Source organism: Labrus bergylta, chromosome 1, assembly GCF_963930695.1.
Source record: "Labrus bergylta chromosome 1, fLabBer1.1, whole genome shotgun sequence".
Classification (NCBI taxonomy): Eukaryota; Metazoa; Chordata; class Actinopteri; order Labriformes; family Labridae; genus Labrus; species Labrus bergylta.
Window position 1 is genome coordinate 29096961 of NC_089195.1, and position 141312 is coordinate 29238272.

At 40.5% G+C, this 141312-nt stretch overlaps 10 protein-coding genes and 1 long non-coding RNA gene across 22 annotated transcripts in view; 8 read left to right on the forward strand and 3 right to left on the reverse strand.

Annotated features, from left to right (window-relative positions):
* Positions 1–2074: 2074 nt before the first annotated feature.
* On the reverse strand, positions 2075–12125 carry LOC109994390 (ATP-sensitive inward rectifier potassium channel 12-like). Its single transcript, XM_020647698.3, has 3 exons — positions 11857–12125; positions 5592–5770; positions 2075–4677 (listed from the first exon to the last, which is right to left on the reverse strand). Exons 2-3 carry the CDS (start codon positions 5681–5683, stop codon positions 3036–3038), a joined length of 1734 nt encoding a protein of 577 aa, XP_020503354.2. The 5' UTR covers positions 5684–5770; positions 11857–12125; the 3' UTR covers positions 2075–3035.
* An 11613-nt stretch (positions 12126–23738) lies between these two features.
* LOC109994346 (myosin phosphatase Rho-interacting protein) lies at positions 23739–32601 on the forward strand. Its single transcript, XM_020647644.3, has 15 exons — positions 23739–24806; positions 25237–25376; positions 25740–25893; positions 25985–26062; positions 26910–26942; positions 27160–27228; positions 27430–27519; positions 27743–27837; positions 29081–29714; positions 29850–30084; positions 30183–30294; positions 30450–30609; positions 30782–30895; positions 32052–32138; positions 32247–32601. Exons 1-15 carry the CDS (start codon positions 23754–23756, stop codon positions 32391–32393), a joined length of 3201 nt encoding a protein of 1066 aa, XP_020503300.2. The 5' UTR covers positions 23739–23753; the 3' UTR covers positions 32394–32601.
* Positions 32602–32610: 9 nt separating this feature from the next.
* On the reverse strand, positions 32611–35085 carry smdt1b (single-pass membrane protein with aspartate-rich tail 1b). Of its 2 annotated transcripts, none has more exons than XM_065958503.1 (3): positions 34892–35085; positions 33052–33205; positions 32611–32853 (listed from the first exon to the last, which is right to left on the reverse strand). In XM_065958503.1, exons 1-2 carry the CDS (start codon positions 35051–35053, stop codon positions 33068–33070), a joined length of 300 nt encoding a protein of 99 aa, XP_065814575.1. In that variant the 5' UTR covers positions 35054–35085; the 3' UTR covers positions 32611–32853; positions 33052–33067. The 2 variants fall into 2 exon arrangements, with proteins under 2 accessions (XP_065814575.1, XP_020503302.1); XM_020647646.3 differs by having other exon boundaries at positions 33039–33205; positions 34892–35083.
* A 1085-nt stretch (positions 35086–36170) lies between these two features.
* On the forward strand, positions 36171–44960 carry zgc:158803 (LUC7 domain-containing protein). Its single transcript, XM_020647694.3, has 10 exons — positions 36171–36835; positions 38340–38434; positions 38937–39035; positions 40468–40578; positions 40770–40913; positions 41177–41353; positions 41493–41656; positions 41742–41771; positions 41950–42114; positions 43700–44960. The coding sequence occupies exons 1-10, from the start codon at positions 36775–36777 to the stop codon at positions 43947–43949; spliced, it is 1296 nt and encodes a 431-aa protein (XP_020503350.1). The 5' UTR covers positions 36171–36774; the 3' UTR covers positions 43950–44960.
* Positions 44961–46141: 1181 nt separating this feature from the next.
* Positions 46142–50304, forward strand: pane1 (proliferation associated nuclear element). The gene is made up of 6 exons (XM_020647675.3): positions 46142–46314; positions 47545–47621; positions 48017–48115; positions 48727–48806; positions 49013–49104; positions 49272–50304. Exons 1-6 carry the CDS (start codon positions 46258–46260, stop codon positions 49419–49421), a joined length of 555 nt encoding a protein of 184 aa, XP_020503331.1. The 5' UTR covers positions 46142–46257; the 3' UTR covers positions 49422–50304.
* Positions 50305–51500: 1196 nt separating this feature from the next.
* Positions 51501–53931, reverse strand: mb (myoglobin). Its single transcript, XM_020647691.3, has 4 exons — positions 53828–53931; positions 53256–53341; positions 52413–52632; positions 51501–51850 (listed from the first exon to the last, which is right to left on the reverse strand). Exons 2-4 carry the CDS (start codon positions 53336–53338, stop codon positions 51710–51712), a joined length of 444 nt encoding a protein of 147 aa, XP_020503347.3. The 5' UTR covers positions 53339–53341; positions 53828–53931; the 3' UTR covers positions 51501–51709.
* A 1395-nt stretch (positions 53932–55326) lies between these two features.
* serhl (serine hydrolase like) lies at positions 55327–64020 on the forward strand. 2 transcript variants are annotated; one of them, XM_020647665.3, is made up of 12 exons: positions 55328–55523; positions 56855–56998; positions 57805–57918; positions 58071–58112; positions 58228–58247; positions 58368–58442; positions 61329–61438; positions 61560–61639; positions 61726–61760; positions 61865–61941; positions 62056–62146; positions 62770–64020. In XM_020647665.3, exons 1-12 carry the CDS (start codon positions 55466–55468, stop codon positions 62911–62913), a joined length of 990 nt encoding a protein of 329 aa, XP_020503321.1. In that variant the 5' UTR covers positions 55328–55465; the 3' UTR covers positions 62914–64020. The 2 variants fall into 2 exon arrangements, with proteins under 2 accessions (XP_065814618.1, XP_020503321.1); XM_065958546.1 differs by lacking the exons at positions 61560–61639; positions 61726–61760; positions 61865–61941 and having other exon boundaries at positions 55327–55523.
* A 142-nt stretch (positions 64021–64162) lies between these two features.
* LOC109978360 (serine hydrolase-like protein) lies at positions 64163–80516 on the forward strand. The gene is made up of 19 exons (XM_065953896.1): positions 64163–67434; positions 67641–67784; positions 69029–69142; positions 69353–69394; positions 69486–69505; positions 69604–69678; positions 70178–70284; positions 70390–70469; positions 70558–70592; positions 70697–70773; positions 71015–71102; positions 71208–71336; positions 77169–77254; positions 77353–77517; positions 78326–78405; positions 78500–78534; positions 78639–78715; positions 78815–78899; positions 79340–80516. The coding sequence occupies exons 1-19, from the start codon at positions 67422–67424 to the stop codon at positions 79460–79462; spliced, it is 1575 nt and encodes a 524-aa protein (XP_065809968.1). The 5' UTR covers positions 64163–67421; the 3' UTR covers positions 79463–80516.
* Positions 80517–86425: 5909 nt separating this feature from the next.
* septin3 (septin 3) lies at positions 86426–98676 on the forward strand. 3 transcript variants are annotated; one of them, XM_065958531.1, is made up of 10 exons: positions 86426–86572; positions 89843–90289; positions 90556–90684; positions 93010–93091; positions 94092–94229; positions 94849–94966; positions 95118–95213; positions 95439–95556; positions 95651–95702; positions 96297–98676. In XM_065958531.1, the coding sequence occupies exons 2-10, from the start codon at positions 89845–89847 to the stop codon at positions 96424–96426; spliced, it is 1308 nt and encodes a 435-aa protein (XP_065814603.1). In that variant the 5' UTR covers positions 86426–86572; positions 89843–89844; the 3' UTR covers positions 96427–98676. The 3 variants fall into 3 exon arrangements, with proteins under 3 accessions (XP_065814603.1, XP_065814600.1, XP_020503304.2); XM_065958528.1 differs by lacking the exon at positions 86426–86572 and adding an exon at positions 88264–88461; XM_020647648.2 differs by lacking the exon at positions 86426–86572 and adding an exon at positions 88264–88461 and having other exon boundaries at positions 95460–95556.
* An 11051-nt stretch (positions 98677–109727) lies between these two features.
* atf7ip (activating transcription factor 7 interacting protein) overlaps positions 109728–141312 on the forward strand; it is a 33158-nt gene continuing 1573 nt past the window's right edge. The window contains exons 1-13 of one of the 8 annotated variants that reach the window (XM_065958560.1): positions 109728–110364; positions 127741–127793; positions 128703–129224; positions 129391–129847; positions 130030–130211; positions 130347–130484; positions 130611–130682; positions 130772–130851; positions 132428–132489; positions 133146–133796; positions 136859–137032; positions 137637–138700; positions 138802–139473. In XM_065958560.1, coding sequence (XP_065814632.1) covers positions 128709–129224; positions 129391–129847; positions 130030–130211; positions 130347–130484; positions 130611–130682; positions 130772–130851; positions 132428–132489; positions 133146–133796; positions 136859–137032; positions 137637–138700; positions 138802–139197 — 3792 coding nt within the window. In that variant the 5' untranslated portion in view covers positions 109728–110364; positions 127741–127793; positions 128703–128708 and the 3' untranslated portion in view covers positions 139198–139473. Of the gene's footprint in view, positions 110365–123431; positions 123513–127740; positions 127794–128702; positions 129225–129390; positions 129848–130029; positions 130212–130346; positions 130485–130610; positions 130683–130771; positions 130852–132427; positions 132490–133145; positions 133797–136858; positions 137033–137636; positions 138701–138801; positions 139474–141221 lie in introns of those variants that run through there. The other 7 variants (XM_065958550.1, XM_065958580.1, XM_065958576.1 and 4 more) reach the window with 7 other exon arrangements.
* Positions 133803–136104, forward strand: LOC136179928 (uncharacterized). Its single transcript, XR_010666851.1, has 2 exons — positions 133803–134157; positions 134230–136104. It is a non-coding gene; the product is annotated as an uncharacterized lncRNA (long non-coding RNA).

The window sequence follows — 141312 nt, forward strand, 5'->3', positions numbered from 1 at the left end:
TATAGTAATAAAGATCAGAGAAAGTTATATATAAAGTTAGATTTCTTGTTCAGCCCTGTCTGTTTTTCTTCGTATTAAGATAAACAACTTTCAAGAATTGACTGCCTGACAAATAGCTTGTAGGTTATTCGTAAAATAGAAAACAGTTTGTACTGTTTGCTTGACTCAGAGTTTAATAAAGTGAAGTCCCATAAGGGTGGGGCTAACACTAAGATAACTTTAAATTGAATGGTTCACTATGTCATGTTAAATTTGACATGATTTGTGACAGAAAAGAGTAATCATGAACAGGTTAGTCATCTGATTCTGTGGTAACTTATGTTATTATTGAGAAAGGAGCAGGTTTTATACGTTTTATTCTTCCTGCTCCTGTTTGTTTGTTCATGGAGAGTGTATATATATTTAGACAAATATCAAATAATTTGGCTATGGTGTTATTGTGTTGGAAAACATTCACTGAAATACTGTGCAAATAAATAAAGTATGAAACCTATGGGGGAGTGCAAGCATGCAAGCGTTAGCTCTCACCACTGTTGGCTCAATAACATAAGTATGTCAGCTTTAGTATCAGCTAAATGACGTCACGGAGCAGCTGGGTAAGAAAATTTAAGACGTTTAGTTGTTTTCTCTCCAACAGCTGATTAACTATTAAATATCCGCTGTGTGATTAGATATTACACATGACTACACAGCTGCTGCTTATAAATATTACACATGACACACATTGCTAAAAAAAAAACATGATTCCGACCATGGAAATCATTTCGGAATACAATCCCTACAGCAGCCACAATCTAAGCATCTGTTAATCCTACTGGAAAAAAAACACAGGTATCTACTGTCTTTTGACTTACCATTTGAAGATTCACCAAACTGGTCATCATAGTATTCCAACAAAAACGGTCCTGCTGAATCAGCATGGGTCCCCATGATCCAAATCCAGGAAAAGATTTAATCCAAACATATAACATCCATACAGAACCAAGGATTGATTCAAATTTGCCACCCTGTTTCCCATTGTAAGTTTTCTTCTTCCTTGTTATTGTGTAGGCTATTGGTGGTTACAGTTTAGAGGTGCATTACTGCCACCAACTGGACTGGATTGCGGCCCAGGAGATTAGAAAGTAAAACAAAAAAAAAGTCAGAAAGGCCTTCTAAATTCTTATTAGTAAATCAGTATCTCACATGTAATAATAATAATAATTCCAGACCAAGATGTCAGTGTGCACAGATGCTGCGGCTCAGAGCTCTCTATGTTAGGCATCTAAAGGCTCGCTCCAACAGTATTTTGTTGTACTTGTACAGTCACAATAAAGATATCTTATCTGATCTTAATCTTGACAATTAAATGTTGTGAGATTTCCCAAGAAGGATTCAAGCCCCTAGTGGCAGGTAGTTTCTTGTATTTCAATGTTACATATTTTATTTTATTAAAGCTTTATATTTTGACTTTCAACATCAATTTTACCTTTAAGTCCTCAAAAAAATACGCTTAAAGGATTTCAACGTTGCCTCTCTGTTCTGTTACTTTTTAAAGTAAAAAAATGTACCCATGAATCAAATAATTATTTCAGATCCTTTTTATGTTAGTTATTGAAGTAGATGTGATTAGTGGATAAGGAAAGGATCAATACTTGTTATTGATTCCTGTGTTTGAATATGAATTTTCACAATCTCTGTGTTATTTAAAAGCTTCAACTTCGCCCTTACCAAGGGTAGTTACCATTTTACTCAGGTCACTGGTGCAAAACATCCTTCCCCCTCCAAGGCAGGGCCACTGGTGTAGCATGTTCGGATACTACTACAAAGTACGGCAGACGCTAAAGGCTTATGTCAGTACTGTAGTTCTACAAACATATATATGGTTAACAGTGCTGCATGAAATAGAACGATGATGTTATATCTACGGACTTGCTTTGTAATCCAGACGTGCTTCTTATGGAGAAAATAAAAGCATACATGCTTTGTCAAATGTCAAGGCACTTTAGATTGTTGTGATCTTGTCTAATAAGAAACAGATGGTAGTTAGACCATTGAGAAAATATGCAATCAAGACTCAAATAAGACCATGACAGCGTTGACATGTTATTTATTGAGTTCTTTATTCATACAAAACAACAAACTGTTCCAAAGTGTTCGTATTCACTGATAAAAGAAGAATAAAGTGCTTGTTCATAATCCGTACACATATGTCAAACTGTTTTCATTCTGTTTTATATTTAATTTATGGGGCGCCAGTAGCCGAGTGGTCAGTGCGTGCACTCCATGTATGGAGGCTTTAGTCCACCAAGCGGGCGGCCCCGCCAAAATCCAACTTTTGGCTCCTTTCCCGCAAGTCATTCCCCACACTCTCTCTCTCTCTCCCTGAATTCTGTTTCTATCCACTATCCTATCTAAAATAAAGGCATAAAAAGCCCGAAAATAAACCTTTAAAAAGATGTTTTTAGTTTATTATTTAATATGAAAAGTAACACAAATCAGGCAAGGAAGACAGATGATTAAAATACAGAAATAATTTATTTTTTACACAGAGAGAATGAGTGTGTTTAAGTTGAGCATTTGGTCATGTTTCCTTTATAATAAATAGATGTATTTCCTTTTAACAGTTACCTGTGTATGACGCATAATCATTTTAAAATCAAAACAAAGCATATTTACAAAAACTGAATGAAACCCAAGAACAAAAAGCTTGAATTAACATAGGATCACACTGTCATATTAAATAACACAATCAAACAAGATACCTCTTTGCAAGATACCTTGTGATTTGCGAGAAAAAAAATGGTCGCCGTTTAGAAGATGATGAGCTGTGCGTTGTCTGGATGCTGATGATGCAACTGAAAGTGCACCATATTTGAAATCTGTGCAAGTCGTGGATATACGAGCAGTAGTCCTGCAGACACATCCTTCTTTCCCACAAGATTTACAGTTTGAATTGTGTCCTCCATTTTTGTGTTTTACATTAGCTCAATACTTTGGTTGGATGCACACTGACAAAGAGAGGAAACAAATGGAAGGGCAACCATTACCATTGATTAAACTCCTGACTCTCTGCTGATGTATAAAGGGAGGGTAGGCTGTAGTCTGTCAAGGCTGATCTGATTCTCTGAGTCCAGAACACAAAGCATCTCCACCGTCTGTTCCTTTACAAACGTCTCTTTGAAACCCAAGTGAATGTCCTCTCTCATCTTTACCTCTCTGTCACTTCTTACAATCATACTGGTCGCCTCCTCTTTTATGTCCCCCTCGTCCTCGTCATCCCCACAGCACAGCGCTACCTCGTTCTCGTAGCAGAAAGCGCTGGGGGAGTGAGGGCCCAGTAGGTGGCGGGCTGCCCTTGGGGCGAATGGTGACGGAGACTGGGAATAACTTGAACTTGAGGATGATGACTCCCCCCCTCCTCGACCTTTCATCTGGCTCAGTTCCCTGGCACTGCAGTGAGGTGTAGATGGCACTTCGTAGGTCTTATGAAAGCGTGAATAGTCCACATGGTAGCGATCACCCTTCTCAAAGACCACAGGCTCAAAGCGGTGACCCCACAGGATTTCCTTGGCCAAGTATGAGCTGCGGGCCTGAGTGGTCATAGCCGTGGCCTCCACCATCCCCTCCAGAATGACCACAATCTCAAATTCCTCTTTCTGCAGGTCTTTGCGACTCAAGTTATACAGAGGACTGTTCTTGTTGATCTCGTGAACCACCACCAGCGGTGACACCAGAAACAGTCGATCCAGCCCGTCGTCATAGCCTACATCAATGTCTGTTTGCTCCATAGGGAGGTACTCGCCCTCTGCTGTCACATGTGGCTTAATGAGCTGAGCACGAACATGAGCTTCAACGATGTGGCTCTTGCGCATGTTCCCCAGGCGCCACATCAGGCAGAGCTTACCGTCCCGAAGGGCGATGACAGCGTGATGCGAGAACAGCAAGGTCTGTGCCCGTTTCTTTGGTCGCACCATCTTTGCCATGATGGTGCCGATCATAAATGAGTCGATAATGCAGCCCACAATGGACTGGACGACCACGGTCGCCACAGCAATGGGGCACTCTTCTGTGACACACCTGAAACCATATCCAATGGTAGTCTGGGTCTCTATGGAAAAGAGGAACGCCCCAATGAAACCCTGGATGTGGAGAATACACGGCCGCCATTCGTCTTTTTCTTCATCCGCGTTGCTTCGGGGAACCCCTTCCTTCACGGGAATACGAATGTTAAAGTCACCATGAGCGAGCGCCACTCCCCAGAAGATGATCCCGAACAACAGCCAAGAGAGGAGGAAGGTAGTGGTGAAAATGAGCAGCAGGTAGCGCCAGCGAATGTCCACACAGGTGGTGAAAATGTCAGCCAGGTATCGTCGTTGCTTATCCTCCATGTTGTTGAATACCACATTGCACTGACCGTTCTTTTTCACAAAGCGGCTGCGCAGGCGGCCGACGCTTAGATCCAGGCCCAGACGATACGATGGAGAATTACGGCAACTTTTGTGCATGATGGGCTCATTGGTCACCCTCAGAGACAAAGCCCCTCTTGTCTCGTCACTTCCTGGACACTCTTCACCATCTTCTTCATCCCGCATGCAGGTCCCCGACAGTGTCTGCTGAGCCAGAGGACTGTGGCCATTGTGGAGGCCCAGGCTGGAGATCTTAAGGGCATCTTCATCTGTGGAAACGATGCTGTATCTGGAAGAACAGATGGAGGAGATAATTAGTCCAGCAGAATCAACGTTTATTAAAAGGCTGCTTAATGAACCCCGTCAAACCCTGTGTCATTGGCAAAATAAACAACATCTTCTCCATGGCATCCAAAGACCACAAGGATTTTGTTTTCATATAGTTGTGTAATATTGAGAGACAAAATACACAGCATTTTTAAAGAGATGTAACATGACAACCCATGAGCAACCTATGTTGTTAGTGAATGATGACAAAAGGATGCTGTGAGCTTGTTAGTTGAACGTCATAGTGATTATTTTAATGTTGGTACTTGGATTGTTAAAATGAGATTGGATACTTGATGTGTGGGGGAGGGGTTGAGGGGTTATTTAATTGGATGTGATTCAAGACTTGAAAAGAGTTAACAGTTGGAAAATGATGTGTTTATTTTGTGTTTTTAAATAATTTAACTTTTTAATGGCACTTAAAGTCAAGGGAGTCACACAAAAGTCTTTAGGTCTTGTAAATAAAATGTCAATGGCAATATATCATTCACAAAGTTTTTTTTTTTTTTTTTTAGATATTTTATTAAGTCTGCAAATGAAAATGTAAATAATAGATGAGTTGTCATCCAGATGCCCTGCAGCCATTTTCCAGACGTAAAATGTTAAATGATCTATTTGACAGCTCTCATGGACAGTGTTCATTTTTCACATGCTGGCAACCCAAATTATTTTTAAAAAAGGGCTAACAACTGTTCTATTAAGGAATAGAGGATGATTAAAGACTTTAGATATATTTTCATGTAATGGAGATTCAGCTGCTACTCATGGGTAGTCAGAAGTTCAAAGTATCCTAAAAAACCCAAGTGTCCCTTTTTCTTTCCTCCAATAACGCCGTTGTAACCATTGGCATAGTTATTATTATTCACCCTCTCTTACCTGTTGACTCGCACCGCTCCCATGGCACCGGTGATCATCAGGCTGTGTCTGCGAGGGCAGTAATGTAGGTTGGGGCGGGCAGTTCCAACCATTAAAGTACTGTAGCTGGACAGGGAGGCAGTAGGAGCTCAGGTCTGTCTTGTGTTTGTTAGCAGCGCTGCCTCCGTATGATACATTTTCTGCAAACAAGGAGAGCAAAGGGGATATTTCTTCACTTATCACGAATGATGGTATACCATATTTGAAACAAAACAAAAAACAAAAACAAAAAAAAAGTGTAAGAACATCTGGTTCATTCTTAGACCCACTAAATAATCTACAAGCTGATAAACCTCTGATGCTTTGAGTTCCTATTTTTGGGAGTCAAAAGCAATTTAAAGGGTATCCATTAGCCTTTCTGTCACTTTTGTGGAAGAATAAAAACCTTCTACCTTTAAAAAATTAAAATATGCCAAAAATTGTTCTGCAATATGCAAATTAAAGTTTTGACCAACAAGCTAAACTCTACGTTTGCTGCCATGTTTCTGCACAAGATATCATCAAGTCTGTCAACATGTCATGTTGTATCCTAATTTCCCACTGACTTGAGTGAGCTTTCAAAGGGATTTTCTCAGTTGCTAAATATCTCTTGTCATGATTATATTGAAAACACATTAATAGCCATGCTAGCAGAGTACGTGAGCTGTACTCACATGGTAGTCAACTTTAAGATAGTTGCCAATGTCAGCCGTTAACATGTTCACATTGACGATGTCAGCATGCTAACGTGTTCACATTGACGATGTCAGCATGCTAACGTGTTCACATTGACGATGTCAGCATGCTAACGTGTTCACACTGACGATGTCAGCCGTTAACGTGTTCACATTGACGATGTCAGCATGCTAACTTGTTCACATTGACGATGTCAGCATGCTAATGTGTTCACATTGACGATGTCAGCATGCTAACGTGTTCAAATTGACGATGTCAGCATGCTAACGTGTTCACATTGACGATGTCAGCATGTTAACGTGTTCACATTGACGATGTCAGCATGCTAACAATAAAGTGGCAGGCAGTGTTTATTATGGTTAGCTTTGTTTAAAAAGCCCAAAAATAAATCTTTTGAAAAACAACTTTGTTGAATGTGTGCATGCTAACATTTGTCAATAAATGTAAACCAAGCACAGCTGAGGTTGATGGGAATGTCATTGCTTTTATAGGTGTTTGTTCATTAATCAAAATTAAAACTTTTTCTGGCATCAGATAGGCTGTTGAAGAATCATCACAGTTATTATTATATATGTATTTGTGGGTTTTTTTGTTAGTGACAGATATAGTATACATAGAAGAAACAGCCATCCAATGCAAGCGTCATAGTGTTCATAGTGAACCCATCCCTAGGAGGGTTTCTGTGTATTGGAATTGTTGGGAAATCTCCCTAAAAACTAAAAGAATAGAGGAAAAGCCTGGGATAAAAACCGATATGTCCTTTGTAGACCATGAGTATCTATGAAAAAATCAATAGCCATTATCAGAAAGTTGTAGATATATTAGTGTGGATAATAGTTGTTAACTGACTGACAGGATAATGCGATCCATAGAGCTATGCCGCCTGCCTGGTGAAAAGTCAGAATAATCAAAAATCTCTGTGCAAATTTTAGCCCTGCTCTAATGCACGGGGCAGACCAGACAGTTTTGTGTAACGCAAGCTCATTGATCGGGGCCTTGCTAGTGGTTAGCCTTAGGGACCTTCAGGCCAACCAGGGGTGGAAAACCAGACAGGCAGTGGAAGGGACACAGGTCTAAAAAAGAGATGAATCAGTGGTAATCTACTGTTAGAGGAACAATTGATCTGCTGTTTGGCCTGATGACAAGGTTGGAGGGTGCGTGGCTTATTATGTCAGCACGCTGGGGAACAGGAGAACCAAAAAGCACCGGGTTGCATAACCGATAGAAGACAACCACACGCAAGGCAAAATGGCACCAGCGCTCTGTGTGTTATTCTGTGTGAATCACTTTGACGGTCAAATTAGTTTAAAGGGCTGTGTCAGACAATTTCAGACAACTGCTTTTTAAAAGTCTTTGTTCAATATCGCTGTCACAACGATAACAAACACAAGCACATAGAAACACAGCTGCACACAAACACACACGTACAGATTTGATGAGATTTGATGTCATGTAATGTGTGTTGTGTGCTACCCTCGTGTGTGTGTGTGTGTGTGTGTGTGTGTGTGTGTGTGTGTGTGTGAGATCCTTCCAGACTCTTTTTTCCTGTTACACCAAGGACAGATGTTACGAACTGGCTGCTGATTGGCTGGATGAGGAGCGATTTGGATGGGATAATCCCAAAAGGGCAGATGATTACGTCAGCTGAATGACTTCCACAGCTGGAGGAAAGAGTCCTCTACGTGGAACACAACATTTTTCTCACAGAGTCTTTAAAGACGGCAGCCAATATGCCGGGCCACTCAGGTCAGCACGACGTCAGTGCCAGCAGCACCATGTGTGTGTGTGTGTGTGTGTGTGTGTGTGTGTGTGTGTGTGTTTGTGCGAGCAGAACCACACAACACACAGTTCACATGTTTGTCTGTATCAACTGAAACTGTTGTTTAAGAGCACTGCATGCTTTCATAAGAACGCTTGTTTGTTGTTTGACATGTTGGTATTGTATTTTTTTCCAAACCTTAATGTTAGTATTGATTTCAAGCCAATCATTTGATACACTAAAAAAGCCTCCTGTCCTTTTGCAGAGACCAGAAATAAATAAATCTGTTGAATCAATAAATATACACAATATATTCTTATGTATGTTTAAAATAAGTTGTGCTGGGACAAGGAAAGGAGGGTTAATAAAATTGACTTGCTCAAATGTATTCTGGTTGAAGCTTATTTTACCTGCTACTCTAACTCAGCCTGTTCCATCTGCCATATTCACAAAATTAGTTTGATTTTTATCTTTTTATTGTTACCAGTAAAGAGGACAATCGGAAACAGAATGAAAGTCTGATTAAAATGGCAAACTAAAAATACATTGGCAATTTCTTAAGGCTGCAATCAAAGGAATATTTTGTCTGTGTTGTTCCACAACGTTGTAAATTATTGTATAATTAATTCCATTGTATAAGGGGATAAAAGAAAGCGCGTCGTGTTACTACTCAAAAAAAATTCAAATTGTCTTAGTTATCATGATTTTCACACAAACAAAACTTCAAAATCTCTTCATAGCAGCCCCCTGCGTACAGCTGGTGAGGACATTACACAAAGCTGTGCTCAGCTGAATAGGTTCAGTTTCTGTGGCACTGTTTGGGAGGTGTTGAATGAACTCTCTTTTTGTCTACCAGCCTGGTGAAAATAGGGAAAATATCTGATAACACTGTATAATAGTAATGTGCTGTACAGTTACATAATTTTATACAAAAAAACTAAATATATCAGGCCACATAGTTCCTTCCTGCACGTATAGCTACACTCAATGTCCACTTATTATAGTTTGGCTTTCAGACCCACATTGACCAGAATGTGTTGAAGAGTGTCAGGTAGAAGTCAAACCATGCAAACTCTCTTTTATAGCTTCATAAACGTCTGTCACATGCAGGATTTTTGAGATGGTTTAGCAAAAACATCAACTTTAAATCTATCATGTGTTGCACTCAGACGCTAAACAGCATCCACGTTAGTGCTTTGATGTTGTTTGTTTTCTTATCTATGACCCATCAAGGACTCATTAACCACACTTGATTCATGCTATGTTTACATCTATGTAGCCTGGAGCTAAAGTTAGATTGTTTTGTTTTACAAATGCTCGTGAATGTAAATCTGTTTGCCTCCATCTGTAATCAGTTTATGCCTTGCTGAAACATTTTTCTTTCTCAGATAACAAAAATCCCCATGGGCGAGAGTGGCAGTAATTAATGGTTGATCGTAGATACAGTTTTAGCCGTCTCCATAGGAACCTCTCAGCACTTTCTTTGGGGATGATTTGCAGTGATGTGTATGTGGTGATGGTTTAAGCATGAGAGGCAACTTGTGGAGGAGAGCAGTATAAAGGAGATGAAAAACTCTTCCATGAGTGAACCATGCATCCTTTAAAAATATTTAAAAAAAACATCTGCAACTCAGCCACAAATAAAGATTCCTGTGGTGACACAGTTTGAGACCCTAAGACGAGTACTCATGCTCTTCTTTGAATATGTCAGAGGAAATATACTGACGTATGGTATAATCCAATACAAAGGAGAGGATGGAGGAAGCCCTTATCAAATAGCAGATTACTTCATCCCTTAATCTCCAAATCCAAACAATACAAAAGGTGGATGGTATTTGCTGTGTGACCTGGCTTAAATCCTTATGTGTAATCTGAGATCGGGGAAGGGGGGGGGGGGAGGAGGGAGGATAAGACAGAAATAAAGAAAATAAAACAATCCACAAAAGAAAAAGAAAGATACTAAGACAATTCAAAGAAATAAAAAAAAATATAGCTCAATAATTTGTAAAGTATGGGATTTGGAGGTATTGGGTCATCACGTTTGAAAGGGTGTCAGAATGGATACAGATTAGGATGACGAGATTATTACGTCAGAGAATGTTACTACAACGTTTAATGCTATTTACAGAACGGGGAGAACATGCCATAGGCGTGACCAAGAACAATCTATAATCTCCAAAAAAAAAAAAAAATTACATTTTACAAAGGCGAATGTGCAAATTTGTGAGAGAGTTGCAATTGGTCATGCTCTGCTGTTTGGAGGTGTTTGTTTTATGTCTTCATCTCTCATTTCTTTGTTTCTTTGTACAACACATTGAAGGAGACATTTAAAAAAGGGCCTTAATGTTTCTCAGGGCAGCTGCTGGTCCTACAAATGAGCAAAAAAAGGGATTTTTGTGCATTGTCAGCTAGTGTGAATTTATTTTGAGAAGACCTTATTTCCCCCTACACACACGCACGCACACGCACGCACACACACACACACACACACACACACGCACGCACGCACGCACACACACACACACTCTCAACCACACACACAGACGAATCATCAAAACGACACTGACATAACCGTCTGCCAAAAAAGGTGAAATGAAGGTTTTGAATTTCATAAAAGTCTGAAGCTCTGTGCTTCAACTTTACTTCTACTACAGCCACATTTCAGGGAAAAATATTTTAGTTTTAATTCAATTAACTTTTTATTTTTAAGGCAACTTCCTTTCATAAAAAACAAACTTTAGATTATTATATGATATAATATTTTTTAACTTAATAGTGATTTACATTTTTCTCCAAAAATGTTAAAATAAACAGATTACATACATATATATATTTATATTTATATTTTTATATATATAAAAATATTTTGCATGATGATTGACTTTAATATTCCAATTTTGAAGATATTGAACAAAAACAATGCACATGTAATAACTCATTAAAAACCCCAAGAAATAAATGTAAAAAATTAACAACTAAGCAAATAAACACTTTTTTCTTCGAGATGTCATCTTCAATAATCTGATGTTAGTGATTTTATGGAAGTTATATTTAATATGAACGTCACAAAAATAAAAAAAAACCTGCGTTTGTCTCCTTTGAAATGGCCGACAGAGCAGCGCCTCCACCCTGTGTGATTGTTAGGCCAGGAATGTGTCTCACATGTATGTTGAAAACCACGCAGCTCAAAGTGGAGTTTCCATCTTTGCACATGCATCACTGCAGTAGGAAGTTTTAAATGCCAATCAATGGTTCACGCAGTGCGAGCAGAAGTTATGACGGGGCAGTTTGCAAACTAAGCACCAGCTGTGACGTGTGTTGGTTTCATTGAGGCCACAGGAGCTGTCCAGTGCTGAAAATCAATCTGAAGCCTGCAGGAATAATCGACAGCTGGGAGTGGAGAGGGGTGGGGGGTGGGGTGGGGCATGGTAGGGGGGGGGGGGGAGCTGAAAACTACCCTAACCTTGAAAATGATTTTGGCCTTTAAAATCTTTTCCCCTATCTGTTTACACTCTGCACATTTTTTTTTTACAATCGACTTACTCAGCCACATGAACGTTTCAAGGATTGATTTTGTTTGTTTCTGAGTATTTAGTGAAGTAGGCAGAACATGGGTAGAAAACCTCTGCAAAACTTTTTGGGCTTTTTCAGATTTAAAGTTCAAAGTAACTTAAATTTAATAAATACAAAATTCAACAAATCCTGTTATGGATTATTAGTTGGGTTTTTAAATATCCTATGTGAAGAAAACAGACAAACATAAAAAGAGAATATGAAGATATAATTACTCACCCAGGTGTTACCGCAGACTGAATCACTTGAACACTACCATTGGTTTCATCCTCATAGGAAGCTGTTCTCAGTTGGCACCGTCCTCTCTTCTTTTCTTCCTCCTTTTCCATTAATAGAAAAATGCTTTCTCAAGAAATCTGCTCCCAGTTTTCTCTTTCACAAACTTGTACGTGTCTCCAGTCTGAGCTCTGTCTTGCTGCTCCATGGTCCCTGTACGGATCGCTGCTGCCTGGTGGTTGCTGCCCGATCCTTGTGTGTGTATGAGAGAGTGAATGTGTGTGTGGGAGGGAGGGAGGGAGGGAGGGAGAGAAAGCGAGAGTGAGAGAGAGAGATCTGATTATGTTCCTATTTATATATGCTTTTGTTTTCCCTGGAGTGTTAGGATGTGGATTGTATAATTTAGACTTTAGCCCACTCAGACTGATACTTGCACTGACATCCAAAAAACACAACACAAGAGGAGACAACTGTAATCCTAATTTAAATCCAGTGGAGACTTGAAATTGTGTCTGAGGCATTATACAGGGATTGTATGTTTCTTGTTTCTTCAACTTTTTCTGATTTAACACCACTTTCCAATGACAAATTTAACGTTTTAACATTTGTAAATAGAAACCGATTTATAAAATAAAAAATAAAAGAATATATAACCTCCATTTGTTTCTGACTTTTCATTAAAGACAGTGATGCACGTATTGTTTATTTTACTTTTTAATGTCTGTAGATGGAGCAGCACACATCAGCTTTTCAATGGCCAGTAAACTTGGGCACCAAAGTCACATATATCGATCAAACAATTAATAATAGAATATTGCAATAAAAAGCAAAATCAACTTTAGAATTAAATTTCAGATTTGATTTTATCTGAGAAGAAACTCCTGGAGAGGGGCAGGAGTGCTTGCAGAATCAAAAACCTGGGCAAGGGAAGAGTTGAGGAACATTATGGAGAAGGACTTTTGTTCAGCCTTAAGGAAGTTCTGGTGACCTATCTGAGAAGGAGAAAGAAGGGTGATGTATCGTAGAGTGGTACAAACAAGGAACACTTTAAGTCCCTTGAACCCAACCAACACAGATCCAGTCTTAAACTTACTTTGACCCTTTGCACGGGTTGCTCAGACAGACAAGAAGCTCCTCAGTGGCAAGGAGCCAGTTGACATTAGCTCTGAGATGCTGAAGACACTGGTGGTCTGTCTTTGCTGACTTGCCTCTTAAACGTCATGTGGAGGTCTGGGACAGTGGCTGGAGCAAGTTTGTGGTTCTAACATCTCTTCAGGATGTCTCTTGGGAGCCTCTCTTTGGAAGATTTCAGGAGACATCAAACTGGAAGGAGACAGACCAAGCATGCAAAGGAAGGATAATCTACCCCCCATTGTTGTTGTTTTAATTAGACTAAGGAAGCTAAGCGACTGTGTGAAAGTAGGGTACTCACCCCTCCCTTATCATCATCTGGGAGAGCCAGCATCGGTTTAAAGACACAGACCAGGTGACTTAAAATAAGCAGTTTTGTTATCTCCATGGCCCAACATAAGAAGTTAAAAAGCCTACTACATCACATTTTTTTTAAGGGCACCATTCATCTTGTGCTCTGACTTGTCAATACATGAATAGTTCAATAAAAGTGTCCAAAAACAGCGATGATGCTGAGACGTCCCTCAGCTCATTGTCATCCTTTCATAGGCCTCAGTTCGTGCAATCCCATGCCAGGGAAGGTGATTACGTCTGAGTTGTTTGAGTGACCTCACATGAGTTTGGTATGTCTGGTTAAACTCAGGTTACATAACTGTGATTTGTGTTTACTTTCTTTTGCAATTACTGCAACCTTCATTCGCCAAGAAACTCAAAGGGAGGAATTAACAAAATACGGGTTGACTGAAAGACACAGTAAATTTAGAGACGCAATCATCTAGTCTATCCAAACGAAATTAATCAGGGACTATTTGTAGTGGCATCTTTTGTTTTTTTTAAGTGAACTGCAAATTTCTTGCTGGTTGTAATCTCCAAAATGTGAAAGTTTTGCTTTGGTTTGCAACTTGCTGTCAAATAAAAAAGGCTATTTTAAGAATTTCCTTTGGGTTGTGTGACGCAGTTGTTAAAAATGTTTACATTTTTTTGCGAAATGAAAATTTGAGAACGTCTTCTTATCAGTCTTAACAAAATAAAAAAACAGCTGTAGCTCTTTAGAAGAATCAGAGTTAGGATGTATTCTGGTACTTCTGAGATGACACGTGTATATCTACTGGTTTAAATGTCCAGTGGGTCTAAATGCTCTCATGGACTGAGGGATTTTCTTTTGGCAGCTATGGTTTTGTTTCGTGTGCCTGTTTCGTGTGCCTGTTTGTGTGCGTGTATGCATTCGTGCATCTATGTGTGTGTGTGGGGGTTTGTGTGTGTGTGTGTGTGTGTGTGTACGTGTGGGATGCTGAATAAATCTGGTGTGCTACCTTTGTGCCAAAATAATCTCTCCTGTTTTTGTTTCGGGTAACCATTCATCCCAGAAATAGACCAAAGAGAGAAATGGCATCCAGAGAATTGCAGCCAGAAAGATTGAACACGATCATTGTTTTGATGAGATAAATCATTAATAGATGAAAAACAGTAATGTTGTTTGAACGCTATTGCCTCTAAATTGATCGAATGTCTGCAGACAAGATATTTGATAAATAAAATAACAAGTTCAAGACAAATTTTCCCAAGGGGACAATAAAGTATCGTATCATATTGTAATATATTTTTGGGTTTAGGCCTATATGGATGGTACTGAAACAGCTTTTGTTAAAGTTACAAATTATCCATTCCTTGAAGCCGAAAAAATATATATATATATTTAAATCCTTCTAGATTTGCGGCCAGCATTTGACACTGTGGATCACACCATCCTGCCTCAGCGTCTTGAGCCTTGGGTTGGTCTCGACGGGGCTGCTCTAAACTTACTATGCTCCTTGGAAACTGCACATTATCTGTCCAAGGTGTTCCTCAGGGATCAATTTTAGGTCCCTTACTGTTTTCCATTTAAATGCTTCCTCTGAGACATATCATCAGTAAGTATAATGTATGTCACAATACGATAGTGCTTGGAACTTTTGTGTTACTTTTGATTCTGAACTCTTCATTAATGATATAAAAAAAAGGTTGCTCAGACAAAGTTGTCCGTGCTTGTATTTTGTCCCGGCTGGACTTCTGTAATGTCACAGGCTTCCCTACACCGACTTCAATTAGTTAAAAAATGCTGCAGCTAGATAATCACATAAGTAAACATGATCACATAAACCCAATCATGGCCTTGGTGTGTTGGCTTTAAGGGGGACCACCGTATTGACTTTAAAATGTTTTAACAAACTTTTAAAGGTCTACATGACCAGGCCCCTTAATATAAAATGTACTTATTAACTCCTTATGAGCCTGGGCACCCCCTCATATCAGCTGATCAAGGTTTACTAGTTTTACCCAGAGCCCGACTGAGGACAAAGGGCTTTCAGGCTTTTGCAGTCTGAGCTCCGAAACTCTGGAACCTACCGAAACCTACCTGCTGAAATCCATTTCGCTAACTCTGTGTCGCCCTTTAAATCTTCTTGTTCTTCCTTTTTTTAACATGTTTTTAAAAAAAGGCTTGTTTCTCTATGTAAATTATTATGGTTTTCCATTCTTAAATGTATTGTTTGTTTTCATTTTAGTAATTGAGTTTTCCTTTTAATGTGTACAATATATATATTCAAACTGTAAATCACATACAGTTCTAATTATAACTCTTATTGATCCTGGCCACACGGTGTTCGCCATACACAGTATGGCTTCATGGTTTCGTTTTTCAGACCTCTTTGAGAAGTTATTGCAAATCAGACACAACTCTTTAGTTTCCATGGAAACCTTATTCTTTCCTTCCATCTGTACTTTTCCCAGCACATAAATACACATGCACGCTCTCTATCTCCGCATGGTTTATTTTTACAAGTCCTTTCTTTGTAGTTTCATGAGACAACAGGTGGGTGTTGTTTGGCGTAGGTGGGGACGTTGGGGCACAGTCATATAGGACTGAGTTTTAAGTGTGGGCACAGGTTAGAGGTGAGGGGATTAAATAAGTGGGCACACAAAGGGAGTGGGTGGGCTGAGAATAACTCCCAGTTGGAGGAACATAATGTCCTCCATGTAACGGGTGTGAAGGAAGTTATTATTGTTGTGCTAAAAAGTAAAAGGCAGCAGTTTGACCATTTATGTACACAAAGTTTTAAAGTCAAAGTTGGGAAGAACTTGAACTAAAGAGCAGTATCGTAAAATTAATGAATTTATATTTTAAAACATAAATTCTATAAATAAAATGTTGCTGAGGGTGTTAAATGATTCAGTGAGATGTGAAGCTAAGAAGGTGAAGGAAATATCGCCCTCACTGCCTAGCTGTGTGTAAAAATATCAGTTATCTAGGGGGCAGATATTTATGTATTTCAGCGGCATGTTTAGCTAAAGGCGCCTCTGTATTTATTTCTCCGCAAGGACAGTCCCTCCCTCCATCCATCCAGCACACTCACACTGACATGTTGTCCCAGAGCATTCCTTCTGTAGGTGATCAATGACACAAATCACCTTCGTTATGAGAACTTCACTGTTAGTCATTTGTTTGATATGATAAGCAGACGATGGGAGCTATTTTCTGTAGTGTTGGTCGTCTCTGTGGCCCTGCTTGATGACTCCCCCTCGAACGCTACGAGAGCCAGTTTACTCAGGAGCAGGCGGACACCTCATTACTCACTTTGAGAGCTGATCCAGGTCAACTTGTTTTAAGTAAACTAGGCCGGCAGAGGCAATAGGACAAAATGAGATTTGTAATGATTCCCATATACATGCATACTTAAAATAAAAATGTGCCGTAATTCTGTACCATTTTATAGTGACACTCCTGCATGAAAATAAAACACACACAATTGACTCAAAGAACACACAGCACTTATTGGGGTAACTTTGTGTCAAAGTCAGTGCAGTCTATATCTCTTTAAAGGTAGGGTTAAAAACACAATGCTGGCTAAATGTAACAGAAGTTTTAACTAAGTAGGTAATTTACAGGCGTCACAAGTTCAGTTTGCAGGATGCTCTAAAGTCTAAATGCTCAATTTCAGACGGTTTATTTCCAAGACTAAATTTTGCGATGTTATAAAGTCACAGATTTATCCCACGAGAACTAGCAGGCACTAGCCGAGTTAAAAATCCAACATGGCTGCTACATGCTTGCACAGTGATGTTTGAACTGTAACTTTTGTGTTTATTAGCAGCGTATTCCTCTTTTTGTGTAATTAAATCAATCACGGTATTAGCATCATGCAAGTTCTATCTGCAGACATGGCATCTTATTATTGCGCACAAACTGTCACGTAGTGCGATGCTAGCGTCAGGTATTCGCAAACTAAACAAAGGCACTCCTGGTGGCTTCCATCTTGCAGGTCCAACTTGCAACTGGAACGTGGTTTAACTCAGGGGTAACGTTATTCCGAACTCCGAGGTCCGAGTTCCAAGGTAAATGGAATGCACCTTAAAAAACACATGAAATATAGATTCATAAAATGTGTCGATTTGACACTTAAAAAGATGTTTAAACTGGTTGAGTTCAGAAGGATGCTCTGAGCAGACTAACTGGTCACAATCGATACTTGCCTTGGGTGAGGGGTAGGATCAAGTTTAGGAGTGCTGGATCAATGTTTGCCCTCAGTGCTGAGGTGATCATTGTGGTGATCGAATTAATTCTCTGTGATTGCTCTTTAATGAGAGACTCGGTTACGTAGCAACTTGTTGTTTTGTTCAAATAAATGTTTTCATGCTTTGTTTTTAATCTCACAGTGATGCAGATAGAAATGATTTACTACACGGGACGATGTTTGTAACTCTGATGAAAAACTCACAATGTTAAAAGCCCGCAAATCTCTGCAGGGTGGACCACATACTGTGACAGGAGTTTAAAACTGAGATAAATGATTGCTTTTATAAATGTAGACTAGAACTTATAAAAACATCTGCACAAGTTACAGCGAGGGAAATATTAAAGGTCACATATTATTGCATAATACACACAACCATGTTTGTCAAACATTAGTATGTGTCCTTTGTCCGTCTACAAATCCCCCAATCATGAGAAAAGTCCATCCTCTTCGTCTTTGCCTGCTCCACTTTTCAGAAAATGTGTGCTCAAACAGGCCGTTTGGAGATTTTCCCTTCATGACATCACAAAGGGCAGTAACCCCTCCCCCAGGTGGGTGACACTCCCACAGCTAGGTGTTTGTTCTGACATCTGAGTTTGCCTTTCCACTAAACAATAGGGCATGGACAGAGGCACTGCTCGTCAACAGGCAAGGCAGGCAACTGCTCTGGGGCCCCAGACCAGCAGGGGGCCCCTGAGGGTTCACAAACTTAAACCAAGGCAGTGGGCAACATTTCAGTATAGGAAACCTCCCTAAGGAGGCCCCATCTGACAGCACTCACTCTCGTGAGTTGCATGCATTATTGCAGTGAAAGCCAAAGTTTGTCAATAAAATAAAGAAAGAAAATTGAAGAGGAATTATAGGATTATTAGGAGAGAAAAAAGAAGCTGGAAAAAAGAGGAAGAGGAGTAAGCGTTGTCTGGCAGACATAATAGTGATGAATGCTGGATGGCCCCTTGATTTTTGACTAGGGCCCCAACAGACTCTAGCATCACCACTGGGTATGGAGCGAGAAAGCCCAAGCTAACCAAGCCTTTTCAGAGGGGCGTGGTCAAACAAAGCTCATTTACATTTAAAGCTACAGACACAGAAACAGCCTGTTCTGAACAGGGCTGAAATTGAGGGATTTATAGTTATGATCAAATACAGGATCAGAGTGGAATTAGAACAAGAAACTTCACACACATGTTTTTGTGGGAGCTCTAAGACTTATTTAAAACTTGTTGAAAATGAGGACAATATGTTACCTTTAAATACTATCATCAATAATATTGCAAAATAATTGAATACTGCAGTTTCAGAATTATATTGTTGTCATTTTGTGTGACCGTTCCTCTCCTTTATTGAGTAGTTATCTTTGGTTATATTATGTCCCGATTTACAGTTCATAGCATCTTCACAGTTAAACGGAAGAGGACAGTAACGGATGAAAAGAAGAGAAAACGAGAGAGTGGTAGAGCAAAAGAGTAGACGAGAGATGATATTGGTTTGGCTTTGCCTTGTCCATGTTGGCCAGAGCTTCATGAAACAGTAGCATGATGCCAAGCTGGCTGTTTTGCTGTTGGATGGTTGCAAAATGGTTACACTATTACCCAGCAAGTAGGTGTTACAAGCTGTCTCGCAGCTAATGGAAGAGTAACAATACAACAGCAGTGTATATCTGTGCAGGTATTATTCACAACAGATTGCGACGTAACATTAGGCTGTAATGTAAGCGGTGGCATCATTATCTCAGCTCCTTATCTTAGGAGCTTTACTGGGTGCAGAAAGTCATCTAACCCAAGTCATGTCTCAGGTTTGGAACAAATCAATAAAGAAATCAATGTTACACCCCAAAAAAGTTGTCTCAGTCCTTGTGGATCGTCAAGTTAGCTTTATACATTTTCTAACTTTACAAACCAGATCCCATGCAGTGATGTCCATGATGATACTTGTCTGTTTTAATGCACGGCTGTCTGAGGGCCTGAAAATCAAGGCCACCCAATATTGTTTTTTGTCCTTGTCTCTTGTGTCTTCAGATTCTCTGCATCATTTAATGATATTATGTATTATATGCAATGAAATCCCCAGATCCATTATTAACTTATTTTTTTCGGGGGGGGGACTTTATTGGAAAGATAAAGACTTTAGTGGATCAAGTAGGACACCAGGGAGAGAGAGTGAGGAATAACATGTGGGAAAGGAGTCACAGGTCAGACTTGAACCTGTGACAGCGGGACATACCGCTAGGCACCAGAAATTTTGTAAATATATGTCAATAAAATATTTAATCTGTATAAAGTGTTTACTTTTAACATAACAATCCAATTTTTGCGGAAGCGGGGTTGTATTCAAGGTAATCTGCTGTTGCTTTTTTTCCTCAATTCTGTATTGTATCAAAACTCAAATTTATTCTTTAATTTCACCTTTTCCTCTAATTTCCGGGAAAGTTAACTCTCGTCAATAATTGTTCTACGTGACATCACTCTCAGAGCAGCCATCTGTGCAGCAAGCTCACCACTGTCCATAAGACATCTGCCAGGAGGAGTCAGCGCTTTGTTCCACTTTGTAAAGATGTTGATATGTGATAGGACACAGTCACCATATGTGTCAATGGGAGAACCAATGGATTTTTGTTTTCTGGATGAGGGTCCACGGCCCTCTGTCGCCTGCAGTGTCAGACCAAACCATTTTCACCTTGGTGTGAAGAAACCTAGCTTTCAATGGAGGATCTAATCTTGGGCATTTAAACATAAAACACTGTCTCTACTTTTTTTCTGAAGACTTCCTAAGGTAAAGTGTCTTGTTGTCATTAAGTGCTTTTCTTATATGTGTAACTTGCCATTGATACCTTATACTGAAGGATTCTCCTATGTAATGGTTACATTATACACTGTCACAGTTTCTGCTCAGAGGTGTAAAACTACCGCATCAGTAGTGGTGTATGTTTCAGCCAACAGGATATTTGAGTAACAGTTCTCACAACTCTCTTTTAGAAATATTACACTGTTGATGATATGGATGTGTGAGTCATTAAGTTCTATTTATAGTTTTAAAAAAATCCCAAATATACTTTAGAAATGTAAATCAGTTGTATTCAAATTAATTAGCTAATATGCAATTAAATAGAAATCAAAAATGATAAATGATAATCTTCTAGAGCCTGCCCACTCATAGCAAATAAGAATTAAATTGTTTAAATAATACTTGTTATTCATATTATGCTAATGAACGTTATATCCACCCAGGGTCCCGTGGGAAATAAAGCCACTCAAGTGTTGATAAAAACAAGTTAATCAGTCTGGTTGTGTGCATAGATACCTGAGAATATCTGGTCAAATACCACAGATGACGACGTACATTCAGCAGGATCGTCATGGTGCCACCTGCTGATTACTACTGCCGTCAGTTCCAGCCCAACACCTTTGACCCCTCCCGCTGCAGCTCTTGTCTGAGGCCGGATCATATGCACCTCAGCACAGACACCGCTGCTGCTGCTGCTGCTGCTGCTGCACAGGACGACATAGAAGAGTGGGTATGTTCATGGATGAATCATACAGCATTCTTTAAGAATTTAAAAAACAGGCCTGTATTGGTCTAGGATGTGTCACAGTTATCAAGAAATCAAAACGGATGAGATATAAAAGGTCACCCCTGTACAGCGTGTGCCGATAAGACGTTAACTATTTAGACCAAAATCATTATTATGAATAAAAAATTCTGCTGTCAAAATGGGCAATTTAACACGGGCTTGTGGAGCTCACGGCGAGTGGACCCTCGAGGAACTGCACTGCACTTATTTACACTTCTGCATTGGCTTCATTTTTTGTTGCCACTGGGGGATGGCAATTTGTCCAGAGGGGGCGCCAAAATCATTTTGCGCCAATTGAAACGTCCTCAGAGGAGCTTTAATTTTTTAAATAGGAATAAAAGTGACAGATTTTTCTGTGAAGTGATCTTCTAAATTTCCCTTTCAAATCATTCACCAATGCAGACGTTAATGCTCAGTGAAACCAGTGAAACCAGTGTGGCTCTGGGAGAAGGATAACACAACAAGTTGGCATTTGATTCTGTATCATTAATTAATAAAAGCTCATTACAAAGGAATGGGTGGTTATCTGATATGCTCGTTGAACATATGCAAGCGTATCCCTTCAAACAACACTGGACCACCTAATGTAAATTATACACTGGAATAAAGTCCCAGAAGCTCTTTATTTCATTTAATGATATTCTCTTTTTCACTGTTATTACTGAAATGTTGATTTCAAATGAAAACCCACTCCATGCAGTCACAGGTCAAGGCGCTTCAACACATTTCTTTAATCAGTCTGTCTGTTAATGAAATAACAACTAAGGGAAGCGTCGAGATAAAGATGAGAAAGAAGCTGAATGGGCGGTCTTGGTAATGCAAAAGCACCAGAGCAATGAAATAATGATGAGCGTGAGCAGAGACTAGCTTAAGTTACGTCCTGTGCAGGCTAAAAGTGTTGGCTTAGCTAGAAAGAATGGTGAGAAGGAAGGAGAGCCGCTGAAGACAAGGAGCAGTTACAGTAAGTTGAATATGTGCCTTCATGTTTGGACCTGGGGTAGTAGTTAGATATATATTATTGTTTAAAGGTTCATGTGTTTATTGCTCTGTGTTGTTGATTGTTCTGCTAAACCTGTAAAAGACATTCATCATGTAACTGTGTTCACTTTTTGTCTGGGTCATTAGGAGGTCTACATTAGTCTCTTTTATACACTGAAATCAAGTCAAACAACTGTGACCTTTTAAATGAATATTACATTTTCCAAAAAAAATCTAAGAAACTGTTCAATTATATTATTCAAATCACCATTTTTATGACAACTTGTCATTCCGGTCTGTTAAAGTCTGATGTAATTTGAATCTTTCTTTGTTTTAAAGAAACAAAACATTAGTTTGACTCTCACAGGTTCATCACATAGCTGCGTTTCTGTGCTCCACATACTAGGATGCAGAGGATGATAATCGCTCTCAGTCTGAGGTGACCTCAAATGCCAGCAGCGATGACGTCAGCGGTGGTTGGAACTACGAGTGGAGTTTGGTCCACAGCCTGAGTCCTGAGTGGGAACTTAATATCTGTGACCCTGACATTCAATCCAGGTGACTGTATCCTGTATCCTGATTTTAGAAACCCTTTTTTTTTTTAGCAAGAACAGTCTGTCTTTATAGTGAGCGCATACATACCATGAATAAACAAAGTCTCACACAGAGATACTCTTGAACCAGTGAGGTTTTCCCTTCACAACATGCAAATATACATGTAAATATAGCCGAAAGCTGTATGAGTCCGTCTTTTTAAAAGGTAAATGGACTTGAGCTTGTATAGCACTTTTCTACTCTTCTAACTACTCAAAGGGCTTTTACACCGCAGGTCACACCTACACATTCACACACTGATGGTGAAGGCTGCTATACAGAGTAACCATCAGAAGTAACTAATCCCATTCATTCCCATACACATTCCTACACCGCCAATGAAGTAAGGGGAGGGTCTTGCCCAAGGACAAGCCGAGGATCGGACACCTGACCTTCCGGTTAAGATACAATGGGCTCTACCATCCCCCCAAAAAAACAAAAAGAAGGTTTATTTTTTTTAAATGGCTGGGTTGGCAGGGTTAAATTCTCTCTCTTTGTGCGTGCATTTCTGTGTGTGTATGTAAAGACCCCGCAGTTTGTTCACATGTTGTCCCTCTTGTGGTTAGGCAATGCCATAATGCATTTTAAAAATCACACGCTGGAACACCATGATTACATCGTGGGGATTTAAGTCAAAGTACAAAGGCATAGACATGGTGGAGCTTTGTTTTTCTTCTTGCAAAAAGAAGCTGTTGTTTGCAAAGGAGTCATTGGCTTTATATCTATGATGACCTTGAACGACATTCCTGCAGCCCTCCAAATCACTGCAACGGTCCAGAAAGGAGCGGATCCCTCAGCGCAGGGAGCTACGGTGTGGCCCAAAGAGATATGACCCGGTTGGACCCTTCACCTCATCGTGTAAGTGGTAGCTCCTGGATGGATGAGAGGAGGAGCAGAGACAGGTCCCGTCGGCCATCAGGTATATTGAAATGCAGATTTTTTTTAAAAAGTAGTTGCTTTGTGAAACATATAGATGATAATCTTGATCTTGAGTTTTGATTTCAGAGTCCAGAGGAGACAGGGAGCAAGAGAGTGGCTACTTCTCCCCAGACCGGAGAGGTGACGGTGAGCGGCAGATGGAGGAAGTCAACAAACGGCAGTATCGTTACTACGAGAGGGGGCATCCTCTTCCTAGCAACTATATTCCAGAGCCCAAAGCCTGCGTCCCCTACCGGAACATCAACCTGGGTGTGCCATCCCAGAGGAGGAATCCAGAGACTTTCATGCTAGAATCTTGGAGAAGTGAATCCCCCGAGAGATACACCTACCACTCCAACTTTAGACGGGGAACTGACTCGGAGAGGAATTCGCCGACACGTCACAGCTCTGTGAGTCCGGATCGCTACAAGTTAATTGAATCTCCTATGATGACCCGTCGAAGGAGCTCCCTCTCCAGGAGTCAAGCCCGGTCCCACTCCTCGTCTCACATCTCTTCTAAGCTTCCATCGCATGTTCCCTCTCGGCATACATCAGGCAGGTCAAGTCCATCCCGCAGGAGGGAGTCCCTGTCCTCTCCCTCTAGAGCCACACCTTCTCACAGGCGCACAGACTCTTTCCATTTGCAGGACGGTGAATATGAAGCACACAGGGGATCCAGCCGAGACTTAAGGAGTCCATCACAAGCGTCGAACAAACACAGCTTGGACTCTGAAAGACTCTACAGGAACCTTGAGTCTATCTCCCGCCGCGGGTCGTCCGCCATCCAGAAAAGCTCGTATGAGGGATCTCAAGCATCTCCTCGAACAAGTACGGCTGTTGACAGAGCAGCAAGCGCTCTGTCTCAAAACAGCCGGGAAGTATCGCCACCCAGGAACGGCTACAGCACGCACAGTCCCACCCCCCAAAGAGGGAGCAAACTGAGCCCCTCTCAAGGCTCCTGGCAGGGGTCCTCACACTCCTTACTCAGCCACCCTCCCTCTCGAGGTTCTTCAACGTCAAGACATCAACCAAGAGGTGTCGACTCACAGGTGCTCGGTGGTTTCCTGTCACCAGTTTCACCTACAGAAACCGATAAAGGCAATAAGGGAAATAATTATGTCAGCGGTGACAGAAGCAGGAGCAGCATTAGGAGAGGGATGGATGCCTTACTGATCTCTGAACCCAAGAAGGCGGAAGTGGAAGTGGAGGAGGTAAGTGTGTAAGGTGTTTCCAAAGCTAGCGAAATGGCTCAATTGATTTGTGTTTTTGATTCGACTGAAATATCTTAAAATCATTCATGAGCAACAAGTAGATGGATTGCCATGAAATGTTGTAAATTCATGGTCCCTACAGGATGAGCTACCGACTCTCAATACGTTTGTGTATTACTAAATAGCTGCATTCAGTAAATCAGCCTCAGTTACACTTTGTGTTTGGTTCAAATGAGGAAACGCTAGCATGCTAACTCACTGAAATAATGTGCTTCACTTAGTAAATGTTATTGCTGGTGAACATTCCCAAGTCAGTGGGAACTTTACAATCTTGTGTCATCAACATGCCAGCGCTAGCATTTAGCCTTACAGAGCGTTAGTGTTTTCTGTCTGAGATGACTCGTCGTACATGAAATCTTTTTAATCTAAGGTGGGGATGACCATGGACGACTACGTTGTCCTGGCCAATATTCCAAAAATCCATCTGGAGTCAGAGGAAGAGCAACCAGGTCTGAGGAAGAGGAACCAGAGTCCCAGCCCGTGCAGGGATCAGAAGCTAAGGACGTACAGGTTGGTTTGACCATCAATGGTACCTCATGCTATCATGCTGTAGCCTTAACACATGTCCTACGGCCTTGTATCTATTATGCATTCCTCGTATGTGTGATCTTTAAACTGGTCCTTTGGTGGCTGAGAGATTAGGAAAAATGTGGTGTAGCAAGTAGATACACTTTGAAGATTTCATTTGATCTGACCATAAGTAACCACCTTAGTCATGGTCAAAGAAACGTGGAGTTCTTGTGATGCCTTTGCAGAGTGAGAGTTCAGTTAGGATTTTATTACGTCGTAACTTGAGCCTAGAGTGCCAATGTGTTTGTTAGAGATTTACATACATGTTTAATTTATTAGTAACTATTTGATTTGGGTCTTAAGGTATCAAGATGAAACAGACTTCTTCAATCCAAGGTTTGAGTCAGACGAGAGGGGGAGGGGCCGAGAGAGAGGCCGGGACAGACGAGAGAAATGTCGGGACTCTGAAAATGGACGTTCCTCGAGGAGACAGTCAGCAGCATCACTTCATGCACAGGTACGACGCAATCACTGCAGACACTTTCACAATATTAAAAAAAACCCCTCTTTTATCAATAGTTTGTAATACTGTCAGTTCATTTTTAAAGAGCCCAGATTGTCAGAGTGGAAAACACAGATCTTTGAAGACAAAGGAGCGAGCTCCTCTTGAACAAGCGCAGACACAGGTGAGCATGGTCCCATGACTTTCTGCATCTTTATAACTCACATGCCTGAGAAGAAACAGGTCATTCTAAAGAAGCCCTCTATATTAATCATGACACTTTTATCTAAGGTGTGCATCTACAGCAGCACCTTGCAGGAAAAAGAAGCCAGCAGTTAGCACCCCATGTTTTTGGGGCAGTGTGTTCAAATGATTCATCACCTTTATATTTAGATTCTGGGTTGGTTCAAACAAATGTCTTCTGCAGATTTCGCACCAAAAAACTTTTTATTTCCCACCACAAAGAAATGGTTGACCACAAAAATGAAACAATCAGAATCGTATTATTGGAATACTTTTCAATCACGTGCAACAATTGAATCACTTTCCTTGATTTTTTTAGTTGACGTGTGCTCTCAAATTGTTGTAGAGTTTTTTTCAATTTCACTTAATTTTTCTCAATGTGAATGTCTCTCTCTCTCCTCTTAACATTATGCACTGGACATTATGCTGCATGCATGGTAAGTCTTTTTCCGCTGATAAGCCCTTAATAGTACATGCTTGCTGTCTTCACCACTTCCCCTTTCACTTCCTATTTCACACTGTTTAACAATGGGGATTAAACTCTGCAAAAGAATACCCGTCATCTTCGATTTATGTTCCCATTTGGCGGTGTAATTCCCATTTTTATGCTTTCATGTTCCGCATTTCTATCTGCTTTAGAATGATATAGTTATCTGACAGACGCATCGTCTGCTTCTCACAGTTTCTGTTTCCTCTATTTGACCATGATGTGTGAGAAAGAAAACACTACATAATGCTTTTCAAACTGCTTCATGTTGATACTCTAACTGCAGGTGTTGCTTCTGAAGGGCTGGATGTCAAGACTGGACGAGCATGGCAAGGTAAAAAGACGTTTTTGAAGTTGTTCTTCTAGTCTATTCCATTTCCTGCTGTAACCACAGTCTGACACCCTGACAGACAGTACAATACAGCAGCAACAATGCTTGGCTCTTACACTATCTAGACTGAAGTCCACATACCATAGTAATCAAATATTAGTCGACTGTTTCAACACAAAGACAAATGTAATGTTGTCTATTAAATCTGTGTTTTTCTAAGTGGAGGAAGCACTGGTTTGTTCTGGGTGACACTTCGCTGAGATACTACAGAGACTCGGAGGCTGAGGAGGTAGGACCTGATATGTGATCAGCAAGAGCATTGCTTTTCTAAGCAGTTTCACATTCTCTCCATACAGTCATTTTCATACAGGTTTAGTCACCATGATTTGATCAATTGTTCAGTGTGATTCAGTTCATTCAGTTCTTCTTCTGTGTTTGAGAAAAAAAAACACATTATGACTCATCTAAATTTAAGCTCTGTCTATTGCAGTCGGATGATCTGGACGGAGAGATCGACCTGACATCATACGTGAATGTGTCAGACTGTGATGTAGAGAAGAACTATGGACTACAAATACAAGTATGTATTTATTATACTTGTATTAATCGCATTGTGTTGTACAGTTAGACCAGCAGACAGATGGATGGACACACACAGATACCCGCACACACACTTCCCCTGTTTCCACAGTAATGACACGTTTGGCTGCTTCCTGTTTGACACTCTGTGTGCGTGCGTGTGCGTGTGTGTGTGTGTGTGCGCGTGTGTGTGTGACTTTGCTCTGTCTTTTGATCTCCTCCAGACAAAGAGAGCAGTGTTCACTCTCTCTGCGATAACGTCCAGAATACGGAGAAACTGGGTGAAGTTACTAAAGCAGGCCATCCAGAACAACACACAGTGAGTCTGAGCTCTTTATACTGGGAGACAGTGGTGTGAAGTATTCAAATAGTATAGTTTAGTAAAAAAAAATGTGTTGCAATATTACTATGAAGAAATTCCATGTTACGTGTAAAAGGCCTACATTTAAAATATTGCACACATCAGAATCAAAATGTACCAAAGACATACAAATTAAGAGTAGCCTTCTTCATGCAGACAAGCCAGTGTGAATCATGATAGTATTATTATTACTGATTTCTTAACAAAAGAAAATGTAAATATTAATTTGTGAACCATATTTTATAAACTCATCATCAGGCATGGCTGGTATAAATGGGCGTCCAGGTTAAAGTCCTAATAAGTTACAACAGATTGTTTTAATTTCGGTGGGAGCTAAAGCAGCAACCAAAGAATTGAGAATTAAGATTTTTTTTTTTTTTTTTTTTTTTTTTTTTTAAACAGCCCAAGCATTGTGGCCTCCTCTTCCATTCACTTTCATTATGAACAGCCCCTCTTATTTTTTTCTTATCATTTCTGCTAAATCAAATGACGGCATGACTCTGATGAAGGCCACAAGCCGAAACGCATCGCTCTAATTTGGTAATGAAGTTGATCGTCATACTACAAAGTGTTGCTGACCTCTTCAAGCCTTTCACTCTTTGTGCACCTTGTCAGTTGGTGAAGTTGTGCCAGAAAAATCCCACTCTGCCAAATGGCAATGTGGCAATATGTTGAATTTATTATTTATTTTGGCTTAAAAAAAACAAATGTGAAACGCGATGACAAAATACTCAAATACCATCCAGGGAAAACGTTATTGTAGTGAAGCTATAGCATGATTGAATGTGCTTTGACACAGCCTTCATCTCAAAATTATAATTAATTCAATCTAACGTCTCAAATTAAGTAAAGAATATTCGTCCCTTAAGTTACTTTTTCTCACTTAACAAACTAGTAAACTTTATTCTTTAAGCAGCACTGTGTTGTGTTTTCAGAAACTCACTTATTAAAACATTAATCCATGTTATTTATGTAAAAAGAATACAGAAACAGGGCATCCTTTATGATGATACTTCATGTTTATCGTGTTATTCTAGCTAATTAAGTTCAAAAACAAGCTCCCCATTGACCCAAAATTCCTGAACACCTCAAAGAAATGCAGACAATGTGATTGGGTGGTCTGTCTGTAACAAACCACCTCTATCATCTTTCTTCTGATGTGTAACCCTATCCTCCTGTCTCTCCCTTATTCTGACCTCAGCCAATCAGAAACCTGCAGCGAGAAAGAGAACCCCCTCTCCTGGACACGGTCGCCATGCCAACCCCCTGCTCGGTTCACCTGCGAGGACTCCAGCAATGAGCCTACCGGCGCCGCCTACACCACAAAAACTGCAAACCCACATCAGGCCGACCAACACCACAACAACCACCTCGACAGCCGCCGGACAGCCGCCGGAGACACGGACGCAGATTTATCTCCAACCAGTCAGAGAGAGGAGGGGGAGGGCTGGGACCGCGAACAAGCGAAGCGATTGGAAGAGAGGAACAAGTGGTTTGAGGAGGGGGTCCCCTTCAGCGAGATGGGCAGCAGGTGGGACTCCATGGAGCTGAAAAGGGGGAGTGTACCTGTGCCTGTTATTGAGACCATGGACTCAGAGGTCAGCAGGAAATGGGCGGAATTTGAGACATTTGGGGATATGAGCGCACAGTCTCTCATTGGAGCTCAGGACTATCAGTCAAGCTCCCTGCAGAATCTCAATCACTCCCAGACCAATCAATCGAGCTCAGAGGAGGCCAAACAGCCCGTCACTGTCTCAGAAAATGATTTATTAAGCTCATCCGTAAATGGCGCCCAAAACACTCAAACAAATGCAGCTGAAGTCCTTCAAAAGGAGGTAAGACAGAACATCAAGTCACTCCGCACATACGTTGAAAGTGATAAATAGAAAGTATTGAAAGACAAAAAAATGTATGTATGGCACATCTAAATCTTTTCCCTCTTATCTCACACTCTGCAAATCTAACCCCAGGCCCTCTCTCTTCGAAAGCAAGTGGAGAGCATAAAGAAGGAGCGTGCAGCCATGGGGATAGAGGTAGAAAGGCAGTGTGGCCCTGGGGCCCCCTGTTGGGCCAGAATTGAAGCTATGGAAATAGCCCATCGGAAAGCACTGCAGGAGTTACATGAGAAACATGCAAAGGAGATCCGGCAGCTGGAGGATCAGAGAGACCGGATGTTGCAGGTTGAGAGACTGGCTGCTTCTAAAGGTTTGCAGCTAGTACAGCTCAGTTTGACTGTTTGAAACTCCTTTCTGCAAGTTGTTTGTTCATGCTACAGTCTTGATGAATTGTGTTGTTTTTTTAAGGAATGGAGGAATTGAGAGCGTCTCACAGAGCAGAGGTGGAGAGAGAGATGAAGAAGGCAAGCCGGCTGGCTGAAGGATCTGCACATGTGGAAACTTCATCCAAAGGCCAAATGTAAGATTATTAACTCCTCTCTACCATCATACTGAGAAACCGAGTCTCTGACAAGCTGCACGCTGCAGGCTCGAGATGTTCTGCACTTCACTATGACCCCTACCATAATGCTGCATTATAATTCAGTTTATAACTCGTGTCTGTGTGTGTGTCAGGCCCCAGGCGGACCACTTGTACAGTGAGTTAGATGTGCTGTCAGAGAAATACTCTCAGAAGTGCCTGGAGCTGAGCCGCACGGAGCAGAGCAGCAAGGGTCGAGAGACTGAGCTGTGTCTCAAGGAGAGAGAGCTGGAGCAGCTCAGACGAGAAAACAAGGTTAATACACAGGACTCATTTCTGTTAATAAATGGTTTGGGTCACCAGATTCTGTTTTTGTTTTTTTTGTTATCAAATTGAGGACACATAATAAGCAGCATTATAAATGAGCATTCTAGTTAAAGCACTGTATTTCTCCGTACCTTTAATACGCTATATTTATCTTTTGCAGGAACTGAAGGCCAAGCTGGCAGAAGAGATCAGCCGCATGCGTTATTTCATCACAGGCCAGAGGTCGGACACTTTATCTCTTGGCAACAGTGAGCGCCCTGCATCAGAAGTGGAGGTATTCATAGCAATTAGTCAATCTGTTACCACTAAATAGATCCTTGATCACCACTCATGGGAAGATAATTCATACTAAGCTATCTGACCTCCCACTGATCCCAACCCAGTCTTGAGATTTGCAACTGAATCATTAAGTTCAACTGGAAGGACGAATGTTGACATTGCTGTCTTCATGGGCGGCAGTAGCCCATGAAGTTGGTCTGGTAGCTGGAGAGGTGCCAGATCACCTCCTGAGCACTGCTGAGGTGCCCTTGATTAAAGCACCAAACCCCCTCCCCACCACCAACTCATGAGCACCCGCTGTGGGCGGCTCTGTCACTCTGATATCTCTCTATTAATGCAAGTCTATGGGATCCTGTTTGTGTATGTGTGTGTGTCGCATCATAAACAGACTGTAAAAACAGAATTTCACCCTGCGAGGATCAATAAAAGTTCATCTCAATCATGGGGAATAACAAAAGTACCGTTTGCTGTGGGAGTGTGAGACCACTTTAGTAAAACTAATTGATGAAGAGCATTTTATCATTTTGTCTTGTCCCCCCTGTTGTAAACGTATTTCTATATTTTCCTGTGGCCTCATTTGTGTCAAGCTTCAGTGGTCACACGTCCTAGTACAGAACACACTGCTGCCACCTAGTGCCTGAATCATGGTAAATGTTTCATTACACAAATGTAGCAACCATAACTTCTTCTGCAGTGACAGGATTTATGGGAAGAGTGCCTGAAAGACACAGTAAAAGTAGCGAGAGTACACTAAAAATTCTCCTTTATAAGTGAAAATCTTAAAAAGAAACAAGAGAAAATGTACTGGGAGTTTTATTTACTTTTTCCTTGTACAAAGGTTTTTCTTCCTCCTACATGGTACGGCTTAAAAGGTATTAAATAAAACAAATTAAATGCTGAAATAATGTTATGCAGGAATTAATTACTTTTATTAAGACAGTTTGTTGCGGATGGTTCAATAAATCTTAAAATCTTTGCAGTATGAAGCTCAGATGTGGTTGAAAAGAATTAAAGTAAAGTGTAAAGTACGAGGCTCTCAAGGAGAGTACAAATACAAAGACCTCTCCTCTCCTGCGATGACACACACGGTGACTTTACATTGATATGTGAAGATGTATTTTAAGTGAAAAGTTTTGCATTTTGTCTTTCAGTTGTTACTAAGAGCAAAAGATAATGAGGTGCAATATCTAAAAAAAGAAATCAGCTGTCTACAGAATGAAGTTCAGTCTCTTACCAAGGTATGTTTTATGATCCACCCATCATAAAGACAACTTTTCTATATAGTTTGTACATTTACATTTATTTGAATGCTTCCTCTCTGCTTTGTCTTCAACCCTTTTTTCTAGGAGAAAGACGCAGCTTTCGATCGGTATCAGGAGGCCTATGTAGAGCTGAGTGAGTTGAAGGGTTGGAGTCGGTTAGAAACGGGATCGCTCAATGAACACTTGAGACTGGCAAACGCCGCACTTCAGGAGGGAACGAGAAACACCTGACAAACAAGGACCACTGTCAATGAACTTACCTCAAAGACAGCAAGCGCGCAGAAATAACAAAGTATGTCCAAAGCATCATTACAGTGAGATAAGAAGATATGAACTGCTGTTTTCATTGAAAAGATTAAAAATGTCCCGTGTAAGATTTATGGAGACGACTGTGTTCTTTGAGATGCAAAGACTGTTGTGATTAAATAACAACACATGATTCTCTGTGTGTGTTATCGACTCTGTTTATTAAGTTGATAGACACAAACATGCAAACAAGAGTGAAGGCATAACAAGTGGTTTTGACAGCCTCACATGATATGATATTTGAAAAATAATTTTAGTGTAAACATAAACAGCAAAGGACAGACGAAGAAGCTCAGTTTGGATATTTTAGGAAGTCAAAGCGCCCCATCTTTTCCTCTCTTCCTGTTGCTTGCTGGTATGCTTTCAGTCCATATTGCAAAGCACCCTGTGGATAGAAACAAAACGAAAAACAGCTTTTTACTGTTACCTGTTGCCATCGTATCAGAAATGCCACAAACTACACCCTTTCACATGTACCCATTAATCATTGATGAGATATGAACCTAAAAAGGTCCAATCAGAAGTGTTTACAGGGTAAATAAGTGTGGGGGGGGCTAATGGCCATTTTACCTTAAGCATTTACTTTTTCTGTAGTTAGCTCAGTCATCATCGTCGTCGTCCTCAGGGACAAAGATGTCATGCTCCTCCAGGAGAGCTGCAAAGTTCTTGCTTATCAGAGTTCCCACATACAGGAAAGGCACCACCACCACTGTCAAGCGGATCAGACCAAAGGATGTCTGTGGAAAATAAAGAGGGATAGTTAAAACATAATTATTCAGATGAAAGGTGCCGACTAAAACACACATTTAATCCCCACCTCAGTTTGCCCCGTGGATATTTTGGTCCACGTTTGTGATTATGGGCAGCTGTTTCACCAGAAATCTAATCTCCTCAAGTTAATATAGCAGAGCAAAAGAAAAGAAGCTTTGCTCACAGGGGTTCGTGCATTTTTGCCTAAAATGGCAGGGGATCATCTCAGGCAGCCACAGCTGGATCGAGAGGGCACTGAGACCAAATATGTCTGCAGGAGGCGTGACGAATAACATGTCCCACAGGTTGTGTGCTCTGTTTCCACACACTGGAGCTTTAATCTTTATATCATGAGTCTTCTTATTAAAACGTCTTTGAATAAAAGGTTCACATAATCTGAATAAATTGGGGCTGTCTGGAAATGAAATGAAACATGCATCCTGTTTGCCTGTGTTTTAAAATAAATGCAAAAGGCATTTATAATGTAATATATTATAATATGTTAAATTGCACCTCATTAAATCATGTTTCAAATAGAATTATAAAAAGACAAAAAAAACAGTGAGATGCAATAAAGGCTCATGTTTGCACTAGTTTTCTATCCAGCTATGAGCTTTAATTTGTCTCCTGGCTACGACCTTGTTGTTTCTGTTTAGTTCAGTTGCGAATATTAAATAACGAGAAGTAAAGTTGAATTAAAGAATAAAAAGGATTACCTTTTAAGTCCCACCCATTAAATATCTGCCAGGGCCTAAACGTTTCAGATGTTAGAGCTATCTGTGAGTGTGCCGGGGGAAAAAAACGAGATGTACAACACTGGGTGTGATTACAGTCTCATCAGAGAGACGGGTGTTACAGTGCTAAACGGAAACATCATCCTTGACCTTTCTCGTCTTGCCAAGACGCACACCTGGTGCTTAAAGTGCTGCACACATCTACATCTACACTATTATCATTAAATAAACAATGAACTAAACAATAATACACATGTAGACAAGGAACCACATAGCCTACCAATAATAACAAACAACAACATATGGCATATTGCAAAAACATCAGTATAAAACACATTATCAGTGAAAACATAAGAACAGCATGATGCTTTTGCATAACCTCTACAGCCTCAATAAACAGGACTAAATTGAGGGGGGCACAAATGAGTTTTTAAATTGGTTCAGTTTTGTTTTCTGCATTTGGGGGGCGCTGTATGGTCTGTCATTCTCAGAATGGAGGAGGTGAGATGGGTCAATACTCTCTGTGCTTGCCTCAGAACAGACTGCACCTATATTGACTAAAGGGAGAGGTTTTCCTCCTCTAACCTTCAAGGCAGTCTGCACCAGACGGGCAACCTTATATTTCTTAGGTCGATTTATTATGCGCCAACTAAAACCATTAATCATAAGAAAGTAATGTTACTTAACATAATTTCTATTGCTTTATCAAAATGCCGGTTTTAAATCAATAATTTTGTTGAAGGTAGGATTGAGGCACTTCCTGAAAGTAGCAGAAGGCTACTTTCTGTAAACACGCCTTCATTGGCTGATTTAAGGAACGCCTGCGCCTGTTCTGTCGTCACACTGGCAGCTTGAAGTGTCAATCACGGTCAACCATCATGTCCCGCCCACGCTGTCAGTCATATTTCCCTATCGGTAACGAGGATAGAACAAACTCACTTTATTCGGTTTCGGTAAGATTGCCCCCGATGGCGTTGATACTGCGCTCCGGCTCTGCGTCGTCTTCGATATGTTTGATGTTTTGAGGCCGGTGTTACGACTCACTAGCCCCATATTTTTGGTGGAAAGTCGCAGTGGGAGCCGCAGTAAACTGGTCGCCATTTTTCCAGTTTGTCTGGTTGCAGGTTGTGACGTTTCTATGGGAGGAAACGGCACGCAATGGGCGCGTCTTCTTCACCCCTATGGTCTTTACGTTTGAAAGGAAACACAACTCTAATTTTAACCACATAATAATTCCATGTATTCGTTATAATTACCTACACATAAATCTCAGTCCAGTTCATTTCTTCATTTCTGCAGCTCTGACTTCTTAAACACAAATTCACCAACCAGTGAATTAAATTGTGTAATATGGATATCTACAAAAGGTGAAGCTAAATTTAAAATCCAAATGTAATTCAATAAGGGCTTTATTGGCATGGGAAACATACGTTTACATTGCAAAAAAAAAAATCTGAAATGAAAATAAAACACAAATAGTGCAATAAAAGAATAAAAAAAAAAACATTAAAGTAACAGAGCTGTGCAGGATTGTAGTATAACAAAGTGTACAAAATATATAAACAGTTTGTGATTCAATTAAAAATACAAGTTGAAAATGTAACTTTGTTCTTAAAACATTTCATTTCTTTATTGTATGCTGTTTTTTATCGATCGCTGTTTTTAAAATGGTGATTGTTGTACAGTGTCCTTGTGTGTCTTGAAAGGCGCTTATAAATAAATTTATTATTATTAAAATATTATATTAAAATTATCAAGATACAGAAAATGAATTAACATTTTAAATAATTATGTAAATATTTAATTAATTAACGATGTGTTTCATAAATTATTTATTTATATATTACCAATTTTAAATAATGAATGACACATTTAAATAATTATTTAATTATGTAATAACACATGCATTTAATTAATTCAATAATTATATATTTATTTATATATTTGTTGATTTATTTCCAATATTAAATAACTGATGACACATTTAAATAATTATTTAATTATTTAATAACACATGCATTTAATTAATAAAATAATTATATATTTATTTATATATTTGTTGATTTATTTCCAATATTAAACAATTGACGACACATTTAATGATTTAATCAATTATATATTTACATATTTCATTTTGGCACTTTTAGTCCTCCATACCCAGGAGCGTAGAGCTCGCGTCAGCAGCGCGCTAACTGCAGAGTCGGATTCACGGGAGCGCGCACTCTGCGGTCATGCGCACGGCACGGAGGGGAAGCGGAAAGACGGAAGAAAGGACGTCCAACACACTCGCGAACTTCTAGCTGACTTGCTAGAAAATACAGTTAAACGCGACGCTAACAGGAGAAGTGGTTACTTATTTCGGCACAGGTTTAAAAATAGGTTAAACGCCCCGTCTGTCTGCAGTCAGTCACCGCCCTCTCAACTCGACCAGGAGGGGAGGCGGTGGTGGTGAAAGGGAAGGGGGGGGGACTGGACTCCGGCAGTTTTCAAACAGACACCGCTCACTACCTCGAAGTCCTCCACCGTCATACATTCACATTTCAACCAACCCGTGTAAAGTGTCGTGAAAGACAGTGACTTGAATTAACCTTACACCTCAACCCCGCTCGGTGCCTCCTCGGCGGGACCGGAGCGCCCCCCCCTCTCTCTTTTTTTCCGCCTTGTGGGGAAAAGTTATCGGCGGTGGAGGAGGAGGTGGAGGACGAGGAGCCAGGCGGGCCTTGCTGTCGAGGAGGCTGCATGTGTGAGGAGGACTGTGTCCGGCCGAGGAGCGACTCACACACACACACACAGCGGATAAGAGAGCCTAAACACCCAGGAACATGTCGGCCCAGGCGCAGATGAGAGCCATGCTGGACCAGCTCATGGGGACGGGGAGAGACGGTGAGATGTGATCGCAGCCTGGGACACGAGTTTGTGTTGTTGCTAAGCATTAGCCTCCTAGCTCACCAATCCGTGAGGCATGGCTCTTAGCTTCCCTGACTTTGTAGCCAGCCCGGTTAGCATGAAGCTACCTGTTGTGTGTGTGTGTTTGAGTTTACATGCACAAGTTTTTAAGTTGCTGTGCTTAACATCTTTAGAAACCTCCAGGTGGATTTTAAAAGTCAGTGTAATCCTGTCGCAGTTTGTGTTGTTGTCTCTTTTGTAATCAAAACTTTAATGCGAGCATGGACCGCTGAGGTGTTACCAGATGTGTGACTCATTCATCGCGAGGTTAGCAAGTTTAAAAAAACCACCCAAGAAGAAGTGCGAGGCAATTAATCGAGTTTAAATTTTCCAATTACGGATTTGTTCCCCCCAAGATAATGGAAAACAAGATAATGGAGATTAAGTGATTACTGTGCCGCATGTTGTGTTAAGCACGTTTTGTCATGTGTGGTAAAAGTGCAACAGTACAACAATACTGCTGTCTCCAAAACGTAGTTCATTTATTTTTATTGAGTCATAATTATTATTATTATTATTATTTTTTACATGTGCTGTATATATTTTTTCCACTTATTGCTTGTTTTTCAAGGTGTTAAAATTCACAACAGGCTCCTAAGTCTCTCGACTAGACCAGGGGTGGGCAACTGGCCCACTAAATGCGGCCCTCGTCAACCCCTCAATGTGGCCCTCAGGTCAATTTTTACATATCAAAACATGACAAAATCTGCCTTGAAATCATGAAAACCAGAAATATTTCCATAATAATATTTGATCACTGGTATATGGTGAGTTAAATTTGAGACATAATTGACTGTAAGCGTTTTTGTAATCTACAATTTGGCCCCCCTGGCAGTCAGAATTAAATGAATGTGGCCCTTGCTGTGACCAAAGTTGTCCATCCCTGGACTAGACTCTTCTCGTCTGTCGCCCCCCCGGTGGTGGAACGAACTCCCAAACTCCATATCGATCTGCAGAGTCCCTCTGCACCTTTAAGAAAAAGCTAAAGACCCAGCTCTTTCATGAATACCTACTAACTTAATGATGATGGTCTCCATATTATTGATGATGACGATGGTTTTTGTTTGATAACGATGACTTACAAGATGGTTTCTATACTGAGCTTAGATTAGAGCTCTCAAGAACTGCCGTCAATGTTGTGCTTTGCCTCTGGTCACTTCCTGTCAGTGCCTGTGTGTCCAATCAGACTCAAAGCTGATTGTTTGCTCTTACTGACATTGTTCCCTTTTTATCTAGATCCTTGCTTGTGTTGTACTTACTCTCTGATGTACGTCACTTTAGTTAAAAGCGTCTGCTAAGTGAATTGTAGAATTGAAATGTTTGATGATCCTGATCTCAATCAATAAAAAGATTAAAATAATCATTATGATTCATGCCATAATCGAACAGCCCTAACCTCGAGGTGAAACATCCGTCTGATTTTCTCTTTCTCTTTCTTCAGGAGACATCATGAGGCAGAGAATCAAGTTTACAGATGAGCGAGTCTGCAAAAGTCATCTTTTGGACTCCTGCCCACATGACATTCTGTCTGGCACTGTGAGTACCATGTTTGTAAGCACCTACAGAGAGCATTATTATGTATCACACAAATTGCTTCCAGAAAATATGTAAGGAAAGCTACACGTGAAGGTAGCTGCAATATGCTACAAATAGTACAATTTGTCAGCTGGTGTTTATGTAAAGAACTCCTGCATGGTGTTGCCTGTAAACAATTGAATGTTTCTGTCCGATTAAACAATTGGACTGAAATGTAAATAAGAGTGGAGTTCAAAAATGATGAATTTGATGTGAACACACCAAATACACAGTCAGAACTTCATGCTCAGTATGTCTCCTTTCTTTCAAATTCAGTAAATCAATAAAGTCAGTGTTAAGGACAAGGCCCTGCAGCACTGTGATTCCCATCCACAGTCCCGATTAGGACATTCATAGTGGTCTACAACATTTAACACTAGGATTTGTGGGTTTGACTAGTCTCAGGATAGGTTGAAGAGTTGAACATACCTTCACAGTGTTGATGTTTTTCTGATTCCTGCAGAGAATGGACCTTGGAGAGTGCATGAAAGTTCATGATTTGGCCCTCAGAGCTGACTATGAGATTGCCTCTAAGGAGCAGGAGTTCTTCTTCGAGCTTGACGTGAGTCACACACACACTCATGCCTGTTTTACTCAGCTTATTCAAGGTAATACAGTTTTGCTTCTGTTCCATCTCGACATCTGTGTGAAAAGTATTGTTCAGCCATATGACAGCAGTATGACTTCAATGTTTAATTCCGTATAAAGGCAGCATAGCGGCACAGTTTGTTGTAACTAAGAATTTATGATTTGATATAGATCGATAAATTATGGATTTAGTTTTTCATATTCCTTCCTTTCTTTTTTTTAGTTTTACCTGGAAGAAACATAGTTCACAGCACTTTAAACTTGTACCAGTTGGCTACTTTCTTAGCAATTCAAGATGCTGTCTTTTCTTATGATTTTTGACATAATGCTTTAGTGTTTTAAGTAGTGTGCTCGTTTCTCTTGGAGTCAAGAGGACTTCCGCAGAAAACTCTGCTCCTGGCAACAACAACAAAAATGTTGGCAATGGACACTGAAGTGTCTTTTAGCGATTAGTTCAGTTAAATTTACGGTTCATCATGCTGCCTCTGCATCTGTGTTTTAATGATGCAGCTAAAAACTCACAGCCCCACGTCTTCAGGACTCATGAGTCAAATTGAGCCCTTGTCTTTCGGGTTCTGTTCAACGAGATCATACTTTACATTTACATTGCTAGGAGGGTACGCGTTAGGCAGGCATAAGTGCAGATTTCTATAAAATGTCCTTTTACCCGTTTAATCTCCTGTTTACCCTAGAGCGATAATAATGCAGGAAAAAGTCACCATCACATAAATGTTTCACTCAAGCTGAACTTTAAGAATCCTATGTTGTCCTCTCACCCACAACAGCAGTTCAGCTAATTCTCCACCCTCACAGTCCTGTTTTAGGTGTCATAACCTGATCATTGTAATAGTTAATATCCCTACTTTAACTGCATGTCCTCATGTAGGCCATTGTCAGTTAATGCCAGTAAATTATTTAGACTGTATCAAGAGTTGACAATTGAAACTTAAAGGTCAACTCCAGCACACTGCCTCACTTTCAAACAAACATTTATTGGCAATGTTTCGGTACTAGACCTTCATCAGGCATTAGGTGAGATGACAACCGTTAAGAGAGCATGATGGTTGTCATCTCCTCCACTCTTCACCTGATCATCTAAATGTTGCAAAAGCCAAAGAGTGTTAAACTGGAGGATTTGTTTTCAATCATTTCAGAACATTCATCCCCTAAACAGTTACTAGAACAGCACAACATGCTGACAACAAAGTTTTCTCTTCCCTCCTTCATGGACATCCTTCACATCATCATAATCTCTCCTCTGATGTCCTGATGGTTTCTGCGTCCACAGCTATCCGTGTCTGCCCACATCCAGAGTCAGAGATCTTGCACTGCCTTTTATTTTCACAGTTAATTCGTAGTGTGTATCTGGAAACAGAAAACCCCTCATGGATTTGTGTTTCTCACAGGCTGCTGAACACCTTCAGTCCTTCATCGCCGACTGCGACCGCAGGACCGAGCTAGCCAAGAAGAGACTCGCCGAGACGCAGGACGAGATTAGCGCTGAGGTGGCTGCAAAGGTGACAAACTTTCTTTTTTGACATTTCTTGTGAGTTTTCCCATCAGGTTGTTATGGATGCTGTGCTGTTTTCTTTTACAGGGAATGATTAATGTCCTGAGAGTCTATTCTGAATTTCAAATCTGTGAAAACTGTTGGTGTTTACAACTAAGAGCTTTTTTTTTGGGTCTCCTTTTCTCTTGCTATGAAAAGGCTGAACGTGTACACGAGCTCAACGAGGAGATCGGGAAGCTTCTTGCCCGGGCGGAGCAGCTCGGGGGGGAGGGGAATGTAGACGAATCCCAGCAAGTGCTGGAAATGGTGGAGAAGACCCGGGCCTTAAAGAAGGAAGCAGAGGTCAGTCATTGAATGCTTTTTTTGCGCCAAGTTTGTAACATTAGAATAAATAAATGATTTTACTCCCATCACCAAAATAGACTAGAATTAAGAGTTAATCTTTGTTAACATTTATGGTTTATTAATGACATCGCCAGTGGACTTCCTCAGTTACTTAGCGTAATGTAACTGTAACTAAAATCAGATGAAACATCTCTCACTGCACTGTTAAATATTTGTTTTAGTGGTTTGTCTGGACTGAATTTGCTTTTCTTGTCTCTCAGGATGTGTACAGAAACTCAATGCCGGCCTCCAGTTTTCAACAACAAAAATTACGGGTATGTGAGGTGTGCTCCGCCTACTTGGGTCTCCACGACAACGATAGGCGTCTAGCTGACCACTTTGGGGGCAAACTGCATCTCGGCTTCATTGAAATCCGAGAGAAGCTCGATAAGCTAAGAGTAAGTGGTGCTCTGGAACTAGTGTGATTATTAATCAATAAGATACATTTAGTAATAATCGTGTTTCTTTCATTGATACTGTTTGAACATAAACAGCTTGTTTTTCATCAACGTTAAATTCTTATTTGTTTGAATCTAGAAAGCAGTGGTAGAAAAACAAGAGCGAATGCGAACCAGAAGACGAGAGGAACGGGAAAAGGACGATGAAAGAGAGCAACAGTGGGAGTTGGAGCGGGAACGAGAGAGGGAGCGGGAAAGAGAGCAATGGGAGCGAGACCGAGAAAGGGAGAGGGAGCGAAGGAGGTAAGAAACAGTTTGATTTTCACTGTTCTAAAAGGCTTGGTGTTGTATAAAAACTTTAAAAAATTGTTTTTTGTTTCTCTCTTAGATCAAGATCTAGAAGTGGAGAGCGATACAGGTATGTCTGCGAGTGGTCAGAGAAGCTTCAGAGACTTTGAATTTCTCACAATGTGTAAAGACTCATGGTGCTCAATGCCTGCAAACTCCAGCTGTGTGTCCAGTTTACAAAGATCTCTAGATGGAAATAATACACATTGTGTTGAAAAAAATTAATTCTCTATGAATGTATTTTACAGGGAGGGAGGCAGTTCGTCCTCCCATCATTCTTCAAGGCGGCACCGCTCCTCTCGCTCCAGAGAAGAAGGTGGAGAGCGTGATCGTGAGAGAGAGAGGGACAGGAAACATCGACACAAGGACAGGCATCGCTCGCGCTCCCACTCTCACAGACAAAAAAGGAAGAGGTGTGGCTTTTCTCAGTCACCAGAACTTGCATGTTTTGAAACTACATTTGAGATGTCCTCCTTAACTAACTAAACTCAAGTCATTCAACTTTTAACCAGTGAACCAATTCTTAGCGTACATTCAGGACTCAGGAATACACACCAATAAGCCATAACTATATGACCATATATGCAGTTTTAAATCTTTGAAATACAACAGCTCTGCCATAAATTCTGAATCCATTAGGATCTCTTGTGAAATCCAACACAACAGCTCTGCCATAAATTCTTCAGCCTGAACACTTCATTTTATGAAGCTTCTAAATTTCCAGTTTTTGTTGACATGGTCAGAAAGTGAATAACTCTACTCTAAAAATGTTTTTTATTGAAGTCATAGTAGTTTGTGGTTGTGAACTAGAGTGCATAAAATTTTAAATGTGCTCCCCTCTTGTATTTTATTGGATTGGGCAAGGTAGTAGATACACACTTCTATATAATATATTCCAGTCCAGCACCACCAACACCCACAATGAAATCATTAAAGCATATAACATATGGGCCCCCTTGCAATCTTTTTAGCCACCCCAAAATCCTTAACTATTATTGGCTGTTGCCTTATCAGAGGTGGGACTTATGTTGAAATCCACTATTCAGGCTGTGTTGCAACAGCCAGCTCATGGTTTTCAGTGTTTGTATGCAGTGCAGAGGTTTGTTTGCAATTATTCAGTCATTTTAGAAATACTTAAAATTGTGACTTTAGACTTAAAAAAAAATTTCATCTAAGAAGATCTACGTGTAAAAGTCTATTTGATTAATGCAGACTGGACTGAAGATGTAAATAAATGCTCTTCATTCATGTGTGTGCACACAAACTTTAGACCACCCCTGCACATGTCAGCGCCCCAGTCGGGCCACCCCAGTATAATTCTGAACACGGCCCTGATGCCAAACAAAATGTGACCTGTTTTAAGCCAGACTCTATTCAGATTTAACCAATCGGTTTGTCGTTCTACAAAATAGGCAAAAACAGATGTGAAGATAATCAGTGACTTCAGTTAGCCATTTCTCCACTCAGGATCGACAGCGTCTTTCTGAGTCTAACATTTATCACAGGTCTTTGTAAATTATTTTTCTGTAGATTCTTAGAATGTTTTTTGACAAAAAGCTGTCTGAATACTTTACCTTCTTTGTTGTTTTGTTTGGGATTGCGTATTATGCCGTTTATGAATGTAAAAAATGACTAATTTATCTTTAACACAACAGACAAATGAATCTACAATGAAAATAAGTTCAACTTACTTTTAAGTTTCCATCCACATCACCACTCAAGCTTTGCAACATTAAACACTGAAAACCAGCAGTAAAATAAAAACAATATTTGAGTTTCAAAAGTTGATGGCAGACACTAGCTTGGACTCTTTCCTCTTCTTGTACTTATAAAGAATTGTTTGGCCTCTCTAAAACTGGTCAAACTGGTTCTAGGTTAACCTGTTTCAAAAGATAAAGAACCATCCAGACAGTGTTTTAAACCTGTCCTTCAAGTGATCTGCCAAGGATTTTTATGTAATCTGTTGTGTATTTTTTTTTCTTTCTTTTTTTTCTTCAGGTCCTCAAGGGAAAGAACTTCTCACACCCGAGAGAGAGAGCGCTCGCAATCCCAGGAGAGAGGTGCAGAGGGCGCAGCAGAGGGCGCAGTAGAGGGCGTGCGTAACGACAGGCCAGAGTGTGGAGACTGGCAGGACAGGGAGCAATCCCCTTCTGTGGACACAGCCAGGGGGAGAGAACGAGAGAGATCCCTTTCTTATGAGCGGGACCGTCGCTCCAGCTCAGAGGAGCGAGAGTCCGGAGAGATATGAACTGGACAACCTCCAAAGTCCTTTAATTTGGATTTTTGAGTGAAGAGGAGCATGGAGAGACGAGTGTGTGGCGGTGCGTGCGAGTGTGTTTCGGCTTTGTATGCGTGTTCATGTTAAAAGCAGGACATGTACATTAGCAGGGATGAAATTCTGAAAATAAACTTGGGAATGAGGGAACAACTTCAGCGGTGGTGGTCAAAGAAACATGCATACAAACTTTTATAAGACTGCATTGTTGTCCTAGTGAGACCTGGAAGCATGATAGTCATTTTTTATGTCATTTTGTCAATCTTGTGTACATTTTCTTTGACAGCGATGAGGGATGAGTGAGAGCAGTCCTACTTAAAAACCTTCTTTATTTTTCTCACATGAAGTGCTTTTATTTTATTTTTTACCAGTAGTCGGTTCTTTGATTTTATAACTGTTTGTTATGTTCCTTTAGGAATCTTACCAGTTTCTGCATCTCTGGATCCCTTTTCTCGGGTTGGGTTCATTAATAAGTGGCATAACCCTCGCAGTCCTGTTTGAAATGAGCTGTTTATGACTGAAGGCACTTATAATGTTTGTGTTTTATCGGCTGCCTTTAAGCCATACCAATCTCATTTGAAAAACTAGATAAACATCCCTGAGCTTGTCCATCATTTCAGATGCAGTGACATGCTGGTACTTTGAAAATAAACTCACTTTCCCCCCCTTGAAGAAGTCATCCAAATGTTTCAGAGATGTGTATGCATAAAGGGGAAGCGGATCGTTATATCCTCACTCTTAACGGTCTGGGAGTCTGTGTCCCGTTTGCTGTGATCCAACCTGGTAGCACTGGGGGAATCTTTTTTTTTTTTTTTTTTTTTTTGTTGCTGTGCCATCATTAAGTGAATAAAAATGTCTGCCTTCTTACAAATGCAATGTGTTTATACAGATTTCTCTTTAAATCTCCGTTTGTAAAAGTTCAGGGTTCAGATACTGACTTGCCCATTAAAGGTCGTCCACATAACTGGAAGATTAGCAGTTTGATCCCATGCTTCTACAGTCCTGTGTTACAGTGCACTTAACATACTGACCCTTTTATTGCTCTATCATTTATGTGTGAGTGTTGATGACTATAAGAATGGATCCTAGTGAGCATCTTGGCAGCTGCCTTTGTCATCGGTGAGTGAATTTTGACATACGGTACAGTGTAAAGGGCCAAGTCTATTTTCTAGTTTTTGTAATAACTGTTGCGGTAAGAGCTTGTTTATTAGGTAGAGGACCTCTTTGACTTCCAAAATGACTGGATAGATATCCATAAATGTAAGAATGACAGTTTTAATATAACACAAGGTGCACCAAAAATATGCAGATGTGTCAAACCTTTAAAAATATGTGTTATTTTATTTCATTACAATTGCAGTTTTTTTTAAGTGTTGTGAAAACTGGTGTTTTACTTGCAGGTTATTCTTGCTGAAATTCATTCGGGTACATTTCCATCTGATGTTGAATCATTGCACAGTGCACACAATACTGCAGAGACACTGAATCCTCTCCTGCTTCTGCAGCTGTGACTTATTTTTTGCTGATTGTTGTCCCTCTAAAGAGGAAAAACAGGTGCAAAACAAGACGTAGTGAATTACAAATACTGCATTTTTCTTCAAACACATATGGAAGCCCATTTCTGCCAGTTAAAAAAAATAAATATGAAAATAATAAAGTCATAATGATGAGATCAGTCAAAATTATGAGATAAAAAGTTGAAATTATGAGATATAAAGTCATAATGAGATAAAAAGTTGAAATTATGAGATAAAAGGTTGAAATTATGAGATAAAAGGTTGAAATTATGAGATAAAAAGTTGAAATTATGAGATAAAAAGTTGAAATTATGAGATATAAAGTCAAAAATATGAGATAAAAAGTCAAAATTATGAGATAAAAAGTCAAAATTATGAGATATAAAGTCATAATAATGAGATATAAAGTTGAATTTATGAGACTTTATTATTTTCATTTATTTATTTATTTTTTACTGGCGGAAATGGGCTTCCATAAACACAATATGTACCTTAAATAAATATCTAAATCGTAAGTTGTAAATTGTAAAAACTCCTGGCACCCGGTAGGTGGCGAAAAACAACTGATAAACGAATAGAAGGTGAAACGTCACAGCGGAAGAGTCGAAAGCGGCCTCCTCCTTACGTGAAAACGTGATGACGTCGAACGCACGTTTCGAAAAGAAGCGCGAGTTGAAATGTAGAAAATAACAAGCGGCTCCTCTCTCCGGGTTTTCTCTCTGCTCACTGACGAAGCCGAGGCTGTTTAAAGTGTTTTCATCAGGATGTCATCGCTGAAGCCGTTCAGTAAACTGCCCGCGTTGAACTCAGCGAACATCTTGGTGAGTTGTTTGTGTTTTATTGAATTATTTGCAGCGACGTGGACACACACATGACAGCTGACTGAAGACGTCACAGTGTAGTCTGCAGCTGCTCTCACCGTAAACTTACAACACATTAAAGTGTTTTAAAGCAGGAGAGCTTTGTCATAATCTATAATAGTGTTGGTGCATTCTTATTTTACATGTAATCTAAACATATTAAAACGTGTTTACCCCCTTTGTTAAAGCAGGTCCACATTTAAAAACAAAAACATAATGTGCATAGTGCCTGAAATGGTGTTCAGATGTCAGAATACATATTTTTATTATTTATTGAAATGTATTATACTAGGATAAGCCCCTTGAGGTGTATCATTTACAAAGACAAAACATAACACTACAGACAAAACAAGCAAAAAATAATACATAAGCCTACAACAACAAAAAACATAAAAACAGGGGACAACACAAAAATCAAATACAACAATTACAACTACAGGTTTCGAGTAGACGCCTTAGAGGAGAGAGGCTCAGTCTGCACACAGAGAAATAATAAACATAAACAGTGTTACTGAAACAGACGCAATCAGTTTGAAGATGAGAAAACAAAACATTTTTAAATAAGTAGAATGATGACAAAGAACGGAGACGTGTAGGTAACTTATAAATAATTACATTATCATCTGCAAAGAAAAGAAGGAAACAACATTTCAGCTGAATGTGATTATCTTTTTGTTATGTGTGAGTAATACGAATGTTAAGCTCGGTAAAACGCCCCTCCTCTAAAAAAGTAATCAAGCTGAATTAAAAATTAACTCTTGACACATTTATTGAAAATGCACCCGAAGGTGTTGTGTTTGGTATTTGTACGTATGTCTATAAATCATCAGTAGGTATTAAAGGTGTGTGAAACAGATGAATGACAGGGGTTGTAAATCACCTTTAGAAAAAAAACAAAAAAAAAACAGTGCAAACAATTTACGATTCTGCTTAACATTTTTTAATTTATTTAAAGTTGAGCAGAAGTAGATTGAACACATTATAACCACTTCAGTGAAGCACAAACATAAACACAGTATTTGAGTAGGGCTACTCACGTCCCCTCATAAAGTCAAGTACATAACGTAAAAATCAAACTTTATTTGGAGGTAAGAGTCGTGTTTTTAAATTCTTTTGATTGTCACGCTGGTGTGTTGTTTTGCAAAGGGATATCTGGTTTTGTGCTGACATGGAGTGCTTTCTTTTCTCCAGCTGGTGGAGTTTGAGGAGCAGTTTCAGCTGAGTTTAGCGGACGCTCTGGTGGAGGAGACTGCTGTCACTGTGAATGTGTGAGTACTGCTCCTTCCTGTTCAAGCGCTGGAAAACTCTGTCTGTTGTCAGATACAGCAGGAAACACCTCCTATTGTTCTGGTGATAAATGTGTTTTGTATAGCTCTTCACTAATGCAGCTTCTCTTGGTTTGTAAAAGTGTCTATATCTGACCTGGCTCTCAATAATAAGGCTGCAAAATAAATGTATTGGCTCATCATGTTTGCCTCAAACAACCCTTCTGAGTTGTCTGATGCCCTGGACACATTGGAGTGGTAAACAATGGGCATTTTGTCCATCTGTCCCATCCATTCAATTAAACAAAACTAAAACATGACCGTCACAGTTTGTCACATATCAGTCACCATAAAACGCCTGAAAACAAGTTTTGTTTTTTGTTTAATGCACCAACCAGGAGACTAGCTAAGAGTCTGCCCCTGCCCAAGGAGAATGAGGAGAGCCGTCCGAGGATAGACCTGGTGGTGTTTATCATCAACATGACATCAGAGCTCAGGTAAATCTTAACATGTTTTGTCTTCTCATCTGGTTTCATTTCCTTACATTCAGACACACTAAACAAATTACATAATTGTATTTGTAGTTTTAGTTGACTTGAATGAAAGTGGATTCATTCTAGCTGGTTGTTGTCCTTTAAAAAGTCCTTACTGCCACACATGTACGGTAATTGTTAAACCCAGTGTAGCTTTATTTATTTATTTTTTTAATTTCAAAGTCAAAGTCAACTTTATTGTCAATTTCAAAATATGCCAGACTTTATTTAGTAACAGGAGTAGTAGTAGGACTAGTGCTCCTTAATAACTCAGACGAGAAATTGAAACAAAACCATTTTTTTTCTGTCTTTATTTTGCTAGAAAAACGTTTCAAATCCACTCAGAGCATTTAACATTAGTGTGATAACAGGAAGGCCTGATTTCATCAGTGTCTCTTATGTGGTTTGGTCTTTATTTTGTATAATTCATCAAGATTTGTATTTGTCACACGCTCATACAGATGTGCAGTAAAATCAGTAATGATGACTGCAAGAAGAAATGAATATATTCAGACATGTTAGGATATCATAGTTCTTTCTGTGACATGTATTTATTCTCTTTTCTGGGGTCATAGTTTCCAGTCAGCAGAAGCTTCTCTGAAACATTTGGACCCTGGCTTTTTCCTCGGAAAAGTCTGCTTCATGGTCACTAACGGTATGACACTGACTGTTCCTTCTTCTTTTAGATTTGCTTTCTCTCTTCAGCTGCTGTTTAAGTTACATGCAGGATACGATAAAGCAGACCTGACTGTTCTGAGACTGTCCTCGCTCTATTGTTGTAATATATGACCGACATTTATCTCAGTGTTTCTGGGCGTCTCCGTCTGACCGGCTGCCCTCTTCTCTATTTGTCTCCTGCAGCTCGTAATGCTTCAGTCCCCACAGAGCGTCTAGACTCTGTCAGAAAACTGGCAGCGTCGCTCCACTGCCCCGTGCTGTTTGCAGAGGATCAGGTCTGTGTCGACTTTTTTTCCAAGACTTGTTTATGATGTTTCAAACCAAAGACGTGATTTCAGAGTGCATATTAGGTTTTTGTGTTTTTCTAGATACCACTGTTGTCAATAAAACTCTTGAGTCCGTCTTTAAGGACGTGTCTTGTGTCACCTTCTTTCTCTTCTAGACACCTGCAGGTGTGACCAATGCTGCAGAGAGGCTGCTAACCATACTGAAGGTGACGGCGGGTCACGTTCCCATGGCGACCGCTCTCTATCTGTCCAACCTGACTCGCTGCACTGTGCCTCCAGACATCGACCAGCCATCCTTCGATTAATTCAGACTTTTTCATGTATATATTTATTATTAGTAACCTGGCTCTCCAGCCTGATAACACATCAGGTATTCTCTCTGTTTCTTGTGTTTTGTGTTTAGGCTTTTGGCTGTTTCTGTTTTCTCCCTGCAATGATGTTGTGTTTTCATTAAGAGCAGAACCGGTAACCTAAAGTGTGTTAGGGGAAATAATATCTCTTGTTGCAGATTGTAAGACTGAACAAAGGGTCATGACGAGCAGGTTAAAGGACAACTTTATGTCCGAATAGTTAAAAGGCAAAAGCTATCTTTTCAACTATCAAATTTCCTGACATGTGACAGCAGAAAAAACGATGCAAGTACGACAAATACATCAGCTGATATAGTTTCAGAGTGCTGTCAGCATACATGCTATTTCACTGTCATCGCTTTCTGGTAAAAACTGAATAGAATAGTGCCATCGGATCGTCTTTCCTTCTCTACTAGAAAGCTCTGTATTGAATTACCACCAGATTTATTTTTTGACACTTCAACCCGCAGCAGAGAAATCTAACCAGTGCAGTGACCTTTGAGAGTCAGGCTCAGAGCTAAATGACCTTTTTTGTGTGTGGAATACAACAATGAAAAACTAACAATCATAAAGGGGATTTTTGATGGCTCGTTTAACAGATTAAACTTTCCTCTGGACGCTGCGGATGTCACACCAACGCCTCCCCCTGTGTGAGTCTGACAACTGTTGAGTGTGACTGGAGAAATCCTGCTCGGTGTCACGTCTGTAAGCATGCAAATACCCACGCACGCTCAAACACTATTATTAGTTCATAATGGCAAATATTCAGCTTACTAGTTAACCAGGCGCTTCCATGACATCATGTCACAAAAACAGCAATAAACATCAGTGTATTGACTCTCTTGGCTCTATTATAAATGTATATCAAAATAAAAAATAAGCTATTGGTCAGTCAACAAATATAAATATGTCTTTGCATTTATGGAAACATATGCTTTGGTTAAATGCTGCAGAAGGTCATAGGTAAGTTGGCCAGTGTTTCAAAAGCCTGGCCTCGTGTGCTTTTACACATTTTTGTGTTGTGACTTCTGCATTTGCACTACATTTATACCACGTCAGGCCACAGTGAGTCAGAGAGTAGACCAGAGCACAGAGATATCTGCATTGCAGCTCCTTTAGTCAATGACAACTCCAGTTCCTGGTCTCCTGCTTCATACTGACAGTTACATCATCACCACCACTCTGTTCAAGTAAAAGATGAGAAATCAACTTTTCAGGTTGTGCTCACCGGCGAGTTTAAGCGTGCTGTGTGACAACAGGATGTGGGATTCAACTAATGACATTTAAACAATGTAGCAAGTCAAGAAAGGAGGATGACTGGTAATGGAGAAATAAAAGGAGGGGAGGAAATTTACAGAAGGTTGAATGAGTGATAAGCTCCCCAATATGGCTGGTGTGACTCTGCCAAAAGGCTCTGCTCCATCACATTCACATTACACCAGGTGTTAACACTTTAAAGATAACCCTGCACATGAGGACATTGCTGAGGGTGATGAGATCAAACGGGATGTTGGTGTTCATGAAAAGAGTATTTACCTCAACATGTGTTTTTCACATGTTTTGTGATGAGTTACCAGTCTTACAAAAAAAAACATGTACAACTCTTATTTCCCTCAGCATAGGGTTCACATTAGTTTGCGTAAGTAATAGACCCTTCAAGTGTTTGTCTACCAGTCTAGTGTTATTTTTATCCACTTTTTACTGAAGGATGTGTAAGCACAAGAAAAATTCAGTGGATGTGATGGAGCATGTCCTGGCTCTTGCTGCCCATTGCTCTACATATTTGGGTTGTGGGGGCCTATAGGGTCCATGTGGCAGTGAATGTAGTTTATGTACTAGTAGCGAGGCTGGCTAGCTCGTATAAACAAAGTGGTAGGTCATTTAAATGATCGGTAGAATAATTGTGACGAAGGGTTTCCTCACTGAGCACTTGTTCTTCTCATTATAGGGACCAAGTATGTTGAATTTATGTCACATTCTACATTCACAAAATGAACAAAACTTAGAGACCTGAAAATAAAACAATGAGCTGAGTGCAGTTACTTGTGATTTATTGGTAATATATGATAAGTGTTTACAGTATGTGGTCATGAAACATTAAATAATCCTTAACAGGGTCAATCTCCCTTTTCTAAACTTTATTATGTTTTTAGTCTTAAGTGATTTCTTATTTCAATCAAACCATTTGATTTTGAACACAGCTTTTGCAGATGGAAAAAAAAAAAAGCTTTGCGCTAGAATGTCTAGCCGGTGAAGCCAAGTTCTTTGTAATTGGCCTCCATGTCAGCTATGACGACAGCCATCACGTTCCTCAGGGCCTCCTGCCCGCCAGCGTCGAGTCCAGCCTTCTCCCCCATGACTTTACCAATGACCTCTGCAATCAGCTGGTGAGAAAACAAAGGCCAAGGTGATTAAACTTATTAAAAAGCAGTCAGGAGGACGCAGGAAATGTGATGCAACAGAAGCAACTCTTTAACATAAAGATCAAGCAGCACCTTTCAGGGTTTATAACTTGAGCCTGTGACAAGTAATAAAGACTGCAGTTCATCTAATAGCCACTAGGGTTGGCTTCAAAAGTGAGTCGATCCCCAAAGAAGACCATATTAAAATGCCAAAAGCAAAACATGTTTACAGCCAGGTACAAGATACTTTGTCATGTTTACTCATTCATGTCAACTGAACGGGAGTTTATCTTAAAATCTCACACATTTTATTTACTTTCAGGCTGAATTTTAAACATAATCAAGACTACGGCAGCTTTGACTGACCGGCTCGCTGCTAGTTGCAAGCTCAGTTTATATTGTCACAAAACCTCCAAAAAATCCAAATTTGGTCACATTTGGCTCCAAAGAACGGGTGATCGCAAAACTCTTTTAAACAGTATTTCCCAAACCAATTGGTGACATCACAGATGCATTATAATATTTTTGTGGTCATCTCCCTCACCTTGAAGTTATTAATGGGGATCTTGTGCTTGTTGGCGTGGCTGTTGGCCATGGGCTTGAGGATTGCAGCATGGTCGCCTTTGGCCCTCAGCAGCTCCCCGAGTTTTTTCAGTACAGTAGCACCATGGGCAGAAACGGCCGTGTTACCGGCCAGGTCACTCCTGGCGATGCCAGCAAACTTGGGGAACAGCTTCAGGGTGTCTGGGTGCTCTGTGAATAAACTGTGTTAAAAAAAAAAAGGACAATAAACTGGAGAAAACAACACCAGGGCACCAGGGAACAGTTGGTGAAAAGAAATCCAACATAATTAAAACAGCACATAGAATTAAATCCTAAAATTTGGTGTTCAAAAGCACCCAAAAAAGGGCTTTTTGATCAGATAAAACCAGGTAAACCCGATACTGTTTTTTTTTTAATCAAGATACGATCTGTAGTTTGTTGTGTTTGAAACTTTTGAGTAGGATTGGGATAACTTCAATGCAAAAATTCAGGATCATCTTGCAGAAAGCAGAAGGGTGATTTCAGATTGTATTACAGGGAAAAGTGTATTAAATTACCAAATGTGGATCATTTTTTTTCGAGATAAAATATTTTAAACAGCCGGGCCCCGGACTTTAGCTACCACTGATTACACAGAGGTCATGTCCTACATGATGTTTTAAACTTAGGCAACACAAAATATTTGAAAAATAAACCAACGGAGGCCACAAAGAGAGACATCATTTAACATTTGAGTTAAAATTAAAGATCAGTCATCAGTCTGTAACTTCAGGAATCATGGCCCCAGCCCAGTTGATGACCTGACTAACAGAGAACGTAATCTTATCTTTCCTGAGTGACTGACCGGCTCAGAACCAGGCCGCCGTAGGCATCATAGTCAGCCTCCACTGGACCCCAGAACTTCAGAACCGTGTCAAAGTCAGCCATGATCTGAGGAGGGGAAGGAATAGATCATCAAAAAAATAACACCAAAAAAATGATTTGAGGAATAAAAACAGATTTTGTTACAGGCTGTGAATCAGATCTATGACCTCAGCTGCCCTCTGTAACATGACCTCAGTGAAATGCAGCTGAATTCATGTAAAGGAATATCAGCTGGATTCGATGCTTTAAAGGCTGCCCATTGGTAATAAATATCAATATTTTTTTCTCTTGAACAAACTTATAACTTGACACTAACAACTGTAGTAAAAAAGTAAACATTTAACCTTGACTTTTCTGTGCATCCTGAATTCATGCCGAAGGAACAAAGCAGAGTGATATATGTGTTATTATAATTTTTCATTCTGTCTGCTCTAATGAGTCCTGAAGTGCCTTTTCTGTCTCTTGTATTCTCTTTAAGAGACTTTACCCTAATTGAACACATTAAATCAGTTATTGGTTATAAAACCTTTATAAAAAAGACTTAGCACCTACCTGCAAAGTAGTGAAATGTCCTGCGTATAAACACCAAGTTCTTCTCACCTCCCAAAGTTGATCTTTTATACTCCTCTGTCCTGTGATTAAAATAATGCCAGCCCTCCCATCCATCTCGCCACAGGTCTCTTCAAATGTCAACAACACCTCTCGTTGTAATCTGGAAAAATGTGTTTGATGTGGTTACGTGACACCAGTGTGTTTGATTTCCTGTTTCATCTCGCTGCACCTTTTATATGCCCTGATATAATTGTCTGAATAACAAATATTACATTTCAAACATTTGTTGGAAAAACTGCAGATTAGTTTCATTTATTTTTTTTAATTACTGATCATCAGTTTGTCTGACGGAAACTTTATTCTGTGATGGGTTACACTACTCTTATAGCTGCATTCTTCTGATTATTTGTAAAAATAAATAAATAAATCATCCCAGGATTTCATTTTGGGGCGACCGCAGCTCAGCCTGTAGCAAATTGGGTTGGGAACAGGTGTGTTCCAGCTGTGCGGACCAAAATATGGAAGTTGTTCTGGCTCCTAGAGAGATGCCAGGTCACTTCCTGAGTACTGCCGAGGTGCCTTTGAGCAGCTCTGGAGCACTCCCTGTTTAGCAGCCCCACTCTGACATCTCTCCACTAATGCATGTCCACAGGTCCTGTTGGTGTGCATTTCAGGTTTAAGTGTGTGAGAGGCGTGTCTCTCAATAACGGTGTAAACCAGGATTAATAAAGTATGTAAAATTAAAAAGAATTAAAACCCACTGTGGACTCAAAGATTTACAGTGATATGACAGCAGCCTAAAGACAATGGTGCAAACTTTACTTCTCTACTACTTTTGTTAAACTTGAACTTTTGTTCATCCGTAGGCTATTTTACTACGGAGGATTAGGACCATGTTAAAAAATTATAATAATTTAAATTTCGAGATTAAAGTCCTAAATTTACGACTTTGATCTTGTAAATGTGACTTTATTCTCGTAAATTTATGACTTTATTCTCGTAAATTTACGACTTTGATCTTGTAAATGTACGACTTTATTCTCGTAAATTTATGACTTTATTCTCGTAAATTTACGACTTTATTCTCGTAAATTTATGACTTTATTCTCGTAAATTTATGACTTTATTCTCGTAAATTTACGACTTTGATCTCGTAAATTTAATTTTTTTTTTTTTTTTTTTTATGTGGCCCTAATCCTCCGTCGTACTATCTTAAGCACTGAGAATATTTTTAAAGTTCTGTGTTATTCTAAATTGGGTTTATTTTTCAAATCCTGACTCTTTAACACTCTTTTATTATTTAATTCAACCTCACGTTTCAGCTTCAGGTGTCTTCTGCCTAACCTGAGGACTTTGCATACCTTAGGTCGAGTTTTAGGTCCCATTCTGTTGGCTAATAGTAATCGTGTAAAAGGTAAGCCCCGCCTCCTCTTCACGCTTAGAGGTTAAAACTGTGTTCTCTTATCCAATAACAGTCTGAGACCGTGTCACGTGATTATTCGACACCCGGAAGTTTGCAGTTTATGTTAGAAGGACTGGAAGAAGATTCATGCTCAAAGACATTACGAGATTCTTTTCTCTTACCTAAATATTTTGTAACCTTTTAATATTTTTATAACGTCACAGGTGTTCTTCAAGATGATGCAAGCTATGAAAGGCGTGAGATATCTGCAAACCCGGACTGTCACTCAGGCAGGTTAGTAAACTTTTATATCTCTCCATTTGTCTGAAACTTTTGTGCTCCTGTTTGTGTTTAACTTATAGATTATAGATAATTAATTATTTTAAAAACATTTAGTGATTTATTGATTTATTTTTATTGAGCCCTAACCCTATTATTATTATTATTATTATTATTATTATTATTATTATTATTATCAAAGCATCGTGCTTTTAAATATTAATTAAGCAGGTATACTGAATTTAATGTTGATGTAGGTGTCTTCACTAAATATTTTTCATACATGTTTTATTTTATTTTTATTCCTGACAGATTTTGTGGCCTGTTTTATTTTTATTTTTTATTATTTTTATTTATTTTTTTAATCTCATATTAATGTAAAACACATTTCTATGAAAGATAGATTTTTTTTTCAGTATTTTTTAAATGTAGGGACAAAAACCTGAGCTGGAGAAGAACTGATATCAAACTGTGCTCGTAGTGATTAAGCTGTTTTTTTTAAAATTAATTTTAGACTTGAAAACGATCCAGTCCTTTTCTTAATCGATATCGAACACAAATACAGCCCACACACACACACACACACACACACACACACACACACACACACACACACACACACACACACACACACAAAGTGAAGACAAAGATATTTCCATTTTGTAGGAAATATTTTCAAAACATTTTTATTGATCCCTTATTGTGAGCATTTTCTATTAATCTTAAAAAGCAAGTATACTAAATTTATTGAATTCTATTTTATTTTTTTTGTTTGTCTTGTATTAATGTAAAACACGTTTCTATGAAAGATAGGACATTTTCATTATTTTATAAATTTATAGATGCAAAAACTGAGCTGGAAAATGGATATTAGGAGCAAAAATGACATAGTTAAATCTTAATGGATTTACAGCGAGTCACTTTTTACATCACAATTTCCCCCAATGTCATGGTGAAGTAGCTTTTTGTTTTTAAAGATTAATAAAAATCTGTCCATCTGTTGTCAAACAATGTTAGGAAGATTTCTACTTTAAGAATTGAGTTACTTTTCAAAACATTAGCTCAGTTTTGGGATTGTTAAATATGAACGTGTGTAAGATGACTGTTTCAGCAGAGAGAGAAAAAAAATTCCAAAGAAGTAAAGAACTTTTTTTCCCAGCAAATATTTTTCACAACATTAGAAATCTTCTAGTGTGGAAACATTAGGGTACAATCTTCTGTTAAAACTATAAAACAAGAGCCCGGCTCGTCTTAAAGAAACAAGGATCTTCCTCAGACTCAAAGAGGGTAGATGACAAAAGAGTGTTTCTTAAATGTTCATAACCCAGCGTGTGTTACATGTTCAGTTTCAGAGCTCTCTGTGCCGGTCCCATGGGGAGAGATCAGAGGTCGAGTCTGGGGTCCTGATCATGGTCGTCCTGTGCTGTGCCTGCACGGCTGGGCTGATAACTGTGGTACATTCAACACCCTCATTCCCTTCCTACCTAAAGGTATTTATTTTTGGTTGAATGGATGAACTTATTAAAAGCTTTTCACTGCTCTCGGCACCCTCAGTTAGATTGTTTTTCAGGCTTATAACAAGGTCCTAAAGTTTTCCCTCGAGGCTCATTACTCCCCAAACAAAACACCTTTAGAGAAATAGTTTATTTCAATGTGGTCAGCTACTCCTGCTGCCTGTCAAAATGTAAAGAACGCGGGTAAAATTTCACACTTTTTGAAAATTACTTTCTGACAATGGGCGGTCGTTTATGTCTCTCGCTTTATTTTAAAAGCCAGTGAACACAGGTGTCCTGGCTTTACGTTTTGCAGATCAGTTGTCCCAGTAGTTCTTTAAGAAGTGTTAAACATTGATGTCTCACCATGAGAAACTCTCTGGTAGGTAAGGTACATGACGGCTTCAGGGTTTAGACTCTCCCTGCTGCCGGTCAGACATTCACTCAAGCCATTTATTGAATATATTCCACAAAAGTTATCACAAAATGAAGAAAAACAGGCCCTCTGGTTTGACCCTTCATGCCGGTTATCAAGGCCGTCCACGAAGGGGGGCACAAGGGAAAACTTTCTGGTGTCCAGTCACGTGAAGAGGTCCCATGGAGGTTAGCAAAAACATGGTCCATCCTCATTTTTTTAATTACAATTTTAATTTCATTCAAAATTTAACGTTTCCTCTTATGGCAATGAAAACCACTTTTAATGTAGTGTTGCTTCAGTAGCCTACATTTGTAGCGCTAACACAACTGATGGATAATAAGGTAACCTGGTAAAACTCCATCCCTCTCCGTTTCCCTCCTCTCAGAGTACAGATATGTGGCCGTGGACCTGGCAGGCCACGGTCAGTCGTCACATCGTCCTCCTGGAGTTTTCTACGCCTTTCCCTCCTATGTGATGGACGTACGCAGAGTCGTCGACGGTGCGTTCACGCTCATGGAAGTTTTTTTTCAGCCTCAGCTCTGGTGCATCTGTACTGCAGTTAAAACCACAGCAGTGAGGTTATCTTTGTCGTTTTTATTCCTTGATGTGATACTGTCGCTGGTTAATGATCTGTGAAATGAACTCCCACAGCTCTGCAGTGGAGCAAGTTCTCCATCATCGGTCACAGCATGGGTGAGTGCAGCTTCACAGCACACCGACAGCAATTCAAATGTTGTTTCTTTTAATGAGTTTGCTTTTTTATTAAGAGATATTTAGACGGACATTTCATTTCTTTCTTTAATTTCAGGCGGTAATATTGCTGGAATGGTAAGTGATTTGAGTCATGACAGGCTGTTTCACCTTGTTACTCTTTCTTCACACAGTGAACCGACTCTGTGGAGACTATTTAATTCTACTGTGTTATTTACTTCACATTGTTCTCCACAGTTCAGTGCGCTGTATCCTGAGATGGTGGATTCTATCGTGCTGCTGGACTCCTATGGATTCCTCCCGTCAGATCAGGTAATTAAACGGTTTTCAGACCCCAGACAACAGTCACATCGGGGCTGTTCATTAGGCTGCGTGGTAACTGTAGCAGTTCTCTCACAGGATAAGAACTCAGTCTTACTGTTGTTTTAATTTAGAGGTTATTGTTTACTTCTTTAGCTTTGCTTCAAAACCGTCACAAGAAAGGGTTTGTTTTTATTTCACATCGTATTGAACTGTCTGCATACGACAAAACATCCCGTAAAGTTTGCCTGAGAAGAATGGAGTAATTGAATTTACAAAACTGTGTTGCTTTAAATCCCCGTCAAGAGACCTTTGCATCTACAGGCTAAAAGTGACGATCGTCTTTGCAGTGGTTTGTACATTGAGATATGCATAAAGTCAGAAAGCTCATCTTCTTATGATGAGCAACAGTCAAGTTTAGCATCCTTAACCAAAACTTACCAAACTAAAAAACATGGAGACCAAAAACATATCAAAAGAGGGACGCCACACAGGATGTTAAGATTTTAACCTAAGGGCTTTATTAAGGATTTTTCCCCCAAATACTCAAAATGTAAAGAATAAACCAAAGACGCCTAAAGGGACTGGAGACCCGGACCCAAAAAAGAACAAAAGATGGAAAGGTGCTGAGCTATCTACCCAATGGGCCGTCACTCTCAACACCTTCCCCTAAAACTACCTAAGACAGTGGTTCTCAAACTATGGTAGTTATGGTATGTTTTCCCCTCTAAATTAATCTAGTTTTTGCAACAAACAACTTTAATCTTCTCAATTTCTGCTCGCGCGCACAGACATAAACAACAACAGGAGTACGCCTCGCGTTTTTAAAAAGTTCCACTCGATTTTCCGTTATTTATAGGAGTTTAGTACTGAATCAACAGCAAACAACTGTAGGCCTACTTTAACAGATATTCTGTTATTTATTGGAGTTCAGAACAGAATCGGCTGCAAGCAACTGTACATTTAAATTTTTAAAACTGAGCCAGGAGGAGCTTCAGTTTTGATACATTTAGACTGTACGGACAGTCACTCACCCTCTATCTGTCTCTCTCTCTCTTGCTCTTAAGCTGATGTGATTCTGCTCTCTTTTGCTGTCTTAACTCTCTTCAGGAGTCGAGAGGGATTTTTTTTTTTAAAGGGAGTTTTACTATGTTGAACGCAGAGACTTATAATACAGAGGCTCTGGTTGCACGGAGCCTGCACTCTCTCGTACGCTCTCTCTCCCGCCTGCTCTCGCTCTCTCTCACACGCAGAAATTTTATGAATAAATTAGAAATTAAATAAGAACAGGTCGGAAATAAACTTGAGCCCAGTTATCGTCTTTGTGTGGGAAACACTGGAGACTAAATTTTCTAAAACAGGTTGTTGGTATAAAGTTCTAATTTTTATTGTTCTGCACTTCTTTTGATTTGGGCAAATATCAGAGTTGTGTGGAGTTCAAGTGCCAGTTCTAGCGCTAGCCCTTAGTAGGCCTACAGCGTGGCTGCCAGCAGTCAATAATAAATAATATTCTTTTTATAAATACATTTGCCTCCTGCATGAAAAGTGTGTTGAAATAGGCCTACAGTGTGTTTTAACGTCTGCCATAACGGTGGTACTTGGAGAGCCAGATATTTTCGGAGGTGGTACGCAGTCTAAAAGTTTGAGAACCACAGACCTAAGAAATAAAACTAACCATAGGAAAACAAAAGATCAAAAACAGGCACACCTGGTGATCTTCAGCCCAAACTCAAAGAAACAAAACCCAGCCATCTAAACATGCGTGGAAAAAGGGAAATAACTACTTTGGGCTAAAGAAGAAAAAGTGAGAAGGAGAAACAAACACTCTTCACCACATGCTGCACAGAGAGTGTGTGTGCCCCTCTCTCTCCTCTTCCTGCTCCTCTTAACCTCCTCCTCCTCCCTGAGTATAAAATTCACTCTTTTGTGCAGCAGGTAGAGGGAGGAGGGAGACAACAGGGCTGCATGTTACATTGAGCAGCGAAACATCGAAACATTTTTGATGATTTCTTTTTCATGCATTTATTCCGCATGTTCAGGTCACATTAAATTAAAGGCTTTTCATTTGGAATTATCTTTATAAACCCCATAAAGGTAGAAGTAAAATGATGATAAATGGTTTCAGTTCACTCATACCTCGACAGTATGACAGTAAACATACACTGTTGGTTTGCTCTGACGTCGTTTCCTCCTCTCTAGATCTCAGCTTGTGTTGTGCTTCGGCTCTGATGTTCTTCGGCTCTGGATAAAAGCATCGGCTACATGAATTGTAGAACTGTAAACATTAATCTAACTGCGCTCGGTGGAGTAATCAAGGCTTTCAAAAGTCTTTGATTGAATGTAGCGTATCCTGCAGAAACCCTGGTTCTACTAATGAACATGCAGAGCAGTAGAAGGAAAAGGGAAAGCTTTGATGGTTGTAGCAGCTCTCTTTGTAGAGAACAGCTGCTTTAGTGGCCTCCAGTTTAGTTTGAGTTCACAGTCCCTGATTTTTACTTTAGAGCTGTTCAACTCCTTCACCATTTTTTTTTTTGGTATTTTATCCAACTTTCATTTTAACAGATATAGTGACTCCCTCTTAAGATAACCTGGGTAAGAAATACTCTACAAGTACACAGACAGGCCATCACACGGTGACAATACACTGACAAAGTAGAACATAACAAGAGTCGAAAAGTGGTCGTCAGATTTTAAATGACTGCATAGAGTCTCTCTTCTTCTTGTGTCAAACTTTGATGCATCATGATGAATAAAATTCTTAAAGTCTGACACAGTTTTTATCTTTTTGAGTTCATGTTCAACAACATCTCACATCGAGATGCGCTGTGCATAAATCTCTTGTGTCAGTTGCTTTGAAATCCTTTCCCTCATCATTTATTTATGTCTTTTTCTTTGCAGAAAGAAATTCCTGAAGTGATGAGGAAGGGGATGGACGAGATGCTTCAGTATGAGAAAAAGACAGAGGAGGACAAGAGAAGGGTTTACACTTATGAGAAGGCAGCAGAGAGGTGTTACACCTTTCTATTTAGGGTTTTTTTTTTGTTTTTTTTTAAAGATGTCTAAATATCAAATCCAACACATGTGTCATACTGCTGTAAAATATAAGCCTTTTTGTGTTGTTGCTTTCAGGCTGTTGGCTGCAAACCCGAATCTGTCTGAACAGTCTTTGCACGTCCTCTTAGAGCGAGGTCTAGTTCAAGTGGAAGGAGGTACATGTTTGTTATGAGCCCTCCTCACAGCAAAAACAAAAAGAACAACGTTTCTCCTATAACAAAACTATACTTCTCTCTTATAGGGGTGATGTTCTCTCGTGACTTTCGTATTAATCTGGTAGGCTTCTGCTCAGCAGCACCCTTTACCTTTCCATATTTTAAAATAATTTATGTACGTATGAAGCCCATAATGTTTCTGTATCATATATCTTTTGTTGTCAGAAAAACATAGCACGCATCAGTCTGGAGCAGAGTGTGGAGTTGCACTCAAAGATACAAGCCTCTGTTCTTGTTATTCTGTAAGACGTTCTCATATCTCATATCTTCCTCCTTGCATGTGCTGAACTCGATGCTGCTGCAGTGAACTGTACGTTTTTGTAACTGACCACGTCGTCTTTTTCTTGTCTTTTCAGAGCAGAGGCGGGCTTTGACAAATTATACCTTAAAGCAACAAATCAGAAGACAGCCATATCAGCACTTCTACAGGCCTATAGGGACAGAAATGTAAGTGTACTTTTACAGTCTGCATCTCCGTGCTTATTTTTAGCTGTTAAGCCTCTGTGTGTAATCGTGCCTAGTGGAAAGACAGAAAGCTGCATATATGTAAAGTAGCAGCGTAGTATGAGCTCAGTGTCTCAGAGGCAGCAGAAATTTGTAAAGCGGAGAACTTCAGCGCTGACCTACATACTGGATCGTGGTCAAATGCGGCTGATGAGGAATAGAAAACAGAATGTTGTCAAACTGTAAGACGCCAATTATGGCTTCTTTCCAAGTCAGAGGGTGAGAGAAAATCAATTGGATGTCTGACTTTTCTTTTGTGGTCTTTTGCCTTTATTAGATAGGACAGCTGATGAGAGACAGGAAATGTTAGGAGGAGAGAGTGGGGGGGATGACATGCAGCAAAGGGCCGAGGTCGGATTCACTTAATTCACTTAGCGTTCCTCTGGTTATAGTTCTCAGATCTCCCCTGTGGGTATTTCCTCTCCTGGAGTCCACGTAAGGGTTAGATCCCAAACTCTTCTCTCCTTGTGCTGTTCCCAAGTGGCGCTGAATGTTTTTGAAGGGTTTTAAAAGCCTCTTATAATCTTTCACACTTGCCTAATGATCTGTCTGTTTCTGTCTTTCAGCACACCGTGGTGAAGATACCAGGCGATCATCACGTCCATCTGAATAATCCTGAAGCTGTAGCTCCACTTGTTTCTGACTTCCTGCAGACTAAAGTGTTGTCACAGTCAGACGCTGAACCAGATGAACAATCCTCTAAGCTATAAAAAAACAACACACACAAACACACACACCCACAAAAAGCCTTAAGGCAGTACAGTCATGATTTTGATAACTTTTTAGAGGTGTGTTATTTATACTGTACTGTTTACACTCACCCTGGTGCCTAATACTCAACCAGCCTGCACACAGTATAGGCATCAGCTCATGTTAAGATTTGTTGACTCCTGATTTATTATTTATAGTCATTTAAAAGACGTTATGTTCATTGTATCTTCTATTCATAGTGACAATTTACAGATAGTCTGTAGTGGAGGGATGTTATGAGACGTGCAAAAACGGGCATATTGTGGTTTTAGTTCAGTTTGTATCTTTTTGTTTATTGATCAAGTGAATAAGTGGAAATATCAACCAGATATTATTAATTATGAGTTCAGAACAAGTCTGTTGACAGAGGTTAGCCTTTCATCCAGTATTGTAAGTTTTTAATTAGGGCTGCAAAATTGCGATATGAGATTTTATCGCAACAAATGAGGTAGTAGAGTTTAGTTTCATTTACGCGAGCAAAGCTTTCTCTCTCGGCATGTGTACATGTTACCTGTTTGATGGAGGGGTGAGTATAATGAACATACTTTAGCACTATTTTGATGCAGTCAGCTACAGCTAAAGCTAGCAACCAGCTTTATATCCTCTGATTAATGGCGACAATTTTGTGGTGAAAAAAAGTCAAGTGTATTTATTTTTTGTTTCGGGAGTAACATGTTCAAACACAGGTATTGTGTAAAAAAATTAAGAGCAGCAGATGAACAGAATGTGAGTGGTAGCTTATATGCACTCTTTAATATTGGTTTATTGATCACAGTTTATATCATTGCAATGTTTAACACTGTTAGTCCACATGACATGTTTTTCTCATATCTTGCAGCCCTCATTTTTATTAGAAAATACTTTTCTCTCGTGTTTAAATTCATTAATCAATGAAAACAGTGTGAAAAGTAACACTTGAAAACTCAGGCTGGTGTTGACGTGAAACATTTCAGAGCATTCTTTGTCGAAACTGGGCTCCTAGTCAAGCTAGCAGCAACTAATGTACTTTCAAGCTGCTCGCCGCAACCAGCGGTTATGTAGGCTCTTATAAAACTCACTTTTCTCGACCTCACAGCGTACAGTTTTGTCTTTGTTGAACTTAAAGTCTTCATATCCCACAGCTGTCTCGTTACTCACCACAAAACAAAAACAGTTCAGCCAAAAGGTAAGCTTTCAATTTCTGAGTGAGCGGGAAAGAAAAGCCAGATGAGATGTGATTTTTTTTTAAATCCACATTACATGGTGGATCATCTTGAAGGACTCAGCTCACTTTTCATTAGAGAGAGAAGAGCTTTGATGGCGAGGAGCTGGTGGACTCAGGGGGGGGCCTTTGGGGAAAACTGCAGCGAAAGTGCCCTCATGATGTGTCCAGGCTCCCCATGATGGATGCCCTTGTGGTCGATGAAACATGAAGTGTCCTCCGGGGAGCCCTCTTAGTGGGCAAAACATGATGAAGTGTCCTATAGCGTGCCCTTTTACATTCTCGCCCCGGCCCCCAAACATCCTGAGTCCGCCTGTGGCAGGCTGTTTTGTCTTGAAGGTGTTTTTAGTTGGATTCAAACATTGGCATACTGACTTAATATTGAATAGTGACGTCATGGTCAGAGTGATAAAGGTGGAAAGGTAAAATCAGTTTATGATATTGTACTAGTGTGTTAAAATGTAAAAGGTACCTAACAAATGGACTGACCATCATTTTACTGCTTTCATAAGATCAGCAACTGGAGGGACTGCCTTCAAGATTTAAACTATAAAACAAATATTTGATTAGTCATTAAAGGCTTCATATGTGATTTTTTTTTGATCCAGTAGATGTCGCCCTTGAGCACCATCATGAAACCAAAACAACTCGCGGTGCATTGTTGTGTTAGCATGCTAATGCTAGCGATCTTAATTATGCTGGTATCTTCACACTGCATGTAAATTTACCTGAAATGAGCGTGATCTAGAAACACAGTTAAGCAGTGAGTACAGTATGTTATTCTTCTTTTCTCTAGTCCCTCAATTAAACAACTTTTATACACGAGGGGAGGAGTCAGCCGGCCGTCCAGGCGATGTAAACAAACTGAAGATAGGACTCTGAAAACATCACAGACAGTGGGACTCGGGTGTTACACCCATTGTAGACAGTCATGACTCACAGAGTTATTTTCAGAGGATATACTTGATTTCTATTACATTTAAGTGTGAAAAATCACATATAAAGCCTTTAACTAGCTACAACAACTAATGTTAGCGTCAACAACTTTCTAGCTGAAGTTAGCGTCAACAACTTTCTAGCTAACGTTCATTAAAGCACATATTAAAACAACATTTGTAAATGTACACATTTCTGAAACCTTCAACATAAACTGATTATTATGTAAAGATTCAATGACTGTACTTTGTGTAGGCCTACTATTTTATACACTCACAAAGCGGCCGCTGGGTGTAAATGTTTTATATGCATTTAGTGTGATATAAAAGTGCCACATTTGATAGTTATAGAGGAGATAAACAGCTTAGGCCTACATGCTTAAAAAGAATCTCAGAGTTTCTTAAGAATGGTCGGTTTAAGATCTTCATCATCTTTTAGACTTTGTTGTCTGACACTAGTTCAGGCTGCTGAACTCTGCTCTTGGCTTGATACCTTCCTGCTGCCCCTCAGGTATTTGCAGGCATGGATCTGTACTATCACCTGGTACCTGTTGTCTTTGAAGAGTGTTTGTGATGCACTGCATGCCTGAGATGTCTGCTGCCTCTTGTTAATATTTTATTAGTTGCACACTGACTCTTAAGTCCATGTTTCATCTCAAAAGTTTGTGAGAAGTAAAGGAGCGTTCTTGAGTGAAAGATGAACTTACTGTATCTTTGAAGTAGTTGTGAAGAAGAACGAGTCCTTCTCCACCTGAGCTGACTGTGTCTCTCATCCTCTTCTCCACTGAGAGTTTATTCTATTCGACTTTACAAGAAGATGAGATGCTAAATATGTCTGACCTTGTTCTAATATACTATTATACTTCTGTCGACACTATTCATAACTTAGAGGTACATTTTGATTACATGATCCTCTTCTAGAGATAAATCAACAATTACAGCTTCCTTGAGTCCCTTTGTATACTGTTAAAACTCTAATGTACCTTGTAGTTATAAATCAATATTTGTTGATAAATTAGACTGGAACTACAATGATTTTTTTATTTATTGAAAGCAGTCATATATTTATTTGCAGGGCAAACATAGCATATAGTGTTGGATATCTCAACAGTTTGCTTTCCTCCAGTTTGATGATCTAACAAATCAATCTGTTCTCATTATACACTGTAAAAAAAACAAAAAAAAAATAGTTGCTATAACTTTAAAAAGTTAGTGTCCGGTCTGCCTTAAAATTAACTGAACTTACAATGAACGATAAATTGGGATAAATTTGTTATTCACTCACCATGAAAACCGGGAAATCCAGCCACTCTCCAGATTACAAAAGAGCACATTCAGACTCACTGCCCAGCACAGGTACGTCTCCTTCTCCATCCACATCCCTGAAAGAATAATACTCCTCTCAACTGAAAATAGTGCTCGCCATTTTTAATTTAATATGAATCACTTTTCAAAGTTGGAAAACTTTCAATTAGTTGAGGTGACATAAACGTATAATATTGAGTTAACACAACATTTTCATAGACTTGAAGTAAAATTTAGAATTTTATGTTATCATGACTTTTTGTTTTTACAGTGTACAGTAATTTTGGATATATGTACACTATACAGTATGTATGTAGCCTATGTTTCACGTACAGTTTTTAGTTTCATCTACAGCCACATCCTGGATTATCGCAGCAGAGAAATGACATGAACTCAAAAGGTTTATAACAACATTTTAGACAAATCATTTTTCTTGTTAAATCTGAGGATTAGAAGAAATGTGGTAAAAGAGGTGACTGATATTAAAGCAATAGGTTTTTACAAAAGAACATATTCTGATAAAGGCAATCATATCTTACATCTTGCTACAGTAATTTCATAGAGTAAAGTGTACAAATAATATTTTGACACCCCATTAAAAAAGTCTGGATCCGCCCCTGAAAGTTTGACTTTTTACTGAGGGCCTAATAAGAATTTACTTGTTTTGTAGAGACCGACCCCAGTAGGACACTCCGGGGAAATTACATGTATTTATTTTGTAGGACTAATCCATTTTGCCTCTTTCTCACCCTCGGATGTTTCCGCATTGGATAGTTTAAGATGCGTCCATGGATGCGTCTCGTATTTGTGTCGGAGGCGCTGCCTGGAAGTCCGTACTGAGGGAGAAATGACTGCCGGAGCTCAGAGTCCAAGCTGCTTTCACCAACAACGAACTCTTCCGGCAGCAGCGACCGGAGACCACCACGGGAGTTTCACGGACTGGGGACGTGTTCTGGTTTTTGGTTTAAAGTTTATAAAGTTTGCGAGCTCCTCTGCATGAGTTGTTCGCTTTGCAACATCAACAACTATGGCCAAAGAAGGTAAAAAATATATGCAGAGCTGCAACATAGTCTGCACAAGTTTAATCACTGTCAGGAGTCATGAATGTAGTTTAATTCTCATCAGTTCAATAAATTACATTTTCTCATGTCTTTAGTCATTTCTCTTGGCTGCAACGACAATAGTTGTCAAGTGAATTCAGCCTTTGTTTGAGTTTAAGAAGAATAAAAGCTGTGCTGTGTTGTAGTTTCAGAGCTCCGTGTCCCGGTCCCGTGGGGGGAGATCAGAGGTCGAGTGTGGGGTCCTGATGATGGTTATCCTGTGCTGTGCCTGCACGGCTGGGCTGACAACTGTGGTTCATTCAACACCCTCATTCCCCTTCTGCCTAAAGGTGAACTACCACTGGTTCATACGTGTGAAGACAGTCTGTTAAATAACTGGGTAACACTGCTTGTTTATTTGTCAGGGGCAAAACACGTGCGCATTGTTACATCTATTCAAAGGAAGCTCTGTGGAGATTTGGAAGTGAAATTTGAAAGTTGGAGAAGTGAAACAGTTCTGTTATATTTTATGAACTAAAATTCTACTAAAACTCTTACAAAATCATACTTCCATGTAATGCTCTGGAATTTGAGGAGTTGCCACAAGTATTGTGTCAATAATTTACTCTGCATGGATCAGTCAAAACGGTAAACGTGTCAATGTCTGTTAAACTGTAACTGCTTTATACCATCACCAGTTTCTGTTGCTGTAGCAACAGTGTGCTTACCTGAAACCTGTTGCTTGTGGCAGAACACCTTTTAGACCGTGCAAATTTAAAATTATATAATTCTACAATTCACTCACAAGACGCTTTTTTTCCAAAGCGACGTACATCTGAGAGTAAGAACAACACGAGCAACGATCCAGAGAAGAGGAAACAGCGTCACTAAGTGCAGTGGTGATTCTAGGCAAAAACGATTAGGGGGCCCTCCAACCAGCGTTCATCACCGTTATGTCTGCCAGACGACGCTTACTCCTCTTGTTTCCAGCATCTTTTTTCTCTCCTATAGACGGATAATTCCTCTTCAATTTTCCTTCTTTATTTTATTGACAAACTTTGGTTCTCACTGCGATAATGCATGCAACTCCTGAGAGTGAGTGCTGTCAGATGGGGCCCCCTTAGGGAGGTTTCCTATACTGAAATTTTGGCCACTGCCTTTGTTTAAGTTTGTGAACCCTCAGGGGCCCCCTACTGGTCTGGGGCCCCAGAGCAGTTGCCTGCCTTGCCTGTTGACGTGCAGCGCCTCTGACTAAGTGCAAACAAACACACAGGTGCTGACAGGCTGTGCACAAAGGCAGAGCACAACATGGACAAAGCCATCCTAAATATCATCATCGTCATTATCAAACCAAACCATCATCATCGTCATCAATATCATTAAGTGTGTAGGTGTTCATGAAGGAGCTGGGTCTTAAAATAAGGATTATTTAAAATAAACTTGGTCTCCACTGAAGCTCAAACGCGATGGACTCAAAAATTCATTTGTTTCTTTCCAGAAAACTCCCTTTAAACTTATATGGAAATATGTATTTTTAGGAGATATTTGAAAAGATATGAACCTGCCTTGAGTACTGAGTTGATCTTCCTTTCAGAGTGCAGATATGTGGCGCTGGATCTCGTGGGTCACGGCCTGTCATCTCACCTTCCTCCTGGAGTTTTCTACTCTCATGCTGCATATGCGTTGGACCTAAGAAGAGTTGTTGTCGGTGTGTGAGTTTGTGAAGTTGTTGAATAATTTTTTTTCTAATGGTTTGGTTTTACATGATGTTGTACTCCTCCAGGACGGCCTAAGTCTAGTTACTGTAACTAACACACAGCAGGACTTTCGATTATCTAAAAACTTCCTCAGTTTTTTTGTTTCTGTGAAGAAATCGTGAACCTGCCTGTTTGATGATCTGTGAAATGAACTCCCACAGCTCTGCAGCTGAAGAAATTCTCCATCATCGCTCACAGTATGGGTGAGTGCAGCTTTATGGCTGAATTTAATCTTTTGTATATGTGGCTGATTTAAAAATGATTTTAAAGTGTGATTCCTCTTTTTATTTACAGGTGGTCACATTGCAGGAATGGTAAGTCTAAGTGTCTCATCAGGTTTTTATTTGTTCTAATATAACAGAAGTTTATTTCTATCATGGTTCATCATATTGTCCAAATGTGTTTCCCACAGTTCACTGCTTTGTATCCTGAGATGGTAGATGCTCTTGTTCTGCTTGACACTTACGGATTTCTACCTAAAGATTCAGTAAGAAACCATTTTTCAGAGCTGCGGAGCATTCATATTTCTTTGTGGATTAATCAGACTGTATAAAATATGGACGCAGTCTAACTGCCATCACTCGTTGGTTTCAGGGGAAGCATTATAAAGCGGAATGATCGAGGTCGCCGTATTGGAATCGCTAAATCTCAACTTCACTTTGAATCATCTTAGAAACAAGCAAAGGGGTGGAGCTAAGGTGAACCTTAAAGGTCACATATTCTCAACCAGTTTAAATAAGTCTCAGAGGTTCCCAAAACATGTGTGTGAAGTTTCTTGATCTAAATCCACTCTGATCCTGTATTTGATCATGCCTATAAACCCCTCTATTTCAGCCCTGCTCAGAACAGGCTGTTTCTGTGTCTGTAGCTTTAAATGTAAATGAGCTGTGTTTTTCTTCTGAATTTGTATTCCTCCTCATACCACATCTTTTTCCCTTAGAGATATGTCAGCTGCGTTAATACTCTCTCTCTGTCTCTCCCTGCAGGCACAGCTACCAGAAGTGATGAGGCATGTCATGGATGCAATGATTCAGTTTGAGAGTAAAAACAAAGAGAAGACAAGAATTTACACTCATGAAAAGGCAGCTGAAAGGTAAGCCACTCCAGTTGTTAGAGATGTGTAATAGACTCTCAGATTTCTATGAACTTTGCGTCCTAAATCAGCTGCTCAAGTGTTTTATTTATGTTCTCTTTTCAGGCTAATGGCTGCAAACCAAAGTCTGTCTGAACAGTCTGTCCACATCCTTTTAGAGCGAGGTCTGACTGCAGTCCAAGGAGGTTTGTCTTTATCTCCTCTGCTCCTCTCTGAGGGGGAAAATCTCACTTTGCTTTCTGCCATCTGCTGACATGTGTTTCTCTTCATCAGGGTTCATATTCTCCAGAGACCTGAGAGTTAATTTTGTAAGTCACTATTATCGCCCAACCTTTTTTTTTTTTTCCCCCTCTAGGGGCAAAACCATTCAGCTTTTATTTTTGTAACACATGTTTTTATTTCCTGTTTTCAGAAAAACATGATGGCCGTGAGTTTGGAGCAGAGTCTGGTGATGCTGTCGAAGATCCGAGGCTCTGTTTTGCTCATTTTGTAAGTCGTCCAGCACTACACTGAAATATATGTTTGCAATAGATAACAAAGTGTAAGCACTTCTCGTACATCTGTACCGACAGAAACACAGCGAGCCCCACTCTGACATCATTCTTTTTTTAAATCTTTCAATATTTTGCATTCAGTTTGATGTTTGAATGGAAACACAAATAACATATACAACATTTCATCACCTTTCCTTACATTCATTTGAATATATAATAAATGTATTTTTTTCCAGGGCGGGAGGTGGTTCTGACAGAATGCTTGCTGAACCGGCTAAGGCTACATTCACTTCCAAACTTCTCCAAAGTTTTCGGGATGGAAACGTGAGTCATGAAAATATGTTTGTTCTGATCATGTAACCACTCAGAAGTTCATGATTCTCTATCTAACTCTATATTCACACCTCTCTCTGTACCTGTTTGTTTCAGCACTCGGTGGTGACGGTGCCGGGCCATCACCACCTTCATCTGGATAAACCTGAAGTCGTTGCTCCCTTTGTGTCTGACTTCTTACAAACTAAAGTGCTGTCACAGTCCAACTTCCTCGTGCACAAGTTATGAGAGAATGAATCCCTCACAGTCACAGTCAAGTCTGATACCTCTCATGCTGCACGGTACAGATCGACATCACCTGTTTATTGAGTTCAGTAAAGTTTTTGTCTGTGTAAATTAAAGATGAAACATTATCTTCACACAGGACAGCTCGCCCCGGAAATCTACCCGAGTTGCTTATTCACACATGTCTCCAACACTGTGAAGTTTCCCCTGCCTGATTCAGGGGGGATGGTGGTTCAGAAATAATCTGAAGCATCTTCATTACCAGAGCGAGCTCATCGCACGATCTGAATGTCATCACTCCTGCCCACTCGTGGTGAATGTTAGAGACTTTGACCTGAGTCTTTGGCACTTTTTCTCGCCCCTACTTCAGAGTTAAATTTACTTTGAGGGCTGGAATGAAAAAGTCTGAGTGAAGTCTGGAAGAACATTTCTTCTGATTACGTTCACACCAAGGGGCAACCTCCGGTCTCGAAAAATGAAGCCTATGCGGAAGTACAAAAAACTGCAGTTCCTCGAGGTTCCACTTGAGGCTGGCTGCAGAAGCGCCGGAAGTGTCATAAGCCCACAGCCAAAAAAGCCCGTTTTTACCACAGGAATCAACATGTTTACAGCCTGGTTCAAAAAACTAGATATATCTGATAAGTTGACGGCCCCTTCTCCTCACACTGTGGGGGGGGTGAATTTTTTTATAACTCATCGGATTTTATTCTATTAAGGAAAACGACTATGCCCATATTTGGTTGTGTCAGATTTGATTGACAGCTGTGCACGGCTTGCTGTGCGGTTAACAGGCCATCCAACAAGTTGATGCTTCAGTTTTCTTCGGTAAGTGATATAGTAGTGTTATATTTACTGCTTACTCATGTGTTTATATTTACGGACCTAGCTTGTTTAGCGTTAGCTTGTAAACCAGTCGGCTAACTGTGTAGCTCATTATTTACATTATTTACAATGGTTTAGAAATGTTTGTTGTTAAGATGTTGTTGTTGAAAATAGTGAGTTTGTGTGATGTTAGAAGCTAAAGGTTCACCTCGGTGGTTATCTGACGTTATGATGAATGTTATACTCCACCTAAATGTGGACATTAAAAAACAAACTTTGTGTAGTAATTATCCGTCAGTAACATAAACTGAACTGAACCTAATGTGCTGTCTTAAGATTTGAGCAAACTGTTAACAACTTTAAAAAACTTCACTTTGTAAGAGCATCTGTAACCATTAAGAACTATATTAATAACCAGATTAATTTTCACTGAACTCATACACAGAATATAGCTGTAGAAATATAAAATATAAATAACATGGAATGAAAATAAGATTTAAAGCACATAGATATAAAGTATAAGAAATAGTTTGAAGAGTACAGCCATGTACTGAGCTCATGTTAATAATAAATGAGTTACTGTATGTTCTGTACTAAAGCACAGAGAGTTGGGACCTGTTAATGATTTAAATAATTCAGGTTATATTTGTTTCATGTTAAGATGAAGTACTATCCACAATAAATTGCTTAATTTTTCCTCACAAAATCTGAGACAATTTAATGTGGAATATCATTGTGTGAGTGAGAGATGATGATTACAATAATGTTTATCTTCTTAACTTTGAATAGATGTTGATTATCTGAATACTGTACCTTTGTTGTCTGGGTAGTACACTGTTGAATTTATAAATGTGTTCTTACACACAGATGAATACAGAAAAATAGATGAGAACAAACAAAATGATTTAATGAATAACTGATATTTTCTCTCTTTCTTTGTCATCCTGAAGACCTCGCACTAAAAGTCCATGTTCTCCTGGATCCATGTCACATGCTCGAGCTTCTTCTGAATGACTTTTCAACAGTCGAAGTTCTGCTGAGAGAAGATGGCCAGCAGATAAGACAGCAGTACATCAACGAGCTCCACAAGCTTCAGGAGGAAGAGGAGGGTTTGCACCTTGGAAGACTGTATTCATGCTGTTCAAATAAAACTAGATCTCCTCCAAACAACTTGCAATCAAACTATTTTCTTCCTATTTTAAAACCCTTTGTCCAGTTTAGATGGGAGAAGTTGATATTATGTGATATTGATCTGGGAAGACTACATTTCTAAATCATTTTTAACTGTGTTTTTATTCACCAGTTATTGATCTTATTTACTCTCCACGTATCTTGATTTAAGAATGGGGCTGTGTTTAAGGGCAAATTTTTGCAATGACTCTGTTCCATCCCACTTTCAGAAATGAACTACATTAGTATTTATCAAAAGAGTAAGAAGTTGTGTAAAAGTAGACTTCCTTCCCTAAGCTATTGAGTTGAGCATTAATCTGAAATGTATACTCATAAGTAGACATAAAAGAGTGCATTTATATAGAAATATTTATTTAATCTGATAAACAACATTAAAAAAAGTCTGTTTTTACAGCAGAGATGAACATGTTTACAGCTTGGTACAAAACAAACAAATAGGTGTGATTAGCTCATGTCTCGATGGACACACACTGTACAGGGGGGGAATGTTTTGATGAAGGATAAGAGTTATTCACAATAAGGCGTGTAGCTGACCAGCTTGACAGGTGGGCGCGGTGTAATGGTTTGTCAAGAGGCTTAAAACCCGTCTCAGCTCCAGCTCTCAGCCTGTGGGTGACATCACTCAGGCCATCCGGGGGAGACCTCCCTCACAGCGAGCTGTTGAAGAGAAGCAACTGAAGTCCACCCCAGAAGAACCAACAAATGCAGATGTTGTTGAGGCTCAGGCTTCTTCCTCTGTCTCTGCAGCTCTCTGGGCACCTCGATGGACCAGTCACCAATAATCCACACTGTGTCTATAGGAGAAATACAAAGATGTTCAATTAATGCCTCAGACAACACAAAATGTACAGTTAACTACATGTGACAGCTCAGGCTGTTTTTTTGTTATGAGCCACATCTGCAGGAATAATATTGAACAAGGTAGCTGCAACTCATAATAATAGATGCCAGTCTTAAATACTATTTTTTCTAATACTTAAAGTTTTTGGTGTGAAGCTGACACTGTCCACAGACTCCATGACTTCACGGGGTTCAATAGAAAACAAATGTCTTATAATAAATACTAAATCATTATTTTTCAATTGTCATGTTCACCTCATCGCTGTTGACATCAGTAAATATAAAACACAGACATTCCTCTTTTTGTCACAACAGTAACATGAACTGTATGCTTTGTAATATTGATTTCTTCTGGATGTCTCATATTTATTTACAGTTTATGGATAAAACTTTGTTAATGTATTTCTCTGCTAACACTGACAAAGTCTAACTTCTCTAACAAATAACTCATAAACATAATTGTATATTTAAAAAAGTGTAGTTTTAAGACTTTAATTAAATATTTGTGTTGAATATAATTCGTTTTAACTGTGTTGTAGAAAAGTTAAATGTTAACTTACTGTTTGTAGAGTTTTCTCAGCCTAGCTGTTAGCTATGCTGTCAAGTGGACTGCTAACGTCGAGCTGAATGGGCGGAGCTAAGTCCCGCCGGTCCCGCCTTACTGCTGTTGCTAGGTTGATCTGAAGATAGGTTGAGACTGCAAATCCAATATGGATGCGGCCGTCGATTGGACTCATTTTCTGCCTATGTCACAGACGGGTCAGGGTTCGTCCAGTAATATTTACAGTCTATGGTTCACACTTGCATTTGCCGTAAGGATTTTTCAGGACTTTTGTGCAAAACACCACATGAAACTGCACGAAGAGGGGCATCAGTAAATAATTGTGCTATGGAGAAAAGATGTTTTTTAAATGAAAAATAAACTGTGTTTACATTAACAATAATATAAAATACCACACGTCTGCTTCCTTCTTATGACATCCTTTATTCTTAAGCAAGTTGGCAGAAAGAGCATTTCTGGACCGACCAGATTTGTTCCTAAAACAGCTCCTAAATGACGCCTCGTGTTTGTGGGTAACTTGCTGTTGTCTGCAGTTTCAAGTTAACCTAAGGTAGTCTAAAAAAGTGTGGTTAATTAAAATGTTCCCCTTGAACAGTGAGCAACAAAGAGCCCTGCCCTGAGCATTCATCCTTAAGTTAACTTAAGGACACACTTGTCTGTTAAACCCTTAAGTGCTGTAAAATCCTTCAAGGCAGCAGTTAATGTCCTACATATTCTATTATCAGATTGTGTGCTGATCTTTCAAAGGCAGTGTACTAATGCTTCCTTTTACACCGTTTTATATTCTCAGCAGTGTTTTCAGAAGGTAAAATATTCAGTTTATCTGGGTCAACGTGTTGAAATCAGCCACCTATAGCGTGTTAAAGAGCCCATATTCTGCCCTTTTTGGAGTTCGTATATTTAATCTATGTTCCTACTTTTGTACGTTCACAATAACTAAAGTCAGAAAAAAGTGTCTGTTTTCATGTACTGCTCCTCCTTGCTCCCTCTACGCTCTGAGTCCGTCAGCTACACTCTGTTGAGCCCACACTGTTAGACCCCACGTGGACCAAGTCTGCTCTGATTGGTCTGCCGATCCGCTCTGTCGTTATTGGTCAGTTGCTCAGCATGTGTCTCGGAACATTTCAACATGAGCTGCAGGGCTTGCCACAACGAGCCAATGGGCTTAGATCAGTGATCTCACACCGACAATGACGCCGCACTGACACATTTTTATCGAGGGGGCTAGAACCGAGCGTTACATGCAGCTAATGTTACAGCTAACAGGAGGACGTAGGAGAAGCCGCGTTTCGGCAGACTTTGAATTTTTGTGCATAGATGTGACTAAACATGCACAGGACACTTGGAAAACACACTAAAGAGAATATAAAATCAGAAAAAAGCATAATATGGGACCTTTAATGTTATACTCACTCAATCCAAAGCCTTAAGAAAAGTCAGGCAACAAGATAGGCGTGATTTTGAGGGTGATTTTAGTCAATGGTTCAACCCTGTTAAAACAGATGACTTTCACCCCCTCTCACAGTGTGTGCCAAAAAAGATATTAACTACAGTAACCGGACTAAAATCGTTTTTTTGTACCAGGCTCTAAGGATGTTTTTTTTTCTTCCATTTACTTCGCTGTTGTGAATGAGGGATCAGTGTTGTGGCACGTCCTCTTGATTTGCTGATCTTTTGTTCTAGATCTTCTGCTCATACATACATATAATTTTAATATGTTGGATGTCCATACTAAACCTCTGCAAAGTTTTTTTTAAACACAAGAGACACAGTTGTTGCTGTAATCCGTGGACGTGGTTTCCTGTTGCTCCGAACGAGATGTTACGAGAACTTTGCAAGACTTGGCCAGAACCTGACATCAGGTTCTGGCGACGTCTAAGAGAAATCATGCAGCAAAGTAGAATATACTTGCCCTACCTGGCAGCTCTTTTAAGGACACGCCCACCAATTTTACTGCGACTGCAAACAAAACTGTCAATTGGAGGAAAGCGGGCATGTCTGAGGCACGTGCGGGCATGTGAATACCTCTGAATCTAGCCTTCGGGGAGCCTTAAAGAAACAGCCGCTGATATGAACCGTTTAAGGCAGAGGCTGAAATTATTTTTACTAACATCAGTATTTGAGAAATAAGGAGGTTTTTCAAGCTACACATCTCGCATCACTACTCAATAAGTGTCCCAGTCTGACATAATTCATGGTAAGACTGAGCATAATAGATCTCCTTTAATGGCAATTTCATTTCTGTGTTGGCATCAAGCAGCTGAAACCGCTGATCGATTTTTTTTAGCCCCCTACAGGTGGAAACATTGCAGCTATGGTAACTAACACTCATTGCTACAACATTACAAGTAAACATGGACTATTTTACTTACTTGCTTGTAAAATTTCAGATGTGGTTCATTTCGTGTTTCCCACAGTTCAGTGCAAAGTATCCTGACATGGTGGATGCTATTGTACTGCTGGATGCTTCTGGATTTCTACCAAAAGATGCCGAACTTCCACAGTTTTTATTTTCACTATACTTTACAAGGAAATTAAAACAAAAGGCCATGAAATGAAACAAAACAATCAGTGCAATTAATCATCAACTTTCATTTCAAGTTTCATCCCTGTCAGCAGTGTTGGAATCTCACACCTCTGTGTTTCTCTTTTCATGCAGGAAGAAATCTCCAAGGTGACGAGGGAAGGAGTATACAAGATGCTTGAGTATGACAGAATGACAGAACAGGAAATAAAAGTTTACACTTACGAAGAGGCAATGGAGAGGTAAAAGTTCAATTAAATCATCTTGAGTGTGTGAGGGAGGTTTTTGCTGAAGTGTATCATAACGGCAACTTCACCAATGTTACTGTCGTGCGTCTTGGCGTGCACTACTGCTTATGTAGAAATAAAAAGTAAGATGAATACTTTTCTTTGCATCTGATATTCCTTCATGTCCATATGAGCTGGAAACTAAATATGAAAATTACAAAGTGTGAAGAGTGAATAAAGTCGTCTTATCCGACCTCTTCATTGAGCTCCTTATCTCAGCTGTTAAAAAACACTCAACTCTTAGGACTATCGGCAGTCTAGTTGCACTGTGGGTAATGTAGGCACATTTGTCCTTGTTCTTTTGCATTGTTGTTTTAACTGTCTTACGTGTGTTGAAATAATAAAAATATAAATGTGAGAAATATTGAACATAATACAATTAATCACACACACAAAAACAGAGTTTGGGGCTGCAGTAGTTCAGTCTGCAGGGACTTTGGATTGGAACTGGAGGGTCGCCTGACGTTGGTCTGGTAGCTGGAGAGGTGCCAGGTCACTTCCTGAGCACTGCCAAGGTACCCTTGAGCAAGGCGCCGAACCGCCAACTGCTTGGGCGCTCTTTCATATGCAGCACCTCACTCTGACATCTCTCCATTAGTGCCTGTCCACAGGATGTTTGTGCATGTGTGTATTTTTCAGCCTATGCATGTTTCAATAAGAGTAATCTCCCCTCATGGGATTAATAAAGTTTGTCAAATTTAAAAGAAGAAGTTTCTAGTAGTTGTCTTTTGTCAGCTTAAGTGTTTTTTCTTTTCTCTTACAGACTGTTTGCCTCAAACCAAACTCTGTCTGAACAGTCTGTCCACATCCTTTTAGAGAGAGGTCTGACTGCAGTCCAAGGAGGTTTGTCTTTATCTCCTCTTCTCCTCTCTGAGGGGGAAAATCTCACTTTGCTTTCTCTCATCTGCTGCAAGCTGAATGTGTTTTTCTTCTGCAGGGTTCCTGTTCTCCAGAGACGTGCGGCACGGCTATGTAAGTCCCCTTTGACATCCTAAATCTTCAAATTTCCCTCCACATTCATCCAACCCTCTCTATAAGTTCTGTACTGTACATACGTGTTTTATTTTATGTTTAAGACAAACGTAGTGCGTCCCACTTTGGAGCAGAGTTTGCAGATGCAGTCGCGGATAAAGGCCTCAGTTCTCGTAGTTTTGTAAGTTATTAATCACTGCTTTGAGATGGTTGTATTGCAATGTTTTAACGTATCAAAACATTTGATACTGAACCCTGTCAAAATCTCTATTTTTTCTAGAGCAGATAAAGGTTTGCCCACTTTTCATGATTCAAAGCAGCAGGAAAAAATCTCCATCCTTCTCCAGAGATATCGTGACAGAAATGTGAGTTTGAAACTTTTGTGTGATTGGAAAAAGTTTAATTTGATCGTCAATCTTTTTATGGGGTAATTACAAATCATACAGTAAAATAAGTTGATGAGCTGAATTTAAGTTCAAAACAAATTACCCTGAGTGGATTGTATGTTACTGTTTTGCACTGTGTATGGTGTCGTATTGTTTCTTATTCTGTTTTACTTAACCGTCAAATACATTCTCATATAATACTGTATTGAATCATATCGTACTCGATGGAATGAAATTGTGACGAATTGTCATTGTAAGCAACAATGTAAAGAAGGCAAAACATGAGAGAAAAGAAGTTCTAAATCAGCTCCTGCCATTTGTTTTGAATTAATAAATAATGCATGGAAACTAAAAAGTTTCCATGCAAAACTTCTGCAAGCTTTTACTGAAAATCTTTTTTTTTTTAATCTCTGTCTCAGCACTCAGTGGTAACAGTTCCAGGAGATCATCACGTCCATCTGAATAATCCTGAAGTTGTCGCACCGCTTATTTCCGACTTTCTGCAGACTGAAGTGATCCCTCAGCATCTGTCAGAAGTGTGAAACACACACACACACACACACACACACACACACACACACACACACACTAACACACACATACACACACAGGCACACACACTAACTCACACACACACTGAATAACACTCTTTAAGTCTTGTCAAATTGTCCTCCTCCCTCTCAGTGCATTTATGCAAACTGATGAATTACTTTTTGAAGAAATCTGAGAATTCTCTTCAGTGCCTTTGAGTAGTCACACCTTAATGTTCAAACAGCAACACTATTCATTTTATGTGTGTGTTTTCTTCATTCAGCCATGGTTTCAGAAGTCCTCATTGCTACTATCAGAGTGTTTTTGTATTCGAGGCTGATCTGTTTGACTCGGCTGCTTTTTATGAATCTGATTCTAAAATTGTCAATCGTTAAAAAAAGATCACCCTCTGACAACTTCTCAGTATGTTGGACCGTCCTCTTTGTGTTCACCCTGTTTTCTTACTCTAAGAACCAGGACGATTAAAAGTATTCTTTTTTTTACCACCCTTTAACTGATGGGACTGACTCCATAAAGACTGAAGCCGCCACAACTCACAGCAGATATGAGAGGTGCCACTCACACAAAAATACCCTCTCGTTCTCTCCCATTCTCTCTCTCAATGTCACATAAACGGTGTGACGGCCTCGGTGTTAAATGGAGTGGAATTGATTTTACGCAGCGAGCAGAAAGGCGGCAAGCATCCAGAGACATCTGAAGGGCTTGCCCCCCCTCCTACTCCTCCAAAAAAGAAAAAAGATTATAGTTATATAAGTTTCCCTCCCTCCCACTCCCTCCATCCTCTCAGCCAGCAGCAGGGATGTTGCCATAGTAACCCCCCACCCCTCGGTTTTTTAAACGTCAGAGCGAGGAGCTGGAGGATGAAGCCGCATGCAGCTTCTGTCTCTCGTGCCTCTCAGAGAGCACCTGTGATTTTGGACGTCTCGCGTTCAACAGTCGGAGGCACGGCGCTGTGGGAAATCTGATGATTGATTCGAGTCTCGGGCTGCTGCACATCACGTACCATCAAACACAGAAAGACTTACTGATTCTGCAGCACTGAAAGGTAAGCATGACACATTTGTTTTCTGCTTGGGTCCAATTTTAGGGTGCAACACCTGTAAGGGTTTGCAGATTTCTGATGATGTATGTGAAAGAAGCAGCCGCTGAAAACATGCCTGCTGCATGTGTAATGTGTAATGTCAGGATTTTCTGAGCCTCGTTTGTGTATTTGTGCGAGCAGAAAGAATCAGCAGAAATATTGGAACATCGTGGTGCTGCAGTTTGTCATTGCATGATATTTTTTACGCTGATGGGAGGGAGTTTTTGCAAGGGTTTAAATGACAGAGTATCTCTGCTCATCCACCTTTTCTAAAAAAATCTCTCCTCTCTCATCCATTTTGTCCTTCCCTCTCTTCTGCCCTTCCACATCCCTTCCCCTCTGACAGCAGCGATGTCGTGGCTGTTCCTGGACTGGTTCGTCCCCCTCTACCTGCTGGTGTCGGTGTTGGTTCTGGCTGGATTCGGAGCGTGTCTGTACTTCTTGGAGCCTGGGCTGCAGGAAGCCCACAAGTGGAGCAACAAAACAGTCCGGCATCACCCGCTGGTGGCCAGCGTGAACTGCAGAGATGACGATAGCAACGCTCTGATATGATCAAGAAGGGCGAGGTGGAGCGGGGCGCGCCATCTGGGCAGGGGTGCTGCCAGGACACCAGAGGGGAGAGGACGGGAGCCAACACCTTCAAGATGGAGACAGGAAATGGCAGAGGAAGATGGAGGGGAGAGAAATCTGATAAATGGAGCCCATCAGTCTCATCATAACTTTTCTCTGATCTCTATCACACTTTCCGCTGTAGGGATCAGGGGAAAGTGGTGTAGAAGAATGTCTACAAAGAAGCCAAACGCACAGGGAGGAGAAGAGTACTCACACAGATGATGGAGGACATGTTGCCCTTTAGAAAGCGTCTAAAACATGATGTAAATTTCACCACCATCTTATACTCGTGCCAACTTTTACATACGTTTTTGTAAATCGACAATCACTTTCCATGTATCATGCAGTTTACTCATAGTGTGCGTTTCTTTAGTGCAGTGGGTGACATCAGTGCAATGTGTTTGTTGTCATCAGGAAGTGTTTTTTTAATCCTCCTTCTGTCGGCTCGGCAGCTGCAGAGAAGCATGTGGACTGTTTGTGCCAATGTGCCAAAAAAAAAGGGTTTAGTAATGACTTTATAAAAAAAAAACATGTACTGAATAAATTCAAGTGATTCATTCAAGGTGCCAAGGTTAAACTAGATGGACCTAGAAAACAGAAAAGTATTTGGAAAACGCTTACAGTGTATATATTTTGAGTTTTCATCGTTTTTACTTGACAGCATGGGGAAGAAACTGGGTGCGTGACGACCCTCTTTTGATGATCATATGCTTCCTTAGTTCATACAAATAAAAATGTTTACCCGTCAAGTCTTTGGATTTTCTCTCTCTGCTATAGGACTTCATTAGTATCTAATTCAAATAATGTGTAGTTTATCAAATGTAACAAAGCACATAACTCGTTTGCTCTGCACAAGTAGGCCTGCAACGTTAAGGGACTTGGACTTTACAAGTGGATTTCTATTATTATCTTCTCTATTTTCAGAGATCAGTGTACTAATTTCTGCAGCTCAGTCTTCTGCAAGCAGAAACCCTTAAAATGTGCTTCATATTTGAGAGATTTTATTTTTGCTCTTGTGACCCCTTTTGAGGTGACCTGACCCACAGGTTAGCAAACACCAGACTAAAATACACCTGCATAGACAATAGTTTAAAGTAGCTCCACCTACATCAATACAGTAAAATACTGCTTACAAAATGTATTAATCATTGAATCATATGTAAACAATAAAACAACACACACACACACACACTGATAACACACCTGTTGTTAACTTTTGCTTTAAGTTCATATATATACGACTTCTTCTTCTGCTGTTATCAGAGGGTCTAATAAGAGCACATTGAGACATTTCAGACAGAGTCCCCGTGAGTCAAACAACATGAGAGAGCAGAGTGGGAGTGAAACAGAGCAGCCTCAGTGTGGAGGAATGGAGAGAATGACTTCTTTTCCCACCACTTCCTACTGCTGTGCTCCCCCCGTCTGCACTCTCTGTCTTATTTACTCTCTCACTGTGTGAACAACAGAGACAGGGCTCCAAACAGCAGGTCAGTGTCTGATTGAATCCTCTCTACAACGTGTGACATGTGTTTTAATTGTTGGTGTTAAATTATGGAATGATGCTCATACACATTTACAAACCTGTAATTCACTTCTGGTTTAAAAGAAAGTGTCATGCAGCTGTTTTTGAGGCTTACGATTGTGAGTGATTGATCTGTTGTTGTTTTTCTTTATTCTTCTGGAAGCTTAATTTGATAAGAACGTAGGAGAGACTTTTATAAGCAGTTTGTTTCAGTCTGTTCAGTCACTACTTAGTACTGTATTTTTTTTACTTTGTTTTAACCGTCTATATTGTTTAAAATAATTGCATTGTGTATGTTGGCTGAATGAAAAAAATACTAATACTCATACTTTAACTCCAAATCATCTTTCATTGTAAGGATTTGTCTTGATGTGTAATTTGAAGTTTGAAAACAGAGCAGTCATATTTAAGAACAATTTATCTTGAATATTCTCTTTTTATGCTTCTTGTCTTTTTTTTATATTCAACACTTTTTTCGTGGTTTTCAAACGGGGATTAGAAAAACCTAAGAGTATTATCATGCACAGATCTGATACAAGGTAAGAAAAACAGGAATAAACAATCAAAGCAACAAAGACAAATTAAATTAAAATAAAATAAAATAATAAGAACAATGCACACACTGTTTCCCCCAGGTTGAATACATCTGTCCAATATTCAAATGACTAAACTGACCTCTTAAGTTATTGACATTGACAGCCAAGCAGGCCCCTCGTTAGCATATATTGATCTAGTTTGTCCAACAGAGAATATGCTACTCTCTCATATGCAGCTATTTGAGTCATAGTTGTAGCCTTCATAAGGAGGTGGGTGTTTCCTCCTCAGGTGTCTCAGGAGTATCTGTATAGCTGTTGTAAAAGCCAAAATAATCCAGTGTTATTCAAAAGGGGACACGTCACAGTCTTTAAACTCTGTGGTCGAGTCCAGATTAGCCAGCAGAGACCTTCTTCTCTTTTTTGAACAGTCCACCCTATTTCAGAGGAACATATTGTGCTTTTACTGCTGGAGGTTTGGTTACTTGTTACCCTGCAGATTAAAAATAAAGACATACTGTATTGAATGTATATAAAATGTTATCAAACCTGACCTCACCTTAACCCAGTTAAACGTTAATCATGAATGCGTATGAATAATGTAGTGATATTAAATAAGATCATTAATCATTCATTATTCTGTTTAAAGAGTCTGTGCATTATTTAATGTTGCAGGAGTATAAGAGTTATAGTTTTTGTATCTAAAGTAATGTTTCAGATGCAGTCCTTACTTTAAACTGAGTGATTTTACATTGCGGTGTTGTCAGTTTTCTATAAATAAAAGGATGTGAATACTTCTTCCTCCACTGTCCATCAGACTGAGCCAAGTTTCTGAGATTACTGTGATTTTCCACATGTATCTTAATACCTGTTTTTAGTTCCCAAACTCTGATCCTTCTTCTTGTTTTTCTCCTCCGTCCTCACCTTTTTTACGTGAATCAGAATGAGTGTTTTCAACCATCTGGCACCTTTGACCACTAAAGTATCTGCACCCTCAGAACAAGCGAAGGAGCACCCGTCGTTGTGTTTGTCCCCTCCTCTCTCCCTCTCGTCACCGGTCATCAGAAAGAAACCCATTCAGATCCCATCATTTGACGGAAAGGGAGTTGTCTTTGAAAGGCACATCGCCAAACCGATACAATCAGAAAGGTAAATTAAGTGTTAGCTTCTGCTCTAGTTCATTTTTAAGTAATAACGTAAATATATTGCTGAATTTGTTTTTTTTCTTCCAGGTCCTTTCTCCCAATTTCTAAGACATCCAGTCCACCCTCCTGGAGTAAATCATGTCATTATTCGCAGAGAAACCACACAGAAAGAGCTTCAACTCTCCCAAGAGCCAAACCTAAAATTGTTCACCCTCCAACTCTCTCTGCAAAGCCCTGCATCCCCGTTTCTCATGCTTCAAAGCCAAATTCCTCTCCCACTCTGAAGCCAAAGCCAAGAGATTCTCTTCATCCCCACGACTCACAGCTGTGCGATCCTTCTCCATTTCTGCACCAGCCTCCGCCTAAGCCAAGTGTATCTCCGACTCTGACTGTCCCGACACCCAGACTGAGTCCATCTCCAACATCCCTGTGCGCAGGGGGGAGTTCAGACAGCCGAGGAGGCAAACAACCTTCTCCCGTTGCCCAAGAAAGACGAGCAAGATCAATCCCAATATCTAATCCTAAAGTCGAGCTGGAGTCCAGCAGACAGAGGTCTTTAAAAGAGGCGAAACATGATGTTCTTGACCAAGCAGCTTTACTGGAATTTACTCATCCGGTATTGAGAAGAGATTCTTTCATGACGGGCAGGGACTCACTAAGGCAGACAGGCACGTTTCAGAATTCCTGCTTCCTGCAAGGAAGCGTTTGTTTGAATAAAAAAGAACAAAATGCAAAAGATAAATTAAAGCTTTCATACAGGACTACAGACCTCACACCGAAATCAGACATCAAGCAGCAGGAGCTTCTGCAAACTGGAGCGACAGGTCCACAAACATCTCTTTCAGAATATAAGGTTGCTAATGTTGTTCAGAGGGAATCACAGTCAGTGTTTGAAGGACTGGATTCTCCGACAGGCCTCAACACTCACAGGAAACATACAGACTCTCCTCTCATTCACACCGCAGGATTCACCTCCACTGAGCAATCAAGATTTTCAGGAAGACAAGTGACTCCCCAAAGGTCATTCTCCACAGAGCCTCTCTTAAATCAGACAGCTGTCTCACCCAATATTGAGATCCGGAGAAGACTATTTGGCAGACAGAATGAATCAAAAGTGGATACAGCGTTTTTATCAATCCCTAGTCAAAAGAGACCTCATGAGGAAAACACCACACAGAGAACTAAAGGGAATTCACATAATGTTTCAAAACAAACTGTGCCACAAAAGTCGCCTCAGAAACTGAGATTCTGGTTGAGTCAGAGCTCACAGATTGATGCGAAGCGTGCAGTAACCCAGTCCGGCTGTGAGTCAAAGGATTACCAGTCAAAAGCAATCGATCAGAAACCGGAGGCTCCTCAAAGTGCGCACAGATTAAATCGACTAAAGACGTGTCTGGTGGCTCCTCAGTCTCAGGAGGCCTCCAGACCTGCTTACGCTGAGTGCACCACATCAAAACATGTTTTATCACATAAACATCAGCTCGATCACAAACAGTTTAAAAGCCAATGTGAGATGAGTTTCAGTGACACAGGGCTGAATCAACGTGATATTTTTGCACCATCACACCATCATAGGGTGCCTGAGAATCTACCAGAATGTCCCTCAGCGACATGTGATGTGAGCCAGCCACCCTCTGTAGCACAATGCCCGTTCAACACAAACAGTTTTGGCATCAGTTCAGAGGGAATGTTTGACTACAAAGAGTGCCAGAGACCCAGCGAAAAAAAAGCAACAACAGCTTCTCTTCCACTACAGCGACCGAATAACCCTCCAGCAGGCAGAGCATTTATCATGGAGGAAGCAGAAGACCCTTATTACGTCACCATGTATTACCCGGGTTCGGTTTATGTGGGTGAGTACAGAGATATCCCAGCCACTTAGAAGTCTTTCTCTTGACAAATCTCCCAAAGCACACATCCTGAGACTTCTTTCATGTTTTTTTTTTTGTCTATTAGGGTGAAATTGTTTTCTTTTTAAGGGGGCGGGATCTCAAAGGAGGGGGTGGTCAAAGAGGATAGCAGAGGGATTTAAGGGACTACTTCTTATCAGCAGAGTAACAGACCTGCTGAAGAGACACATGACAGCGCTGGTTTAGCAGACTATCGGAAGTGAGTCCTCAGAGACAAACAAACACAGCAACAACAACAACAACATGCAGGAAGAAAGTGGGAGGAAGGATGAAAGCAGAGCAACGCTGAGATAAAGTGTGAGTAACACAGCTGAGGTTTACTTCCTGTGAAACGGGAAATTTGACACCTGCTTGTACCGGGTAGTTAATGTTGGGAAAGGTTAAGTTGTAAAATAAAAAGTAGAAACACATTTTTTAATTTTTTTAAAGTTTTTAAGGTTTCTACGTTTTGCTAAAATAATTATAGTTGTATCATACGGCAATAACACCTTTGCCGAATATGCTGATGACTGATTTGTGTTCACACCAAAGTTGGCTCCGTTGGAGAACTACACAGTATTTTTTATTTGTTTTATATCAAACAAACACAACTCTATCGGTCCACTTAGCAGCTTTTTCTGGAGACTATCAGCTGTAACACACAGTCCTCATCAGCTGACACAGTTTTCTCAGTCATTATGGACTTGTTGGTATTTGAGCATACAAGTTAATACCTTGTTGTCATGGTAACTCTTCTTTTTCTTGTTCTCATCTTAAGACCCCTCAGGTTTATATTCTATCTGGGTCCTTAACCATGGGAGACTAAGTGTTCTTCTGATTTTAATAAATAGATCTTACAGGTGTCAATATCAGTCAGTTGTAAGTTGAACACCATTACTTAATGAATGTTCTTATAGACAATTTACCTTTTCATAAAATGCTACTATACTTGTGTGCTTTCCAATACGTTTACTTGAAAATATTTTTTACTTCTTATTTATAACCGACAGTTACTCAGTAGGTTAACTTTATCATTTAAATAAATACAATAAGACTGGGTACAATATTAGATGGCTGCTTACATGATAACACATCAGTTGGAATAAATCATAAACATAATGAAACCTGACACCCAATGGTTAAGCTAAAGTCACTTTTTTTATAATGTCAATACTTTTAGTTGAAATGACTTCTGCTCTATTAGTTGAATACTAAATAATGAACTATATACATATACTTGAGTATTTTTACATTTAGGTATTGTTCTCATTAACTGGACTTTAAATATTTACTCTGGTAGTGTTTTGAAGCATGGTGTACTTAACCATCACAATACTATTTTTTTTTTCTACTTGAACTTCCTTACATGTGAAACCAACGACATACATCTGTAAGTAACAGTAATAACATTTTATATCAATAACAGAGAAGATGTTATAATATGATACATTTCTGTAAGTAAAAGGGTATAAATAAGCTCTGCATGAGTAGGCTTTGTAGTATGCAGTAGGAGTGTAACCATAGACCCCTCTGTCTTTAAAAGGAATACTTCTTCTTGATTATATATCTGCATTAAGAAAATTCAGAAATTAGACTTCTAAAAGGTATCTAATAATAGTCAACTTAATGACTGAATTTTGGTTAGAAAAGTACAAAAAAAAAATAGAAAAGATAAAAGGTAATTTATGTGGCTGTCATGAAAGGTGGATTCTTTTGTCTAAACATTTGTAATATTTTAAATAGAATATCAGTTCCCTTTCCACCACTGTATTGTATGGTACATAATGTACATTGAAAAAAAAAGCTTTCTGTACATATCATTCTTATCAAGTTGTGCCGATTGTGTCTAACTCATAGACTGTAAATATATAATTATATCCAAATGCATTGGACGATTTGTCTCTATAACTGACAGAAAACACTGTACCAGAAAACAGTCCCTTCGAGGTAGTTATACTGCGCATGCGCGCTGCATCTCCCCACTCCTTCTCCTCTTGTCGCCTTGGCAACGGTAAAGGGGGGCTCACGGCCAGAGCGAAGGAGAGGAGAGGTACCCGGACTAATCACATGACCGCTCCTCATCTTATTATCTCTCTGTTTGGATATACTTCGTGTCTTCTTCGGACCCGGGGCGATTCCAGAACCAGCGAGCCAACAACAAACCGGCGTTCTCCTTTTGATTTTGCGGTTCAATTGAACGGGAATCGGTAAGTGTGACACGCCAACATCCGCCGAGCCGCCCGTTAGCCCGCAGACTGAAAAGCTAGCAGCTAACACGGAGCTGCCGTTAGCTGTTACCGTCTTTTTCTATCCAAGCATGACTGAGGAGAGACAAAAGGGGGTCGACGTGCTGTGATGGGGGCACAACCCCTGCTGTTTTTTTTATTCAAACAGATACGATGTTTTTTTGTTTTTTTTCTCCTGGAGAAATAACCGACGTGTGTCGCACTTCACGTTAATTCTGTGTGGCTCACTCATTACAGAAAAAACAGGTTGTGTTTGTGTGGTCGAGAGCATCACCACCTCGTGTTTGTTCTGCAGAAAATAGATGATAATGAATGCTAAAATGAATGTGGTGATGTAGGAGTGTGAAGGAGGAGCAGACAGAGAGGGGGAGTAGGCTCCATGACTACCGAGTGTATTGAATCAAAGTGACAAGTCACTGCCTCGGTGACCTGTGTGATCTGTGTCTGCGACTTACAGCACAGCAGCAGCAGCAGCAGCCTGCTTCACTCCCTGCAGGGCTGAGGGTTTTTTTTCTACATCTTGGCTCAACCTCACGTCTGTTTCTCTAACCATCTGCTTTCACTGTTTGCTTCTCTCAGAGTGCCAGTTCATAGGAAGCAGATGCTCCAATTTACCTTTGCTTGAGATGTAAAGCCGCTCAGCTACAGTGTGTTTTCATACCAAAATCTGATTTATTACATGTATGCTACCACGTTGATATGATAAAGCGAACTAGAGACTCATCAGGGCTGCAATTGCAGTGATTTGCATTCATTATTGTTCCATTCATTATTTGGTTTATAAATTGTAAATTTTTAAAGATTTATTTTTGGGCTTTTTTTGCCTTTAATGGAGAGACAGGACAGTGGATAGAGTTGGAAATCAGGGAGAGAGAGAGAGAGAGAGAGAGTGGGGAGTGGGGAGTGACATGCAGGAGAGGAGCCACAGGCTGGATTTGAACCTGGGCTGTCCGCTTTGAGGGACTACAGCCTCCATACATGGGGCGCGCGCACCAACCACTGCGCCATCAGCGCCCCTATAAATTGTACATTTAGTTAACAATGCCTATGAGAAGTCACAGTGCATGAAGATGAAAAAGATGAACTGTGCCATCTTTTTCCACAAACCCTTTCCTCATTTTTCCAGAGATAGCTGTCTTTAATGCATAGTTTTACCTGGTTAGATGTGTTAAACATGTTTTCATTCATTTATTTAATCCAACCCTTGAAGCCTGTTGTAACGAGCACAAGTAAAATGGTCCGGTGTCCGCAGATGGCTCTGCTGGCCTACTTATTAGTCACTTGGCAGCACTTTCTATTAATTCAAAATGCTATTTTTATCCTCTTTTTTTTTTTTCTTTAGACATGTCAGACGTAGTTCCCCCAGAAGTGAGACCAAAACCAGCCGTCCCTGCCAAGCCCCCAAATGTGGGGGCTCCTTCGCCCTCCAGCCCCTTCCCCCCCCAGGGCCCGGGGGTTGGAGGAGGTGTTTCGGCGCTTCCTCCGAGCTCTATCCCAGTGCCCATCGGGGTTCAAGGCCCGAGGGATGTTAGCAGTCACAGTGTGAGTCACGGTGTGGGTCACGGAGTGGGTCACGGAGTGGGTCACGGAGTGGGTCATGGTGTGGGCCATGGGACAGGCCATAGTGGGGCTCACACTGCAGCACACAACGGAGGTCACGCTCATGGCGGCTCCCACAGCACAAGCGGTGGATCTACACTCCTTGGTTACATTGGCATTGACACGATCATTGAGCAGATGAGGAAGAAGACCATGAAGACTGGCTTCGACTTTAATATCATGGTTGTTGGTAAGTCACAGAGCCGCTCAATCAGGAAAATATTAGTGTGAGCTTGAGAATGGACTAGTTATACAGACAACAGCAGCTTGGACACATCTGCAAATATTGTGAATTTATCTTTATTTTAAATCAGATTTTTTTTTATCTTGGTGAAAAACAAGGCAATCAAAATTCTTCCCTCATATCTTGACCAATCTGTCCTTCATCATTGTTAGTCATTTCTTTACCTCCTCGTTTGCATTCTTTATGACATTTCTCCCTCTCCTCTTGTTCAGGTCACAGCGGTCTCGGGAAGTCCACTCTGGTGAACACTCTCTTCAAGTCCCAGGTGAGCAGGAAGAGCGCAGGATGGGCCCGTGATGACAAGATCCCCAAAACGGTGGATATCAAAGCAGTGTCTCATGGTGAGTACAGTGACCGAGCTGCTGTTCTTTCTTTAGAGACTCATACAGCAGCATTACATTTGACAGAGTAAATGAACTATCTTTGACCAGCATCAAAGAAGTCCTTTATAGCCTGGTCAATGTATATGTGTGCAGCCTGGTATCTGTCTAGATTTATTTATTGTGTTACGACCCTTTTGGTCACTTTTGTCCTTTTGTTATGTAAATATCATTATGCTGATAAAATAACCTGTCTGTGACATTTACAAAAATACTGTTGATCAAGTCACACCTGGCCCCTGCGTGTCCTGTTCTATAAAGGCCTCCACATGAACTTCAGTTTTTACTGCATGAACTTCTGCCTTGTTTCAAACTAAGCCACAGACACTATCTAGACTATGTTTAGCATTATCAATCTGCCCAACAACAGAGGTTACTGATACCCACCCCCTTCTTTTGATTCAACTATGAAAGCGTGTTTTCTCTAAGTCTTCTTTGAACTATGCTGCAGACGGTTTCTTACTATCTGTACCTGCAAGAGAATTAAACTCAGCAAAGATTACTTCTTTACTCAACATCTTTTATGTGAGAGACTTCAATCGTTTGTTAACAGTGAACTTCTACTGCCTCTCCACCAAATTCTGCTACACAAAAACCACCGACACATCGACTCACAACATACCTTTGTACCACAGTGTTTTCAGGGAATCATTTTAGTACTGAGCAGGGCTGCACATGCTTTCTTGTTGATTGTGACGTGTAGAGTTAAGATTAATAACAGCTACAATAATATGACTCCTGTCCTACATGCATATAGTGCTGTTGTGTATTCATCTGAGCTACATAATGAGTTCTGACCATAAATAGCGGATGACCAGTCCATCTTTCTGCAGTTATGTGTACCATGTCACTGTGCACAATTGCCTATGTTGGAGGTCAGTAATGAGTTGCCTCACCACATTTCTAAATCTCCTGTCAGACTAAAACACTGACTAACTTATGACAAATCATCTCCAGTCATTGGCTAATACAGATTTTGTTCGGCTCCACTGATTCCCACTGAGTCGCCGACAGACTTAACTTGACAAACATTGAAGCTTTCCTGGGAGAAATTAAAGAGAGACATCTTTTTATATGACAGACTTGTAATCTTTTCACTCATATTTGTTGACACTCATGCTGTTTAGTGGCAGGAGAACTTCTTTTCATTTTGATCGACTGAGCTTGTTTAATGCATCTTTAGTCTAACACAAACTCTGTAATTATGTCTAACACAATGGCCACCCTCGCAGAGCGCACGCTTATAAATATCCATCACATCTATATTTGTCTATCTGTTACATTTTCATTATAGAAGATGACGAGACTCACAGGCTTTACAGTTGGTAAAAAAAACAGCATCAAGTCTCTAACGTCACGGCTAGTCTGTAAAGAGATGAGAGAGGATTTAGGCTTTCTTAGTTTTTCTAGCACAGTATAAGCTGGACAGTTGCATAATGGTAAAAAACCTAATTTGGTGCCTAAAAGATTTGGTACTGTACTGCCAGACTATCTCCAAACTGAGAGCTGTGTTTCTATGGTAACAGTGAATGACCCCTGCTGACATTTATTTTAACGATGTAAACATGGCTCAATTTGTGGTTCGCTAATGACGTTGTCGAGCAAGGAAACAGGATTGTTTAACTCATCACTGACTTTCTGTCATTAAAAACCACAATGCACAAACTTTCTGCTGAAATAAACACAACTGTGAACCAGTGACTTTTAAAAATCATACTGAAGAAGCTAGAATACAGAGAAAAAGATCCCTGTTTAAGTCATTCTGTATGTGTAGCCATTGGAAGTATCTGACTTCTGTATCCCTCCCCCAGTGTGAGTATCAGATCAGTTACTGTGGAAGACAGCTCAGCATGCTGTTTATTACATTAGGTGTGGACTCTTCCATACAGTATGTAGCTCGCACTCTGTTCAGTTTGACGTATGGGCCTGGAGAAGAGGCTGAACTTGAATACACTGTGGATGATTTTACAGCACCAGGGAAACAAACTATCAGACAGAGCTCAGTGTTGGTTGCTTCAGTTCACATCATGGCGATGATTGGGAACACATTGCCTGCAGTTGACCGTGACCTGACATTGTTATTCTCTTGCCTGAGAGAGACAACGCCAGAGAGACAAAAACAGGCATGTGGCCTCACATGTAGATGCACACATAGCTGCAAATGTTTCAAACTCAGTTATGAAATATACACCAACATCACTTGCATCACATTTAAAGAATCTTCATGATATAATGCAACAGCTATGGTTTTAAGTTCTTTCCTTCTTGTATGTTTTTGTTTTGCAGTTCTTGAGGAAGGTGGTGTGAAAATGAAGCTGACAATTGTGGACACTCCGGGGTTTGGAGATCAAATCAATAACGACAACTGGTGGGTTTGCCAACTCCACAATCGTTGAAGCTTTATAACTCTTATGTTACCTTACAAAATAGTACTTTCACTAACAATCCCACACCAAGAAAGGTGTTGAGGGAAATGATGAGCGAAGTTGGATAATAGGAAGATTGAGGGTGGGTAGATGAAGGGATGAAGGTTAGGTTGGAGGGAAGGAGGGATGAAGGTTAGGGTTGGAGTGAAGGAGGGATGAAGGTTAGGTTGGAGTGAAGGAGGGATGAAGGTTAGGTTGGAGGGAAGGAGGGATGAAGGTTAGGGTTGGAGTGAAGGAGGGATGAAGGTTAGGTTGGAGTGAAGGAGGGATGAAGGTTAGGTTGGAGGGAAGGAGGGATGAAGGTTAGGGTTGGAGTGAAGGAGGGATGAAGGTTTGGTTGGAGGGAAGGAGGGATGAAGGTAAGGGTTGGAGGGAAGGAGGGATGAAGGTTAGGTTGGAGGGAAGGAGGGATGAAGGTAAGGGTTGGAGGGAAGGAGGGATGAAGGTTAGGGTTGGAGGGAAGGAGTGAAGGAGGGATGAAGGTTAGGGTTGGAGGGAAGGAGGGATGAAGGTTAGGGTTGGAGGAAAGGAGGGATGAAGGTTAGGGTGGCAGGGAAGGAGGGATGAAGGTTAGGGTTGGAGGGAAGGAGCGATGAAGGTTAGGGTTGGAGGGAAGGAGGGATGAAGGTTAGGGTTGGAGGGAAGGAGGGATGAAGGTTAGGGTTGGAGGGAAGGAGGGATGAAGGTTAGGGTGGAGGGAAGGAGGGATGAAGGTTAGGGTGGAGCGAAGGAGGGATGAAGGTTAGGGTTGAGGAAATAGGAGTGATTGAGGTGTGCTTAAATATGTATGAAATGGAAATGGTTTATGTTTGAGGGGTGGTCTATGTTCCTGAACCAGGTTTCAAAAACTATATTTAAGTTTAAAAATGTGGCAATAAATTCTCCTGCTCAAGTAATGCTCACTTTTTTCTCTAAAGCTGATATTTTGTTCTGTATCGACAGCTGGGAGCCCATTTCTAAGTACATCAATGAGCAATATGAGAAGTTCCTGAAGGAGGAGGTCAACATCACCAGGAAAAAGCGCATCCCTGACACCAGAGTGCACTGCTGCCTTTACTTCATCTCCCCAACTGGACACGCGTGAGTTGAACTCAGTCCAAACTGGATAATAGTAAAGATCAGACAATAACAGGATATATTTTGAGTAATGTGCAGCACATATTCAGAAGTCAGCTCTCAACGTTAATGTCCCTTTAGCCTGAAACACTCATTTTAGATGTACAAAGCCTTACACTATGTGTGCTAATTTATATTTCAGACAACACACACCTCTCTTTCTCTCCCTTCTGAACACGTCACAATTAGCTACTGCCGACAACTGTGAAATTGTTCTTTAATTGGAAAACGGATACAGTCTTTTATGTATTATAGCCAGTGTATCACAACAACAAGCTTAGCCGAGGTAATTGAGACCGACAGGAGGTTTTTTGTGTGCAGACAAACAAGAACTGGGACACAGCTTTTGTCCTATGATAAGCCCACTGTTCAGTAGTGTTCACACTATAACTCTGGTGTAATGGCTACAAGAACAGGGAAAGGTAATAAGACTATGAAACATGACAAATAAAATCTCTTCTTTTGCTCTTTGCTATACTGATCATCTTTTCACGGTAACACTGTGAGAATCCAGCTGCTTACACACTTTTAATCTGTGTCCTGTCCTCTGCGTGTCTTCTGTGTGTCTGTCCGTCCCTCGCAGTCTCCGACAGCTGGATGTCGAGTTCATGAAGCGCCTGAGTCACTCGGTCAACATTATTCCTGTCATTTCAAAGGCAGACACTATGACCATTGAAGAGAGACAGGAGTTCAAACAGCGGGTAGGTTTCAACATGATCCCTCTAAAGCCAGGCTGATAAACCAGCCAGGCCTGTACATCTGTTTTAGTGCTTCATTTCAGCTTAACAAGTTAGTTGTGTTAAAGGTGAGATGTGGCACAACTGTGTGTTAAATCCTTGCTTTGTGATGTAGGTGAGGAAGGAGCTGGAGATGGGTGGGATCGAGTTTTATCCTCAGAAAGAGTTTGATGAAGACATGGAGGACAAGAGTGACAACGATAAGATCCGAGTAAGTGCTTCTGTTCTCTCTTCAAACACATTTGTCGAATAATATACTTCCTCTTCTAGAAACGGAGTCTCTCCCACTGCTTTTCTTTAACCAGCTTCACCCAACCTCTCTCACATTCACGCCCCGCTTCCTACAAACTGAGTGCTAGGGCACTGGGGCGTTTTGTGTATTTGTTTCATCTCATGAATGTTGTTCAGCTCTCTTCTGTACACTAAACCCAACAAGTTGAAATGTCTCCGTCCCCAGGAGACCATGCCCTTTGCTGTGGTGGGCAGCGACAAAGAGTATCAGGTGAATGGAAAACGAGTTCTTGGGAGGAAGACAGCCTGGGGAATTGTAGAAGGTGCGTGATATACTTGTTGTTGGGTTTACATTAAATGAGATTGAAAATAATAATAAGTCATAATATTTGATGTTGTCCGTTTTCTTGTCTGCAGTTGAAAATCCAAACCATTGTGAGTTTGCTCAGCTGAGGGATTTCCTAATCAGGTAACTTTCTTCTTAGTATATTCTGAAAATCTCAACACAGTTCAATGGACATGATTTAAGGTCATAATTACATTCATGTCATAATGTTTTATTATTAACTATTGTTACCGACATGAATCAAGTGAAAGTTACAGGTCTGCCGCTGATGATTGTTTTCATTATGAAGCAATCTGATGATTATTTGTTTTATGTACATATAGAGAATTTTTTTATAAAAATTAGAAAATATTGTTAAATCACTGTCTCCCTTTGCCCATTTTGAAATATTTAAACATATACAAGAATATTTTTATTATCACAGAATGCGTTAAAACAGCAATAATCCACGTTTTAGAGGCCAGATCCAGGACAGTTTTTTTTTTACTGTTGAGTTTTATTTATTTTTTATTTATTTATTTATTTTTGTTGGAGGTTTTGCATTGAGTCTTAGTCTTTGGTTCAAATTGAGCTACATGTTAACACTCCATCAAACCAAAACATAATCAAAATGTATCTAGCTACCAGGATAACACTGACACCTCCCAGATTCAAATAGATACATGCAGCATATTTCTCGTAACATGTCCTCTCTGTGTTTGGGAATCTTCTCTTTAGATCTCACCTTCAGGATCTGAAGGAGGTCACTCATAATATTCATTATGAGACGTACCGGGCCAAGAGACTCAACGAGAATGGAGGTCTGCACCCCATAACCTCCAATGACACCCAAGAAAGCAACCTGTAGTCAGCCAGTCAGTCAGGGGACTAGTTCAGACAGAGGGGGAAAATAAAGCAGTGCAATGAAGCTGATTGATGAGTCTACAGAGTATTTTACTTATCGTCACCACGGCATCGCTGCATGCTTGGAAAACTTCTGTATAAATTGGTGTAATTTAATCAATTCGTTTCTCAACTCCACCCATCACCTTCTACACTTCCCTTCCCATATCATCCCTCAAACACATATCAAACCCCTCACACATCATATCTAAATCATTCCATTTCATTATTTTCATATCTATAAAATGATGAAATGAAAAGTCACTCCCACCCTGAGACTTAGTGCCATTAAAAAAAACATTGTATCTACTGCCAATGCCTTTTATTTATCACCCCACAGGTAGTACAAGCTTAGAAAGCGCCATGTTATTATTTAAAACAGAAACTCACGTCTGATGTGAGACTAATGAGATCATTTGATCCAAATATTAAAATGATCATTCCTGAGTTGTAAAGATAATTTAGTCAGCTCTGCAGGTGATTGTTAAAAATGTTCTACTTTTTTTAACTCTGCACAGCAAATTTTAATTAGAAGAAAAAAATCCATGTGGCTTTACTTTAATGAAGGCTACACAATTATTGCAAACTGTGCTGTCATCTATCACTCCCACCCTCACCAAAGAAAACAAATGAAAATTCTCAAATGTGCCCTCACCCTGTTTTTTCTTTTGTTTTTGATTTTCTGTAAAAATATAACCGCACTGATCTGACTACTAAAATGAGACAAAGCTGCATGATCAGTGACATGTAAAATTCAGTTCTCTGAGCAGCATGTAGTTAATTGGTCCACAAAATGCATGACAGTGCATACGGCCGAGTCTATGATTCACTGCAGCAGTGCAAGCAAGGTGAACATTTTGGGAGGATTCAGCTCAGCATACTTTTGGTCACAGCAGTGGGTACAGAGGAAAGAGATGTGTTCTTGTGCACATTGAAATAGCTCCATTTGCTTTTGTAAGCATACAGGAAGACAATTACAAAACAGATCAGCTGTTATATAAAGCATTTTGAAGTGGAGTTAGATTGACTTTGTATGTATTATCAAAGCTTAGTGGATAACATGCAACAAACTTTTTTTCAGAAGCCAGCTGCATTTAAATGAACCTGTATCAGCAGCATGGCCAAAACTATCAAACTTTATTAACAAGCTTTTACACTTTGATTTTTAGTTTCAATCTTTGAAGACCACTCACCTTTTCTCAAGGTTTTTCTTTTTAATTTGTTGGCCTTTTCCCTTTTTTGCTGTATCAGCTGTGTATTGCAAAGAGAATATTTTCTGATCCAAAAGACATTGGACCACTGGTGTGTTCTGTTTACTATGGAGAAGACTGACATTTGTCATTGTTCTAAGACTTAGGGCATGCAAAGTTTAAATGAAAAACCCACACTTATTATTAGGCCAACAGTTTCTGAGTTAACGCTATTTTAAGATTCAATTATCCCTCTTTGCCACCAGGTGGCAGCAATGTGCCACGTAAAAGCAATGACTCAATAGACGGAGAAACGGGCACTTTCCCTGTGGCTGTGTGTCCTCAGTTAATCAGCTGAGATTTTAAGCAAAATTTATATCAATCATTTTCTATTTGAAGTTTACAATTAGAGTCCTCAACTGTAGTCAGTGATATCTAATATATCCCTACATATCATAGAGTAATATTTCTACAATGGTATGCACTCAAGTGTTGGTGTAATTATTATTATTTCTTAGTTGTAAACATGTTTACCAAGTATTCTTCAGGAAAATAACATGTATACTGTCTGCAGAAGGGGACGATATTGCCAAAACTAATGAATTCAATTTCAAGTTACATTTTTTTGTTGTGTTATCAGCATTTTACACATACATAAACATTTGTGTGATTTTGATATGAAGAGAGTCTGTAACAAACTGACAATAGTTGTCTGTGATCTTAGTGCAGCCAGATGTTGAATTTAAAGCAGTGTTTATCTGTGCATGCATATGTTCATTTAGCCTGTTTGCTCACAGCCAATCAGGTCACACATTACTGCAACTGTTTGAATGTGAGATGTATACATTTAATTTGTATATCATAAGGTAAAGCACTGCTGTCTCTAATCCTGTAACAAATCTGACAGTGAAATACCAACTTATCAAACACAATGAGATATGATTTTAAGTGCTACACTGGGTTGTTTATACATTGTCATGTGATTGTAATTTATTCTTTATTTAATAAAAGCACATTCCCATGTTCTTTTGAATTTATTTTTTCCTTTCAATGATTGGTTGATTTGGATTTAAAATATGTATAAAGCCACAACTCTTTAGAACAGTCAAGCAGAAATGGAATGAAAAATGACTACAATATTTTTTTCTTTATTTATCCAATATTTAAGCAAATAAGACCCATAGAGACTGAGATGTCTTTGCAGGATTGTCCGTTTATTTTTGTGCTTTTTATGTCTTTATTTTGAGACAGGACAGTGGATAGAGCCAGAAATTACCACAATTTCCCAGTTTGGGATCAATAAAGTAATTCTATTCTATTCTATTAAATCAGAGAGAAAGTGCAGAATGCCATGCGGGAAAGGAGCCACAGGTCAGACTCTAACCTGGGCTGCAAGCTTGAGGGACTAACCACTAGGCTACTGGCGCCACAAATATATGTACTTTAAAACCATTGCCCCTTCCCATACTCTTCCCATACCTTCGAAATACTTGAAAGCATTTTCCAGTGGTAGTTCAAACTCTAGCATTTTAAAAACACTGTAAAACATTCATTCATCTGTTCTTATTTAAAGAATCAACTAAAGCTGTGTTTTACAAGTAGATTATATAAAGGTTAGACCAGACTGATCTAAAGCTGTTGACTTTGTGGAGCCATGAAAATGGTCTTTGTCATTTCCGTGTCTTGCAGTGACAGATTATGATTTGGCGCCACCCACTGCTCCAGCACCGCATTGCCTCCTTGGAGAAAATTAAGAATTTATACACACTTGTGTTAGAATTGCAGTTTTTCTGCTATGAAGTAATATTTTATCCATTTGCATGCCAATTAAACGCGAGTCTTGAGCAACCACTCCTCAGAACTGGGGGCCCTAGGCAAAACACCTATGTCGCCTAGGGCCCCCGGTTCCCCAGAGGAGTTTGCAACTAACAGTTTTCGCTATCTTATTTTTATGAATTGTAAAGTTCTTTTTTTTTTATGATTTGTTTAAATTAATTTTATAAAATTATTTTGATTTTTTTTAATTAATTTTTTTAATCAGTTATAATCATTATTTGCTCATTATTTCTAAGAAAACGAAAAGAAACAAAAACTAAAGCTCACAATAGAAAAAAAAAAATCAGCATCTCAATTGCAATTGATGAAGTGTTTGGGGTTAGATACTGTGGGTCAACATCACCGCACCACTATGGGGGATTTCCAGGGCAGCTTAGGGCAACGCCAGACACAAGCTGTTTTCACATATGCACTCCGGATAATATCTAGATATTTACAGGAGGACTTCTCCGGAGATTCTCCCGAACTAGCCGTTCACATATGCGCCTCAGAGCGGGGGACTTTCCCTGTCAGAGGAGAGGGGGCCGCAGGGGATTTCCCAACGTAAGACCTGACGTAAATAAACAACATGGAAGTAGCGGCCGGAGCAACAGAGTCCGCTACACGACGTTATAATGAGAATATTTGCCTTTATATCAACGCTATGTGTAATCCAATGGAATGACAACATTCACAAAAGAGTGGAGAACAACACACTGACGAACAGAAAACATAATGCAGCCGTTTAATTATGTGCACAGAGATCGTAGTGGTCGCATGCAGACATTTTAGGCAGTCACTGTATATAAACGTCACACCGGTCCCATTGGCTCGAATTGAAATCTCCGGAGTATATCCTGCCGCGTTCAGACATCAGCTCACTCGGATATTCTGCGGATAAAATACTAGCCGGAGAAACTCTGGGTAAAGTCTGTGCGAAAAATGCGGCTGTTTGCGTTCACATACAGCCTAAAACCTCCGGGTAGCCAAATCTACAGATTTTTTCAGGAGATTTCTGTATAACCCTTTTCACACATACGGAAATCTGAAAAACTCTGGAGATTTCCAGGAGGAGCTGTATGTGTGAACACAACAGCCGATATATTTTACTCTGATATTATCCTGCCAGACCCCTACTATTTTTTCCACAGATATTCCGGAGGAGTTGATGTGAGAATGCAGCAGGATATTCTCCAGAGATTTCAATTTCAGCCAATGAAAAGAGAATGACGTTTATATGTAGTGACCGGCTAAAGTGTCTGCCCCCAACCACTACGATCTCCATGTACGTAATTAAATGGCTGCATTATGTTTTCTGTTCGTCAGTATGTTGTTCTCTCTTTTGTGGATGTTGTCATTCCATTGGATTACACATAGCATTGATATGAAGGCAAATATTCTCATTATAACGTTGTGTAGCAGACTCTGTTGTTACAGCCGCTACTTCCACGTTGTTTATTTACATCACGTCTTACGTCGGGAAATCCCCGGCTATGAACTTGCCTAGCTAGCTAGCTGAGGTTGCTAAGTGATAAAGGCTTGAGATGGTAGAGTAGATGCACTTTAGAGGAAACCCTGGGGTCTAGTGACCCTTTGTCAAACTTCAAGCGCAAACAAAGAAGAGGAAAATCAGTAATCAAGACAATCAGTGTGTGGCACACAATCACAGTTGAGGGAAACACAAAGGCAGGAAATGAAACACAAGGAGAAAAATTACAAAATACAAAAGGAATTACTAAAGTCAGAGACAGAGTTAAGGGGGTCAAATTGTCCAGGCGGGCCGCCAAGTAGCAGGTCAGAGGAAGAGCAGGAACCTTTAGTTGGATGGCCTGAAGGTAGGTAACAAACCTGGAACAGTTCAGGAAGGCGGCCGGGAGTCCAACCAAACAGAAAGCAGAAACAGGAACAGGTGTAGGCCAGGCCACCAAAGGGGACACAGGGGAAATTGTAGATCAGGCCTCCAATGGGAACGCAGGGGTTGGCGGGGCCTCCGAAGGGCTACCAGGAGTAGGTCGGGCTGCTAAGGTGGAACAAGATGTGGGCCAGACTGTCCAAGAATTACCAGGAGTTCATCAGACGCAGACAGAGAACCAGGCAGTCCAGAAGAGGCAGGTATTGTCCAGGCTGCCGACAAAGAACCAAGAGTTGGATGGACTGCCAAGGGGGACCTAGGAGTCTGGAAGACTGCTGAGGGGTAACCAGGAGTCAGTTGGACTGCTGAGAGAGACCAGGGGACAGCCACACCGCCAAGGGGTAGCCAGGAGTTGGCCGGACTGTTGACAGGGAGTCAGGAATTGGCAAGACAGCCGACAATGAACCAGGGGAACCAGGAGTCTGCCACACTGCTGCACAGGGAACCAGGAGTCGGGTGGACTCCCAAAGGGGAACCAGGAATCAGATGGACAGCCAAGGGGAACCAGGACTTGGCCGGACCACACAGGGGAGCCAGGATTCGGCTGGACCGCCAAGGGAGAGCCAGGAGTTGGCAAGACAGACGACAGGGACCCAAGGGAACCAGGAGTCAGCCAGACCGCTGAGGGTTTACTGGGAGTTGGCCTGACAACCGAGGGGAATCCCTTCACTCTGCAACAGGGGGTTGGATGCGCTCAGCAGGACCAGGGGGCCAAAGGTGCTCGGCAGGAAAAAGGGGCTGCAGGTGCTCAGCAGAATCAGGAGGCAAGAGGTGCTCTGCTAGGACTGGGACGGACTGGGGTAGAAGGTGCTCTGCCAGGACAGGGGGCAGACGGTGCTCTGCTGGAACTGGGGCCCTAGGTGGCTGAGGCTCTAGGGCACTGAGTGGCTGAGGCTCTAGGGAGCAAAGGGGACAGACCACCACTGTTTCCTTGTTGGCTCCAACATTACACATTTCCACCATCTTCCTCCCCATTTCTCCAATGGAAAATCAGGTATGCAACAACTCTGCAACACCATTCTGCCTCCTTACATTACATATTGCATTGCAAGGTGTAATAGGGGCAGAAGTATCCTGTCTTCAACTAACAATCTGTAAGCGCCCCCTGAAACAGGAGCCAGCTGTAGAATGAATGAAGGCTGGGAATCAAGCTCTAACAGTTTGGACAGTGAATTCATAACAGCATTGCAAGTTGGTGACAAGTTGTCTCAGGCCACTACCCTTGTAAAGGGATGGTTGTTCAAGCTTAACATAGATGGCAGCCTAAACACATCTTCTGAACCAGCAGTCTTCCCTGGCAAGGATTGTCTAGGAGTTTCCTTTGTTCTTTAGATGTAGATGGACAGCTGAGTCCTGACCTGCAGTCAGCTCTTCTATGTTGGGCCATGCGCTTCTGAATGGTTGTCTTGTTTCCCCAATGCATAAGTCTGTACATTTGCATTGCAGTGCATAAGTAACACTACTCTGTTATTGCCTGCGTCTTTTGTTCTTAGGGTGGACAATTTCAGTGTAAGCATGTTGGATGGTTTGAAATGTACTGGAATATTTGCTGAAGATCCCACTAAGTTTCTTGGATATTCCATGTCTTGGATTTGTTGTTTTCTTCTTCCCTGTTGCTACTGGTTTTCTTAGAGGTATTGATGAATGCCCAGTTAGGATAGCTGCACATCTAAAGTGCCTCTATGACATGTTTCTGTTTGGTCCTCTTTCCCTTTCTTTGTGGATACATTTTGAGCCCGGTGCAGGGGGCTTAAAACCCCTAACATGAATTCCAGTGAATGCAGGTTTTGGTCTGAGGGTGCACTCACACTAGGCAATCAGTACTGTGCCTAAGCACGCTTCACCCTCAAAGCCCAGTTCGTTTTACTAGAGTGAGTGCGCCCAGCCATGCTCAAGCATGGTACATCTTGGCACACTTGGAAGAGGTGTGCTTCAGCACAGTACAGTTGGTCATGAACAAGCACAAGCATGGGTAGAAACATGGACAGCCTTATCAAAATAAGCCACAAAGTCAGTAAATTTGTACAAGAGGTAACCATGCTCAGGCCCGGTGAGTCCTGGAGCAGTGTGGGTACAGGCCAGCGGGGGAATGGAGGGTGGGCAAGCGTTCTTCAGCAACGTACAGGGCAACTTGGCCTAGTGTGAGTGCACCCTATGTGGGAGGGTTTCTAGTACACTTTGATGTGAGGCCTCTATCTTCTCTGATGTGCAATTTAAAGTTGAAGTTGGCCAGGTTGTTTTCTCTTACATCCTCCCAGGTAAACCTAGTGTTGCTGTCTGCTGTGTTGAGGTGTACAGCTAAAGCTTAAGCGTCTTCGGAATTTTACCCAGCGTGTCTCCACACATCTAAAAAGCTGGGAAAAAAGCCATTTGAAAAAAGGGAGTTCTGCTCTCTATCTCCTCCATGGAGGAGGGTCAACCAAAGGCACAGCCATGCTTTTGTCGGTTGAAGCTCTCATTGTGCTATGAAACGTTTGCTACCACTCTCACATCAGACAATATTTGTAATCATTTTGGTTTCTGCTTCAACCTCATCTAAGATTAACTATATGTCAGCCTTCTTCAAAACCATCTGGTGACAGGGTACCATTAAAATAACTTCAGCTAAATTTCTAAAGACAATAACACCTGAGTGAATTAGAGTAAAACCCAGCATTATCTGCCCTCCCTTCATCAACTGTGTCTCCCCAGTGGAGTTGTTCTGCTTTTTGGGTACCATCATTACTCAGAACCTCAAATGGGACCTGAAGTTCAGGTCCTTCAACATAAAAGCACCAAAGGCGATGTTCCTCCTGTAGCCGTTAAAGAGACTCAACCTGCCACATGATGGTGTAATTCTACACCACTGTCCCTAAATCAATTCTATACTCCTCCATGTCTATTTTGTAAACTGAAGCCAGCATATATTTTGCTCATCCCAAATGGTGATCAGTGGCGATCTGCCATCCCTGTCAGTGCCCGTACTCTTATGAGGTCATTAGGTGTGTTACAAAATGTTTTTGTAGAATAACCCTCCCAATCTATACACCAATTTTAAGTAACTCCACTGCTATATGAGGCTGCGGTCCATCACAACCACAAAAAAGGGGGAAGCTCCTGAATCAATGTTTCACATAACCTTGAGGCCTTACAGATTTATATTCAAGAGATTGCTGAATATATCTCATGACCCTATAAATAAATAAAAAACATCAATATTTTTGATATTGGTATATTTTTATGATCTTCGTCTTGTGGTAAATAAATTATAATATTAAGTACTTTTTCCCATTCTATGTTCATTGTTGTCATGGGCATATCTAGAGGGATGTCCAGACATGGCGTCCAGGCATGGCATGGTCCCCCTTGAAATCTTATTGTCCAGCCGAAAATTCCAAACTATGATTGGCCATTTGCCCTGTCAGAGGTGGGAAATTTCTATGATTCCATTCTCTAATATTACATTAAAGGCTTTATATGCGATTTTTCACACTTAAATGTAATAAATTCAAGTATATCCTCTGAAAATAACTCTGAGTCATGACTGTCTACAATGGATGTAACACCCGAGTCCCACTGTCTGTGATGTTTTCCGAGTTTTCCGAGTTCTATCTTCAGTTTGTTTACATCGCCAGGACGGTCGGCTGGCTAACTCCTCCCCTCGTGTATAAAAGTTGTTTAATTGAGTGACTAGAGAAAAGAAGAATAACATACTGTACTCACTGCTTAACTGTGTTTCTAGATCACGATCATTTTGGGTAAATTTACATGCAGTGTGAAGATACGAGCATAATAAATATCACTAGCATTAGCATGCTAACACAACAATGCAGCGCGAGTTGTTTTGGTTTCATGCTGGTGTTCAAGGGCGACATCTGCTGGACCACTTATGAAGCCTTTAAAGAAGATATCATTAATAGAGATAAAAAAAAAAAGCATCAGCCAGTGCCTCAGTTGGGCCACCCCAGTCAAAAAAGTCTGGACATGCCCCTGATCGTTGTGTTCCAAAATACAAGAAAAGTCCTTTGAACAACTCCCTCTGTAAGAAGTTTGAACACTGCCAACACCTTAATCACTTAAATCTAGCTGTTGAAGTTGGCCTTTGTGTAGTGCCTGTTTCATGTTTGGAGAGTCTCCTGTCCCCAAGAGTGAGGCACAATGTGTGAAGAGGATACATGACCAGCCCCTGGATAGTAAATCATTATTTTAAGAGACAACTGTCTATACGATGGTGTTGTATAGATCCCTATTTAATTACCTTACTATCTGAAAAGTGTACGTTTTCAAATAATAAGACTGAGAAGAAAATATATAAATTCTAAAATAATTAATTTTGACTTTACCTTTCATTCCATTTATGTTTATGAAAGACACCCTGGTTAGACAAACAAACCATTTAATTTTTTTCTCATTTAATCTGATGTTTTATCAAGATTTTTTTTGAGATTCTTGAAAAATCAACAACAGTCTACAAACAAAAACTAAGAATTTGAAGGAAACGATTTTGTGATTTCTTTTGGTCTACACCTCTTTTCTTATCACAATATTCTTCATTTATTGTTCTGTGGTAACAATCTGTTTTGCAGGAAGTTAAAAAAATGGACAGGGTTCAAAACCTCATCTGGTCAGATGGGGGCACTATACATACATATGAAACATCTGTTTTTGGAGGGGGGTTTCATGGTATTTTATCAAGAAGTTAACTTTGTTTCCATTTCACCAATAGATTACCATGAACCGTTAATTTATTTATATTCAAAAAAACTGGTTAACTTCGCACACATTGGACAGCTAGATTGGTGCTCTTGGTGTTTTTATAGTGGTGTGGATTCATTTACATCGGAGCCACTTAAAAACCTGGTTCAGCTAAACCAGGCGTATATTCCCTTGTGTGTCTGTATGAGAAGCGACGGAACAAGTGGCTGTATTTGCTGACATTGGAATTGGAAAGATTTGGCTTTGTCAAACTGGTTTTACATTTGCTAGGCACATTAAATCCCACCTAAAGAATGAACTCACTGCACTTTAATACAGCGTTACCTATAAGTACAAGTGAAAATAAAAATCAAAGAAAGAAATCTCATCATTTAGAAATGCTTTATTTAGTTTCTGAAAAGTCAAGGAGATACTCCAAAAATGACAACTTTTGTTATAGCTTCTACCAAACTTATCATGGCTGCCTATAGCTTTCAGTTGGCTTTCTCTTTGGTTTGGCAGGATCATCAGGACTCAGTGTGAGAAATATGAGATGTGAACTGAATGTGCTGTATGGGTGGGGTCAGCCCTATGTTCCCACAGCCCAATGGTCCCACAGCCCAAGGTTCCCACATGCCAACCCGGCTTTCCAGAGGTATTGATGCACTGCAAACTATGGTTTGCGTCCAGTTGCTGCAGCTAGTCAATGCGAGGCCTCTGTGCTACTTAGTTTAGTTTGTTTATTTAAAAGGACAACTGTTTGCAATAAACAAAGAGATGGGCGCACCAGATTTAGCTAAGAGCTACATTCCATCTGTAATCCATTGCTACTGGATAATAGGTTGGGTGTAATTGGCTACCAAATTGGGAGAAAGGGGGGTAAAATACAAATTTATGAAAAAGGAAATGTGGGAACATATGGCTGTGGGAATATAGGCATGCTCCCATATGGTTTTGCCCTACACATCAAAACTGTGAGGAAAGGAAGCTGAATAAACAGCATTTGACCAGGCTAATGATTAAGATACTGTATTCAAGTTTTGTTGATTCTTTCTTGTTAATGAAAACATGTCAATTCCATGAAACATCATGTGATATATTGTTTACAAATTAAAAAGTATTTTAGCCTTGCGCCATTCTCACTAAAAACTGGAAGCTGCCATTGCAGTATCTGAGTGAGTTCATAATCCAGGAGGAGGTACCTTTTGTTATTTTGAACCACCTAATCCTCATATCTGTTGTACCACAGCCAGACCTCTGGGACGAACTTTACCCTTTCCAGTTATCAAACATCATATCCTGTATGTTTTGTTTTGTTTGAATGTTGAATAGTTAACTTAACAGTGTTTTAGTGTTTCTGTGAAAGAGCAGGGAAGAGAGAATCGCTGCATTTTCGACTGTTGGAGAAAGTGGACTCTTTTTCACAACGCAGTTCTGCGAAAGCTTTATGGCGGGTTCACAGCATCGTAACACAAACAAAACTAAAAAAAAATGGCTTGAAAGAAGAAACGCAAACTATCAAATATTCAGGGATTAGCTGTGCCAGAGAAAGCCACACACTCATACAGAGAAGAATATAAAAATGCTCACATCTACCTGTAGATGTCAGTAAAACAAGGGCATATAACCGTGTTTTTCTCTTTCCAGCTAAGTTTGAGATCATTCTTCATTTAATGCTTCAACTCACTGTGACAATGGTTCAATCGTTGTTCTCCTCTATCCTCAGCTACACTCTGCACATTAGTATAGGCCTACCTCCCTTTAATTGTCTTTTCTTGGACGATGGGCTCTTTGACATTAATAAGAGCAGCAATACTCCAGTTTAAGGCCATCACCATTTTGTCTGATGCGACATCGTTTGAGCATAAAAGGACTTATCGATTAAAGCTTTATTTTACTCTAGACGTTATCAGTTTTGGCAATCAAGGAGCCATGTGTCGGAGTCTTTGACTTGTTGTACTTCCTGCAAATAAGTAACTAGCCTCCCTCTCCCTAAAGTCACTGTACTTGTTTATCTCCTTTCTCATGCATTGGGGGAGGATGTGCACTTCTGTTACAATCGGTAAAGAGTCCGACTGTAGAAGTGGTTCTGGTAGCTGTCTCTATCATCACACGGTCACCGTCATCGCTGCCATTGTCAAAGTAATAGTCGTATTTCATATTTTGACCTATTGCGCCCTCAGCTGAGCATGAGTGTGCGGTGTGTCCCGCTCTGTTTATATGAATTAGCCTACCATTTCATGTTGGTTTATACTTTTCTTGTTTCCAATTAAAACAGTTTTGATGGAGAGAGCTGTACGTGTGCAGGATTTAACAGCAGCTCAAATGTGTGCAGCACATATTTCCCCCTCTGAGAAAAAGAAATGTATAAAGGCCAATATCAGTGGCCTTCGACAAACTGATCATGTTGATCTGGGGTGAGAGGGCAGAAGATGCGTTAGCGATCTTTGATGTGCAGTTTCTCCTTATCTTATGTAACGTTCTGATTTTCTTACACAAACTAAAGACAAGAGGCTAACGGCAACAATCACATGCTAATCAAAATGTAACATCGCCTGCATCTTGTTCAGAGCACATTTTTTAAACAAGGAGCAAAAGATTCTGATCTGCTCCTAAGGTGTTTTTACACAGCTGCCCTGTGTCAATGAAGCATAAAAAAAATCATATTGATCATCAGGCTGTTACATGGATTTCTATTTTCTGTGCGTGCTGCCTTTCTGCATGTAGTGTTCTCCAAACATAAATCCTCTAACATGTGAAGAGTAGCCTAGCTGGGTTATAGTTCACACCTTCAGATTTCAAGAGACTTGCCTAGCCTTCAGGCTTTTTTTTTTTAATTTCAGCTTAGCACTGCAGACTTTGTCTCATGTGCAACAGTGTATGAGGGCAGGAAGAAAAAGCACACAATGCAAGTGAGAGCACAGAACTACTCGCTATATGAGGAGGACTATGAGGTATGGACGTACATCCTGCATGGGGACAAGCCATGACAGCCTACAGTCGCTGAAAGGGGGAATCAATGAGAACAGGGACACTTCAATGCTTTAAGAAGAAAAAAAGCCCCCCCCCCAAAAAAAAAAAAAAAAAACGGCTCGCCCTCTATTGGCCTCCTTGGGAACTGCAAGTTTCATACACACAAGTGATTCAACAAAATGGCTGACATATCTTTATGCTGTATAATGTCTGAGGGCTGCTCATAGCAACAAAAAAAAAACTACAACGTGTGGCTCATCTAATGAATTAGATTTTTCAGAAGGCTAAGAATGACAATGTGTGTACACTTTTTTTTTAAATCTTGTTTTGAGAGCAAACTACAAAAAAAATATATATATGAATCATTAGGCTATTAATTAATTTAATGATCTAATTACTTTTGCCTCACTTACTGGACAGTTTTCTTGGTAGTGTTTGCCATTTTTAAATACCTTTTTTAGCTAATTAATGGAGCAGATATAGTCAAACATATTTAAAGTGATTGAACACACACTGCCCCTAATGCTTCACCTACAAATATAAAATGACACCACTGTCTTTTGTCCAGTTTGGAGACAATTTCAGGCTGTTCTCTTGACTCCTCCTCCTCCTCCACATAACCCCTCCCCCTTCCAACCCCCCCATTTTCTGTCTCTCGCGGGCAAAAATCACACCCCCCCCCCCCCTCCTCCCACCCCCCTCTTTCCCATGCTAATGCTCTGCTCGCTGTTGTCCCTTTTCCAACCGTCTGCTCTGTGCGGTAGTTTTTTTTTTTCCCCCCACACTGCTTTCCGGTCACTCCATGTAGAGGTGCTGCTGCTCTACCGACGACTCACCAACACGGCGACGGTACGACCGGGAGCTTTGTCATACCTACCTTTTGGCTTCTAACCTCAACACCAGCAGCCCAGGTGAGAGACTTAAAAAGAAGACACTCAAGAGAACCAAAAACCAACACCGAGACTTGTCTACCTACCGGCGTCAAACGGGGTTGGCGTTTGCTCACGGTGGGTTTTTTTTTTTTCCACCACGGAAAAGAGGAGGAGTCTGTTCGGTCGCGAAGGAGGAGACCAGTCGATCGGATTCCACGGTCGCTCGGTTACACGGTTATTGTGGCTCAGCACTGTAGTTGTTGTTTTTTTTTTTTTTTTTTAACAACCCCCGTTGTCTTGTTGTAAACCTGCTGGATTGATACCACATCCTCACCGCAACATCTGTACTCAGAAAAAAAAAAGTGTCCGGAAGAGTTTCGCCGGACCCAGAAAGGAGCCTTACCCACACAGCGACATCGAAACTCGCGGGAACAGCGGGCGGTGACGCGGTGACGCGGTGAGTTGAGGTACTGCAGCTAGCATGCTAGTCGAGCAGTTTTTTTTCTTTTTTTTTTCTTCTATTTATTTATGTACTGCCAATTAATTAAACATTGAACATTGGGTTTATTAATGAATTATTTTGGAATATATAGCTTTTTTTTTTTATTCACAATTTTGTCATGTCGAAGACACATTTTGGTTTACGCTGAGCTCCAACAGGTTGGCGCTGTGGCGGGATGTGACTTCAGCTAGCACTTGCTTACATTCTTGCTTTATTTCAATATAATAATTTTTTTTATTTTTTTATTATGACAGCATTTTTCTTTGTTTTTGTCCTCTTTAGAATTTTTTAAATTTTTTAAAAATATTTTTTTGTGCGTCACAAACGCTTCAATACAATTACTAATTAGCTATTGGATTTTAATTCTTAACTTCAATTCATCCATTTTGAAATACGGCAATTTATTGTATTATTGTTTAATCGTATTGAAACTTTTTTTTTTTACATCTATCGTTTCTCGTTAAGCGTGTAACCCCTACGTGATTGCATCGGTTGAGAACAGCTGTTTTCTAAATAAACAGGTTTCCTAGTGATTGTTTTGCATGTGCGATAAATGAGGTTAAGGAAATACTATATCGCAATTCCATGACTTCCTGTTAGCATCTTGACACAACATGCGCCTTGGTCTCACCTGCCATGTTGGTAAAGCGACTATGTGGTGTTGGTGTTACTACAAACTGCAAGCACATCCAGCATACTGGGAGACTAAAGTTTTGAGAACTGGTAAGAAATGGCCTCCACAAAAACCTTTACAATGTAGGTACATGAAGAAGAAATCTTTGTTCCTTTTGTAGGGCTTATTAAGAGTTTTTGGGAACTATTAAACACTACTGAGTTTAATTTTTTTTACATAGGGTCCCTTTGTTGAAATAAAAGCTAAAATTGGTATGTGTTTGGCACTACAGAAATATGAACTGTATTAACAAGGAAGTTCCTGCATTTCTTATTATGCACTCTAACCCCCCTCTTGGTCTAAAATGGTACAGCCCAGTAATTTTCCATGCACCACACTGCCCTTGGAAGTGGGTGGGGCTAAATGTCAATGTTATAAAGAGTTTTTATTTATTTGGATCTTCCCTGGTAGTTTCTAGAACGGAAACATCTGCATCTTTTTTTGATTGAGCAGAAGTGATGCACTTAAAACTGACCTGTTCCCTGTAGTTGTAGTTGCTTTGCCTTATCAATCTTTCAGCCAGGGGAACCACAGTTTGGAGAATTTAGTATTTGTGAAAAGTTGGACAATTAAATAATTTTGTCTTTTTGTTGTTGTTGAGCAGTAATTACTCAATAAAGTTTTTGCAAAATAAGCTTTTTGAGACTTGCTTTTTACCTTCAGAGCACATGGTACGGCCCTGTTTCTAGTTCCCCTCCCCCACCGCACCCAGTGGCAGTGCTCACATGGTGCATTTGTAATTCATTACACAAGCAGTTTTTTTTCCTCTGCTGAAGGGGAAGTGGCCTCAAGAGGCTCCACCTACATTTTAAAAAAAGCCACTCTTAAGATGTTAGAAGTTATTTACCTGCTAAACTAATTATGTTATATTGTAATATATATTTATTAAACTCTTATTCAAGTAAACAAGGAAAATCACTTATCGCTCATCTGCTGCAACATTTGTAGAGTGAACAACAATTAAAATAAAAAAGTAAAACAAGTGGAGGTTCTGCCTGTTGACTATAGTTTAAAAAAGGAGACCTCCAAATGTCCTTCACATCATGAAAAAGAGGGATTTTTGATCCTGGCAGTGGCAACTTCTACAGTCCTGGTTTATTCCGTCAGCTCAGACTGTTTGCCCCAAATATTAGAAGATCAATTAATTTACATAACTAAGACAACATTTAGTCTTAAATTGGCCTTAGTAAAGGAATATTATAACAGTTATGTTGCAAATCCATCAGTTTTCCCTTCTTTTCTTTAAAAAACCATCCTTCACTAGTCTGCAGGAACTGGTTTAAACCAGATGCAGCTGGTTTCTTCACTTCAAGCTGATCATGAGGGTGATAGAAATATGGTCTCGCTTAAGTCTAAATATATCCAGTTTTTGACATCATTTGCATTTTGAAATGCTGATAATTAGAAAAAATTATAAACCGTCCAATTTAATCTTGTTTCTGTTTTTATTTTATGGAAAACACTTGTTTTTATAATGTTTGTTTATGCGACGTGTTGACAATTCAAATGGAATTCGAAATAAAGTAACAAGCCATTCAGAGTCAGCCATTTTAGAAGACGTACAGGGGAAATCTTGGCTATTAAGGTCTAGTGTAAGGTCTGGGCAGAAGTCTCACATACATGTTCAGTCTTGCATACAACTTAGGTCTCCTCCCACTCCCATTGGCTTGTTCATTATGTTTCCATGTATGTGATCCACTCATTAAGTCATGCAAGCCCACTGGCTGATTTTTTTATTTTCTTAGGTAATCCCCTCTGTGCAATATTGCCCTGCTTAGCACTTTTAGCCCCTTTTAGATAAGCTCCACATGTCTAAGTCAGACTTGTCGATCACATGTCTGAATAGGTATACGAGACATCCCAGCTATCTTACCAGGTGGTCTGTTATACCGTGTCTCAGCTGGGTCTGAATTGCAAACGGTAATGCTACAGCAGAACATGGGCAGACATGTATACATCGGTTGTCTCAGTGTTCACCTAACCAAGTGTGCTTTGTAAGTTATTCCTGTTATTATCTCATTTGTTCATAAAATTAATCAAATCTGTCTATTTCCACAAGGCATCTAAATTTAGCATTTTTTTAGTTGTTATCAAGACTAAAGACAAGACTCATCTTTTCATGTCAGTCTTGAAGTATAATTTGCAGTGTGAGGAGGGAAAAAAGGACAAAAATTGTAATAAAAAACACAGCACTAATCTTTAGTTAAATGAAGAAAAATCCATATTTTTGCAAATTTCAATGTATCAGCATTTTTGTATGTCTGCAGTCTGTCTTTATTAGAAAGTTTATTAGAAACTTGACAGGGCCAATTTCCATAATATATTGTAATCATTGGCACTATTCGTGAATGTCTGAATTTTCATGTATAAACAAGCCTAACAGAAAACCTTTTAAAACTTACACTCCTGAAAATTTGTAGAAAATGTAATGACAGCCTGCACCTGAAATCTTCCTCAGTTGCTCTTTTTTTTCTTCTTTACAACTGCCTTGCACAGTGATCCAGTGCAGGGCTTGACATAAAACTGGCTTGCTGGCCCCTGCACGTACAAATAAACAGTAACACATAACGTAAAATCTGGTGTATTTGACACACTTTTAATACATTTTTATTTTATCTACAAAGTTGGCTGCATCATGTACTGATGAAACCAATATACCTGTATAAAATGCTGACACACACGCCTCCATTACCGAGAGTGCAGTCACCACCATTAGGTTGCACGTGACCGGAAATGTCCAGTCCTGTGAGTATACATATGGACGCAGACTAGGCTAAGAGAGGCTAGAAACAATTTAACTTAATGTCACCCCCCCCTGTAATGTTGGGGGGCTCTAAGGAGGCAAGACATGATGTAAAAAGGACACTGGAAATTCAAGATATTGGAAACGGCAACCGAGTCTCTACTGTATACTTTTTGGATTGATATTGTTGGTATGTGTGTCGTGAAATTGGGTGTACCGGTATTGACGGTGCCCACGAGCGAGTGAAAAGGACATACTGACTAACTGGTGAGGCGAATTTCCTTGCTGCGTGGAATCGGCTCACCGCAACTTTGTGCAAATACTTTACAAGGGGTAGTGGAAAATCCTGTCAAATTTGGAGTGAATCATTGAGCTGTTTGCGTTTGTACGTGCAACTCGTGGAATTTTGTGCATGTGTGAAAGCAGTGTGTGTAATAACTAAATGAAGCCATCACTATAATAGTCTGCTTATGCCACTGATGTTTGGATATGAAAAACTATTTTCCCCATTCATTGGGAGACTCTTGAGTTAGACACTAGGGTTGGTAGAATACATAGACAGTTCAGAGTGCATATACTTATTGGCAGTAGGCGCCTGTAGATCAGTTTGGTGTAAACAGTGCATCTTTTTGGCCGGACAGCGACGGACAAAACCCAGCAGTCTGTTTTCTTCGCAGCTTGTTCTTTGTTTGCAGTTTGGTGTGTACCAGCCTTAAGTTGGTTGGACAAAAAACTAGAAAGGAACCTCACTTTTAGGATTTGGTTGGTGTGGTGACATGACTATTCTTTTAACAATTGCACGTCCTGCAATGATCACTGCAAATGATACATCTTGGTGGTTCCACTTAAACATTACCCTCTGCCCATTTTGGCTTACATATTGCAAGATGGGATATTTTAGTCCCTCTAAGTATTAGGGCTGGAGAATCACCAGAGATACAGTATTATCACGATACTCGAGACGTGATACGTTTCTATTGCGATTTTTAACATTTTGCGATATGCTGAGAATTGCGATACAATATATTGCAGCCTAATTGAACTTAAACATGAATTTTTAACAATGCAACTTGTTCAAAATGTGCAACCCCTTCAGCAGTTAAAAAATAAAAAAAGCATAATCTAAAATTTCATATTAAAAATATCAATACTTGGCAGCCATGACACGATATAATATCGCCACACAAAATATCGCGAAACTATACTGTATTGAATTTTTACCCCAACTCTGCTAAGTATAGACGGTAGGAGAGCAGCACAACTCCAGTCAGTGGGCTGCTTTGCCATAACTGCTCCAGCAGCTCAGAGCAAAGCAGTGTTGGGTCTTCATTGTGGTTTTAGTCGAGTGTTTTGAAATTAGACAGATGCTCTATGAGATCCCTTTTCTGACATCCTGTCCGGTTTGATCTGCTCTGTTCAGCTTGGCATGTGCTTGCAGCGAGCTCCTTCGAAAATCGACATGCCGTGTATGTGGACCAGGGCATAGCGGAGTGTAGCTAGCATGCTCCAGAGACGGATCAGGGTGCATGCAGTGGAAACACGAGCATTCACTAGAGAGGGCACAATCAGCTACGGGGTGTGCCGTATGGACAGAATGCTCTGTGTGGTGTTCTCTATGAATACACTTGATCTCAGTGTGTCAGTGCAACGCTTTACAGGTTTCAACGAAGATTGGTTAAAAATGTTGGCTGCAGCCAGCAACCACAATATGATGTAGTTAACTGCTAACTAGTAGACGTGATGCTGATGGAAGGGGTTTCAGAGAGGACAGAGGAAGAACCCATATATCTTTAGCTAAACACAGCATTAATAAAGACTTTGGTTGGGTGTATCTGATGTGGATTTCTGGAGCTTGGAGAAAGCAACCAACATTGTTGCATTTAGTCTTGCCTCAGGGTTGAATGCAGCTAACAGATGTATGGTAGTTACCTACGAACAGCTCCTTTGTGAAGAAACTATTTATACTGTGGTTAAGTAAGAAGCAAAGATGGACAACAGTAAAGGGCCTTTCAGAAAGGACGCAGCCGGCGCTGCGTGCTGCTGTCAAGCCCATTCATTGTGTATTGGGTTGCTCCGCACAAGCCTGCATCACCTTGTCACCGACTTGAGCGCAGCGGGGTCCTGCGCGCCGCTCTTGCGCAAAACTTAAAATAATTTCTACTTTCGCAGGGCAGAGCGCCCTGACGTCACCTCCACACGTCCAATAGGAGGGTAGCTCAGATCACAACAAAAGGTTTCTCACTTTCCTGAACTCTAGATTAAAGACCTACCGGGACATCGGCAAGAAATATCTTGTTTGGAAAGATACTGTATTTCCAACATGTGTTTAAAACTGCAGCAGTAATGTGTGTCATGCTCGTAAAGAGGTTGTTTTAGCTCTGCAGCTCCTGGATGAGCCTAAACTATCCCACATCCTGACGTTCCCTGAGGATTTCATGAACACACACCCTCTTTTTCTTAGCTGCTCGTCTTCCCCTCCGCAGCAAAAGCCACATAGTGCTGTGGCAGAAGCTACTTTCCCGACTATTGTTTCAGTCACCTAAGCAATACGCGCTGTTGCTTTTTGCTCGTGTGCGCTCTCCCTTTTTGCTTCGCGCCGGACTCCGCAGCAAGCTCAGCACGCACCGCGTCCTATCTGAAAGGCCTTTAAGGCTATGACTTGTTTGGTCCTCTGTTGCACCTGACAAACAGGTGGCTCAAAATAGTGTTTTTAGTTAAAAAAAAAAAAAATCCAATAATTAAGCCAATCTCCGGTGGTAAAATTACGACTGAATAATGTTGCTTTCAAACTTGCTCAAAACTCCTGAAAACTTCCTGAAGTTATCGTGGGGTAAACTACATGTATTAAACCAAACCGCCAAATGTATTCCTGACAGCCCCCTAGTAAATTTTCCGTAGTAAGCCGAGGGGAGATGTTACCCAGCAGATAATATGCAGGAAAATTCACCGTAAGGAGTGGAAAGGGTTCGGTGATACATTTTATCCTGTGACCATCGAATCACCATACACTGTATGCATGTCGCCGGTGGGATCTCCGTGACATAATGCAAATGCTTCATTATGTTTTCTGTCGGGCCATAATCTGTTATTTTTCTGTGCTCATGCTCCAGAAACTGACCCAGTGGGGCAGGTTGCGCGCCTTCCGACGGTGCAAAACGGTGGCGCTGATGGAACACAGACAGGGGCTATATAGAAATTGGCAGTTAGCCTCGGCCATTTTAATCTAACAGTGCCGAGACAGATTAACCGCGCTGTGCCGTAAAGATGTACGCACTTCTTATGAGCGATCCAACGCCTGCTGCCAATCTAACATAGTGCCTAAAGCAGGCAACTGGGACACTCTGTGGACATGGGAGAGATAATATTCACGCTGTAGAAACAAAGAGCGTTAGCTTCACAAAAACATACACTCAAGCCATTTTTACATATTGCACTCCTGAAAAGTTTTACAATTTTCAGGCAGGCTGCTCCAGAAATCTTCCTGAGTCAAGCCTGGCTAAGACTACAGGATAATCGGTCCGATTCCCCTTTCCCGACAATCGCAGGGGAGTTTCCAACATCGATGTTGCTCGGAACTGATCATCTGCCGATTTCAAAATCGGTTGGATTTTAAAACTCTAATTTGAAAATAAGTACAGAAATAGAGTTTCAGATGCTTTTCAAAAATCCAACAAAAATGTAGTTTAAAGCATACAGGAGAAGAAAGGTCATCTCTTTAGTCTTCTGTAAGTGATTGTGTTTTACGTCATCTGTCCTTGAGAAAACCAGCAGAACTGGAAATGTTTGACCTACTAGATTTGTGTTACTAGTAACACAATAGTTACAGTATATAAATGTGACTGTAATATAGTGAGTTAAAGCCTCATAAGACAGAAATAAACATTTAGATCATCATGTGTAACAGGAATTCTGGACACAAAATTTGTTAACCTTTTTTTTTAACAATGTGTCATCTTTCAGATCTCAAGTAATTGTCAGGTTTCAAGAGAACAAAGTGGCAGGAAGAAAAACAGAATTATTTTCGAAGGAGATGGAGTGGTGAGGTAAAGACATAACCCGTAAGTCTGCTGGGTTGGGATCTTTTTGCTGTGACTGCGTGGAGCATCAGCCATTTTGTGCTCTACCGTTTGCTGCAAGCAATCTATCAAAGGGAAATGAGTGGGGGAGGGGGCAAGTTTCGGGTAGGCTAGGTTGTTGACAAATTCATCATTAAGCCCAAGTGGCAGCTGCTTTTATTTGCCAGTATTTCACTGTAAAACAATCCCTGTTTTATACTTTTGTGTTACTCTTTTCACTTACTGGTATGTGCTTTGTTGGCAGAGAAGGAAGAAAAACAGCCTATAACATTAGATTTTTCATTTTAATATAAAAAACTTGATTTTTAACATATGAAGATTGCGAGAAATGTGACGTTTTTACACATAAACTAGAGATGTAAAAAATTGATCAAACAGCTCTCGGAGAGTTCGATGCACTTTCAAGGCCACAGTTGTTCTCTCTCCAAAAAAAGGAGAACTATTATTCACTTAAAATATTATCCTTTTTTGCAAAGGCTGATCGACTGTTGAGCTTGTAACTACGGAGCTTGACTTATTTAGAGAGCTTAGAATTTGTCATCTACCTCACTAGCTCCCTCGCTTGTTGGTGAAAACCCCTCTCTGCTGCAATGGTTTAGTCCATGCTTGGCTGTAAAACTCCAGACTGGGGCAGACTGCTTGTGTGGGGGATGGGTGTCAGCGCTCTCTGTGAGGCTTGGGACTTCACTTCAGACTGTGTGCTAGCTAAAGCTCATACGATCTGGCTCAAACTGTAGTTACTCAAAAGAGAGTGCCATGGTTTTACAATTTTACTTGATAGGGGAGGGAGAAACTGCATGTAGATAATTTAGTACTGTAATTAACCAAAATTAATATTATTACCATGACATCAGGGAACCTAGTGTAGACTGCATTTATATATATTTTTTAAAGTTTAAAGTCTGCTGGTCAACATATAGACTTTTTGTAGCCATGAAATGAGCATTCCTCAGCTGCGCATGGCTAAAGAATAATCACCATGTGCTTTCTTGATTCACATGGCAACTCCCGGTTTTACCCACCTCCACCCCCTCCCTATTTTTTTCTTCCCTTTTTTCTTTCTATCCAACCCTCGCTGCTAGTCTCCTCTCATTGAAAGAACAGAGACTTAAACTGAAACAAACCACGCGTACAATGTTTGAGCAGTGGTAAGCTAAGAGACAGGCCTTTTAGAAAACTGATGAACACTTCAATTATATACTGTGAATGTTTTTTTTTATGACATTTAGCATGTCTTAGATGTTTTCAAGCAGCAATGGCCTTATGTCATTTTCTGGTTAAAAAACAAGAGTTACATAATCTTGTCTTGGCCTAAACTAATATGTAATCCAAATAGATGATATATGCACCGTATTTAATTGCTCTGTTTTCTGCAGGCTGTTTATGAGATGGGTAGAAATTTTCAATGTGAGCATTCCCACGTCACAAGCATATTAAAACGTTGTTTTAAGTGCTAACATATGAACACATCCTCGCTGTCTTTCACATGTCAAAATCAGGACATTTACAAATACAAGGAATTTTCTTGATGTCTGGACAATTCAGAGATTTCTCTCTGCCGTACCGTACATGTCTTGGCACCGATCAGAAACTTGAGAGGAGCTTGCAAATTTAATAAAGAAACACCCAATATCTATGTCTAGGGCCCTATACGTCTAGGGGAACTGATCAGACGTAGAAAGCTCTGTGTAGTTTACTTCTCCTCTGGCATTATAAAGCATCTCCACTGAACACTCATCATCATTGTTGCCCTGATATTCAGACTAGACTCTCATTCCTTGTAGCCTAGGACTCGTTTGCGTACACACTGCTGGAAAAAGCTGGGTATACTATACACACAGCAGATGACCACTTAACGGGATCAGAGCACACTGATCTCATTGCTGTTTGGGTGTGTTCACACTGGGAAGTGTCAGTGATCAGTCCAGTTTAGTTTATCGACAGACCAGTCCAGAGCACATGAAAATTCTTGGTCTGAACAGTTCCTCGCAGTTGTTAAACCAGAGGAGCTGTATATTGCAGACAGCTTTGTGATTGCACTGTCACTACTTATAATAGGAGGTTAGAATCAGTCAGGCAGTATGTCTCCAGATTTGCCTGAACAGTTAAGTGTGAAAAGATAACAGCAAAAATTATAGGGATTCAATGTTCACAACAGGAACTTCATACAGCCTTTTAACGGCTTACACACCAAGCGGATGTGATGGCGTTTATATTTTAGTTTAAATTGTCTGAAACCTGGATTTGTTAAATGGTAATAATTAACAAGTTACTCCATATTTAAGAGTAGTGCAGAATTTTTGCTTTTAATCTTTAGCTTAATAAAGTTCTTCAGTCCAATGATAATAAATGTGTTTGTGAGAAGAATGCACATTGGAAATGTTTTGAGTGACATGTTATGTGGGATACAAGATGTAATACGCTGTAAAGGCTCTGTGTGGCTGCGCACAGCAGACCAGGTGGCCATTTTGAGTTCCAGTGAATCCAGATGCAGGCACAGTGAGGGTGGGGGAGGGGAAGACCGCGCACTGTGCGCAGTAATGTTGGAATGCAGCCTATGCTTGGTTGATTATAAATGAAGCCCAACAGCACCCTCTGTGACTGAGAGTTAGACACAGAGGAGTGTCGGGTTTACCAGCATTCGGCTGAAGCACTAACAGCAACCTGGAGAAAAAAAAGCGTTATTTTTGGCAGAGTTATTTAGCCTCTTGTCTAATAAATACAGTATATATCAGTACATCTTTGTACTCTTGAGAGGAAAGAATTGATCTGATGGACTCTGTCAACTCAACACACACACAGTGACAACAAGACATGAGTAACACTAAACCAGGATTTTCATGTCAAACTATGAAATATAGATATAACATTTTGAATTAGCATTATAATGAGCTTTTGTTCAGTATTCCCTCAAGAGCCATGCATGAGTATGGAGATTTCTGCAGATAGGCTGTACTTTTTTTTATCAGTAGGCGGAGTTTGTCAGAGGCTCTGCTCATGTCTGTGCTCGGCATGCTTCTCTCAGCCGCGCTGGTGGCCATTTTGTGCTTCTGCACTAGCAGAAAAGGGAGCTGGTCAAAGAACACACAGCAAGGTGCTATTTACTCTCTCAACAGAGAGAGGTGAAGGTTGTTGATATACAATTAACTCTTATTGCAAGTTACAATTCCTGCCCAATACCTCTCTAACAGTACATGTACCGGTATCTATCCTAAAGCTAAGGTAATCATGACAGTACCTTAAATAAAGAATATTTGAAAATAATCCACTTGTGCAAACTTCAAAAGGGAAGAAGTTATGTTCAGGTGGGTTTTCTTTGTTCCGTTTGAGCATAGGAACACCCCCCTTTTTGAATGGTTCAGTCCGTTTAGCAGCAGCTCACCCTGCTGTGGGGGAGGGTGGACGGAAAGAGACTGCTCACTGAGTAATGCTGTGCTCTATTTTCTTGCAGGTTGTAGCTAGCATGGGACTGTGAGACTCAAAAAAGCAACATTGTTTTCTTGGGAAAGTGAAGATTGCTTGATTAAAAAGAGGATATTTGTACAGTTTTACTAAGATAATGTTTACATTTTTAATTGGAGTATTTTTTAGTTAATAATGATATACACTTGTACACAGAAGTTTTCTGGGGAACTGCTTTCTTGGCTTATTAAAACTATTTGTAGAGATTTCAGGAAAATAAAAACCTTACCTAAGAAAGTCCTGCTGTCTACGCACTTTTTGTTTGAGGATCTATGAAAACCCCGCTACTTTTTTTTTTTTTAAACAAATATCTGCACTTTTCCATACGATTGTTTAAAAAATTCTTATTCAGGTTTCTTTTATTTCTCATGTTTTTCACGCCCCACCCCCACTTCCCCCCCCTCCAGCAGAATGGTTCAGTCCATGTTTGACTTGGAGACTGTTCCAGAGAGAGAGACTGTGTGTGTGTTTGTGTGTGTGTGTGTGTGTGTGTGTGTAAGGAGAGTGAGAGAGTGAGAGAGAGAAGGGGGAGGGGTGGGTGCAGCTCCCTCCAGACTGAGTGTGCTCTGGGTGTGCAATTTAGCGCTGGCTGTGCGCCGCTAGCTAGACCTTGTCTTAAGAGTGTGTTATGCTGCTTTGTCATGATACTAAGGGCTTCATTTTATTCTTTGGTTATTCTATTATGCTGGTTATTTTTTCATTTAAAATATTAGGAAAGGCATTGTTCAAAAGTAGGGTTTTAATGATCTTGGTTTTATGTTTTTGAGTGAAATGGTGTGAACCAGGCTCCTCCCCTTTAAGTCTGACCTTTCCTCTGGCTATGAGAAACTCAGTGTGAAGTTTTGGTTTGTTACAGTTGAATATATCTCTAGTTACCTTTTTTCCATATCTTCTCTACATTCAAAGGTCAGGAATAGATTATATTAGTTAGTGGTAACAGTTGTGATAAAGTCAGAGACTTTCATGTAGGTAGGGCATGATGTGGAATTGGCTCTCTGGGTGTGTGTGTTTTTCAGGGTCTGATAACAGATCCTATCAGTCAGAGCATTTACTAAACTGTTTAAGCTTCTACATTTGATTTTAGAAATTCTATACTAGACTGTCGTAGTGTTGCGTTCGCCTTTATCTTGATCTATAAGTGAGATGATACATGAGATCATTTTACATCCTTCAAAAACCTCTGCAGTCCTCAGAGGTCGGGCCATCAGAGGGATCGAAGGCTGAGGCTCAACTCGTTCTCAGCTCGATGGCAGCGAATGCTCAGTTTCTTTCATAAAGTACCTCTGTTGACCATATTTTATGTATGAAGTTTAGATCAAATCTGGTTCAGTTGAGAGGCCAGAGGGAGAAATATGAATCAAACAGAAATAGCAGGCTTTCTAATTTTGTTTATTGTGGGACTGCTATGACTATTAGAGCACAAAAAAGAAATGTTTAAATATAGCTTAATATAATTAAAAACTGAAACACTTTGAAACTTCAAGTCAGTCTGTGCTGACCTCTCAACATTAAAGAACCAATAGCAAAGGTCGAGCAATGCATTATGGGAGCACTTCTGTGTACATACATGTCCTTGACCTTTTTTAAAAATCATTTAGCTGTCTTTGTCATAAAGAAGAAATCCCCCCTGTCCTGTGTCAGAGTGGTTTAGTCCGAGGCTGCTGTAGCTTTCCATACTGTGGACTATTTTGTGCTAGAGTTGGGGGATGGGTGTTGCTAGGCAACAGTCTGTGCCGTCTACTTCCCTTCTGTCTGTGCGCTGCTAGCTAAGGGTTGATTGTGGTAATCACCACGCTGTACTCGTAGATTTAGTCACTCACTACACATGATTATGACATGTTTTTGTGACATCTGCAAATATGTCCTGCAGTTGAAAGTTGTCATCTGAAAGATAGACACATAATTTCCTTTTTTGTTCATTTCATATCATGCATCATGACAAGTTGCTGTGTCTGGAGTTTTTTTTAAAAAGGGTTTTAAAAGAATACCCATGTAGGTCACATGCCCTTTAAAATACCTCCCCTTGATAGGAGCAGAATGGACTAGTCCTACTGGTCCCTCCTCCTTTCTTTCATGTTCTCCTGCTGGCCTGTAAGCTGTTCCCTGCTCCCACAATCAACAGATACATGGAGGCCTCAATCCCACACATCCTGGTAAAGGTGGACATCTCTTTGTTTTTAAAGCATGTTTTACATTTCTCTCTATTATTAAAGTCTAGCTCAGTTTTTATTTATTATAGCTTCACACTCTACTCAAGCTTAGCTTTTGATACTTTTACTGGGTACTTAGCTAGTGGAATAGGTTTGGCTTGGTGTTTATATTTGTGTTTTGTATTGAAACAGAAATATTAACTCACGATGCTTCAAATACGTCGAGTGGCTACTGTCAATAACATAGCTAGTCACCAACACCATGTTAAAAACAGGAGTAGGCCTTTTCGTAAACACAGTTGAGCTCTGGTCAAACTTACATCTTTGGGCTCTGTGACGGTAGTTGTTGACTTGGCTCTAACTTAATGAAGCACTGTTCTGCTGCATATCAATAATTGCATGATCACATTCATCCATATTAATGCGCAATTGCTATCACTGTATGCTTGTCAGTAAGGGTTTGTGGTTGGTCAAAAACCCATATTCACTCTTCAAAAAGTCTAGAGAATTTCAAGAGGACTGCCCCTTAAATCCTCCGGATCTGGTTGTTCACACATGCACCTCACTGTGGGAGACTATCGCTGTGGAACGTGGGGGAGGGGGCATAGGTTCTCCTAAGGAAAGACATGACTTTTTGCAACAAAGTCCACTATTCGACACTACAATGAGAATATTTGCCTTTATACCAATGCTATGCATAGTTTGACATAATAACGTTGTCAACAATAGAGCGTAAAAGAGCATACTGGCGAACAGAAAACGAAGCGGTTTAATTACATGGGTGGAGATCATACTGTTGGCGTGCCTACAGTCTACGGTTGTGCACTAATCCCAGGGAATATACAGGATGTCACTACCAGCATCCTCAGAAAGAACCCCTCCGATTAATAGGTCGATATTAGCCTATCCAGTGACTGGTGGTATCGTCTATTTTTATCGCAGATATTACAAACTTTATTCAACAGTCAAATAGCATTTCATTTTAGTATCGTTGTTTTACACAAGCTGTTCTTTTTCTGGTTGTCCCCAGCAGAGGGTGCTATATGGATTACAACAAGCATTATCACTCTACAGAATATCAAGCAGTGACGTGTGTACCTCCGTTAATCTCCATTTGAGTGACCATCTTGTCTCTGTTATACTGTATATCTTTTCCACATAGATCTAAGAAAGGTATCGGCTGATTTATCGGTATTCGATATTTTCTCTCCACAATATCGATTTCTGTGTCAGCGACAAAATCCCATATCGGTCAGGCCCTACATTCCTTACATTAGCGCACTTGGACTTTCTGCTGAAAAAATACTCGGGCTGGTTGGAGAAACTCCTGAAAAATGTGGCTGTTTGCGTTCACACATGCGGCTCACCCCCGAAAACCTTCAGGAGTTTTGTGCATGTGTGAAAGCATTGGAACAGTGTTCTGTATGCAATTCCCACGGAGAGAGCACTGTCTGTCTGAGCGGATCTGCTGGATCTTTCCATCATGTGGAGATAAAGTCGTACAGGGCACCTGCAAAATGGAGCTTCTGTGATTTGGTTTCAGCTCGACATGGCTCTTCTACCAACAGGTCTACCGTAATCTGCCAGTGTGGATATTTCCACTGAAATTGGTTACCACTTCTTTAAATGCTGGTGTAGTTGGTGTAGCAGGACCTTAACCCGTTAAGATAAACTAGGGTTTGGAAATTGATTATCATTTCAATGTCTGATTCTAATCCCATAAAGACATTTTTAGTTGTACCAGCACTGGTCTAGTTGCCAGCCACAGAAATACCTTGGATTTGCAGGTCTCGTGGGTAGGCTATATGAGATTATGTATTTTAAGGAATGTGGTGTTCTTTGTGTTATTTTAACAGCATTCAAATTTAAATCAGAAAGTTTTGGCGTTCAATAACCTAGCTGCCCTTTCCTAAGGGACTTGAACTTGACTCCTCCTGCTGCAGGACTGACACCCTGCAGGATTTGCTTACCCTGTTTGGAAGAGTTATTGCTTTTTGAGACAAATGACCATCAGCCTGTCACCAGTCTGTTACCTGATGTTGAAGTGGTGGATAGTAAAGTTCAGAAACAAGCAACAATTTCCATGCTAGGGGTAGAAGACATTTTCCACACCCAGAGAGAAAAGGCGGAAACATGTCAATGTCTCCTCTTTCAAATGCTTTATGTTTGCATTAAAGCTTTTGTTAAAAAACATTCAAGTGTAAAGCATAACACAACATAATGGCACTGCAAGACTTCTTTTACTTCAAAGACATCAAACTGTTTTTATTCCAAAGAGTTGTCTTACTTGTCTTTTAGGTACGCATCGAACACACCCAAGCTTTGCATGCTCACTCATCTGACACATTCTCAGAGTCCGGTTTAAATGAGAACATACTGCTGTAGCTACAGTAGCCCTTTTTGTACTGATGGAGTAATTAACTTAGAAGTCTCAGTTTCAAACAAAAATGTTTAGAAACGTTTTTTATTCTCATTCTTATCCTTGCATGTTGGTTTAATATGTTTAAACCATAAAAGTGTGACTGTACAACTGGCCATGTTTCAGCCAAGCACAATCATGACAGCTAGGGTTCACCTGTAGTATGCAATATAAGCATGTATGTTTGAATATTGTCCAAATTCAGCTTATGGCACTTTTTTTGTACATTTTCCAGCACTTGCCTCAGGCTTATCAATAAAAAAAAAAAACAGGTGGTGCTGCAACTTGATACATATGATAGAGGATCCTGCTCAGCTAGCTACTGAGAGCACACTCTGTCAAAAACAGCAGAGCTATCGGCCATTTTGAGTTCAGCACAGAATCCAGGCGCAGCAAATGAGGCCGTAGGATGGGGGAGGGGGATGATGTGCTCTGCGCAGTTGCAATAACATTGGAATGTGAAATGTGCCAGTGATAGTGCTCGCAATCCACACCGTTATTTATTTGTTCATGCTCACTCTTTTATCATGCTTTTCTCTCAGGTTTAATTTAGATCAATTATGCAGAAGAATATAGTTTTATTTTCTGCACAGGAAGCATGCTTGCTGATATGAAAATGGAGTAGGAATAGCTGACAAATGCGTATGCGCCATCACTGTTAGTGAGCTGATCAGCTGTACAGCGTAAAGTACACTCTCAGTCCACATCAGTCAAAGTGAATTTTGCACCCTTTCACGCACGTGCAACTGCTTTGCCAATCAAAATACAAATAGCTAAATTAAACAAGCCCCTTCAGATAGTTGTGTCAGCTGAAGGCAAATAGGTCAGCAACAGTAAACACAAAAAGCTTGACCAAATTTCAGAGTTTAAAACTGGAGAGGCTGATTGTTTTCCACAGATGAGATTTTAAAGATTACTTGTATAATAGCTGGCTTTATGTCTGCAGTTCCTCCACTGACATGAACGAATGATGTATCTATACACAGCTTTGTAACGTTAATGGTGTGACACAGAACAGATCTCAAACAGTCAACATGTTAACTGTTGAAAAACACCCCCCTCCCCCGTTGCAGCACATTGATAAGCTAACATTCATTCAAGTATGGGTCGGTAAAGTGATTTTGTATGAAAGCCTTTATCCTGAAGCTCGACACCTCTCTCTGTCCATTGTTCTGGCAAGCCATGTTCCTGTTTGAACCTTTTTTGTCTTCACCTTTGTGTGTGCTTTGGTTAGCATGTCACACCTGTTACTGAGTTCTAATATCTGCTATGTAGCCTGCAAATACATTTATAAGTCATGTGGTATGTTTTTATTGTTTTGTGTTATCCTTTTGTTCTTTAACAGAGGACAACTAGAACTGCTAAAACATAATGAGTTCACTTGGGAGACCATGGAATAACAAAAAAAGGTTTAAAGGTTTTGTTTGCAGAGATGTTTGACTATTGTAACATTTTGTAAACAGCATCATATGATGTATACTAGCTCTTTATGTCCGAATGAGTGGTGTGTAGTGCTTTTTGTCCAGTCTTGATAAGTTCAATACATGCAATAGTCAACAACATGAATGCTCCACCAGTTTTAATAAATAATCTGTGACCCCAAAAATAAACATTTCCTTGAGAAACAGACGGCTAAGTTATCGCTCAAGGGATAAAGCGAGTGGGTGCTGAATTTGGATGAGCTAAATTCATGGTTACACTTTGGATTTGCATGGTCTGCTGATTTCACACAGTGGATCTTACCTTCCTAGTTTGAAGCATTGACATAAACTACTTCATGCTAACTTACTAAAATAAACCCTATTTTTTTTTCCACAGGTTGTCGAAGGATTCTGTGGTAAATCCATGAACAGGATCCTTTCTGCCTGAAGGTGAGTTATTCATGGATGATTTATTTAGTGTTTACACTACACAACACTTATGTCATAGTCTGGTTCTTGTTTGCTTATGAATTTAAAATGACATTTTGTACTGCAGCTAAACACGGTCTCCTGCAGCAGCCAGATGTAATCCTGTACTTTTTTTTTTTTTTTTTTTTGCTTCAGTAAACATGATTAATAATCACATACACATTTAAGTGTAACATGAGAGAACTAGCCTCAACAATACCTTGTTTGCAACAATCAGTACTACGTACGGAAAAATCCTTCATGTTGTGCATTGCCTCTGCACTGCTGCCAACACGGCCTAGTCGTTCTGATTTGCTGAGTGTTGAACCAATAGGAATGTGGGGGGATGGGAGAAAGGTTGGGTTGCTGCTGTTGTTAACTTCAGTCAGTCCTGTTCTCTAGATCGGGACTTAGGTTAACATGAAATCCATGGTCAACTAGAAAATCAGGGAAAGAGAATTGGTCATAGCTGTTCAAGCTTTTCTGACATGAATAATAGCTTTCTAGCTTCCTGAGCAGAATCCACACTGCTTTTACAGCAGCAGGAAAGATACAACAATGTGTGGTCAGGGAGTAAGATTCTGTTGGACTCAGTTGTGATCATAAGTAAAAATTTTCGGTAAAGTATCAGGCTGTTGAAAACTGACGGGTTGGGTTTGCAGATCTCTGTGCAAAAAGAACCTTCTAGAAGAGAACAAAGAAAGTCACAGGGCTCTACAGTGACCTCTAGTGGTTTTTCTGAAACTCTACATCTTGGTTAAGACAAGGATAGGTACATTAGCGGAAGAGACAATGCTATTAACCCTTGCAGATATCATTGTGTGTACATAGATCTTTGAAGGAGTTGTCATGCTCCTCTGATGCATCTTCCTCCCCCCTGTCACTCCACAGGCAGCAATGGAAGTTGTTGTGGCAGAGGAAAAGAAGAAGATTTTCCGTGCCAGGAAAACTATGAAAATTAGTGATCGTCAGCAACTGGAGAGCCTTCACAGTACTTTGATAACAGCGACTCCGGGTTTGTCGGAAACCTCTTCGCCGCCTCTATTGAACGGCATGCACAAAGAGGATGGACCAAAGGCGGGAGACAAGGAGCAAAACAATGTCTCTGACTCAAACTCACCCCGAACTGCATCGCCTTCCTCTCCGACACTGAGCTCGCCTGCTCCTTTCCTATCCCTGAACCTGTCCCCTTCCCCTGCCTCTTCTCAAAGTCCACCAGCAAAGGATGCTCCTACTAGTCCCACATCACCATTCCACTCTCTGAACTTTGAACTGAAAAAGATGGAGCAGGACGGGGACGACGAGGACGAGAAGAAAGGCTCTTCATCCTCCTCATCAAAGGAGTCTGTTCCAACAGCATCAACAGAATCCAAGGAAAATCAGGATAAAGACAATGAGGTGATCAAGGAAAAGGTAAAGATAATAAATGTTTCAGAATACTCAGTTTTTTCACTTACCTGTAAGTTTTACCGAAACACCTGAATTTAAACTGGATTTATCCAGACTGTAAACTTATTGAAATCTAAAGAAATTCCAAATACTTTTGAATAAATCAATGGTTTATCATGTTCTTCCTCAGGAGAAAGTCACTGCAACAGATAACCCAGCTGTGGATTTGGCGAAGGATTGTGATAAAGGTTTGGATTCAAGTGTATCTGAGCCACCTCCATCATCTGACTGTACAGAACCAATGGATACAGACAGTGACACAACAAAGGCCAAGGACTCGGAGACTTCCAAAGCCAAAATAAAAGATGTCCGTCTTTTATCTTGGCCTTCCTCCAAAAACTCTACCACTTCTGATTCCTCTCCTCCTTGTCCTTCTTCGTCTCACCCAGCTTCCTCTTCTAAAGTGGAACTGAAACAAGAGAAGGATATCAAAAATGAGAAGATAAATGTAGAAGAGGTCAAGAAAGAGCGCAAGGAGAAAGGCTCAGCAAGTGAAGAAAAGATGGAGGTGAAAGTAGAGACCAAAAAGAAAAAAACAGAAACCACAAAGCCATCTCGGCCTTCATCCACTCCACCCTCTAATACAGGTATGACACAGGTAGCTTCTAGATGGTTGTGCAATTGATAAAGTGCAACGGAAGTCTCGAGGAATTACCTTAGAGCAGAAATATAAATAAAGTTTAAAGCTGAATAGTGCCAAAAAGAATATTATGCACAAAAGAGTCATGGCCAATGCCTTAATAACCGACACCGGTTTCTGTATCTTAAGCAGTGCAAGAGGAGAAAGGATCCACCTCTGGACTGAAGCGCACATTATCAGAGGGAGACGAAAATGATGGACAAGCTGTAAAAAGAGAGGGGAAGAGGCCCAAGGTGGAGCGTGAGGAGCTGGAGGCACAACTGGAACTTAAAATCACTGCAAATGCTGCGGGTCACCATAAACTAGAACAGGTTTGTATGTTACTAATTTGCTGCACTGATTTTTTTTTTTTGTCACCCCCGCAGTCTTAGTCCAACTGAAATCTGCTTCGGTACATTTTATAACATTATAAAATGTTCTGCTTTTCACCTGATATTCTACCTCAGATTGTGCAGCAGTTGGTGGATGAACGGTTGAGAGTCCTGGAAATGACTATTTTCGACAAACATTTCGAAGAGCTGAAGACCAGAGTAGACAAAATTGACTGTGCCACTAAACACCAAACTGCGATTAACACACTCCAGGTAAGTAGATTGTTACATGAAAATGTCAAGTGCAGCTTTTAATGAGCAAACCACATCCCATGTTGCCATATCCGACTGTCAGCAAGGCACATATCTATAATCCTCTTCTCTTAACCGTTTGTTCAGGCCAAGATTGCGCGACTGGCAAAGAAATTTGGAGAGGCCAATCAGGCGTCGGAGAACAAAAGGAAAAATGAGGTATAAAAAATGAAAAAACCTTGGAAAGTTTTTTGCTTTAGAGTGTTTTTGTAGGAAATATTCTGACAGCATGGCGTTGTATTTCACAGGCGCTGGCTGCTGCTGCTGCTGCTAATGCTGCCAACGCTGCCAAAACTACAACAGTTTCAACCAACCCTCAAGCTCAACGGTAAGTCTGCAACGTATACATTTAGCAATGATGTACACATCATTTTCTAGTATGGATCACCTCCATGAAGCTCTCGTTTACTAGACCATTTGATCCTGTGACAAAATATGTAGACTTTCAAAACTCGCAGCATTAGTTTATTGAAGCATGTTAGCAGTTTGCACTTTGCTATCTTGTGTGAATACAATTTGGCCTTTGTATGAACGTGACAATACCGGACTGAAACCAGTACACAAAGACCTCCTCTGCGTTGACGTTGTCCCAGGTTGCTTTCTGTAATCACAGAGACTGAATTTTTAACTTATGGCCTGAAAAAAAAAAAAACACCCTTACATACTCCAAATCCATACATTTTTTTTTTTAAAAACAAGATTCAGTGTCCCGTTTCCCCTGGTCAGGATCAAACTTTTTTCTACACTTAACTTCATACTTTCTTTAGCCTGGCTTGAATTAAACAAACACACGGGCCAGTATTTTGCATCTGCAAAGTAACCCTGCATGGGTCCAGGTCCTGAGTCTTGTGACGTTCTACAATGTGAAGCCTGAGCATTTTCTCGGGCAGTGCAGAGTGTAGTTAAAGCTGCACCTCTCCTCCCAACAGTGAGCTGCGACGGCAGGCACTAGAGATGCAGCCTAAGGTGCCCAGAGAGGGAGTGGCGCCCTCTGTTGGTGAGGCCCCTGTACTGTCTATCAAGAAGGAGATACACGAAGAGGAAATGGAGGAGGAAGAGTTCATGTCACGTAACATTGCCATGGCAAATAAACTTGTAGAATACAATGAAGGAAAATGCAGAGAAGACATAAAGCTCCGCACAATCTCTTCCGACTTGGAAAATGTGCTTTACCAAAACTCCAAGAGAAGCTCAGGGTTTCCTCGGTCTGACCGATTTGCATCTTACTTATTCCGCTACTTAGTGCCATATGACATCTACTGTGACTGGGTCGCAAAGGTCAATTATGTTGGAGTTTTGGGCAAGGACGCACTGCCCATAAACTTAAGAAAGACAATGAGGATGTACATTGATCGTCGATTTCCTTCACTGTCTTGTGATGCCTGGAGAGAGATTCGAGACGTTATCAATGAAATACTGCGAGTGAAGAGAAGACCAGATTTTTTTCGAGAATATGATGCAAGAACTGCAGGGTTATTTTGAAAGTCTTTGATGCAGAAACAGAGGCATACTGGGACAACTGTCATTATTCATCATGGAAATTAACAAATATTTTATCTCTATTATAATCAGGTTTAAAATCTCGTCAGCTTTCATGCGTGTTTTTCTTTTTCATGTTAAAATGGACTTGAGTGGCTGGTCATTGTACATAAGAAGTTGTGAAGTTGGCCCCTATCTTGAAATGTTAAATTATTAACTGACATACTGATGAATGCTTGATTCGTAACTCAGAAATTGACTTCAGTCAGTAGGAGGAAATGTCACCACAAATTGTTCAATGAGGACTGTATGATATGGAATAAAGTGCAATGTCAACATATAACCTCAATCAGTTGTCTTCATGTTGTAGACATGAACAGCTTGAAGCATGCACAGCTCTAAGTGTTAGAAATCTTTCCAAACAGGCCTCTCCGGGCGCCCATGGAGGTAAAGCAGGCTCAAACCGTTCCTTCGTCCAGCACCACTGGTGAGTAGCGTGATGTCCGTCAAGCTTATGGTCCGTTTTGTCTTTTCCATTTTATAGAATCACGACAGGGAGAATAAGCTGTGTCATCTTTAAACAACGAGTTAGTTCTAGTGCTTGGTCCTGTTTCTTCCCGTACAGAGTTTGCATGTTTTTAATTTGAAAATGTTGTTCAGTCCGGCTGTCTAAGTAATGTTTACAAAAGAACAGAACGTGCCCAGCTGTCCTAAAATAGTGTTAACTTTTGAACTGATTTTAAAATTAAATAAACATGGAGCGGAGTGCCTCAGACTGGCCAAGGATATATTAGATGAACAAAGCCATTGTTGTTTTTTGACTGAGATTTATTAAGAAAACAGACAAATGAACAATCATCAGCCTTTTCCTTTACAGTTTCTTGCAAGCCTGATTAAGTGTATGATTTAATGTCTATGCATGCTAGTGTCTCAGTAGTTGTTTAGCTGTCTTTGCTTCTTGCATGCTAGGTTAGGTTTGAACTGCCGTGACGCAGTTTGTCAGTATAACCTGGACGTTTCTGCTTCTGGGCACCTAACAAGGAGTTAATGATCAAAGGACAAACCTGTTTATTGAAATCTTAATGACTGATCATTTTACATTCTAATAAAAACAATCATTCCTATTTTCCTTATCAAATCCAGCCTCTTTAGCTCAACCAGTCCCCACTGCAGCTTCAGTCCAAACACCCACCTCCACTGCTATGGTTACGCAGGCCCCCATCCTTCAGCTGATCACCTCCACCTCTAATGCTGCCTCCAGCTTGGCCGCTGGCATCACCACTCAGAGTCCCACGGGCACCTTGCTGCTGAAGACGGCCTCTGGGAGCAGCATGATGACCACTGGCCAGCCACTCCTCATCCAACTGCCTTTATCAATGGCTAATGGCCAGGCAGGAACTCTGGTCAACATTCCCGTCTCCTCTTTAACTGCAGCTAACTCACTCACTAAGGCCAAGACCACTTCTTCCACCGCCACTTTTATACTCAAGCCTGCTTCAGCCATCACCACAGCAGCAGTTTCTGCTTCAACAGTTGCAACTGTCCCAGCACTCCAGGCCGGTCAGATGTCACCCACCCAGATCTCTCTCGCCCGTGCCGTATATCAGGGAGGGGCCGGAGGGATAATGACACCTAACGCAGGGGTATCCGTGACAACAGCCAGGACATCGTCTCAGTCTGTCTCTGTAGCAGGAGCAATGTCTTCAGCCTCTTCACCTGCAACCTCTGGGCCGGCAGCAACGGGGTCGACGGCTCCTGGACCACCACAAGGGACATCTCTGACGTCAAAGACAGGTAGGTTGCACTTTGATTACCAAAGCTGTGGTCTTTGAAAGTATTGAAAATGTTTTTGTCTGTCATTCGACTGGTCTGAGTAATGTCAGAATTCACCATATTCGTTAAGCCATTTTTCTGTGAAATGTTGCCCAATGTTGGGAGGCCTAAGGGAGCAATTTAATTTATAACTCTGACACATAGCATTTAACACTAGGACCGCCAGCATTCGAGCGCCCCTCCAAGCGCCACAATGGTCTGTCAGAACGTCATATGTTATTTCACTGTTTGTGCTCATCAGCACACAAATAATGTGTGCTGCTGAGCAGAATAATTCTTTTTTGATGAAGTTACGAGAAATTATAATAAATACAACTTTTATGTACAAACAAAATATCACAGAGCATTGAGCAGCATTGGCAACCTTTTTAAATGTCTCATGTCAATTTACAAGATTTGTCGGATTTTTTATACTTAGCAGTTTTTCTTTTACTGCAAAAAAGCGATAAACACCGAAATAATGAGAGGAAACTTTTTTTATTGATGCTCCTCCTCCTCCTCCTCCTCTAACCCACAACTGGATTTGTTTCCCCGACATAGAGAAAATCATTGAAGAAAACACAAACCCACACCCATGCACGATTGAATGAATGAACAAAAGGTTGTCGCCACAACACAGGTGGGATTGAAAACATTATTGGCAAACAACAAGGCTATCGATGGGCATGTCAGACTATGGAACTATATACAAAAATAACTGCAGAACTCCATAACATGGCAGATGAAGTGGCGAACAAACAAACAGATGAACAATGGCACAATCAGCACCCTGGAGAGCGCTGCGGCAACTAGGACACACACCTGGGGCAAAAGCTCTCAACCCTTACGGTGCACTTCTCACACAAAGGGTGCTTGCATCCCTTGCAGGAGAGAAGGGTCTTGTTTTGCTTGTTGTTGATCTGACACTGCCTCCTTTTCGACTCTTGTGGATGCTGTGGCTCCATGGGCACCGGCGTCAGACTGGCCTTGGCATGCAGGTGTTCCTCTTGCAGTTCCTTTGCCAGCTGAAGCATGAAGGCTGTTCTGGGGATGATGGTCAAAGTGCAAGACAGAGACAGGCCACCTTCAGGTTGCACCTTTTACGGTGTACATCACATCAGACATCAGGGCAAATTTGTTTTATTTATGTTTTGCAGTCCCGAGCTCATGTGAGAAGGGGAAAGATGAGACCATCTGGACAACCATCCGGCCTAAAGGACAATCCGTGGGCCCCACAGCTAACGCTAGGTGCAATGTTAAGGACGCTATGAGCGCTTTCTTGTGCTTGCTGGACAGTCAAATGCTGCAGCACATACGGGACTGCACTGTGGTTGAGGCTCGCCGTATTGAGGCAGACAGCTCATGGGATCTCTCCGTTGCCGAGCTGAAGGCCTTCATTGCCTTGCTGTACGTTAGAGGAGCATACAACAAAAACATCGAGTTGGAGAGCTTTTGGTCTGAGGAATGGGGACTGGCTTTCTTCAGGACCACGATGCCGAGGAACCGCTTCAGGGAGATCATACGCTACCTTAGCTTTGACAAGAAACACTACAAGCAGGCCAAATTTGCCCTAACGTGTGAGGAGATGTTCACCGTACAAGGTGCAACTGGAAGGTGGCCTGTCTCTGTCTTCTATAACCTTCTGAACATGGCTGCAGTAAATGCCCATGTCCTGTTCAAGGCATGCACCTCAACCACCGTCCCCAGAAGAGCGTTCATACTTCAGCTAGCAAAGGAACTACGAGAGGAACATCTGCATGTCAAGGCCAGTCTGACGTCGGTGCCCATGGAGCCACAGCAGCCAAAAGAGACGAAAAGGAGGCAGTGTAAGATTAATACCAACTGCAAGCAAAACAAGACCCTTCTCTCCTGCAAGGGATGCAAGCGACCTTTGTGTGGGAAGTGCACCGTAAGGGTTGATAACTTTTGCCCCTGGTGTGTGTGTTAGGAGCCGGGGTGCTCTCCAAGGTTCTGATCGTGCCTTTGTTCATCTGTTCAATTGTTCACCACTGCATCTGCCATGTTATGGAGTTCTGCAGTTATTTTTGTATATAGTTCCATAGTTTTACATGCCATAGATGCCTTGTTGTTTGCCAATAATGTTTTCAATCTGACCATCGTGGCAACAACCTGTTGATTCATTCATTCACGCGTGTGTGTGTGTGTGTGTGTGTGTGTGTGTGTGTGTGTGTGTGTGTGTGTGTGTGTGTGTGTGTGTGTGTGTGTGTGTGTGTGTGTGTGTGTGTGTGTGTGTGTGTGTGTGTGTGTGTGTGTGTGTGTGTGTGTGTGTGTGTGTGTGTGTGTGTGTGTGTGTGTGTGTGTGTGTGTGTGTGTGTGTGTGTGTGTGTGTGTGTGTGTTGTTCAATATTTTCTCTATGTCAGGGAAACAAATCCAGTTACAGAGGAGGAGGAGTATCAATAAAAACAGTTTCCTCTCATTATCTCGGTGTTTATCTCTTTTTTTTGCAGTGTTTTTATTAAAATGCATAGCCTAATATAGCCAACAATAACAATATATAACTAAAATGTATGTATTACTTATTATTGTAGAATGTGTTTTAGCAACGGGAGACGTGGAGCAGCAATAATAAAAAAAACTGCACTATAAAAAAGCTGACAAATATTGTAAATTGACATGAGACATTTAACACTAGAACCACCAAGACCGTCTGACAGACGGTTTGGGTTTTTATAATACAAATAACTATTTTTAAATAAAAACTACGAGCCTCTCATCCTATGACTTTTCTTAAATATGTATCCTGTATGTTTTCTGAAGCCTATGTGTTACTAAAATAAAACACACAAGACTTCTGAGCATTTATACCTCTAACTGCCGCTGCAGTCAAACAGACGGCAGTTGAAAATGATACATTTCCCTGGATTGTTTTCGCGCGTCGTTTTATTTTTATTAGTTATAGACTTCATATTAATGCGCGGGAATTTAACAAAGAGCGACAGATAGATGGGAGATATATAGACAGAGCACAATCGGTACAAAACAACGATGAAGAGACGATCAGGAATGCGGTATTCTTTGAAAGAGGCTCTGGCGGAGATTCTGGAGATGAACGAGGGGGAATCTGATGGCGGAGAAATGTCAGATGTGGACTGGAGTGAAGCGGAGGAGCGTTCCGACTCGGACCCTGAACCCCCGCGCCCCAAAAAAAACAAGACGTTTGTGCCAACTGCCCCATCGGTTGGCGTGTCCACTCCAGGTAAGCATGGCGTGCTGGAAATTTCTGTTAACAATGCAAAAGAAAGGATCATGAGTCAATCAATCAATGTCTTTGTTTAGTTTAATTCTTCTTTAATTCTTTAGTTTAAGTAGAAACAACAAAGCTTCAGAGTGTCAATGCAGTCTGAAGGAAAGCTCGAAGTAATCACAATATGTTTGGGGTTATATACACATGCTTCACAACCTTCATGACTATATAAGGTTTTCCGATACAGGCGCAGTCAAATATCAAATACATTTCAACACGTCGCACAACAGTAATGTCAAGGAAACTTCAAGTCTGAGTATCTTTGATATTTAGCTATTTGTGAGAAACCTTCATCCTTGGGTAAAGAAAAAACAAGAATATTCTCATGCGAGCTGTGAGTAAAATGTGTCCTCGACAGTAAACTGAATTTTTCCATTACAATGATTATTAATTTTCTTCATTCAATTCTATTAGTTTATTTGTTTTTATAAATAATTTTGTGTGGGATAAAGCATAGAAAAGTTCTAGCTTATTTCTATGAATAAGTAAATATTTCTATAAAGCCTAAATATCGATCTAAAGCTTGATAACAAAAGAATGATGATTTGTTTTGCAGTCCCGGGCACATGTGAAGAGGGTAAAGATGGGACAATCTGGGAAACCATCCAGCCTGGAGGACACTCAGGGAGGCAACAGTCCCAAAATGTCCTCACCGAATCCGCGGGCCCCACAGCTCATGCTATGCGCAATATTGAGGACGCTCTGAGCGCCTTATTGTGCTTACTGGACATGCAAATGCTGCAGCACATACGGGACTGCACTGTGGCTGAGGCGCGCCGTATTGAGGCAGACAGCTCATGGGATCTCTCCGTTGCCGAGCTGAAGGCCTTCATTGCCCTGCTTTACGTGAGAGGAGCGTTCAACAAGAACATCGAGTTGGAGAGCTTTTGGTCCGAGGAATGGGGACTGGCTTTCTTCAGGACCACGATGCCAAGGAACCGCTTTAGGCAGATAATGCGCTACCTGTGCTTTGACAAAAAGGATGACAGGCATGCCCGTCTGTGCAGTGACAAATTTGCCCTGATGTCTGAGGTGTGGGGTGGATTTGTCAGCAACAGCATTGCCTGCTACAAACCTGGGGCGTGTATTACTGTGGATGAGCAGCTGTTCCCCACCAAAGCACGGTGCCGTTTTACTCAGTACATGGCCAATAAGCCAGACAAATTCGGCATAAAGTTCTGGTTAGCTGCAGATGTTGAGACCAGATACTTTTTGAACGGCTTCCCATACCTGGGCAAAGACGATACGAGACCAGCTCATCAACGTCTGGGAGAGAGTGTGGTGATGAAGCTGGTGGAGCCATACGTGGGAAAGAGAAGGAATGTCACCACAGGCAAGTTTTTCACGTCCCTCACCCTGGCCAAAAACCTGCAGCGGAAAAACACCAGCCTGGTCGGTACAGTCAACAAGGCCAGACGGGAGCTGCCGTCTTTAGTCCAGGAGCAGAGAGGGGAGCTGTTTGCCACGAAGGTGCTCAAGCATGAGCGGGCCACCCTCACAGTTTACCAGGAGAAACCAAGAAAGAGTGTCGCACTCCTTAGCACCATGCACCCAACTGTCTCCATTGGGAGTGATAGGAAGAGAAAGCCAGAGACTGTCACTTTCTACAATGTCACAAAGGTAAGCTATTCTATCATTTTACTTTATCGTCTCATTAGGCTACTTTATTATTATTATTATTATCATTACAAACGTACTCAATTTCCGCTCATTACCATCAGGTCGGGGTTCATGTGCTGGACCGGATGGCTCGTCGGTACACCGTAAAAGGTCGAACTCGAAGGTGGCCTGTCGCTGTGTTCTATAACCTTCTGGACATGGCTGCGATAAACGCTCATGTCCTGTTCAAGGCATGCACCTCGACCACCATCCCCAGAAGAGCTTTCATTCTTGAGCTGGCAAAGCAACTGAGAGAGGAACATCTGTGTGTCAAGGCCAGTTTTGTGCTGGTGCCCATGGAGCCACAGCATCCACAAGAGCCGAAAAGGAGGCAGTGTCAGATTAACACGCACTGCAAGAAGAATAAGACCGGTGTCTCCTGCAAGGGGTGCAAGCGCCCTGTGTGTGGGAAGTGCACCGTAAGGGTTGAGCACTATTGCCCCTGGTGTGTGTGTTAGGAGCCGGGGCGCTCTCAAAGGTGCTGATCGTGCCTTTGTTCGTCTGTTTGTTTGTTCGCCACTGCATCTGTAATGGATTTCTGTTGTATATAGTTTTTCATGCCCAAAGATAGCCTTGTTTTTGTTGATGTTGTTTTTGTTGTACATGTACTGTTCATTCATTAATTTGCGCCCATGTGTGTGCGTGTGTGTGTTGTTCAAATTTCCTCTATGTCGAGGAAACAAATCCAGTTACAGAGGAGGAGAAGGAGCATCAATAAAAACAGTTTCCTCTCATTACTTTGGTGTTTATCTCTGTTTTTTTGCAGTGTTTTTATTAAAACTCATAGCCTAATATAGCCAACAATGTAATAGACTAAAAAATCACCTACCTTCTCTGGTCAAAACAAAAACAAACCATTCCTGACTGGAATCAGAAACTTAGAAGGAGGACATTCTAGCTGATGCATTTTTGTGAGACAAGACAGCACTTCAACTCAGCATGTTTTCTTGATGTCTGATGATGTAGACCCTTTTAAGTGTTGGTAAACAATGCGACATATTTTGGTGGTTGGGGCTTAGCTGAAGGAAACACATTATGTCTGGAGGACATATTTTTTGTTCTTCCTCTAGAACTGAATGAAGCAGACATCCAAGAGCTGTATCTGATTGCCCCTGATGCTGCTGTTCTTACCAGCAGGGAAGAAAGTGACAGTGTGAGCCTGAGGAGCCTCCAGAGTTGCCACAGCCACTCACTTGCCTTTTTAAGACCCCACACTCACACAGCAGATACCAGTGAACATAAAAGAGTAATGTGAGGAGGCTCTTTGTGAAAACATGAGAAACATCTACCCTGAACAGTGTGAGAGACTTGAAGCCACAACAAAACAAGAGGCAACATAACAAGACTGGCTCGCTCAGCAGGACATTTTACAGTGCACGTAAAGGTGGCCATATAGTCAAAACAACCCTAATAAAAATCATGCACTGCCGTGACAACAACATGCAGGTTCTGGCAGTTGCATGGGGAAGAGACAAGGAGGAAAATAGTGAGGCAGTGCTATACTTAAGAGTTCAACAATACACAGAAACATGAAGGTTAGCCTCTTTTTTATGGTCAGATCTGATCAGCCACACATCAGCGCATCTCCGTTTGGGAAATGGCTTGTTCCTTCTGTGCCGACGGGGTTCTGGAAATCATTTTTTTCTTGTAATGAAATTTAAAGAGTATCACAAGAAATTAACAATCATTTTGGAAAAAAAAACATCATTCTCAAAGAGCAGAGTAGAAAATCCTACATGTTCTGAGTTCATTGTTTCCACACACAACACACACACGCTCTACATCCAGGAGGCTAATTAGGCTAATTCAGTAGATATTTTACATATTACTCCTTTAAATGCTAGAATCTAAAGGATTAGGTCATTCTGCTGTGTTCCAAGTTGAAAGTCTTATGAAACCTGAGAATTGGACAAATCATTACATATCGCTTCCTTCAGATTAATCAGCAATGACAGACACGATTGGTTAGTTAAAACCAGGGACATCCGGCCTTATTTGAAATCAAATCATCACTTTTGAGAACCACTTAGCGAACATCGATCGTTGGGCAACATTAAATGTACACATTAAACCACTTCCTACTTCTTTCACGTGATCGCAGCAGCTCTGAATTAGTTCAGACTTCACCTGCAAGTGCAGCATGTGAGAACACATAAGTCTGTTGAACCAGGAAGTAATAGTCTGCCAGTTATCGCTTTCAGGAATCTGAAATGATAACGATTTGTCAGACTCCACTTTTACATCACTGGCAGCCTTGAACACAACAATATGGCATCATCCTTGATAACAGGGTTTGAGTTTCCCACCCTGAGTGTGGTGTAGTTTGGCTTGTTGTTTCACGTGACACTTGGGCCATTATGACAGTAATACTGCCAACATCTTGTAGTGCCTGTTCCATGATCTTTTTTTAGTGTGATGTGTTGCTTTGCCTTTCTTGTCTTTTTACGTTATCTCAACATATCTGTCAACATTTCTGTCTCAGACAACCAGGCTTCAGGATCCACTCCATCCAAAGCAGCTCCTCCAGCAGGACGACCCAAAGGCTCTGTGATCGACCTCACTGAGGACGACGA

Bases quoted from the DNA above. Each gene is read 5' to 3' on its own strand.
- LOC109994390 (XM_020647698.3), bottom strand. From the start codon at position 5,683: ATGGTTGGAACTGCCCGCCCCAACCTACATTACTGCCCTCGCAGACAC. The intron at 4,678-5,591 runs GTAAGAGAGGGT...CTGTTCTTCCAG, and splicing joins GGAGCGGTGCGAGTCAACAG to ATACAGCATCGTTTCCACAG.
- LOC109994346 (XM_020647644.3), top strand. From the start codon at position 23,754: ATGGAGGAAGTCAACAAACGGCAGTATCGTTACTACGAGAGGGGGCAT. The intron at 24,807-25,236 runs GTAAGTGTGTAA...TTTTAATCTAAG, and splicing joins CGGAAGTGGAAGTGGAGGAG to GTGGGGATGACCATGGACGA. The intron at 29,715-29,849 runs GTAAGACAGAAC...ATCTAACCCCAG, and splicing joins CTGAAGTCCTTCAAAAGGAG to GCCCTCTCTCTTCGAAAGCA.
- smdt1b (XM_065958503.1), bottom strand. From the start codon at position 35,053: ATGGCGACCAGTTTACTGCGGCTCCCACTGCGACTTTCCACCAAAAAT. The intron at 33,206-34,891 runs GTGAGTTTGTTC...TATTTTCCACAG, and splicing joins TCTTACCGAAACCGAATAAA to ACATCCTTTGGTCTGATCCG.
- zgc:158803 (XM_020647694.3), top strand. From the start codon at position 36,775: ATGTCGGCCCAGGCGCAGATGAGAGCCATGCTGGACCAGCTCATGGGG. The intron at 39,036-40,467 runs GTGAGTCACACA...TGTTTCTCACAG, and splicing joins AGTTCTTCTTCGAGCTTGAC to GCTGCTGAACACCTTCAGTC. The intron at 42,115-43,699 runs GTGTGGCTTTTC...TTTTTTCTTCAG, and splicing joins CACAGACAAAAAAGGAAGAG to GTCCTCAAGGGAAAGAACTT.
- pane1 (XM_020647675.3), top strand. From the start codon at position 46,258: ATGTCATCGCTGAAGCCGTTCAGTAAACTGCCCGCGTTGAACTCAGCG. The intron at 48,807-49,012 runs GTATGACACTGA...TGTCTCCTGCAG, and splicing joins CTGCTTCATGGTCACTAACG to CTCGTAATGCTTCAGTCCCC. The intron at 49,105-49,271 runs GTCTGTGTCGAC...TTTCTCTTCTAG, and splicing joins TGCTGTTTGCAGAGGATCAG to ACACCTGCAGGTGTGACCAA.
- mb (XM_020647691.3), bottom strand. From the start codon at position 53,338: ATGGCTGACTTTGACACGGTTCTGAAGTTCTGGGGTCCAGTGGAGGCT. The intron at 52,633-53,255 runs GTCAGTCACTCA...TTTTTAACACAG, and splicing joins GGCGGCCTGGTTCTGAGCCG to TTTATTCACAGAGCACCCAG. The intron at 51,851-52,412 runs GTGAGGGAGATG...TTTTCTCACCAG, and splicing joins TCCCCATTAATAACTTCAAG to CTGATTGCAGAGGTCATTGG.
- serhl (XM_020647665.3), top strand. From the start codon at position 55,466: ATGATGCAAGCTATGAAAGGCGTGAGATATCTGCAAACCCGGACTGTC. The intron at 58,443-61,328 runs GTAATTAAACGG...TTTTCTTTGCAG, and splicing joins GATTCCTCCCGTCAGATCAG to AAAGAAATTCCTGAAGTGAT. The intron at 61,942-62,055 runs GTAAGACGTTCT...TTGTCTTTTCAG, and splicing joins GCCTCTGTTCTTGTTATTCT to AGCAGAGGCGGGCTTTGACA.
- LOC109978360 (XM_065953896.1), top strand. The intron at 67,785-69,028 runs GTGAACTACCAC...TCTTCCTTTCAG, and splicing joins CATTCCCCTTCTGCCTAAAG to AGTGCAGATATGTGGCGCTG. The intron at 77,518-78,325 runs GTAAAAGTTCAA...TTTCTCTTACAG, and splicing joins TACGAAGAGGCAATGGAGAG to ACTGTTTGCCTCAAACCAAA.
- septin3 (XM_065958531.1), top strand. From the start codon at position 89,845: ATGTCAGACGTAGTTCCCCCAGAAGTGAGACCAAAACCAGCCGTCCCT. The intron at 93,092-94,091 runs GTGGGTTTGCCA...CTGTATCGACAG, and splicing joins CAAATCAATAACGACAACTG to CTGGGAGCCCATTTCTAAGT. The intron at 94,230-94,848 runs GTGAGTTGAACT...CGTCCCTCGCAG, and splicing joins ATCTCCCCAACTGGACACGC to TCTCCGACAGCTGGATGTCG.